This window comes from Neolamprologus brichardi, chromosome 3 (genome assembly GCF_056152115.1).
Source record: "Neolamprologus brichardi isolate AB-2024 chromosome 3, ASM5615211v1, whole genome shotgun sequence".
Taxonomy (NCBI): domain Eukaryota; kingdom Metazoa; phylum Chordata; class Actinopteri; order Cichliformes; family Cichlidae; genus Neolamprologus; species Neolamprologus brichardi.
The window spans coordinates 18611736-18755457 of record NC_142106.1 but is presented as its reverse complement, the minus strand read 5'-3'; the positions used below and the strand labels follow the sequence as shown (position 1 = coordinate 18755457).

The following is a 143722-nucleotide window of genomic DNA, read 5'->3' as shown; positions in this document are numbered from 1 at the left end:
TTCAGGTCTCCCAGCCCTTTGCCACACCTTTTGCCAGACAGGAGGAGAAGCCAACCCGGAAGTAACTCAAACAAAGAAAGATGTGTTAATATAACATAAAACAGAACTTTGACCTTGCAAGGTTAATATGTGTGCACGCCATATAAACATTGGAAGGTGTGATGGAAAAATACATACATTTAATAAAGAAACAATATTGAACAATAAGTAGAATATATTAAAGTAGTGACTGTAAATTAAACTAAAGTGAATCAACGGGTGGTGAGGTGTGGAGCTTATCATGTGTGGCATGCCATGACACTGACCATGACATTTTTCAAGTGTGAAGTCAACTCTGTGTTGGTGCATCCCATCCCATCTACAGTTCTGAAAGCAGTCAGAAAGAAAGCATATTACTGACACAGAAATAGTTTTCTATATGAGATCACTGCAAAAAGTGCAGCCTTACCTAATGCCCAGCCTACTGTTACTCATTTTATATTAGGATTTAAAAATCTAATTAAATCTTAATATAATGTAGAAACGATATAAATTTGGCCAAAGGTAGAGATTTTGACTATACTGCTCTACCGCGATAGCGCATGTTGATGGTGTCATCAAGCTGCACCTGTTTTGGTTGAAAGCATTGCACAATGCAAACATCTGCAAATTATGCCGGGTGACAGTAATAGCAAAGAGATGAAGCAATTTTGAAATATGGGGAAAGCCAAAAACTGTGCTTCCTTCACTTCCGTACCATTGATTCAATAATGCTGAATTCTCTTGCAGCTGCTCTATTCCCGTGTTGTTGCAGTATATTAATGACTAACTTGGTATTGTGGATCATCTCAGTTGTTCTCCTGACTGAAGTTTGGTCCGTTTACAGCATCCTGCCATGCAATTGCATTTGTCCCTGACCACCAGGAACCCTCACCTTAACTTTTCTCGAGTGGAAAAAAGTTAGCGTTTATCCTTCAGCTTCACTGTGCTCACTATGTTATGCTAACGTAGCTGCTTTGCTAGCAATCACATAGCACATCATTATATACCAGCTAGTCCAACTTCAATAACCCTACAAACATTGCTGCTGTTTAGTTTTCTGTCTTCATTTATGTTGGAAGTGATAGCAGAGCTGTACAATTTATTTTTTTCAGAAATCTCTCAGTCAGACCCTGGCATATCATGTTTAGGTGGAAACTAGCGAGCTAACTTCCTGCTAACTTCTAACTTCGTTGAATTTAATAAATTCTGTTTTCATGGATGCCTGGATGTTAAACTTAATTGTTACATCTGGTAAAGCAGCAACGCTGATAATTTTACAAAAAATTAAAGAATTTAGACAGTTTTTAACTCTAACGGTGTGTTCACACCGAACGCGATGGACGCGAATAGAGCGTCAGGTTTACATGTAAAGTCAATGGAAAAGCGCGAAAATTCGGAAGCAGATTTGCGTCGCCAAAACGCATGAAACGCGCGTCAGTGTAGCGCGTCTGGCGCGTTTGACTTGCAAAAAAAAACACGCGCGTGAGTTTTTGTGTTGCATTTTGTGCATACGCGCGTTTCGCGTCTACCGCTCGAGTTGGAAAAATCTGAACTCCAGCGTCAAATCGCGCCGCGACAACCAATCAGGAGCCTGGTGACGTGGCTCTGACCTAGGTCAAAGGGGCAGATCCAGCCAAAGCCCTTGATTCTTCATTCAGTATGGAGGAAAAGCTCATCAGTGCCGTGGCTAATCACCCGGAGCTATATGATGCTAGCTACTACTTCTACCGAGACAGGAATAAAAAGGACCTAGCTTGGAGGCACATAAGTGAGGAGATCGGGCAACCTGGTAAGTTCATTCCTCCTTCTTTTTAATTTTCAGACTGACCCGATGAAGCCACGCAAAAGCTAGCGAGCCCGCCTACTGTCCCGCTATTTTCCCACTGATGTACAAATACCTTTCCGCTAACAAGATAATGCGTTTATTCAGAGGACATCTGCAGGAGAAAGTGGAATAGCCTCAGGGACACTTATAATAAGGAGAAGAAGACAGAGAAGGAGAAGAGGAGTGGGTCTGCAGCAGGATCGGGGAGAAGATGGAAGTTCTTTGCGGTCATGGGGTTTCTGGACCCCTTCCTCACCCTGCGGGAGACAAGCGGCAATATGGTGTGGACCGTGGAGAACTTCTCCCCCGAGGACCAGGGACAGCCCGAAGAGGCAGCAGGGGAGTGTCAGTCAGAAGGTATGTTTACAATGAATTAATGTAGGCAGTTAATTTATGCGTGTTGTCATACAGGAATATATTTTGTTTATTAATAAACAGTATACAGTAGTCCCGCTGTTCATCCGTCACTGCCTCGCCTTTTCGCTGATTTTTTTTACTGCACCGTACAGCTTTCAACGATGTGCATTGCATTCTGCAGCCCAAATGACAAATCTCCTCCATGTCGTGTCTCCTGCGCTTGCCAAACTTATCATGTTTGGTTTTGATAACCATCACGTCCAATAGAAAAAAACAGCACAAAAACACTCATAACTATGACCCTCATTCGGAAATAGACACCTGCACCGGGAACAAAAAAGGCGCACAAAAGTGGCGCCGCAGACAGAGAAAAAGCGCGGCATAATACTTTTACGTTTTAAAATCGACAAAGGTTTGCACTTTGAGAATCAACTTGTGAGAACAGTGACTACTGTTCATGTGCTGCAATAAATGAGAGACCACTGTATATAATAATAAGTATATAAGTATATAATAATATAATATTCTCTATGACTATTATCTTCAACCTGTTAACATTTAATATTGTCTTGATAGAATCAAGTAATCATGCAGCAGAGTCCTCCCCTGTCTCTTCTCCTGGCTCCCCAGTCCCTGGTCCCTCAGCTCCTGCTGCTGCACCCACAGGTATGAACATCAAGCACTGATAGCTTTTTACTTGCTTGAATTCCCTTGTGATCACCTTTACTAAATATCTACAACAAATCTGTTTATATCCTGTTTTTTTCAATTTTGAAAATGAAAATCTAGTAGCAGCCTTCTCATTACTTTGTGTTGTTTTGTGCTGTGTTTTACAGGCCCACAGAGGAGGACAGCTCGAAGGCGGGCGAGGGACGGGTCCCAGGACGGTCCATCGGCGGTGGAGCTGGCCATCCTGGAGTCCCTAAAGAGGCCACGCCCGTCTCCAACAGAACATTTCCTCCTCGGCCTTGTTCCTGTTCTGGAGAGCATGCCGCCTCAGACACGAGAATTCGTGAAATTTCAAATTTATAAATTAGCTTTTGAAAACAGCACAGCTGTGTTAAATTTGGACACATTGGACCCTAATGATCAGTAGTTTTCTGATGAGGCAGCAGCTCTCCAGGGCAGAAACAATGTTCTTATTTTTCTCCTCCTTCTCCCTGAGGCTCTTCCACTCCAAGCTGGGTCCTTTTTATTCCCGTCTCTCTGTAAATAGTTAAATTTCATATATTTATGATAAATGTTTTTGTTAATGAATTTATATATTTTTTCAAATAAACATTTATAATGACAAATGTCTCTGTTCTACTACACAGCAAATATTGGCACCCGACTTGACACAAGTAGAATTTATTTCATATTATACTAATGACAAAACATACTAATACAGTGGGATGCAAAAGTTTGGGCAACATTGTGAAAAGTAATTATTTTCCTGTACAAATCATTGGTTGTCACAATAAAAATTGTCAGTTAAATATATCATATAGGAGACACTGTTAGGTTTTGTAATGTTGATTGTCATTTATGCTTAGAAATATCTACTTATATATGCTTAGAGTTTTATAATTAGTTTTAGATTGGTAGAGGTGTTTAATTAATTGTGTAGTGATAGGATGTGTGATCTTTAGCAGGCTGCAAAGGCTTGGTGTGCATTCAGAGTGTTCTGGAATCCACACCTACATCCTGGGAGCATGGGAAGAGGTCGTACCTTGTTTTATTGTTTTATGGTAGGATAAACGTGGCTATATCTGTTTTAGTCTAAGTGCCTTTTGTTTAGATGGACTGCTGGACTTTCCAGACCGGTAGGTTTAGGGAAGTCATTTATGGGGTCATACACTGACCCCACACACACACACACACACACACACACACACACACACACACACACAGTATTCTTTGTTCACATGTATACCTATGTAAGATGTTATATGTTAATGACCCTATGCATATTCATGTAACCACAATAAAAGGAGTGCTATGGGGAACCTGGCTGAGAGTCTGACGGAGGTCAAGTGGTGGGACGACACTTGGCTCCAGGCAGGTCTCCCTCATGCATGAGTAACATGAAGAACTTTGTCTACTTCGTGTCTTGCTTTGCTGTGTAATTATATTGTCTTCAACGTTCCAGCGAATAGGTTTAAGCTACAAACCTATCAGACACACACAGTGATATTTGAGAAGTGAAATGCAGTTCACTGGATTTACAGAAAGTGTGCAATAACTGTTTAAATCAAGCAGGTGCATAAATTGGCAACACAAAAAAAGAGAAATGAAATAAATATTTAGTGTATATCAATGTGTGTGTCTCCTATATGATATATGTAAGTGACATTTTTCATTGTAACAGCGATTCATACAGGAAAATAATGACTATTAATAAGGTTGCCCAAACTTTTGCACCACACTGTATATAGGAACATAGTGAAGACAAGTTACTTAAGAGAGTAAAAAGAGGTTAGTTTATTTTGGAGTAGAGCTCCATTTATTAAGAAAAAATTAAAAGGACAGGAACACTCTTTAGAGGTTTGTGGGTGGCTCTTAAAAGAGCCGTTGTGGGGAAGTCACTCGGACTTCAAACAGGCTACTCCTTTGGTTGCCAAGACACAGCTCCCTCCGCCGAGAAGTGAGCCATGAATTTCTCCCTCACCAGGACAGCCTCTCTGGAGGAGTTGTTTGCTGCCATACGACCCAGGCCTTGCAACGGCTCCACCACAGCAGGTGCCCCTCTCTCGTCCACACAGCGCAGAAATTTGTGGAGAACACAAGTTGCCTTCACACACTTCTCCGCAATTTCAGGACGGAGCTCCATGGCGCGCCGATACAACCTCCACTGTGAGGAGAGGATACCGAAGGCACCCTCCACTATCATCCTGGCCCTGGAAAGGCGATAGTTAAAGATCCTCTTCTCTAAAGGGAGGAGGCATCCAGGGAAAGGCCTCATGAGCTCACGCCGCAGCGGGAACGCTTCATCAGCCACAAAGACATGGGGCTGGGCTCCACGGTGTTCTCCACCAGGTAGAGGCTGGTCAGGAGGCAGATGGAGAGTCCCAGCCCGAAGAGCCTGACCAAAGGTGGAGTTGGCCAGAATACCACCATCGCTGGTCCTCCCGTACCCCCCAACATCAATGACGCAGAAGCGATGCTCTGCATCCACAACCGCAAGGAGAACAATGGAAAAAGTTCCCTTGTAGTTGTGGAACATGGATCCTGAGTTGGGGGGTGCCTTCGTCTGGACGTGCTTCCCATCCAGAGCTCCACAGCAGAGAGGGAAGCTCCAGCACTCCTGGAATCCCTCTGCGATGGACCGCCAGTCTTCAGTTGAAGGCACAGCCATGAAATCGTCCACTAGACAGTCCCAGATGGCCGTCGCTACCTGGGGGATGATCTGGCTCACCGTGGACACACCAACTCGAAAACTGAACGCAATGGTCCTGAAGGAGTCCCCGGTGGCAAGGAACCTGGACAAAATTGTTTAAAATGAGTATTATGTGTACTGCAGTTACAAAATACATTATTGAAATTACAAAATTACAAATTACAAAACATAAATCTTACATAAAACATTTTGTAATTATAAGGATAATTACATGATATATATTAGATATAATCTAAAGCAGTCTGCGGGGATTATATACAAATATTCAACTATCCCAGAATTAAACCAGGTCTAAATAAAAAGGAGTGAGTATCACTACAAAGGTTAACTCAGTGGTCCTAATGCTACAGTTTGATATCAGCAAACACCGAGCGCATACACTGATATGACACCACAGCCATGCTATCATTGCAAACACTGATAACAGCATAAATCGAATTAAATCGGGACTTGATGAGACCTTCTGAGTATCACTAGAAATATTATAAACAGTCGTCTCCATACCACAGTTTGCTATCAGTAAAAACCGAGAGCATTCACTGTTAGCATAGGACATCCATGTTAGCAGTGTATAAATGGATAGTTTAGCATATATTACCATGACCAGCAAACTACTTTGTAATTTTGTAGCAAATTCTCACCTGTGAAACGCAAAATGAGATACGATCTTGCCCCTTATCCTCCTAACATCAGGTAGTGTGGCAGTGTAGATGTCAGGGATACCACAGCCTGCAATCCAGTCCCCAAGGTGACTTTTCAAGTCTGCCAGGTCTTCTGGGGTGCTGCAGTTGGAAACCTTGAAAATCATGCACCTCCATAAATACATACGTTTAAAGCATTCACTAAGTGTACTTACATTTTGAGACGTTCCACTGATGAGTAAAGCTATGCATTGTTTCATTGAATTTAATTACACCTCAGCATGCACACAGCTTTACCTTTTCTATGTTCTGTTTGATGTCTTCGTCCATGAAGACCTCTACATCGAAGTCATCAAGAGATGTCTTCTGGCCACACATCATACAGAACAGGTGTCTGTTGATACTCCGTGGCCCTGGCCCATTGTGCGCTATGGACCAAGCAATCAGTTTTCCAGCCGTATAAAACTTGTTGCTTGACAGCAACTGCTGGCTATAGCTGAACAACAGACTGCCAGGCTTCCCCTCAAAAATCCCTAGGGAATTCTGAGTTTCGACCATAAGTAAGCTGCAGGAAAAGATAGTAAAAAAATAATAAATAAAAAAATTGAGTCAAATTGTGATTTCATCTTTGCAACAACAAAAAACACATTCACGCATTCTATTATTGTGTGGGAGAGATGGGAATGGGTTACCGAAAAAATTCCCGCCTTGGGCCTCCATAATCATCGGCCATTTCACCAACAAATTCAACATTTGGCAATTTATGCCAGGCAAAATATGACTTAGAAAGTGCCATGCAGGCACTATGTAGGATTTTCCTTCGTCGGGCTATTATTGTACAATAATTGCTGGTGTCAAGATGCGTTTCCTGGAAATCTTTCAACACAGTCGCAAGGTCCATCTCGTCCTGAAGAAAGGGGGGGGGGGGGGGGGGGAGGAAGGTCATGACTACATGAAACACATGCACAGCAGTTCTGGCAGTGTTTCATGAGACATACATGTGAATCATTTTGTTCAGGGGAAGCCAGGACAGCCTCATCCAGGTCTGATACTTCTGACTCTGCAGAGTCGATGTAAAACTCTTCCCTAAACAGAACAAATGCATTTGATTTTTTTAATATCATGTATACATACTGAAATGGAATGACTCATCTGATAAAAGAATCTGATTTCACATTCTTTTACTGTACAGATACAGCCACTTAAAATGGCCATGTGGTCCTTGATTGCATCTGTTGGAGCCATTTGTATTTTAACAAATTTCAAAATATTAAAATATAAAGTTTGTTGTTAGTTTACTTCTATTTTTGGGTTAATCATTTTTTATTTGTAGGTTAATGCTCACTTCATTGTTTTGTTGTTTATCTTATCAAGTCAGCCAGGAAGAATTTCAGGGCTATTTTTGATAACTTAAGAGACTGGTATGAGACTCAGACATGCACTGAGATGGGCCTTTTGTTTTGTTTTTTTTTAATTCGAGAGACAAGCAGCATGAAGCAACAAAAATGGATCTTGTTATTGGTTGCCAAAATGGATCAATAAACTATACAATGCAACTTTCAAGTTTTGACAGTGCAGTTTTCCCTGCGCACAAAAGATTATCACAGGGCAGCAGTGTCTTCTTTTCCTTTTTTTGTGAAACATAAGGAACTGCCACTCCAGTGCTCATTTACTGGGAATAGTTTGGGTGATTTGTAGTTCCAAGTGTCTGAATGGTCAGGCTGACTAAAGTGTTATCGATGCATTTTCAGCAATTAAAAATACCAAAATCACGACATCAACAAATCTGAAAAACATGAAAAAGCAAAACAGAAACCGAATGAGGCAATTAAACCATTGGTCTATATTCAGAGCACATAAATGTTACCAGTTCAATACATGCAACCTTTAAAATTTTAATATTCGCTGGTCTCACCCCGTATATTGTACTTATTGAGTGTCTATTTACCTATGGTGTGTGCTTTATAAGTTCCACTTTACACTTACGTTTTGGCATGTTATTCAACAACTACCACTTGCCTGTTAACCTCTGGTTCCTGGAGAGTATGGTTTTCATGCAGACCACTGCAAAGGAATAGCAGAAATATTTCATAGCAGGAAGAGGACCCCAATGCAGATATTTATTGATCTAGACTACACAAAATGATCCAAGTTATAATAATGATAGAATTAGTTTGTACAACAGTTGTTTTACCAAAAAAATTAAATTTTTTTTGCAATAGTTTAAGATTAAAATTCCAACCCATAAACAAACAGAGTGCCATTTACCTGATAACCTCTGGCTCCTGTACATTGTGCCTGCCATGGTCAGGTGTCTCGGTGTCATGCAGCACACTGCAATATGGTAAATATTGATGATGAGAGGGTGTAATGCATTTACAGTGCTACAGTCCAAAGGCAGTTGTCAAACACTTACATTGCCATTTCAGACTGCACAACTTCTCCACCAGTTGAGTCCTCATTGGCTTCTGTAATCTAAAACACCAGAGTATTAAAATATAAAAGAAATGGAACAACAAATGACAAACAAGAACAGAGGACAAGTCAAAGACAAGAACCAAAACAGCCACACCTAAAACGGATGAAAGCATAACCACAGAAGATCAGTCTTTGGGTAGGTAGAACTTAGGATAACTGAGGGGAAAATAAATAAATAAATAAATAAAGGAAAGGTTAAGGACATTAACAAAAGACAATGAAAAAGCCAAAACCCAGGAAACTGGGATTACAAGAACAAAATGACCCTAACCCTAAAAAACTGTTAGACCACAGCTTGCTCTACTGCATTTCTGTTATTAACAGTGAATCAACTGACGGGGCATTATTTAAGCATAGCCATCTGGCATAGTGATCAGATGAATGTCTCAAATCCTTTGGGTAAAAGAACAGCATTTATTATTCTGAGCAGTAACATGTTAAAGATGTCTTATACAATACTAGGGTGACTGGAGCGCCACTGAGTTACAGTAATAGTGACAATTATGCCATATCAGCCACCCGAGTGGAACATTTGAATACCTTTGGACGGATATAAAGATTGGAGCGACCCAGTAGGTTTCTTGCTCTAATTTCTTGGGGAAATTCAGCGGGTTCAGTATCTTATACTTTTGTCAAGATAATGCACACTGCAGCCGACAGTTATCAGAAAGAAGCCATAACCAAGTTACATGGATTCTTTTTGTCATACAGGTAAACTAGTTATGTTATGTGCAACACTGTCATGTGCCACTCTGGTTTTATGTTTCAAATTCGTGTAAGACATCCAGAGTACTCTGATGACATTGACAAGGACATCTCCAGTTTACATGGGAAACTATTATTTCATCACTTTTGAGAAAACGTACATACAGGTCTGATTCAAAACTGCATATCTATTTTTTTAATGCATGTTGAAAGGGCAAAAATATTCCTGAGATACTGTTAACATTATTAAAATTGAAGGCTATTATTCAGTGGTATTACTTTAAACTGAGTAAAACGGTATTTTGATAAAAGTTAAGGTCTCCGTTTGTTTCAGAAAAAGCATACTGTCATTTATTTGCTTTTATTATTTATTTATATGCCCTCCGCGGACCATCTCTGCACTGCGTGGGTGATTAGTGGGTCCCTGCACAGTAAGTGCTGCACACAGGGACAAGACGCACTCAGTTACGATCTTCCCTGGGCAGGGGGAGGTGGTGAACTGTATGCCACTTTTTCATTGGCATACATTAAGTACAATGTTTTATTGCCTACGGTGGGGCAGGTCACATACTGGGTGAAGGTGGGCAGTGTGGAGTCATGATTAAAGTCCCCTGATATTAGAAGAAGAGCTCTCGGAGATTGCGTTTGCAGTCTGCGGACCACAGAGAGTCACAGGCTGCCTCCACGGATGCTAACAGCTAATAGCTCAATGTCTGTGTTGCAGAGTTGTTCTTCCACAGCGATGTGCCCAGGGATACCACAACCGTCTTTAACAAACACTGCCAGCCCCCCTCCTTTTCCTCTCTACGCTGTCTCTCGTCTTGTCCGCCCGCAGCAGCTGGAAGCCGGGCAGCCTACTCACAGAGGGAGTGCCGGGATACTGCCACTGTGACCGGGTTAGCGTCATTAGCTCCTCAATCATATCAGGGAGCGATCTCACATTCACAGTGATTACAAGAAGGAGAGATGGTGTGTAAGGTGTCCTTCTCGGGAGACATCACCCCCGTTTCTTCCCTCACTGGGGATGTAGGGTCTGTCTGCCGGTAGCGCAGCTGCAGGGCGCAGCGCTAACAGCTGATCCCTAATGTAAACAAAGGAGCAATGCACCGAGTGTCCAAATATGGGTGAAAAAAGAGGAGACAGAAAAAGAGAAAAGTCAACATAACTAGCACAAAGCGGTAATGCATGATGGCAGAATCTGATTGCTAAGACATAAGTTAAAGCTTAAGAAAAGTAAAGAGGAAAATAAGAAAGAAGCTCAGAAATGAGCAGAGCATGCTCTGCTCATTTCCTGTTAGCTGCCATAACGGGTAACACAGTTAAGGTTTCAGAAAAAGTATTCTGTCGTTTGTTTGCTCGATCATGCCTTAAACACATCAAAATGCATAGTGGGATTATAATACAAGTGAATACTGTGACAAGCACTGGTACTGAATAAGCAATCACTTAGCAGCAAGGTGAATCGGTGATGCATTAGTGTGGTCTGCACTTCCTCTTCTTTGATTGGGTGAAATGAGTTGAAAGTAATTGGATGAGGGAACCATGGGGAGTGCCCTGCATAATTTCAATAAAACGCCGTTTTAAACGCCGTTATAGCTGGCACAGAACGCCGTAAAAAACGCCGTTCAAAGATGCATAAAAACGGCGTTTTCTGCCGAGCGGCGTAAAAAACGGCGTTTCCGTCTGTCTTTGAACGCCGCTTTTTACGTCACTCGGATGGTGCGTTCAGTGCGCCATTCGAGTGACGTAAAAAGCGCCGTTTGTCGGAACAGAACGCCGTTTTTTTCGGCGTTTTGAATAATTAAACGGTGTTTCTTACGCCATTTCTTAACCAAACGGGTTAGAAAAAAAGTGGCGATTTTTGGCACTAATGGCTTGCCATATTTTTGTTCGCGTCCATCGTGTTCGGTGTGAACACACCGTAAGTGATCCCGCAGTGTTTATTTTGACTTTGGGACCTGAAGCAGACAGAGTTTTGGACCCTGATTACTACGCAAGGCTCCTGACTATGGCAGCCATAATGCTCCGGCAATCCATCAAGCGGTGTGCCTTCATAGTTTACCAAAGTCGTACTAACACATTTTTTGACAGATTTCTGCATGCCGTGTACCACATAAAATCGGATGAGATCAGTAAGCACAACCAGAATTCATACATAAGGCACACTGTTGATTTTCGAGAAAATTAAAGGATTTCAAGTGTGCCTTATAGTGTGTAAAATACGTTATACAGAAGAAAAGATTATATTGCGATATATATCGTTACTGCACATGCTTCAAATGATACTGTGATATGGATTTTAGGCCATATCACCCAGCCCTAAATGATACCATACAGTTTTTGAGGTGTGGGCATTACTTTTACTTTTATTGCACAAAAGGTGTGTGTGATGGTAAAACGGAAAAGAGGACAGGAACTTCATTGTACTGCTAACAGAAATGGAAGCCTGTTTCTGCCACAAAAACAGGATCCAGAACTCGATCCATAAATCCATAACTTGCAATTTCAATTTATTAACTCAAAATTTTGAGAAAAGTAACTTGAAATTTCGAGTTAGGGCTGCCAATCAGTAATCTACGTAAATAACGTAATTTCCTTGTTACCCGGAAGCTGAAGCCCTCAGCTACAAATTGTCACGTGTTCAGAATATTGAGGATGAGAAAAAAACAACGATGGTCCAGAAGAGCTTGGTCAAACAATGATTTTAATGAACACACGCAGCGTGGGGAGATGAAAACCGGATACAATCAGCATCGATCTCTGCCCAATAATACACAAGCAGTTGTTTTATAACATCAGGGTATAACGCCCCCTCATGCGCCAAAGCAAGTACAATACATGCATAAGTTTCAAAACCACAAATGTTCTGTTGACGACTTTTGACACATTTAAAAAGAACATTTTCTCCGTCTCCATGCCAGGTGCTTCCTGTTGATCGTCTGACTCTCGCTTATCTCTGGAACATCAGAAGCACGTCTTACGACAAATTGTCACTTATGCAGGCACAAATTTGCAGTTACAAGCTTTGCAAACTATTATTTGAACTCTTACCTAAACATGAGTCTAACTCAGTGGTTCTTAACCTTGTTGGAGGTACCGAACCCCACCAGTTTTATATGCGCATTCACTGAACCCCTCTTTAGTGAAAAATAAAATATGATTTTTTTCAAATTCAAGACATAGATATGTTTTTTATTGGTGCACAAAATGAGCCGTGCATGTCACGGTGGAGGCTCTGCCGAACCCCTGAGACCGACTCACTGAACCCCTAGGGTTCGATCGAACCCAGGTTAAGAACCACTGGTCTAACTACTGTGTGTGTGTGTGTGTGTGTGTATGTGTGTGTGTGTCTCAACCTCAACTGCACTCTGTCTCACCTCACCGAACCTCACAGACAGAGGCCAACTCTCATATGTGTAATAACCTAAATGAAACTATATATGTAATATATTGAATAAATGTTTTAATCAAATGCCACTACTCAAAGCTTAATAAAAAGGATATGAATGAATAAAAGATAATAATGAATAACGTGGTATATGTGTGTTTTGTAAGCGTGTAGGCCATCGTTCACAGCTCTAAGTCACTTACACAATAGATCGTCTGGACATAGCGCCAAACAAAGCTTATGACCTTCAACTACACTGTAAAAAATCAAACTTGCAATTGTTGAGCTTACTGTCATTTCTTTCACAATTCAACAATAAAAGTTGAGTTGCCCCATAAACTCAAATACATTAAGGGTTTCAACTAATCCTTTAACGTTTTGGAGCAAAAGTTGGTCTCAGATGAAATTTATTGCTGGCAAAATGAATGAATTCAAGTTTTACGTGAGTTGAAGCTGTTGGCGCCTTTCTGTGCCTGAGCACGCATGCGCATCTCATATTTTTGGATACTACGGGGTCTACTTTGCGCTTTTGCAAGGACTGAAAGCCACCTGGCCGTCTGCCTTAACGAGAACCGGAGGCTTTTTATACCAGGAGCTGGATAGATCGTTCATCTCAACTTTCTAAAGGCAAGTAATGTTTCTTTTATTATATCAGACAGTATATGTTTGAACAGTCTCAATTTGTCTTTTAGAAATATCACAACTGAAGTTCTTCGTATTTTTCCGAAACTTAGCATAGCATTACTTTCTAGGCTAAGAAGCCTTATTGCTTATGGGTATGTGTTTACTATATCATTTAAGATTCCATGTCACAAACTACGTGCCATGTCACAAAACAATGAAAATCCGACAAACATCGCTACTAAAGAGGCGCGCTCATATCTGACAAGCGTCCGCGACACCCCCTACGTGTATTTCATGAAGTGCAGTCTGTGGCCGCCATACCACCGAACGAAACAAAATAGGCTGTCTCGCTCATGACCAACAGCTGCAACCCCCCCGCTGCTATTTAAAAATAAATTTCGGGGGCGCCCGCTGCCATGTCGTTTAATTTGTTCGAATCACTTTTAGCCAATAAAATGTGTGCTTTAGTTTCTGTGTGAACGGGGTGGTGGAGTCCTCACGGCCAGGGAGCTCCACCAAACACGCAAACAGGAGGGAGAGGAAGATCAGAGGAGCAGTAAATATGGGGGTATTTTAAATACGAAGGCCTACTAGAGTCTGCAAGAGTCGTATCAAACAGACTTTAAATAACTTAAAAAAAACAGATGCATTAGAACTATGCATCCAGTAATGAAGCTGGAACAAAACAGATGAACAAGTGATTAGGACCGGGCGACATATCGAGTTTCTAAATATATTGATATATTTTTATATGAGATGTAACAATATCGTTTATATCGATATAGTCTATGTTACATTATAATTATGCTTGTGGAGCCGCAAGTTTGCCTCTCTTTCGTCCACTTTTGTCTCTACGCAACATTACTCCGCCTCGGCTCTCTCCTTCACTGAACACAACTCCCCCTCCCCCATCGCTTCACCTGCAGGCAACAAGATGGACACGGCAGCTATCAAAGAGGAGCTGGTCGGTAAAAAGAAAACATTTGAAGATTACTATTTTAGTGCTGTCAGCATAAAGTTAATGCCATAACTGCATCAACGGGGCAAATCTCCGTTAACTAGTTACCGCGGATCACCGCGTGCGTGGAGCCGGGCGGCTCTAACGAGCTAACCGGGCTAACGCCTTGACGCACGGCCTAAAATCCTTTCGATTTTCTCAAAAATCGATTTTTTTCTCAAAAATCGATTTTTTTTCTCAAAAATCGACTTTGCGCCTTATGTATGAATTCTGGTTGTGCTTACTGACCGCGAACCAATTTTATGTGGTACACAGCTTAAAAAAAATCTGTCAAAAATGTTTTGGTACTTTTACGTTGAAGCAGAGTGATACTACTCTGCTTCAACGTAATATTACCGTATTGTGTGTATAAGGACCATAAATGGCACCTGTAAGAGACACGGTTACAAAGACGATTTCAAACTCCAGGCTGTCAGTCACGCAGTAGAACTTGGAAACAGAGCAGCTGCGAAATCTGTCTTTGTTATTATGCTCAGCATCTTTTTGTTTACATTTTGACTGCACAATTGTGAGCTTTTTGTTATGCACAACATTGTTTTGGTTTATTTATGGAGCATCATTAATAAATGCACTGATAACTTAAACAGATGCTTCAGTAGTTTTATCCCACTCATACTTTCAATCCAATGTTTGTCATTCTAAGTTGTAAAACCAAAACATCACACAAAATTATCCTTGGCATACATAACACATCTCAGTACACTGTTGGTGCATTCCATGTAGAATACAATTTGTTAATAATAAATTTAATAAATGAAACATTTAATAAATTAAACATTTGATGTAATGTATGTTTTGTAAATTATTTGTTTTACACTGTTTTACATGGCATTTTACAAGGCAGAATCAGCTCACTTTAGTGAGCCAAAACAATTAGGACAGGAGAAAAACATTCTTAAGTAATGTCAGGAAGCTGGTATTTTATTTTAAAACTAATTGCTACTTTTATTTATTTAGAGAATTAAAAGCCAACTCCAGACCACTGCTTGCTTGTCCTGATTTGTGAGGGATTGATGGAGAGTTGGTAAGGAGAGGAATCAGAACAGGAGCGCCTCCCCCCGCCCCCAAACACATAATCAGGTAATGTAACTTTGGTAATTTGAGATTAATTCAGGTTTCTTTTGAATTGTTGACACTGTCCTCTCCTCTCTTCTCATTATAGTTTTTGTATGCAGTGCCAGTTCTGCTCTTTTGTCTGTTCAAGCCAAGAAGTACTCTTAAGGCATCACCAGCTACGACATAGAAGAGGATTTCATTTGCCCTGTGTTTACAGTGACTGCGTCTGTTCGTTTAGGACACGAGGGGCATTGAAGTCTCACCTCAGCAGATCACACAACAGGGCTAAGAAAAGGCAGGAGATCTCAACATTTTTTTGTGATTTTTGTGAATTTAAGGAAAACTGCTCACAGCATACATTTATTTCACATATTTTAAGGCACTTAAAAAAACATCAGACTGTATCCTGTCCTTTCCAAAAATGTGACTATGCTACCAACAATTTATCAACCTTTACGTCACACACAAGCAGAAAGCACAAAAACTCAAAAGATATAAAAAACTGTATTAGACTGATTTCTCATGCAAATGCATGTCCTAGTGAAAGTAGCTCCCCTGATAAATCCCTAAATACCTCTCAGGAGCCAGAGACATTACCAAGTGGTTCAGGTGTAGCATCAAGTGATAAAGAGGACAATGAGTTTGTAGATTACCAATGTCTTGAACATAAAATAGCTAGACTTTTTCTATGCATGCAAACATTGTTACATGTTTCTAAAAGTGCTTTGCAGAGAATTATTGAGGAAATTGGTGACATTTTAAAATATTCTCAGGTTCATTCATTTCAAAGAATCAAAGAGGTGCTTGCTGAACAAAACATTGAGGCAGATGATGATGTAATTAAAAATATAAATGATGCACTTTTCAAAACCAACCCATTAATTATCTCAACAGAACCAAAAGGTGCATTATCTACTGATTACAAGAGAAATATTTATTTCAAGAATAATTTTCATGTAATTGAGCCTACAGAGTACATCTACAAAGCGAGAACTAGAAATACATTTGTTTATGTCTCAGTAAACCAGGTCTTGGAGAACTTATTGAAAGAGAAAAGTTTCTTTGAAAAGTTAGCATTTGATAAAGAAATTAGTGAAGGTTACAGATCATTTAGAGATGGGCAGTATTTCAAAAACAACAAGCTTTTAGGATTGCAAGATACTTGTATTAGTGTAGCTTTGTATATTGACGACTTTGAAATATGCAACCCTTTAGGAACATCTCGAAAAATTCATAAAATAACTGCCGTCTATTGGGTTGTACTCAACTTATCTGCAAGGTTTCGTTCCACATTGCCTTCAATACAGCTTGCTCTTCTTGGTAAAAGTGTAGACGTTAAACAGTTTGGGTATGATGCTTTTCTTTATCCACTCATTGAGGATTTAAAATGTCTTGAAAGCACAGGGGTGTATGTTGAATCTTTAAATAGTTTTTTAAAGGGAACTGTATTTTGTGTCTGTGCAGATAACCTTGGGGCTCACAGCCTTGCAGGCTTTTTGGAGTCCTTTAATGTCGACAAATTTTGTCGATTTTGTAGTATTGATAAACATCAGATTGCAGCTCTTGATCCTACAGAATTTCCATTAAGAACTGTGGAACAGCATAACATTTTTCTAGAAGAGCTTGAGGATGGTCAAAGACAAAGTGTGTGTGGTGTCAAAGGTTCCTGTGCCTTAAGTGCGTTGTCCTATTTTCATCCAGTCACTGGATTTCCTCCAGATATATTACATGATTTCTTTGAAGGTGTTGTCCCTGTGGAATTGTGTTTGTGTCTTCAAGATTTAATCAAAAAGGGTTTTATTACATTTGAAGGACTAAACAAACGTATAAAATCATTTCCATATAAATTCTCTGATAAGCTCAACAAGCCACAACAAATTACAAAAGCCAGTTTTAGAACAGGAAGAGTGAGTGGCAATGGACATGAAAACTGGACACTTTTGCGTTTGCTGCCTTTTATCATTGGGACCAGTATACCAGAACATGAGCCATCATGGGAAGTATTGATGGACCTTAAGGAGCTTGTTGAGATTGTTGTCTCGACAACTCTATCAGAAGAAATATTGTCATACTTGGACACCAAAATATTGGATCATCGACGACTACTGATAGAGACTTTTCCTGATTTTAATTTGAAGCCAAAACACCATTATATTGAACATTATAGTCATCTTGTGCGTTGTTTTGGTCCCTTAGTTGATTTGTGGACTATTCGATTTGAATCTAAGCACAACTTTTTCAAGAAAACTGTGCATGATGTCCAATGCTTTAAGAATATACTACTAACACTTTCTTCAAAGCATCAACAAATGATGGCATACTTCTTAGATGGTCACAGTCTTTTTAAACAAAGTCTGCGTGTTGATAATATTGACACAGTTGACATCTGTTTCTTGAATGAAAATCTTCAGAAGTGCTTGAAACTGAAATATCCACAGGTAAAAGCTGTGTCATTTGCTAAATGTGTTTATCTGTATGGGACCCAGTATGTTAAAGGCATGATCATTTCATCAGGACAACTGAGTGGACTGCCTGAATTCTACAAGATACTGAACATTTTGGTAGACTCTGGGAAAGTGTCATTTGTTGCTACAAAGCTCTCCTCTTGGTTTATGGAACACTACAGGTCATATCGGCTTGACAGCAGCTACAAAGATCTGGAAATACTTGACCCAGAAGATTTGAATGATTACCACCATTTAGCTGAATACTGCGTAGCTGGACAACTGATGGTGACACCTGTTACGTGCCTCCTGCATTGAAAGTGATGGTATGTATTATTCTTAAATAGTTTTCAGTTGATTACTTTAAATTTGTCAATTATTTAGAATTGCGCCCTTTTTTGGTTTGTCTTCACAGGCCCTGTTACTGCGAGTCCACGTCAGTCTAAAACTTATCAGAAAAATCCAACTGTCCACTGTTCCAGAATCTGTGAAGCAGCTTCAAGATGAACTACAAGCAAAGCTTGAACTTGAAGGTGACTTTGCAATACAATATGAAGACCCAGATTTTGGGAACGCACTTTGCAACCTGATGGATATTAATGAGCTACCTGCTGGACGGGCAGTGTTGCACCTCATTTGGGAGGAAAATGCATCAGCCTCGCCACCACAGACTCCATCTGATCATAGCGCTATCTCATCTATTGATACAGCCAGTGTAAGTTCAGCATCTTCTTTCAGCCCATCCTCATCCACCCAGACCTACATGCGTAGCACTTCACAGTGGCCAAATCCATTTCCTATCCCAACCTTTTCCTATGATGTAGCGTTAAAACTTCGCAAGGGCAATGAGGTATATGAGAAAGCAGGGGCAAATTTAAGTGTAACAAGAGACATCAAGATGGAAATTCTACACAAGCTGGCACAAGAAATGTTTGCAATCAAAGCCTACCCTGACAAGAATGAAATAACATCTGTTGCACAGGAGCTAGTTTCCAAACATCCCTGCCTCAAAGAGCCTGGCAATGGCACAGGATATGATGGTTGGGCAACAAGCATTAAGTTCAAGCTTGGCAACTACCGTTCCAAGCTAAGTCAAGCTGGATGTAGTGAAGTTGCAGTCAATCGAAAAAGAAGAGGGGAAGAAGATGACAGTGGCTCAAATAGATTTTCCTTAAAGAAACCAAAGCGAGGTGAAGTCAACTTTATCCCTGATGTCCCAGAAAACTACAATGATGAGTCTCTTGAAAATGAAAGATGCATTTTGGAAGATGAAATGAAGAAGAGGGATAAGAACATGGCACTCATCACCCAAAAGATGGACATCACATTCTCTCTCAGGAGGAAAGAAGTTGTGGAGATGCAGCCCTTGGTCAAGGAAATGCAGCTCAGATGGCCAGCTCTCTTCTTGAAAGAACAGGTAAGATAATCTCTTAAATATTTAAAGGAAAAATTCTGGGTTTTTTTTGTTTTGTTTTTTTCAGTGTGGTCTTATTTCTAGAATGGAAAACGTTCATTTATTCACCCAGACAAATTTCAAGGCATTTGGAGTTGTTGGAAAGAAATTTTAATCCCAATGTTACGAGTCAGTTGTTTTGCAGGAGAGAGCTGAGCCACGGTTATGGGGAAAGGATTCACTGAGACAACTAAGAAATGCCTGAATTAAGCCAAAAACCACTCTGGAGGGTTTTTAATCTAAGGAAATAACATTAAAATGTGTTCAAAAGCTCCAAAAAGTTGATTTTTACATGATATAGGACCTTTAAAATTTCTTCTGAACAACTCCAAATGCCTCGAAACTTGTCTGGGTGAGTAAATGAACGTGAGCTCCATTTCTTGTGCCCTTGAGAAGCATCTGTTTGTATCACTCCAATATCTTGTAGAAAAGGTTGAAGGCTACCGTTGAGCTAACAATGCTAATGGTAAAATATAAAAAAATAGTTGGCTCTAAAAATATGAAGCTAATTTTGGTATTACCAACAACTCTATTGAAGTGAAATCTATTTACTTGTCAACTTACTGTGTATAATAACGGATTGCTTTTATTTTGCTCTTCTCTGGGCACCCAAAGCGCTTTACAATTCCACTACTCATTCACTCTCACATTAACACATCCGTGCAGGGAAACCACAGTTGTAGCCACAGCTGCCCTGGGGTAGACTGACAGAAGCGACGCTGCCATATCGCGCCATTGGCCCCTCTGGCCAACACCAGTAAGCGGTAGGGTAAAGGGTCTTGCCCAAGGACACAACGACCAGGACAGAGAGAGCTGGGGGATAGAACCAGCATCCTTCCGGTTACAGATGAGCTTCCCAACCCCCTGAACCACGGTCGCCGCAATGACTTGTCTTCACTGGGCATCTAGAATCTTTTGGTGGTGACCCTTAGCAGGCAACAGCCATGAAACTCACAGAACAGGATTGAGAAAGTCACTTGCGTGTTATGAAAGTATCCAAATTTGACCACAGGATGTTATTCTTACTTCATTCTTACATAACTATAAAATTAATAAAATTTTTGCAATGAATTTAAAATACAATTTATTGATTTATTTATTTTCTGCAATGCATCCTGTAACAATTGAAACCATTATTTTGTCTTATCAACATTTGATTAGGTATTCTATAGACTTACTGTAAAATCTGCCAATCAGATTTTTCTTTTTCTTTTTTTTAATGCGTCAGTTATAATTTGTACCACCACTAAATCCAATCAAGGCCTGACCAATAGATAATAATAATAATAATAATAGATTGGATTTATATAGCGCTTTTCAAGGCACCCAAAGCGCTTTACAATGCCATTATTCATTCACTCTCGCATTCACACACTGGTGGAGGAAAGCTACGGTTGTAGCCACAGCTGCCCTGGGGCAGACTGACAGAAGCGAGGCTGCCATATCGCGCCATCGGCCCCTCTGGCCAACACCAGTAGGCGGTAGGGTAAAGTGTGTTGCCCAAGGACACAACGACCAGGACAGAGCCCGGGAATCGAACCGGCGACCTTCCGGTTACAGATACGCTTCCCAACCCCCTGAGCCACAGAGATCAACCGAGACTAACTAAATGTTTTGAAATTAAGCTGTTTTAACCAAATTTGAAAACAATGTGATTTTTATATAATGTACCTTTAAAAGTTTTCTTCTATATTTTTTTTGTTGCTTTGTAGATTTGTGCGGAATTCTCACGCATTACCACCAAGGATCTCATGGGGACCTTCATGACTGCCCTCGACACTTACTCACTTCGGCTGATTAAGCTGTATCGAATTAGAAAAGCTGCTTTCCGCAATGACATGGATTCCCTGTTGCAAAAGTTTGATGAACAGGTAATATATAAAATGTATTTGTGTCTGGTTTATGAGGAACCTAAAGTTCCCACTGTAACAAAAGATACTTTATTAAATATTTACTAAATTGATGTAAAAATTGTTAGTTTTCAAAAAGTGTGTCCTGAATGGGATTATAAGCTAACAAGCAGCGCTGTGTGTTTGGCAGATGGCAGGTCATGACAGACAGTTCAATTCTCATCCCACTCATGGCACTTTGTTATAAATGTTGTAATAAGTGTGCTACATTTGTTGCACATCAAAATTACTTAAAAAAAAACCTGACAAAACCATGAGCAATTATCTGGAATAACTCATTTCAACATCTTATTTCTTAAGGCTGTAGTTTTAGCAACAACACTTAATGTGTTTTAAAAACAAAATGGTAGGTTTATAAATGAGACTGAGTCTTATTTGATTTCCTTGTTTTAGGTCTCAAACATAGTCCAGCATCGACGAACCATCAGTTTGGAAGGGTTACCGATATTTGTTCGCGACGACGAGACCAAACTCTTCTTAACATGTCTGGTGAGCATGCAAATCTACTCAATCTTCAGTTTTGGTTTTCAGAGACTTATATGTACTGTTTTTTATTTTGCATAGGATACAGATCCAGTTGAGAGGGCAACCCGAGGTGTTACGGTGGGCATCCTCACTGTTCTGGAGGACTACGTGGGACCCAACTCGCAGTCCACAGTGGTCAACACTGCCATTGTTTTGTAAGAGGACATTATTCTTGATGATCTGCCAGACCTTCCCACTGCCTTTGCCTACCTGTTTGGCCTACTTTATGGGCTCAACATGGAGTTTCCCAAAGAACTCAAGTACACATTTGAAGCTGTGCAACACATTTTTATGGAGTTGACATCTACCTGTTCCCAGAGGGTTAGAAGCTTCAAAACCAAGCTCTTAACCAAAGTCTAACCTATTTGACAACATGTTCAACTCAAATGCAACTTGTGTAAAACAGAATGCAGCAATTTGTTTTGATTTATAGTTTTTGGGTTTTGTGGTAAGTTCCTCCGAAAAAAGTTAATTTCTGGCTTTAAGAAAACGGTAAGGTGCAGAAAGTTCTGAATCAATCTCTTCTGTTCTAACTTTACTTAATGTAGCTTGCATGGCTGATTGCAGATTTCATGTACAACAAGTTTTTATAAAATGTTGAAAGGGTTTATTCTAACTTGAACTGTTTTAAACAATTTTTATAATCTGGTTTTAGGTACATTTGTACTAGTTTTAGAACAAATGTGGCGCAATACTGAACTTCAGAGGAAATTGGAGTGTTGATACCATTACTATTAAAAGACAAGTGGTGGAAAAATTTGTTTGAAAGTTGTTTGCTGTATGGAAACCAGATAGAAGTTCCTGCCGTCTGTGTTTTGAATCTGTTTGTTAGTGACTATCTATCAAGATAGGTTTGATATTCTGTCTGACAATACCACACCTTTAAAATTGGATGAGTAACATTTGTTACAAAAATTTGACTTTTGTGTTTTTGGAAGGACTTTATTTGTGGCTGAATGTTGTCAGTATGTTTAAAAATGGCTGATCTCAAAAGTCAACATTGTCAGTGGTGCAGTTGTGTTTGAACACAGTTATTTGAAAATCAACTGTGTAAACATTCATTGGTACAACAGGGAGCACCTCATGAAAACTATAAAAGATACTTTTTCTAAACTTTAGGAAATTGGCAAAACAAAAAAAAATATGTTGTGTAAACTTTAGGAAATACGTTGCCAAAACTAAAACTAATACCTTGTGTAAACTTTAGGAAATGCGTTGCCAAAACTAATACCTTGTGTAAACTTTAGGAAATACGTTGCCAAAACTAAAACTAATACCTTGTGTAAACTTTAGGAAATACGTTGCCAAAACTAAAACTAATACCTTGTGTAAACTTTAGGAAATACGTTGCCAAAACAATAAAATATGAGTTAAGAAAAAGCACAATTATTAATTTTGTAAACACAAAAACATTAGCTGAAACAACTTTGCTCCTAAACTTGAAATTATAAGTTATCGATCAGAACCTAAAAACATAAATGCAGTGGGTTGCCTTGAGTTTTTAAGTTTTCGCAACGTTTTTTTTTTAACAGTGTAACTGACTGAGCTTCAACTCTTTAAATAAGCGCAAAATGCAAGGTGTGTATAAAATGGTTATAACTGCACCTGTAATAAAGGTTAATATGTTTAAACATCTGAATGCCGTCTTAAAGCCATATGTTATGTTGTTGATACAATGTGAATGCTGCAGATTATATTGTAAAATAAATTGTTTAATTCCACAAAATGCTTCAGCTAAGCTACCGGTAGATTTCTGAGTATTTTCAGCGTGGCTTTAGAAATGATGAAATCCTTGTGTTATTAGCTTACTCACATGGCATTGCTATCTGCAAACGCACTCTGAAAAGCGTCAATTTGTTGCAATCTGGTTTTGAGTGCGCATTCCTATCCGCCATATGCTTCCGGGTAACAAGAAATTGACCTCATTCACGCAGATTACTGATTGGCAGAGCTAACTCAAAATTTTGAAAAACATAACTTGAAAATTTGAGCTGCTTTTATTGAAATTTTGAGTTAATAAGTCAAAATTTTGTGAAAATAACTTGAAATTTTGAGTTATGGATATTTGTTGGTTTTTTTTTTTGTTTGTTTGGTTTTTTTTGTTTTTTTGTGGCAGAAACGGGCTTAAATAGTACAGACAGCATGCCAATGCTAAGAGTGAAATTAAATCTCAATGTATGCTGACCCCAGTACAGCAGCCAGAGCCTGATCTTCAACAGGTGACCAAGACAATGATAAGCAGTCAGGCTGCACCCTTTGTTTGTATCTGAAGTAGAATCGCTTTGGGGATCAATGTAGGGCTGATTTTTCATCTTTGTGCTGTTGGTTTTGTCTTCATAACTAGGAACTGAAAAAAAGATCCCACGTGTTTCTTTCTAGGGTAGGGATTTGTGTTATTGTTTGGGACTGTAGCCTTTAGTATGGTAATCAGGTGACAATGCATTTCAGATCATTTTGCAGAGCAACAAAACAAGTAAATGTAACAAGTAGTGTGCTGAATTACATTTACTGGCAAGGGATTAAGTACTAATGCACATTATGTTTTTTAAATAAAAATACATTACTGCTTATATTACATTAAAGCGTTGTGTGTTCCAAACAGGCAACATTACATAAAATTGCTTGTGGTAACAAACCTATCCCTAGCCATAGATAGGTAGCTAGGCAGCTAATGAAGTGAAGCTTAATAAACAGAAGAGATTTTCGATTTACAACATAACTAACCACAAGACAGTATTTTTTTTTTACCTGTGATATCTCTGTGCCAGAGTTCCTTCAAATTGGCATTTGATCCCAATGGAGACAAGGTTCAATGCAGATATGGAGACACAGCAGCAGATGAGTGTAATCCTTGTATACCGCCATCTCTTCTAACCATCACACCAGTGAGTTAAAAGTATTTTCATCTGACACAAGCCAATTGTCACAAAGTTAATAAGTTATTATTCTTCTGAGGTCTAAGCCATTATTTAATCTAATTAAATAATGAATAACTCTACAGTTATGAGAGAGAAGAGAAAATTTTAGACCTACAGTATGCTAATGTCAAGGATGCATACAGTTCCTCCAGCTCCTCACTTGGAAGGTCAGATCATAACCAGATTCACCCCCCCTCCCCCGCTATGTGCCAATTGTGAGGAGGGAACCTGTGACCACGAGGAGCATAGAGATTGAAAATGTGACGTCATTCAGGGGTAAAACCGCAAAGGATTCTGGGAATGCGTGGCAATCGGTACTAGCGCACGCAGGCTTTCAATTGAAATCAGTTACACAGCAATAAAAAGAAACACAAAAAATAGCAAGAAGCTGTTGTATTAGTAACTGCAATAGCCGGTCGCATGACAGCCACGGGAAGCCGACAGGTAAAGGGATAGTTTTTTATCGGATTACGTTGTGGAAGAGAAATTGTCCGAGCCATGTTTCCGAAGTAACAAAGAGCCGACGGATGGCCTGGATTGCAGCCATTGGAAGACCAAAAATAACGTCCCAGAACACTCCAGCTCACATGTTAGTCTACTCCAAGCATTTCCACAAATGTAAGTGTTTTGTACTAGTTGATACGTCATTTTTCATAACATAATTGGTGATATAGGTTACAAGCAAGTCTGGCACTAAACAGAAATTGTTGCGCTATGCTCCTTTGTTTATTGTGCATAAATAGTGAATTGTCCTGACACAATATTGCGTTTCACTTCTGTTATTACCATGATACATTGACAAAAACATGTACTTTTATTCACAGGATAAAACAGTTTTTTTGTATCACTAACTGCCCAGTACGATTACAGCATACAATATTATTGTCACTGCTACATTTCTGTAATGCGTACCAGAAATTATTTCCACTACTAATCAATTATCGTTGAGCTCAAAGGTCCTATTAATAAACGGTTAACGAATGTGTATTTATGAAGACGATTTGTGAGACTGGTAAAATTACCTTTGTTCGTACGATGGTCTTTCGTTCTACACGGTGCATTTCAAGGTCCTGTACCCATCTGTCCGTAAACTGTACCTGGGCTTGTTGCAGTGACCTGAAGTTACTAAAAACTTCATGAGTGTATGCACTCACTCCAAGAACGTATAATTATAAATATGAGCGTGGTGAAAGTTGGGCAGCATGCTAACGTCTTTTGTCCACTCTGTGTACTCGTAAGGGTCTAAGCCTTTCACTCCTTAGATTTTTTCCCTGTATCTTTTCTTTGACTTTTCATCAAGTCTGTCTTTGTACGGACCGGCATTGTTCTCCTTCGTTTTGTACATAACTTTTTTGGGGGGCAAAGAAAAAGCAAGAAGGTATTGGAACCGGAGAATGAACGTTTTGCGGTGCGACAAATGCTTGCGTTTGATGCATTGCTTTGATTGATTTGCCACTAGTACCTGGCATGTTATGCGCGAAAGTCATGTGGTCTGTCAATCTCTATTAGGAGGTGGTCAGAGGAGGCCTTAGCGGAACTACAGGGCTGCTTCGAGGTGACCGACTGGGAAACACTTTGTGAGCCTCATGCCGAGGACATAATAATGGATTGGATTTATACAGCGCTTTTCAAGGCACCCAAAGCGACATCAATGGGCTTACTGAGTGTATCACAGACTACATAACTTTTTGCCCGACTCCATTGTTCCAGCTCAGACTCAAACATTAGCTGGCTAAACCTGGATGGGTCTGTGATGAGCTCAGATGACGCCATATTTGACCTCATACTGAAACGGCCCCATAACGAGTTTAGCAACAGCTTGTTACAGTTTTGAACAGCTTTATTTACACATATTTTGGACGGTTCCAGCATTATTCCCTCCTTCTCATAATACTCTTCTATGTACTTTTGCTGTTCATCAGGGGTTTTCACATGTTCTGGATACGCCGAGGCCTCCTGTTTAAGTTTTAGAAAGGCTTTCACATATTCTTTAAACAATGTGTCAGTCTTGTTGGGGAAATGCCACACCTCATCAATAGAAACAATCCGGTATCCTTTCTCAAGAGCTTTTTCAAGCTCAAATGAGACCCATGTGCCTTTCAACACCCGCTCACTGTCCCTGTGCCCGCATGCAGTGTGCTGGTTCTGGTCTTCAGTGCACATGCTGCAGAGTGGAAACATTAGTTTGCCGTGGCACCTGTAGGGAAAGACCTCTTGGTGGCAGTACTGTGCATTTAACAAAGCCAAAATAATTTTCTAACTTGTCAAAGTTGCTGTAAATGATTTGAGGATGTCCTACAGGACAATCTTTTTTAGATTGCACTGTGGGATAGAGACTGGTGAAGTCATACTAAAGTATTTTTTCATCACATGCAACCTTGTGGTACAGTTTTTGAGAATTTGTGTGACCACCAAAAAGGGCGTCTCGGGGATTCAGGCGTTCTGGCTTTCTGTATGTGTGCATGAAAGCCACAACTGCAGGGTCTGTCTGCTTCAAGGCAGCCCATTTGCATTCCCACATCACAACAACGCTCAAACTGTATTGTGATCTCAGTGCATCCACTTTGTCACAAAACATACGATGCAGCAGACCATAGGATGCTTTGCTGACAGGATTAACTTCATTCTCAGGGTAGCATTTAACACAGCCGTGGTGAAAACATTCTGCAAATTCGTAAGCCGTGTTACTTGTGGGTTCAAAGCTGTCCATAAAATACGGCCCAACCCGCTGTTTGCCACCTTTGAGAGCATGTTTTATCACCGTGTTGGTGGTGTGGGACACATATTGAAGCCATTCAATAGAGACGTTTGAAAACGTCTTATTCTGCTCAACGTATGCACCGTCATACGTGAGAGCAAGAGTGTCTCTAGGCAGAAACAGTGTTTTATACACACCCATACTAAAACTACTGCAGCCAGGGTGGTGTGCATGAATGGATCAACTTGTGTACAACCCAGTAGAGTGTCACAATATATGGTGCATGCTTTAAGCAGGACATCAACATCGTTAACACAGTAACGCCTGAGTTCAGCCTGAAAGTCAAAGGTGTTCTGTGAGGCAGTCTGGTACCATTCCATGAAACTCGCCTTACCACTTTCACACATGCGCTCATAGCCATAGAATGAGGGGTCTGGGTATGGACCAACATAATACTCATTATCCCTAGTGTTGAATCTGTGTGGGAAATGGCCCTTCTGCAGGTCTTGAAAACCTAAAGCAGCGGGTATTTTGGCAAGTCCCATTGGCAAAAAGCTGAACGAATCAATCCACCGCTGGTCATAGTCCCTGTCATGCATCAAAATCACACGGCTCCCCCTAATTGTGACAGTAGGTGTTATGCCCTGCTTGACAAAGTACTCCAGAAGTATGTAGTTATCAAAGCCAGATGCATTATGTGCTATGAATGTGTACCCACAAAACCTTGGGCGTCTGTAATGCTGCACAAACGCCGCCACACATTTTAACGTATTAAATGAGAGCTTGTTGCCCTTCAGATCAGACGCACACACAAAGTTGGCCTCATGTTTGTCGTTGTGATACCGTGTCTCAAAATCATATAAAATATATTCATCACAAGGGTTCTGTTGTTCAACAGGCTGTATGAAACACTGATGCTCAGAGTCCCCGGCTAATTTTAGGCTCACGGCAGTGCTCGCATTTAGGCTGGACACATCTGTGTGGTGATTTCTTTGATTCTTTATATGTGACACCACAACTCATGCAATGCTTCATATTGTCACACGGTACCATGTTGTGTTTTATTTCTGGTAATTTGTATTGTTGGTAACAGTGTTGTGATTTGCAGATACGGTTACAGTCACTGCATTTAACGGTGGGACCTCTGTGGTGGAGTGTGAAACTGTCAATGGAAAATTGTACTTAGTAGTCAGCATAATCTTTTAATGATATGTTTGATTATGGTAGAACACTGCATGTAATCATTTGTGTTTAGAAGTATGTAGTTGGTCTCATCCTAGGAAGTCTGTAACATTCCAGGGTGTTCTGGCTTTCACCCCCACATCCTAGGAGCATGGGAAAGTTCGTACCTTGTTTTATTGTTTTACGGTAGGATTAACGTAGTTATATCTGTTTCCAGTCTAAGTGGTTTTGGTTTGATGAACTGCTGGACTTTCCATACCAGCAGTTTTAGGGAAGTCTTTATGGGGTCACACTCTGATCCCCCCCCCCACACACACACACACTTCAATGTATGGAACAAACGCTCAGTGAAGTGTATAAATAAAGGACCAGGGCAGTCCTCAGGGCGGGTCTCTGAGTCTCACTCTAGGCTGCCCTTGCTAGCAAGAAAATCTGTGTGTTTCTCCTCTCTGATTCTCTGCTGAAGAAGTGTTTTAGAATATATCTCTTAACAGAAACATATTGTGGCGTGTTGGGGGAACAGCTAGTTCTCTCCCATCATGCCTTGGGACATGTGCTGCCGTTTAGATGTTCTCATTTTCTTGTTTATGGTTACGTTACTTTTAACTGTTATCTTGAATGTTGTGCTTACGCTGTGGTGCAGAGTCACTGACAGTTATTGTTTTGTAGAGAGAGTGCTGTACCATGAGTGACATCTGTTGTGCTGTTGTTGAACCTTGAGGCACATTGTAGCACTGGCAAGTGTTTTAATAAAGAGCTCCCCCTACCTGCTTGGGGTTGAATAACAAGCTCAATCTCTCTCTGTGAGCTTCTTTGTTAAGATTCTTCTGCGTGCCACATTGGTGTCAGAAGTGGGATTCCAAGAGCATGGCCACTATTCTGAAAGAGGAAGAGGAGCTAAGGAAGATTGAGGAGTTTATCACTCGCCTGGAAGCGGTGGATGGAGCACGACCAAAGAATCGTGGAGAGCCCCGGGCATCAGCAAGCCAGCCAGGGTAAGATCTGTTGGGCTTATCAGATGGAGCCTCACACCCCCTCCCACTGGGAAGCTGTCGGAGCTACTAAGGCATGCTGCAGGCTCCAAGACCACGAGCAGCCAGCCAGCCTCTACTCATGGTGATGCCTGGGAGCAGCACACCTTTATTGCTGGCAGCCGAGGGGGACAACGCCAACTGCCTCCTGGACCAAGTGCAGCCGCCGCTGCCATCTGGGGCTCCTGTCCGGGGGAGCATGAAGCTGCAACACTATAATGGGGAGGCACCTCCAGAGACCTACCTTATCCAGGTACAGCTGACTGCTCAGCTAAACGGATGGTCAATAGAGGAGACAGCCGTCCAAGTTGCCCTCGCCTTGGAAGGCAGGGCCCTGCAGATCCTCAGATCCTGGCGATCTTGGCGAGGGAATAGACGAGCAGGAGGCCAATCCAGGGGTAACTGCCATCGGTGCGGAGAACCAGGCCACATCGCACTCTACTGTCCAGCACCAAGCCCACGAAGCCTGGCACCCCAGCAGCCATTAAACTAAGGCAGGGTGGCACAACGGACGAATCACCGTGCCACCACTCTGTCCTCTGAATCACACTTGCAGGTTGGCCGGCTGGGCCAGACACGGGGACTGTATCTGGACTGTGACCTTGCCGGCACCCCCTGTAGAGCCCTGATAGACACTAGATCCATGCTTTCCTTGGTACAGGCCGGAGTCCTCCCTGGTACTGACGGCCCAAGACCGCAGGGTTGGCAGCCTCCTCAGCTCTAAATCACCACAGTCACGGGGGAGCATGCCAAAGTTAAGGGAGAAAGATCCCTCCCGGTGACTGTTGCTAACTGCACTGTGGACCACCAGTTCTGGCTAGCCAGCATCCAGGACCAATGCATCATTGGTCTGGACCTGCTAGCCAAATGGGAGGCCACAGTGGACGTGTCCCGAGCAATCCTTTACCTGGGCACGGAGGCTGTGAAGCTCCACACCACCAAGGAAGTCCCGCTGCCTGCCTCCACTTTTTCAGCCAGCGTCAGGAAGCCTGAGGACTTGTCGCCGCTGGCTGTGGAAGGGGCCTCTCCTTCACCAGCAGTACAGCAACTGTCTACAGAGACCAAGCAAGCTGTCAAGGACCTATACCAGAGGAGCTGCGAGGGTCTCCAGGCTGATCAGCAACTACCTGGATGACTTCCTCGTCCACGCGACAGACTTCGAGAAAGCCTTGGCTAACCTGACTGCCGTTTTCCATGCTATCCGCCAGGCTGGCCTTTGTCTCCACCCCAAAAAGTGCCACCTCTTCCGTAAGGAGACGATCTTCTTGGGTCACGTTGTGAGCGGAGCCGGGGTTTCCACTGACCCTGCGAAGGTGGCTGCTGTGAAGGACTGGCCCATTCCAGGCAACACTGCTGAGTTGCGGAACTTCCTTGGCCTGGCATTATACTACCGCCGTTTCGTCAAGGACTTTGCTACCATTGCAAGCCCCCTGCACTGGCTCACACAGAAGGGCCGGGAGTTCCACTGGAGCGAGGACTGTGCCGTGGCATTTGATCGGCTCTGATCTGCACTAGTTGAGGCACCGGTGCTAGCCTACCCAGACCTGCAGCTTCCTTTTGTCGTGCACACCGATGCCAGCAACACGGGTGTGGGGGCTGTACTGTCGCAGGAAGGCCCTGAGGGGGAGCGGGTCACCTCCTACTACAGCAGTTCCCTCAGCTGACCAGAGAGGAACTATTGTGTCACCCGTCGAGAGCTGCTGGCCATCATCCTGGGTCTCTGCCATTTCAGACCCTACCTCTACGGGAAGAAGATCCTCCTGCACACAGACCATGCGTCCCTCACTTGGCTGCTCAGCTTTAAAGAACCGGAGGGACAGCTAGCCCGGTGGTTGGTGACGTTGCAAGATTACCACTTTGAGTTTCGTCACTGGGCGGGACATCTCCACACCAATGCAGATGCCCTCTCCCGACGCCCTTGTGAGGAAAAACAGTGTAGGTACTATCAACGCTTGGAGGACCGGGAGGGCATGGCTTCAGCGATCGCATCACCACAGAGCGGCCCTGAGAATGACTCTGTTCCGGGTGGGCATTGTAGCAGTCCACCGCAGGGGATACCGAGGGTCTGGAGGCCATGGATCCCCAACAGCTACAACACGACCAGAACCATGACCCTGCCCTTTCCCAGGTTCAGTGTTGGATTGGAGCCGGTCAGAGACCATCATGGCCAGAGGTATCTGCACTGGACCTCGAGACCAAGGCTCTCTACTCCCAATGGGCCAACGTCACAAACCGAAACGGCCTCCTCTATTGCCGCTGGCAGGCTCCCGGGGGTGACCGTGAGGTCTTCCAGCTCGTGGTACCTCAACAGTTGAGGTCCTCCAGCTGGTCCATGGTGCGGCAGGGGCAGGACACTTTGGAGTTACCAAAACTCTGTGGCGACTTCGGTCTCGGTTCTACTGGCCCGGGTGTCACCAGGACGTAGAGCTCCATGTCCATCGGTGCGATGCCTGCACAGCCCAGAAAGGGCCTTCCCAACGCTCTCATGCCCCCTTGCAGCAGTATCAGGTGGGGGCTCCCATGGAGTGGGTTGGTGTGGGCATCCTGGGACCCTTCCCCACCACTGACTAGGGGAACCACTATGTCCTGGTTGCCATGGACTACTTCACTAAGTGGCCTGAGGCCTATGCAGTCCCTGACCAGAGTGCTGTTACCACCGCTGAGTGTCTGGTCAACGAGATGTTCTGCTGGTTCGGGGTACCAGAGGAACTACACAGCGACCAGGGCCGGAATTTTGAGGCTGTGGTGTTCAAGGAAGTCTGTCAGTGGCTGGGTATCAGAAAGACCCAGACGACGCCACTGCACCCCCAAAGCGATGGGTTGGTGGAACGCTTCAACCGCACGCTGGCCACCCAGCCTGCTATCCTGACCTCCCACCAGCAGCGTGACTGGGATCAACACCTTCCCCTGGTCCTAATGGCCTACCGTTCTGCAGTCCAGGAATCTACTAAGTGCACTCCAGCGGCCTAGATGTTCGGTCATGAGCTTCGTACCCCAGTGGACTTGGTGTTTAGATCCCCCCCCCCCCCCCCCCCCCCCGAGCAGGAAGTGTGCGGGGACCCCGGGTTGGACTACCTCCACAACCTCCTCGCCCGGCTATGAGAGGTGCACCAGTTGACCAGGCAGGCTCTCCGAGATGCAGGCTCCTGGCAGAAGCGAGCTTATGATACCCGCTGCAAGGGGGGAGGACTCTCGCCCGGTCAGTATGTGTGGGTCAACAGCCTGGAGAGGAAGAAAGGGCTTTCTCCCAAACTGATGAGCCAGTGGATTGGACCCTGCACTGTTCTCAAGAGGTTGTCCGACGTGGTCTACAGGGTGCGGCTGGTCAAACGGAACAGGGTGGTTGTACTCCATCATGATCGCCTGGCACCCTATCAGCCCTTGAGGCCATCCAGGGAGGAGTCAGGGTCCCAGCTTCAACTGCAGGCCCCCAACCTGGCCTCAGAGGCGGCTGGGGGAACCACGGAACGTCCTCAATGAAGCCATCGCCTTCCCCAAAACCTCAGAGACTTTGCTATGGACATGTCGGTTGCTGGGGACAGCTAACCACTCAGGTGGGGGCTGTGTGGCGCGTTGGGGGAACAGCTAGTTCTCTCCCATCATGCCTTGGGACATGTGCTGCCGTTTAGATGTTCTCGTTTTATTGTTTATGGTTACGTTACTTTTAACTGTTATCTTGAATGTTGTGATTACGCTGTGGTGCAGAGTCACTGACAGTTGTTGTTTTGTAGAGAGAGTGCTGTACCATGAGTGACATCTGTTGTGCTGTTGTTGAACCTTGAGGCACATTGTAGCACTGGCAAGTGTTTTAATAAAGAGCTCCCCCTACCTGCTTGGGGTTGAATAACAAGCTCAATCTCTCTCTGTGAGCTTCTTTGTTAAGATTCCTCTGCATGCCACAATATGTTGCATCTATGTTTACAGCTGTGATAGAGTGGTGCTTCATATGTGTTGTAACAGAAATTACACACATAGGATGCCCCGAGGAAAGCTGTTGGCTTTTCAATCAGGTGATAGTGTTCATTGTGTAGGTACAGCATTACAGGATTGGATTTGGCTCATCATGTGTGAAAAAACTAAGCAGACGCTTCCGCCCTGCTGCGTGATAATAGATTACTATCTTAATGTTTAGGTGTTTCTCAAATTTCCCGACATCAGAGAATGATACTGTCTGTGTGTCGCATAGACCTACTTGAGCATGTAGCTGTTTAGCAGTACAGTACATGCTTTTTAATGATCAGGGGCTGTTGGGTTTAATGATTGTGCTATGCAAAGGGAGAAACACAAATTGTTGTGTGTGTTGTTTGGGGTGTACAAATGTTTACCCTTCTTTGAGAGAATCTCATCATAAGGGATGTTTGCCAGTTTTAAGTGAGCACCACCGCGACTGTTTTGCGCAACCGTGACAATAAACTCTAATTCATCATCACCGATAGATTCGTCATTACTTTGCATAACTTGAGCTATTTGGTCGAGAAACAGGTCAGGGTCATACTGATCATCAGGATTTAAAACAGCTTGAACATCAGAAGCCAAGGAGGGCCCACACAGGACCACATTTAGAACACAACCCTGCTGAGATCCAGCCACAGCTCTATCTATCACATTGGCTAGGCAGCTTCTAACTCTTTCTGGCACTTGTTCTGGATCATCAAGACTTATGTCCCTAAAATCAAGGCGCTGGCGCAATTCTCGAGCATTGAAATTAGGTATCTCTCTAATGCTAAGCAGACTGTGACTGCCAGACCCAGACTGAACAATGGGCTCGACTACTGCAGCACATGTTTGTGAATGGTTAACACTTAAGGAATTTCTATAGGGCTTTGGAGTTGACGTCACGCCGCAATGCATTGTGGGAGCGCGGCGCCATGTTCGGGGTCTACAAATCAAAACAGACACTGTGTTGGAACGACGACGACAAGAATCATGCTTAAAAGCAGCTCCAAAGAAAACGGACGGTATAGAGGCCGATTGCGTCGAGAGGCGAAGCAGCGGTACTTGAAAAAAATAGAGTGCATCGCAAATCTGGACCCATATGAAATACGGCAGTGGAGTAAAGACCCAGACGACTTACCGCCACTGTCCTACCCGATATCTTCACGTATCTTGTTTGTGGAGTAAGCGCCTACACAGCGAACCAGTTTCGTAATTACAAGTCACTGGAGGCGCACATACAATTTACAAACGGCTGGGTGCAAGATTTGGCTATTTTGTAACAGTTGTCAAAGTGTAAAATAAAGCGTCAAATGCAGATCTTTGTCGTTACCTGGCTTTTATTATAATGTCATTTTAGTGAAACACAGAGTTCAAAGCGATGATAAACTGTCAATTATAGTATACAGATACAGAAATGGTTACATAATGTAATGTCAGTGTGTTCATACAATTACACATAACAAAAAAGGTTTTCCTAGTACTATTTCTTCAGAGACATACTCAAAGTTTTCACAATCATTAATTAACAAGAACAAGTCTCATGTGTGTCTGGTTTCACTACCACACTGGGGCACATGTTAACCAAAACACAACGTCCTGGGATCTTAACCTCCGCACACATCATTCCCACCGCATTTCTGATGTCAAAGCCTCTGTCAAAACTACATCCCCTGGTAACAGCTTGTTAAGTATGCCACATTGCTCTGTGATGTGTTTAGCTGATGCACGCCCCCCCACCCCTTAGAAATGAACGAAATTGCACCTTGTGGAGTAATCCCGATCAGGTATTTCATGGTGTGTGTACCCTTGTAGTGCGAGTACGTTTGAGCAAGAGCCTTTAAATTAGATGGTCGTTCTGTAAGAACTTGATATCAGCTCGTCTCACGGCTGCTATCCAGGCTCGACGCCTTTGTTTGGTAACATCCGATACCTGAGCTCCTTGATGTTGCTTCCAGCTTGGGAAAGCAAAAAAGACAACCCAAGCTTATTCCCGTGCCGATCGTAAGATCGAACATTGCAGCCGACCACACAGCAAGTACGAACCATGGCTGTGCTTTCGCTCCTTCGTCGCTTGTGCTTAGACCCCGAACATGGCGAATCAGGCCAAAATCCTTTCCACGCCCACCCCCGTGACATCACGCTCCAAAGCCCTATTGTTTGAGGGGTTGTGTGGTGATGCGTCAGCAACAGCAGCAGCAGAAGCTGCAGTAGCAGCAGCACCCAGATAAGCACGTGCGCTAGGTGCACCCACCCGTTCAGTGGTCTAAATGTTAGAATAAAGAGAGGCAGAGCTGTCTATTTTTTATCACTTTCATCAAATTTAGGAGTACATATACACTAAGTTTATTGTTAATTAATAAGAAAACTCCAGACGATTCCATTCTGAGCTGAAGAAGCTTCTGATAGGTTAGTAGAGTCCATGTGAGTAAATTGGTGGCACACCTGTGGATGCATATAAGGCAAAACACAGAGCCTGTTTCTTTGGCTGTATCCCAATTCAGGGTCTGCAGCCTTAACCCTTTAAGACCTACCATAGAACCAAGTCTGCCAGAGCTTATATTATACTTTTACATGCTGTAGTGCCATTTTTGGGAGCATTTCAAGTTGCTATACATCAATACAATCATTACAGCCTAAATTTTAATAATATGCATGCATTAAGTGCATAGTAATTACATAAATTGCAAAAAAGTGCAATAAACTACAAAAAAATTGAAAATCGTTTTTGTTTTTTTAACATATATTTCTAGTTAGAGAAATTTAAGAGGCTTAACCCTCAAAACTGTAAATACAAAAAAATTGCACAAAATAGTTTCCCACCAAAGGAAATTTATTTCGAGTGTCTTCATAGTTTTATTTTTGAAATACACCAATTTCTATACACTGCAGGAAAAACAAAAATAAATATTCTAATGCAAATTTGCAAAAAAGCAGCATATGCATCAAAATAAGCTATTTCCAGCAGTGCAATGAGTCCTAAGCATCCCAGAAACGACCCAGAAAGTCATAAAGTCAAACATGACTTTTAAAAACACCAGTATAGGCTCATGAGGCCTTGATCATAAAAAACTACATTTCCGCAAAATGACGTCACTTCCGGTTTCGGGCAGGTTATGGACATGTGATAGTTCGTGCTGATGGACATAGGAAGTGTTATGAACAGCTGATCGGATCGGCAAAGCGTGTTTTTGGAATATTATGTTTTTGTTCCTGCAAGCGCCTTTTATGCAGTTTTTCTAAAGCTATATGTGGAAGGAAACTGTGACCTATGACAAGCTGATGGCATAAGATGTAAGTACAACTCCTCCGGTTTCATATGCAAAAAAAAAAATATTGCGCTAGCTTACGTAGTTGCAGTGCTACCGGGATTTAAAAATAGTTACACAAAACGGAGCGTGCCCGCTCTGACCGGTTTTAAAGGGTTAAAGTACGCAGCCTCAACGGTCCTCAAGGGCCGCGTACTCAAAGACCGCTAAGGCCGGAAGTGGAAGGCTTGTGAAATGGGACGGTCTAGCCTCCGTCGCGCTGCCCAGGTTGCCTAGCAACCATGATAGCTGGAAACGTGTGTTTGACAGAAATGAAGGAGAACATATTTTGTTTGTTTGTTTCTTTCTACATGAGCTTTGTGTGATTTAATAAGAATCTGAGGCTGAGACCACAGGACTGTAAAACATGATTGTTGGGCTTCATTTCTGCACTGAACAGTCATGTGAGATTAGCTAGTAAATAACAATTAGCTAATGTTGTTCATGAGACTAAAGTCATATCACTTTGGTAATGTAAATATAATATGGCCAATATTATATTAATCATTATTAGTTATTACAGCAGTGAACATGAATTCTGTGTCTAATACTGAGCTTCAGTAAAGATTCAAGTTGCAGTTATTTATATTTCCTATCACCTTAAATCTTCACTCAAAGACAAGTATCTTTGACAGTGTATATGTAGATGTATTATATATGAGAGACAAATATTGTTCTTTTAATATGTTGGCATTACTGAATTTGCCTCAATGCTTACATATATGTATAAAAACAAAATGTACTGTGATAACTGTTTCTGATAGAATGAAGAGTAGACTGATATACTGAATATTCCTTTATTGGGTGAGAAAATCCGACCATGTCATAACTGCTTTAAGTCATACAGAATAGATATCAGAGCCTTAAACAGGCTGACTTCTGCTAAATGGGTCAAACTGGGCAGAAAGTATACAAACACATAACATCCTTATAGAATATGATGTAACACTATAGATCAACTTACCTCAGAATATATAAAGCATATAAACAATTACAGCAATATGATGCAACAAACACAGCAGTGCTACTAATCCTAAACACTCAAAGCTTCATAGAACTGAAACAAACATTTATTTTTAGCTCCATTCTGCTGCTGATACATTCTTTAAGTTTCTGAACATTAAACTTGTTGCTGCCTTTCATAGTGTGTAACTTGAAGGCCCTGAGTACTTTCTCCCACACTGAAAACACTGGGATGATCACATTATTTGAACATTAACTAATAAGACTGATTCAGGACAGACAATTAGTTATGTTAAACTTTCCTAGAAGTCCTTCACAAACAGGGAACAGTCTGTCTATTCTCTCCATCTGTCAGCTGCTGCTGGCTCTTCCTCCTCCTCCTCCTCACACACTGCTGAGTTTCTCCTGGTGGATCATCAGGGGTGCAAAGCCTCACAGATGATGTGCAGCAGTGGGTCCCTCAGTCTGTCCTCACTCTGGACACTTGCAGTTCTCACACATGGAAATCAAATGTGTGATAAGCTGCAGGATTCAAACACAAGTGTAACTTATAAATACATGTTCATACTTTTATTACACAATCAGAGAGAAAGAAACAGACAGAGAGAGAGTGCAGGACAGACAGACAGGTGACAGTCTCAGGTGTATACACTGCTACAAAACAGCACCAGAGTGTTTGTGTTATTACGAGTGCTAAACAAGAAGAGTTCCCAGATGGTACAGCAGACACATGTGTGACTCCTGTGATTAAAGCATCTTTCTTTCAGCTTAACGAGTGAACCGTCAGCTCGTCCAAACACACGTTAAAGTCCGTTTGGCTCGACACCACCGAACAGAGGCAGCAATATAACATAGTTAACATTAACAGTGCAGTGAATCCTGCTTGTGCCTTGATATTCAGGACTGCAAACCGAGCAGCATCACTGACTTTCAGCTTGTTGTGTTTGTGGATATATGACTGACTCTAATTATCCATAAAATCATCACATTCTTTGTAAGATTAAAGTCAACTATTGTATTATTATATTTTAAAGGCTTTAAAACCAAGTAAACGCTGAAAGTACAAACATCACTAATGTCACATAACTTTGCCAACATGTGGCCAACAGTAATGTTCCTCATTATTAAACATTTGCACATAAATAAGTGACATAATATTCAGTACTTACTTTTAACAGTTTACTCTTCGGCCGCTCCCTTCTGCTGTCTGCCATATTTTGCGGCAAAATTATCCAGACCGACTGCCGCGCTATGAATTGTGGGATATGTTGGGCCACAAAGTCTACACCGCCACAGCCTTAAAATTCAGGGAAATGAAGGACGCATTTGAGGGCCGCATTTCGAGCAGCCTTTGAATTGGGACAGCCTTTGGCGTGCCGCTGTGATGTAATCGGCCTTAAAATGCGGCCTTTAAGGCTGCAGACCCTGAATTGGGATACAGCCTTTGAAATGGGAAAATCAAGACATGTTAACCAAAACACCTATAAAATACAAAACACATATAAAATGCCCAGACCTCTACATTGGAGAGACCAAACAGCCACTTCACAAGCGCATGGCACACCACCTCCACAGGACAAGACTCAGCTGTCCATCTGCATCTTAAGGATAAAGGACACTCTTTCGAGGATGCCAATGTTCACATTTTGGACAGAGAGGACAGATGGTTTGAAAGAGGAATGAAAGAAGCCATCTATGTCCACTGTGAGCGACCATCTTTGAGCAGAGGCGGTGGTTTACGACACCAACTCTCTGCCATCTATAATCCAGTTTTGAGTTCCCTCCCCAGACGCCTTAACGTCCACTCACATCCTGGGCCATCTGACCTCAGGAATTCACATGATAAGGTGGGACCAGGTTTCACAATGAGCTCACCCGAAACCCTGGCTGATTGGGACCCACACCCAGTTTCACACCTTGGCTCAGGCGATTAGAGGATCATCAGGGGGTCTTTTTGTCCCTCTGTGGGGGGACACTCCCACTAAGCTTAAATCTGGGACTCTCCACCATTTGACCTTAGAACTGAAGAAGCTTCTCGGATGAGAGGTGAAACGTCTTCAAGCAACTTAAAGAAGTTCAGACGCTTTTCTTTGCAAGCTCCTTTGACTACAATGACCTGGATGACTGAGAACCTTCACAGACATATGTTTTGGATTTCTTTTCTCAGTACAGCAAAGTATCACTCTGAGCTATGCTGTGTGATTGTGAGCATTCAAATTAGTGAGTAAACTTGAGTAAAATGTGCATTTCCTTCATTGATTTCTGTAACTGTTTATTTTAACATATTTGTTTATTATATTTCCAGGACCAATCACCACTGTTCTGCCTTCAACCACCTCAGAATATACAACCACCCTTCTGTTCAGTACGTGAAATATAGAGGAGCTGATGCAGATCATGAATTTTGCCAAAGGCCTGTATCATGATAGCAGTTCAAACTCTTATTATTAGTTATTTATTATAACCAGTGGCACAAAGACGGTTAACAATTGTACTTCCTGTCATATTGCTTATTTTTGCAACAGAATACATGAGATTCTTTTAGATGTTTGATGTGTTGACGTAAAATCTTATGTTTGATGTTTGGATTTACCACATCTTTCACTACATTTCTCTGTTATTTAATAGTAAATGAAACAGAAACTCTGAACGAGGTGCTATATGAGTCCACAGGATCCGGTAAATATGATTATTTTTCATAGCTTGAAAGTGTATAGCTGTCATGCAAATATTGTTTGAGCTTAAAAGCAGCTTAAAGATTGTCAGCTTGTATGTTTATCCTTCTTCTACATACAGGTGACGACAGCATGGGTGCTGGCAAAGTTGTTGGTATTGTGTTTGGTGTTGGAGCCGTCGCAGCCATTGTTGGCATTGCCTTGTGGGCTTTAAATCGAAGTTCTCCTGTGCTCTGTGAGTCACAAAATTTGCTACTTTTCCAAACTTTTTAAAATGATTTTCTGATGATACACATTATTTAAGGCTGTTGTTTACCTGTCTTTTTGGTTTGTTTTTGAATTTTACAGAAAAAATCGGAGCTTTGGATGAAGATGGGAAAAACAAACCTGTAGAATCTGGAAATCACTGGTCTTCTAGCTACTTTCAGCTGCTCGCTTCTTGTGTCCCATTCCAATTTCTACAAATGTAAATGTTAATGCAGATCTGCATTTTACTGTCAAACCTATCTTTGAGTCTTTGGTTCCATCTGTTGGTGAAATGATGGTATTAATGTACAAGGTTGTTCATTAAAGCTACAGGCAGACTCCCCTAGATGCAGATGACTCTGTTTTATCAGAGAAAAATTTAAATACTGGCAAAAAGGAAAAATCTACAGAGGCAATATGTGAAAGTAAAACGTCATGCATGAGAGCTAAAAGCCTAAAAAAATATGAAAATATTCAACCAACATGGTACAAAATGTAGTGTTGTAAGAGGGCGGGTATTTCTCACCACTGAGGTTTTTTCGTTAGTCGATCTTCGCTGAGGACATTTTTATGTTGGACATTCTAAACCATAATCCTAATCCCAAATTGGCTCACAGTTCTTAAAAAAATAAACAACAAAAAAATTATTTTATTTACGATAGAAGATACCAGCTCTCCCTCCACTCACCCCTAATTGATTGCAGCAATGGGCAGCCCTCCCAGAGCCTGGATCTGCTGGTTTCTTCCTGTTAAAAACATGTTTTCTTTCCACTTTCACCAAGTGCTTGCTCATAAGGGGTCATCTGATTGTTGGGGTTTCTCTGTATTATTGTAGGGTCTCAAATAAAAATGAATTGAACTGAACAGAATACCAGATCATATTAGATGTTTGAAATGAGGAAATGTACCATTTCATGTTGGCCTTAACAAGATCTTTCTATTTCCTGTGTGAACTTCTTTGTCATTTTTTTGGATTTGTTATCTGTATCTCTTTAAAAAAAATACACAGATAATTTTAGAATTATTTAATTCACTGACATCATTAATTCTCCCTGACAAATTGTCTATCATTAACTTTCTGGGCAGTCCAGACTCTTTACAAGTCAAGTCATATATATGCTCAAAAATATTAAACGGATACTTTGAAATGATTACTTAGGTTTAAGAGCCTCATTTCCTATAGCTCAAGAAACATTTTTCTCACTGATATATTCTTTGGATACGTTGGTGCAGCTGTCATTGATTCTCAGCTGATTAACACATTTACATGTTATGGCAACATTGATGTCTGTCAGTATCCTAAAACTCACAGTAGTCCCCGTTATCAGGAGCTTTTCATTTAGCAACTCCTTGACTGCATTTTATGACAATGACCTTTGAACCTATGTTATTGGCTTCCTTATTTATTCAGTGTTCAGTGCACCAAACCTTTTCCACCAGAGAGGGAATTTCTGTGCACATTTTAACTCATTCTCTGATTCTCATTTCATAGTGTTGCCTTTAGTGACACTGAGTTTGACACATCTGTGGTAGATTATACACTGACAATGTTTATATTTGGGTTCTTCAACTAAAAACTACCTCAGTACTGAGGTCAGCATGTACTGATCAGACCAACAACTGATTATTTTCACTGCCTGGCAACATGAGAGCAAGTTTGTACATGATCATACATGGACATGTCTGTGTGCGTCTGCTCACAATGGAGACACTGTAAGTATGATAAATAAAGACACACCTATGCCAACAGCTAAAGGTTCTAGCAAACATGCAGGAGTGCTACCAGCAAGTTGTACCATGAGTATCAAATATATGAGGGATTGTTCTGCAGATAGAGCAGCATTTCTTATTCTTGGAGCTCTTTGGAGAAGAGCGAACGTTTTCTAGTTAACATACAAGTGGATAGTTTTGTCTTTCAATTTCCATTCCCCCTCTCCCCTCAGAGGTCTGCAGTTAAAAGGCTACAAAGTATCCTAAGTAAAGTAGTCTAAGCTCATCATACTATGTTTCAATGTAGGCGACTTTCAAAGTGATGACTAGAGAGCTAAAGTTATTTCCATTGGTCCTCTTTTCATACAATGTGAAGCCAATTCTGTTCTGGTGCCTTTTGAAGACCAACCCACATTTTAACAAATTCCAGAGCTAAATATTACAAAGCATGTCTTCCAGATGTTGGAGAAATTTAAATAGGAAAGAGATCGTGGCAGCCAGAACATGTGGGCATGTGTGATTCACTGCTGAAATTCTTGTGGCATGCCCTCCAATAGCCACTGACATCTGTGGCTCCAGTTTGGTGTCCAGCATTTCCTTGGTGCTAAAAGAGAAAAGGTTGTTTTCCCCCAACTTAAACATCTGAAAAAACATTAGGCCAACTCTGATAACTGTGCTATTTATATTGTAAATAGCAAAGTTAAGTCAATTCCCTGCTGCTTTTCAATTTTCCTGAAGATCCTGCAGACATCTGTTGAACCTGCAGCTGGATGTTGAGGTCATATTAGTTTTGTTTTGTTTTGCACCATCTTTGGGAAAATAATGCCTCCTGGCTCCTTTTTTTCTGGTGTCAAGTGTGACATTTATCATGGGAGTCTGTGCTTGGAGACAGGTTTTCTTCCACCAGATCACCTGTACAATCACCTCACAATGGAAAACATTACACACTCAATCTTTGTCACCTACACTTATTTGTAGTCCGATGTGCTGCTGAGCCATTATTGGCACTTTAGTGATGACTTTATTTTCCATTCCCAGAGGTTCCCACTGGGTTGCACCACTGCCCAAGGAGAGCCTAACTGTGCCAGAGCAGTGGCTGAGACAAAACTGCATCATTTTAGACCTGTGGAAATGAAAATGGCCTGAAAATCCAGAATCTATTATCTGTATACAAATGAAATGGAATGTCTTACATAAAGATTAAAAAAAAGGTACTTTAGGACCTATAAGTAATGTGTAGTTGCTGTTTAACATAGTAGTGCACACTGAATCAGACTGCATGATTTAAGAGTAAATCTGCACATAATCACAGCACTATTGTGGGAATAATTAAAGCTTATAAAAGTTGGTGAGTCAGCTTCCTGCAGTGCCAGAATGTTTGGATGGTGGTAGCAGTTGGCACTCCCTTCTGCTTCCTTCTCACAGTCAGGAATGGCAGAAGCCACATATCATATTTCCACTGCTACTCTGTCAAAAACAAGAGAGTGAGAGAGAAAGAGATGTGAACTTTAAAGGTGATACTCCTCAATACAATGAGATTGATTAGAGCAAAAAGTTAGTTTGCTTTAAATAAACAGGATCAAGAGAAAAGTCGTGCTTGTGCGATAAAGCCTTGACTGAACAGACAGCCTCCGTTTGTCTGCCCTCAGTTTACAACATAACTGTGTCATAGTTGTAAAGGGAGGAGACAAAAGTAGGAGGAGTACTGGGAGAAAAACACGTTGTTTGTTTCATTTCAGAGGCATACATAACTGGGTCAAGGACTCTAATTTACTCTATTTTAAACTTCTATCTTAGTTAAGTATTTCTTTCCTGGTTGCACAGTTTGACTGATCACAACTATGGATGTAAACACGCTGCTCCTTTTTCTACTGCTGCTGCTCTTTGGTTCTCAGGCTAACCATTTCTTTGGGACAGTGATGACTTTTACCCCCAAAGACAAGACGCATAATGGCTCTGTCACGGTAGGTGTGCCTATAACATTAATGCCAGGACTCTTTATTTTAGTCTGAAATAGGGGCTCAGATTTTTACTTATTACTTAAGGAGGATTGAAGTAAAGTCAAACACCTCTCTGCTGTGCACGACTGCCAGTGTGTGAACACACAGTGCAATCCTTACTGCAGTTTCTAAGCCAAGGATTTGATATGTTGTTGGCATTGCTGTTGTTAATTATTATTCACTGACATTTCAAAAGGCTCCTAAAAGCACTGACTTTATTTGAACAGTGCATGGACTCTTTATAATAACACAACAGGCGTTATCGTTACAATATTACAGGTGGTCTTTCACTACAAGCTGAGCTTTCGCTCATGCACCGATCAAGACACATGGAGCTGTGTCAGCGGTAACTGTGGTACAGAGAGTGTGGAGCTGAGCATTGTGGATGAGGAGGACAAAGAGTGGTGTCAGAGGGAAGGAGTCATGACTCGAGAGGTTTCCAGCAATGCTGTATTTCAGCTACGGTCAGTAACACGTCAGATAAAATAGGTGATAGATGATGATAACTCCAAACCAGCCCCTAATCCTAACTTGAGGCAATCAGATTATGTAACAGAGCTACTTTCATCTCGTCCTGCATTTGCAATGGGCTGCCACACTATTACAGGTAGCACTGCATATTTGATTTTGATTTAATGCCAGATGTCCTGCCAGACACAACACAACACTCTTGTCTTGCCAATCAGCGTAAGAATTCTAGTTAACAAACATTAAAAACCAAAAACAACAATTAACAATGCATCAAATGTCATGCATCACACCTTAATATATATGAACCCTTTTTCATTGACAGTGTAGTCTTACCTGACTTGTCTTACCTAAAACATCATCAAAACCTGATTATACTTCATTGCCTGCTATTTCGCAAAGATCTATTTACATACATCAATTTGTATTTACAAGATTTTCCGTAAACTTGACCTCTGACCTAGACGGCCTATGCTCCACCAGGAGTTGATTGATTTTGACCTCTGACCTTGACCTTGAGTTGATAATTGCAATCATTTGAGACGCCTAGATGACTTCGTTATAGAATTATCACACAGACAAGGTTTTCAGAAAACTTGTACTTTAACCTTGACGTTGAGATCAAAGCCATTAAAATTTAAATATATCCCAGATTATTATTAGGTGCACCTTTGCAACATTGAGTGTCCATCAGGTTCCCACCCACCTGGCAGGTTGATAACAACACCCCATCATTTCTTGTATGAATGTATACTAATTAGTATATGTTGCACAAGTTCTTAGCATAAGTTGTGTATAGAAAATAACCAAATTACCTTCTTTGAAACCCTAAAGATTAGATGGCGGTGACTGGATTCAAACCAAAAACAAGGTGAAGAAATGGAGAGCTCTGACTAACGTGGACCTGAGGACTCGTCTCGACACATATCAGCCAAACAAGTCACCTCAGACCACCATCCTGCCAGCCCTGCGGTAAGCTTCTTTATTGTTTTTATTGTCATAAACTTACTGTAATGAAGGCAGGAAAGGACCCAAATGCAGACTCATAGGCAGGATGTTAACCCAAAAACAGTTTTATTTGCTGAGTGGAATAAATAATACAAAACTAAACAGGGAAATTTCAGGAATACTGAACTAACGAAGAAACACACGGAGAAGCACACAGCCACGACAGCTGAGGGAGAATGCAACACTAGACAGAGGGAAACAGAGGGCTTAAATACACAGTAAAATCACGAGGCAACAGAAAACACATGGGGAACACAGCTGAGACGAATTATACACAACGAGACTGGGAAAACAAAACTAAACACACTGAATAAGGAATGCAAGACTTTGACAATAAAACAGGAAACAAAGGAACACCAGACTGACACATGAGCTTGACAGAGGAGTGGAGGAGAGGGGGCGAGAGGGTACATGACGGGCTGGGGAAACATGGATAACCATGGACACGATGAAAGACCTACAGGACAAAGACACAACAGAGAGCCTAATCATCAAAGACTTAAACAAGGAACATGAGAAACTCGAAACAAGCTAAGACTACTAATGAACAGGAACATAAACCATAATACAAAATATCACCAAAACAAAGAAACTCAAAATGCTGGGTCACAAGGACCCAGAACCATGACCATGATTATAGTATTTGCAACTTTCATGGGACGTGATCGTCTCTTATGTGTTTGCACTGTGGTAAGCCAAAAAACTCTCTGGAAAGGTTGTCATTCCATCACCGAGTGAACACAGAGAGACAGGCAAACGTTTGCATTCACATTCACACAAATGGCTAGTTAATAAATGACATTTAAACTAACCTGCATGTCTTTGGACTGTGGGAGGAAGAGAACCTGCACAGTAAACTCTGCTCAGAAAGTATGGAAATAAAATATGACTTGCATATTATTTTTTTCACATAAAACCAAGTCAGTAGCAGACAATAGGACACGAGCAAAACATTATGGCTACCTAATTTTAAAGGCTCTTTTCACCTTTCAACCAATGCCTCACACATTTTGGCATTACAGCTTTGCTGTTACAGGATTTTCCATTTTCCAATATTTTTAAAATATGTGGAGATATCAGAGCTCGATCCCGATCTATAACCCTTAAAGAATATCCAGTGACATGGTGAATGTTAACAGGGTTAAATGGGTGATTCTTGACAGTCCTTACATGTATTTTAGTTTTGTTTTGCTTGGAGAAGCCTTGTTGAAACTGCAGTTGTTAAAAACCAAAGTTACAGTGCTGATTTTTGGGTGAGTTTTGTATTTACTGTACTGCATGTGATTTATATGTGCCAGAGTCCCTTCAAATTGTCAAAGAGTCTTCACCCTGTCGGCCTTTGACCCTGATGGAGACAGGGTTAAATGCAGATTTGGAGACATAGACGCAGATGAGTGTAATCCTTGTACACCACCGTCTGTTCTGACCATCTCACAAGTGAGTTTCAATGGCTGTCACATATCTTACAGAATGATACTACAGTAAAAACTAGTCACAGAAACAGAGAAATGTTGTAAATTATTAATTTTTAGCTCTTCTAGCTGAAGGACTGCTGATGGTAAGCGCTGATAAAATGTCTTTCTTCCATTCATTCGTTTGTCTGTCCACAATTCACAAACATTTCTACCCCTCAAACACAATGCCCACTTTTAACGAGTCTTCACCAAACTTGTGCAGGCTTGCACATTGTCATTTAATCCTGTCAGCAGGCAAGATGAAGGTTCATATGCAGTACAGCTGGAAATGGAGGACTTCCCAAAAAAGACTGTCATCATCAGTGATTATGGTTTTCAGACAAACATCACTCCCAGCGAGGCTCTCAGCAAAATACCAATCAGATTTGCTCTGATGGGTAGGTTTTTTTTCTTTTTCAAAGCTTTTTACCATTTGAGGATCCTGTTTATTCAAAGTAAAATCAGCACAGGGATGTTATACTCTATAGAGCTGCAAGAAAAGATGAACTGGTGCGACCGTGGCTCAGGGGTTTGGGAAGCGTATCTGTATCTGGAAGGTCGCCGGTTCGATTCCCGGGCTCTCTGTCCTGGTCGTTGTGTCCTTGGGCAAGACACTTTACCCTACCGCCTACTGGTGTTGGCCAGAGGGGCCGATTGCGTGATTTGGCAGCCTTGCTTCTGTCCGTCTGCCCCAGGGCAGCTGTGGCTACAACCGTAGCTTGCCTTAACCAGTGTGTAAATGTGAGAGTGAATGAATAGTGGAATTGTAAAGCGCTTTGGGTGCCTTGAAAAGCGCTATATAAATCCAATCCATTATTATTAACTCACTCACGGCTGCTCCCTTTATGGGTCGCCACAGCAGATCGTCTTCCTGCATCTCACCCTATACCAGCATCCACCTCTGTCACACCAACCCTCTGCATGTCCTCCTTCACCACATCCATCAATCTTCTCTGCGGTCCCTCTCTTTTTCTCCTGCCTGACAGCTCTGTATTCAACATCTGTTGCCCAATATGTCCTCTATCCCTCCTCTGCACATGTGCAAATCAACTCTGACTTTCTGTCAGTTTTGGGATCAGTCCAGTGCAATATAATGCCAGTTTTGACGAGAAACATAATGTTGCTGTTTCAAATATGTCCACTGGAATCTTACATATCAAACCAGTGTCTTAATTTAGCAACCAAAATTTGATAAACTTCATATCAAGGTTAAATTGCTTGCTACACTACTTTACTAGCTATCTATTGTAATTACCTAAAAATCTTTTTCCAGTGGACCCTCCTGCACCATCATGCTCAGAGGGAGTCTACCTGCCCAGGTTTCTACCTCCAACCCCAGCCAATGGGGCCCGCATGTACACTAATGACACAGTGAACATTACCATTGTGGCAGAGGCGACCAACGCCATGTGAGTAAATACAGAACATATTTGAGTACCATGTTTACCTTACAAAGAAATGCAATTTTTGCACCATTACAAATGTTTTTTAAAGGTTTAGTCGTTAGATCGCTCTACTTAATACAAAGGTGGAGCACCCACGAAGTTAAATCCCAAGAATCAATTAAACAAGCAACAAGCGCTCTCAGAGAGTCTAACTTCCCCAAAACTGAAGGGCTGTACTAAAACTTTAACGCTTTATGATGTTTTTATTGCAATATGATGATGTCACCCTGTTATTGAGTCATTGCAACATTCAAATGAAAAAAATGAAAAGATATGGTTTCTTGAAATTTGACCTTTGACCTTGAGTGCTGACAATGAAGGTCAAGGTCATAGTGTTGTGAAGTTTGAAGAAAATAAATTAACATTACATTACAAAATTGTGGCTAGAATAAAGTTTGTTTGTTTGTTTTTACAGATTTTCACATTTAGTGTGACCTTGACCCAGTTTTGACCCAAATTAAATCAGCTGTTTTTGGTATCTACCATCACACAAAATTGGAAAATTATATCTTCAAAACTGTGGATGCTAGAATTCTAACAAAAAGACAAACAAACTGAAACAATTAAATACTCCCTTCTAGGGATGGGTATCGTTTAGGTTTTATCCGATACCGGTGCCGGTGCTTAAACGGTGCTCAAACTGGTGCTTAAAGAATGGAGAACAAAAAATTGGTCCAAAAACCTCTCACGTTCAGCTTTTTTTTTTTTGTAAAAAGATAACAATGTTAGCCTTTTCTGCAGCTATGGGGCATATATGGTATCATTCTTGGCTGGAAGCAGTGCTTAAACAATGGAAAAAACACAAACTTTGTCCAAAAACCTCTCATGTTTAACTGTTTTCCACTTTTTCTTTGGAGTATCTGCCATCAAACAAGAAGACAGCCGCATGTAGCTATGATGGTGTTTGCTAGTTCACCTTACCTGCATTAATGTAATAACGTGGTTAGCCTACTCAACGTAAATTACACACGAACAACATTAAGCTACTCACGCAGAGAAAAACGGCTGCTGCTGCTGCCATCATCATCCGTCATCATTTCTGCTACACTGGCAGGGTTAGGGGCCAGGACTCTCCTCTTCGGGTTCTTGGGGGATGTTGCTAACTCCGGGTCCGATAACAGGCAACCCACCCGCAGTAGATGTGCTCGGTGTGAGGTCTCGCAGCAAGCTATCAAATATAGCGCATTTCTCGGCTTTTAAAAAAAAAACCTATGCGTCGCCAGGTGTTTCATCGGATTTGAGGTGTTACCTCCTTTGACAGTATCACAGTATCAGCTGGACCCGCCTACTATCCCCGGAAACGTAAAATGATTGGCTAGAATCTAAAGTGTATGACATCTCAGGAAAAAAAAGCACCGAAATAAAGCACCGAAATGTGCGCTGCTTTTCAGTCTGGTTACTGGTTATGTCAGAACCGGTGCCATCATGGCACCGGATACCGGTACCCATCCCTACTCCCTTCCTTTGAGGGCAGAATATAGTACTACCTTATATTGTTGTTTTTGGGTTATTGGTGTTTAGGGTTTATCTTTGTCTTTTTATTTCTATATCTGATACTTTGCAACATCAATCTCTCATTTGTGTGTGTTTTTAAGGGTTTTAAAGCTTTTGTTCAGTGGACCGCACAATGTCACAAAACACACCGAATCACATGGAGAATTTATCCTGACTTGGACGCCATCTGAGAATCAAGATGGAGAAGATCATCCCGTCTGCTTCTTAGTCCAGGCAGAGAAAAGGTCAGTGTGGGATTTGGATCCATTAATAATAATAAGTGAAAAGCAGATCATACAGTAAATACACGAGGACTGGAATATTTTAAATTTATGTTTTTATACTATTTCAATTGTTCATCAGTGAAGCCAAATATCAGTCTGAGCTACGATGTGTGATTGTGAGCTATCGCACAGGTGAGCACACTCACATTATGTTTTCCCCTTCATTGCTTTTCAGGATCAATTATTTTTACATGTTTATTATCATGTTTTCAGAACCAGTCATCACAACATCTATGCCAACAACCGTTCTGCCTTCAACAACTCCAGCGAGCACGACTACTGGTGCGTCAAACACAGAGAGCCTTAATATTGTGTTAAAGTCCTGCATCACTGACGTCTGGTTATTGTAACCTGTTATTACCATTAGTGGCGTTCAGTTATCAAATGCATTTTTTTGTGTAATTCTACAAGGAGTGATCAAAACAAAGATGTTTGTTGTGCCCAACAAGACATCACTATTTGTAGCTGCAAAATAATGCATGTTTTTCTCCTTGGTAGTGGTGCAGGACTGGAATGAATCTGAATGTGGCCATTTTCCCACCATGTCGATATGTTTGTCTTTAACAGTAACCGAAACAGGAACACTGAGCTTAGCAACTATGGTGGCAAATGAGTCCAAAGCATCAGGTAACTATGAATACTTTTAATGGGTTGAAAATGTGCAGCCAGGGTATAAAATGAATGAATACAATGTACTTGATTACTTCAGCTATTCTCCTTCTGCCTTGTGTACATGCAGGTGATGACAGCAGTCGTGCTGGCAAAATTGCTGGCGCTGTGTGTGGGGCTGTAGGTGTTGCAGCGACCGTTGGCATTGTGGTCTGGGTGGTGAGAGGAAGTCCACACGCGTTCTGTGAGTCAAAAGTTCTCCTGTTTCTAAACTTACCTTTTATTTTGGCTTAAAAACAACAGTGTAAAGTCAGTTGTTCAACAGTATTTTTTCTTTATTTTTACAGATAAAGTAGTCTAATGGGAGAAGAAAGAGATAAAGGAAAAACAAAACTGGCTATAAAATCAAGAGAACTTGGAAAAAAGGATATCACAAACGTTTTCTCAGTAAATAAGTCACATTTCTACAGATGTATATACTATATAATATAGATGCATATTGTTTACTGATGAAGAATTGCACCATCATGTCAATCTCCAGTGAACTGATATTAGTCTTTGGCTCTATCTGGTGGTGGAATGATGGCGTGACATACATGTACAGAGTTGTAAATAAAAGCTACAGAGAGCAGCTTTTAGATGTGTGTAGTTCATCCTTTAACATCTTACAGACTTAAATGTAAACATACAAATGAGGCAGTTTTAATATCTACAGAGAAAATTGTTGGAAGTAAGGCACTGAGGTTTGAAGCCTGAAAAGAAAAAAGAAAAGTTCTTATAATGCACCTTTCTGCTACAACTGAGCACTAAAAGCACTTTAGTTCTGTTGCTTTATTGTTTATTGTTTATGTTTTGTGATCAGGATGGTGAAGGAAAGTCAGGGCTGTTAGGGCTGACAAACACACTTTTAACCCCGTGAGGTGGAAATCAGAGCTGGTGATAACAATAAACCTAATATGACCATAATCTCATCATTTAGACAAACACAAAACAGCCATTATCTTTCTTTTAAAATGTAAATAGTTTTTGAATGCATGTCACTTTAGATTTTTTTTGAGTGCATACAAACTATAGGGGTTTGCTCATCTGCCTTCACATGCATACAAACTACAGTGACATCCCATTCTTTAGTCATAGGGTGTAATATGATGTCCGCCCACCCTTTGCAGCTACAACAGCTTCAACCCTTCTGGGAAGGCTTTCCACAAAGTTTTTGATCATTATTCCAGAAGTGGATTTGTGAGATCAAAAACTGATGTTGGATAAGAAGGCCTGGTTCATTTAATTCTAATTCATCCCAAAGGTGTTTTCTAAGAGGCTGATGTCAGGACTCATCCATGTATTTATGGACCTTGGTTTGTGCTCTGGTGCACAGTCATGTTGGAACAGGAAGGGGCCAAACCCAAACTGTTCTGGCAAGGTTGGAAACTTAAAATGGAAACAGCTTTAGAATCCATTGGCAGTGTGCTTTTTGCCACTGCATCCAGTTACGTTCCAATACAGACAGACAGACAGACAGACAGACTTGGCTTATTGGTGGTAACCCAAACCCCGCTGTGCCAGTGTGTGTGTGTATTTTATTCATTTCTATGTTTAACATTATATGTCTCTACTATTAAATCTTTTGGATTGCTTGTATTAAGAGAAAACCAGCAGATGGTGCTAATTCTATTGGTTACCTCTGGCCAAGTTGTAATTCACATTCTTTGCTCGAGCAAGTTTGACATTTGATTTGTTCTGAGAATGAGTGCGATTTAGTGAGTCTTTTATAAGAATATGAGAATGTAGATTAAAAGTGTATCACACAACAGAAACCTAAGAGTGTTTCATATTAGCATTTTTGCAAATCTGGCCAAATTTTTCCACAGGAAGTGGTTTTAGTCAGACAGACTTGGTCGTGGTTTACATTTGTATTCGGCACAAAGCAGCTGTGATTGTGTTGACCAAGACATATTGTTATATAAAATAACAAAAAAAGAAAAGAACTAAATTACCTCTATTTTTCTGTCTTTACTTCATTCATCATCAATTCCCCCTCCTTTTTTTCCTTCATATGTACAAAATGTTGGAGAATATTTAAATAATTTGTAATGTGAAGATTTTGTAAAGATTCACTATGATTTACACAGCAGTGCACTCCATGATAGTGACATCAGTACTTATTCAGGGTCAGAAACCTCTGGTTCATTGTTTGAGATAGGTCCTATTGTTCCCACCACAGAACACAACAGAGAGCAGCTTTACTCAGAAACCAAACCACAGGATTTTCCAGCCACACAGCAGAAAACTAAATATAGGTCAAACAAGTTTACCTGTCAAAACAAGCACTTATACTCGTTTCCATTTTTTTGTTCCATTTTTTAAATTGTTTTTGCCATTTTAAACTGCACATGCTTTCAATGTAACTGCTGAGCTGTTTGTGTTGTGGGTTTTTAAACTGGCACAGTGTCCTGTGTCTTCTCAGAAATTACACTCCCCTAGATTGAATACACTCAATGTAACCACAGCTGACCCATATTGGCTGAAAGAGCTGATGGAGCAATAATCATTGCATTTCCCTGTTTGCAATTTAAAGAAATATTATTAATTTTGAGTAAAGTTTTGAGCCCATGCTGAACGGAGATGAAAGTGTGGACAAAAACAACAAGAGACAGCCGTACAAAAGCTGATGAAAATAAAACCACAAACACTTCGCCGAGCACTGAAAGCCCCTACACTTCCTTTTCACACACAGCGATTATGCATTTCACATCCTCTGTAATCTAACCATTTGATATTTTTCAACAAACGTTCTTGCTCTTATGAAAACAGAGAAAAATTGTCACAAAAGGTCAAAAGCGTCACACGTCAAAAATAGCAGATAGCAGACATGTCTGGGACTTTTACTATGGGCTCCATGTCAACAGAAATGTCACAACATGCGTTACACCTTCACTGCTTATTACTGATTTATGACTGAGTGGAAACTTGACTAAAGCCACCTGTGGCCAATAAAAGAACTGGCCAGTTTTGCTTTTATGTTTCTCTTCATGTTTCTGCTCTCCTACTGTCCCCTCCCACACCACAACAGGAAGGAACTGAGCAAAGTGAACAGCCTTTGTTGAGCAACAAAACACAGAACCCGGGAAAGCTTACTAACATTTATTCAGTCCTAAGATTTCTGTGATTTTAAGAAAAGTCACTCGGCAGGGTTGATAATGTGATCGGAGAAACTGGTCATGAAAACCTTAATAGTGAGTCCACAAAAAACAAAAGAACCACTCCGGACGAACCAACAACACAAGAATGAATCAGAGGCATCTCTTCATCTCCAGACATGAAGTATTTATTTTAAAATATATTTATTCTTGCTATGAAATTAATAATTCAACTAAAACAATTTTTTAAAAAATCAGTTAAATCTGTACAAAAAGATCATAATAGGTGAAAAACTATTGACAAGAACCTAACATATCAAATATTAATTCAAAACCTTACCACTGTTTTAAAATAAACCAAAAACAAAAATTAGATTAAAAAAATCTCATTACAGCAATAAAAACTAAGACACATCTTTGTCTCCTCTAAACACACACACACACACACACACACACACTTGCTCTTTCTGTTTTTAATCTCCTAACATTCAACAGGTCTCTGGTGACCCATCTAGGGTTATTAACCCACCCGTTTGTTTTAGCTAGATGCTAAAAAAGTAAATTAAGTATGCATCGTTTTGCACTCCGGTTATTCAATTTTGGTTTTCCAAACAGATAAAAATTCCATTCAAATGAGTGGATGTTAACTGAATTCAAACCTTTCTCTCTGAGCCTAACTCATCAATAGTCCTTCGGGTGTCATACATTGAAGCAGGTGAACCATCGCCTCAACCTGTTGTGGTGTTGGCGTCACATACAAATGATGTCATGGGTCTTTTGTCCACATTGCTATGATGACCTCACGCACATTAAGTGGTCCTTTTAATGGAAAATGATTAAAGTCGATTACAGCCACATCAGGTCGACCTGAGATACTGTTGAAAGGGCTGTAAGTGGTAAGATATGAAGAAAGATTGCGCAGCAGGCACACGCAGTGGCAGCAGGACAGGAAAAACCCTTTGAGATAAAAACCAAGGTTTATACTCGAGTGTTAGTGAACATGAAGTCGTATTAAAACATTATCCTGATATTCAGATAGCAACTACTGTTTTCCTGATAAACAAAGTAAACAACATGGTGATGGGCTTGCACACACACAATAACAATGCAACACATGCAATACTGTGGCAGAATACAGCAAGACAATAACATTAGTTATTAGAAGACTCAGTTTGTAGAAGTGTTACAAACAGACCACTTACACAGGCCTCAGCTCTTTTTTTTTTTTTTTTTTTTGAATGACACTACAGTCCCCGTTGGCCCTGCACAGATAAATGTTGGCAAATGTCAACTGAAAGCTGGTGAAAAATGAATACCCACGTTCAGGACACCCCGTGGTACATGTTCATCAGCTTGTTTGGTTAAACAACTATTTCCATGATGACATGATCCGTGCGCATTCTCTTCGCAGCATTCTGAGCTGCTGTGAAGAAAAAACAAACAGAACAGCAACATGAATTCTTGTAGCTTTTGTCTTTACAGTCATCAGAAAACAGCAGTTCAAGGTTTTTAATCAGATCAAGATTGCCTCATATTTCTAGAAGTAACTTGCTTGTCAAAGGTCACCTGCAATACCACATTGTAACTTTGGAATTTACCTGCAAACCTCAATAACCTCAGCAGCTGGTGTCAAAACACAGTTCACCAGAAAAAACATGGCTGCTTTATAATAACGTGGCACCTAAAGAACAGACTTTTTTCTACCAATAACATCTATTGGACATGAGCACAGTATAAAAAAATGGACATGACCATTGTGAAATCAACCAATGATTTATAAACTCTGATTATGAAAGCTCAAATTCACAATTTTGTAGCACCATTTGAAACCAGATTATTAGTTCTTATAACCAAGTATTATGTAGTGAAGGCCTTCCACCTTCAGTTAATACTGTAAAATGATAAAGCCAGACAGGAAATAAAAATTTCCAATCTTTAAAAGTTAAACTCCTCTGGCGACCATTACAACATATGTGTAATGTGAAAACGAACATACAAATGTTATATTTGACATATGAAAACAAACATATCTACTTTCCTTTATCTCTATTTCCAACCTCACACACACCAACACCCACACACACATATATAGTCAATATATCGTAGAGTGAACTACAAATACAGCATTAGGTGAGCAGATTTTAAGGAGTATTATCCATTGCCATCGTATCAACAAAAGGAGGATGACATTACACAGTTAGGCATGGATGATTTGATTATTTGATGTAAGCGCTAAAACCAAACAGTTTCCAAAAGTCTCCCTTTTATGAATTCTAAAATTGTGCATTAATGTAAACGGACTGGTTCTTATATAGTGCTTTTCTAGTCTAATTGAGCACTCAAAGTGCTTTATATAAATAATTCATTCACCCAATCACTTTTTCCAAGCTGTTAGCCTATCTAACATTCATACACAGTCACACTCGATGGATGCATCGGAGAGCAACATGGTATTAGCATCTTGCTCAAGGATATTTGGCATGCAGACTTGGGGGAAGCCAAGAATCGAACCACGGACCTTCCAATCAGTAGATGACCAGCTCCACCGCTACAGCCACTTTTATGAAGACTTTTATGAATTGAATTTGAATTAGTGGCCAAATTATACGTACAATGCAGTGAAAAAAAGGATTTGCATTCCATTTTCAATGTTTTTCTTTCTTTTATTGATATTTGTCACACTTAAATGTTTCAGAGCTAATAATTACTTGGCAGTAAGGGCGGAATCAAACATTTGGCAGTGAGCCTGTGACATTGCTGTGGAGAAATTTTGTGTACACACATAATATAAATATATATATATATATATATATATATATATATATATATATATATATATATATATATATATATATATATATATAAGCTTGATCTGATGGCTGGGCCTTCTGGTAGAGAGGAGAATTCATGGTGGTTCCATCAATTATGGTAAGATGTCCAGGTCTTGAAGCAGCAAAGTTGTCTGAGACTATCACACTACCACCACCTTGTTTGACTGTTGGCACGATAATCTTCTTATGCTGAGGAAAGGTGAGATGAGAAAACCTTCCAAAAACTTTTGTCTTGTGAGTCCAGATATTATTTTGCCAAACGTTTTGGGGATCATCGAGATGTTTTTGACACTGTGAGATGAGCCTTTCTTTTTGGTCAGCAGTGATTTACTTAGAACTCTCCCATGAATACCATTTGTATCCATTCTCTTATTGTTGAATCATGAATTCTGACTTTTACTGAACCAAGTGAAGGCTGCAGTTCTTTAGATGGTGTTTTGTGACCTCGCTTGCGGTGTAATTTTGGTAGTCACTGCTGGGAATATTAAATGATGTTCCAAGTTCAAAGCATTATAAACAGCTTTGTAACCATTTCCAGGGTGGTGGATGCAATTACTGTGATTTTTAAGAGTTCCTGTAGATAGTTGCATGATCTGTTGCTTTTTGTAATCTTTAGGCTGATTCGCTTTGTCACAAAGGTTCTGTTTAAGGGAATTCTTAAAATGAACAGGTTTGGATACATTGGACTATTATTTTCTTAATGATTTGATGCATGTCACTGTGCCAAATATGCAAAAAATGAAGACAACAAAATAATCAACTATAGATGACATATCTATTTTATGTAACATTCTATTTTCAGACAACAGTTTTGATTAACAGAAATTGTCACTGACAACAAACAAAAGTCTCCAGAAAATAGTTTACTAGCTGATAGCACATGTTGTTGTTGTTATAACCCAATCTGATAAGAAATACCTCTTACACACTTGCAGGGTTTACTTTACCTCTCCTCCTGTCTCGGTATATAAGCCCCAGTAGAACAGTGGACACCAGGTAAGGCGTTCCCACCAACAGGTGAAATACTAGTCTTAAGACAGAAAAAGAGCAGGGAGCGGCCAGTTCAGCTGCAGATGTAGATGAAGGAAACTCCTGAGATGAAGCTGTAAAGAGATGAACATGGAAATTATACATTTAAATGCTTTATTAAATACATGTTTTCTTTAATTGTGTCTTTTTCAGGGGTAGAATGTTTTTCTCTCTTCATCATTTGCAGATGTACAAAACACAGACAAATATGCATATTTTTGAGTTTTTAGATATAATTCCTCTAACAGCCATTTTTTAATTTCCTTTTTCTTAAAATGCTTTATTTTTAAATTGCTCAATATTGTATATGTGATGGGATTTTTGTTGCTCACCATCAACTGCCAGCCAGCTGCCTAGTGATTCTTCACCTCCTGAAATGCTGCATTTATAGAGTCCTTCATCAGATTTAGCAACCCTTTTAATGGTGATTTCTCCTGTGGAGTTCCTTTTGATGCAGTGGCCGTCTTTATAGAAATCAAAAAACTGGTTGGAGGACTTTGTCTCAGGTGTACAATGCAGTGTTACAGTGGCACCCTCGGACACGGGGAGGGCAGGACTCTCCAGAATCACAGGCTGATCTTTGGAAAATGCAGAAAATCAAGATTTGTCCTTTTTATAGGCTTTCTTTGCTTCGTTTCTAAATGATCTGCCTTAGTCAGTGTGACTTTAAGTTTAAATATTGCATAGCAGAACTTAACGTAATGTTATTCATACCAGTAATGGTAATGTTGACCACATTGCTCTGCTCCCCACTGACAGACTCACACCAGTACACGCCGCTGTCTGGTGGGTAGGTTTGTCCGATGATGCAAGTCGAACCCGAGGAGGCATAGCCCCAGCCAGAGGAGCAGGGTCTGGTCCCCCCTGCGAGCGTTTTCCTCTTCACTTTCCAACCAGTGTTGTTCAACTGTTCGCCACAGCTCAAAGAGATGTTGTCATACCTGAAGAACTGAGACCTGTCAGGGTTGACCTGAAGACAGGCTGTAGGGAAGGAAGGGAGAGAGAAAGAGACAAGAAAAGAGTGAAAATTAAAAAAACAAACAAAAAACCAACAACGAAAAAAAAAACAGAACGAAAATAATATATTAAGGACCGAATAAAAGCAGTGTTTAAGAAATTAAATGTAAGCAGGGATAATGATGGATTATAAGAATTGTCCAAATTGTTCAAAATATCCTTAAATGTTGAATTTTGTACTCACTCAGCATCAGGCAGAATGGTGTTAGCTGCATCCTGTGTCAACACCAACTAACAGACAAACAGACGCTGATCTCTCACTTCCTGAAGATTTTGGTAGGCGTGCTTGTTTTGTTTGATGGTAGCTGCTGAGGGAAACACATCGAAATGTGTTTGCTCATCAACAGTTGATTAATGCAACTGACCTGCTTACTAAATGCATCGATTTTATTTCGGGGAAAGTACACCAAACTATAAAACAACCCAAGAAGTTGCCTATGCAAGTAATGCAATCATATATTAACAGTATTATCTGTTTTTACGCATATAAATGCTGGTTTGATATCCATTACTTGTTTTTGATCTTCCTTACACCAATTTATATTTTTTACAAGATGCGAGCAGCCACCTTAACCCTTAAATGTGTAAGTGGGTCAAAAATGATCTGGTGAGGTTGTTTTCTTTCAATATCTTCATAATGAAAAGTTATTATTTTTTATTGCAGTTATAACCCCCCCCCCCCCCCCCCCCGAAAAAAAAAAACAACATGTTATTGATACATGCCATTTAAGTTTTTTAATTACCTTTTATACATTTTACAAAACTGCCATTTTTGTATTACTACCAGAAACTTTAATAAGTGGCTCAAAAATGATGCTCCGTTAGGTATCATAAGTTTCCTAGAAACAAAGGTCGTAAAGTAAAGTCAACAGTATGTGTGTATCGATTGTAGCTCGAAACAGGTAGTTTGTCACAATTGAATACAGCGAGCAGATAAGGCAAGAAAACAGCAATGTTTGACTAACTTACTTAAGAATGTAGAGTCCAGTCACTCGTGGATCTAAGAGTTAATATCAGCTGCTGATTTATGAGCTACTAGTGATGGGATTTCTGGCTCTTTTTAGAGAACCGGCTCTTTTGGCTCGGCTCACTAAAAAGAACCGGCTCTTTCAATTTGTTTTGTTGCTTTAATTAATTTATTATTAACAACAATACAAAATTATGCACAAAAGGAAAAAAAACCTTGTGTCGTTCACTTCAAAGAGTCGGCTCTAAGAGCTGTTTCGTTCGCGACCGACACATCACTATGAGCTACCATTCTGAAGCACCAGTTTTAGCATTGCGGCTTTTCTTTGAGCTAAAAGTATCCAAAGATTGAATGCTCTGTTTTCACTAATGCTTGCCAGTGAGATGCATGCATAAACAACAGGTATGAACACAATGACAGACTAATAAAATGACAGAATTTGTCAGAACTGGTAACAAACATCTTCTTGGATGGTATTTTAGTACACAACAAATAATCACACAAGCAGTTGCTAGCCTAGCAAGCACAGCTGATGTCTTTTCACTAAAATGGCTAACCACTTTCATAACAACCAACCCTTCTGCACTTTAACGTTTTTTTCCACTAATAAAGAAATTGGAAAAGTGATACAGATATTTAGCACAATGCAGTTTTAAATAATATAAGCCCCCATATAAATAGAGATATTTAGTGATTGTGGAGAAGTAAGTAAATGGTAAATGGACATGTATATCACCTTTATATCACTGTTCTACAAGTCTTACTCACCCAGTCACACACATTTATGCTGGGCTTATGCCTCAGCACTTTTTAACATTTACATGAATGTACTGGGGTCAAAATGAGGTTCAGTATCTGATACTTTGGTGTGCATTCAGTATGAGAGCAATAAGAATGAACCACATCATTGACAAATCAGTGACAGTGCTTTGAGGTCTGTGGTCTCTTTGAGCATGTGATTCTTCTTGGAGAGGTCTGCCATCCTGTGGCAGCTGGAGGACACTACAAATGTTAAGCTTTTCGAGGCAGAGGGAAAACTTGTCTGCTCAACACTCGGCATGCCTTCACTTCTCAGCCTACCATCTACTATCTTTTTTTAAGACAATGACTAACCTCATTTTTTTGTTCCCCTTATACATCAATACAGCTTTTATACATATGCTACTAAGAAAAAAAGAAAAACACAAGGATGTGTTGGGGGAAAAAAAATCACACATTTAATCTTTAATGCATGTCCTTCTTTACTACATCAATGAATCTTCCCTTTGGTCCTCCAAGAGATCCACTACTCTGTCAAACATTAAATTAATCTGTGTGCATCCCACTAAACAAAATGTAGTTTACTATGGGTATCTTGAGATAATCAGACTATCAAAAGGCAGGTAAAGATTCAAATTTATTAGTGAAATGGAGGATTAAAACCCAAAGTGTTAATTTCTTTACTTTTTTTTTTTATATTAAATAAAATAAAACCCAATAAGTCAGGTTGTTAGATCATCTCATTCCTCACTTAAAGATGGAATCAGTTTAATTTTTTTTAAACTTTTTTTTAATCTTCATATAATTTATACCATAACTACCTGTGAAAACTGAACAAGATTTGTGTGCAGTTTGTAAAGTACTGATGAGTGCATGCAATGAGCACATAAAAACAAACCAGTTCGCTCTGAGAGGCCACATCCCCACAAATTACAACCACATCTGTGCACAGACTGAACTCTGTCTTTGTTGACAAATGTCACACAAGCTCAGAAGGGTTAGCTACTTCTGATCTTATCAATGCGCAGGTTTCATTCTATATTCACATAGATTCTGGGTTTGCCAATAAAGTGTAATGGAGCTGTGACTAAATGTTCTTTCCATTATGAAATATTAGCTCATTACGAACAGCTAGCTGTTTATTTTTTATCATTTTTACTGGCCAAAAATCACTTACCACTGTTGCCTCAGAGAAATCAGGTTGTGAGTTCAAATCCACCAGCTAGAGCCTTTCTGAGTGGAATTTGTATGTTCTCCCCATGTTTGGGTGGGTTCTCTGTGAGTAATTTGTCTTTATCCAGCAGTCCAAAGACCTGTATGGGATTAGGCTAAATGGTGATTATAAATTGGCCACTGTTATTAATGGTGTTAGCACTATGATAGCTCAGTGTCCTGTCCACTGGGGTAAGAACTGGATACAGTAAGTGGAAAAAAAGATGATGGCTGAAATTGTTCATTTTACAAAGTGCTAAAAAGTCACCAGAAATGGCATTCATCGAGTCCTAGGGTTACACCTTTTAATGTGTTGCCCCGTTAACAATGAAGACTTGTATAAAAACAATTTGGTAAATAAAGCGGAGAATTCCTCCATTTCTCTGAAAAGATGTTTAGGGCTTTTCTCTCAGTGAATCATTTAAATCCTCAGACTTCCAAATGATTTGCCCAACCCATGAGTTTGAACAACTGTCTATATATACACATACATATATATACACAAATATATATACATATATACGTGTATTTATATACACACATATATATATATATACACATATACATACATACATATACATATATATACACATATACATACATACATATATATATATATATATATATATATATATATATATATATATATATATATATATATATATATATATATATATATACACATATACATACATACATATACATATATATATATACATATATATATATATATATATATATATATATATATATACACATATACATACATACATATACATATATATATATATATATATATATATATATATATATATATGTATTAGGGGTGCAACGATACAACAAAATTCACGGTTCGGTTCGGTTCCATACTTTGGTGTCACGGTTCGATATTTTTTCGATACAAAAAAAATGTTCATGCCTTTTTATTAATTTGTCATTTATTAAATTTTCACGGCACATTCTGCACCACATCTCTGTGCGTTCATCATTTGTTTGAAGCCAGCTCACCTCCTGCAACCACTTTTCCGAGAATACGCGCTTCTTTTGTGGTTCGGACTCCTTCTGACATTTCTTTGGAGGTGGAGGAACATCACAGTAATTGCTTAAAGGAGCTTCTTCGACATCTTTAAGAGTTCTAAACAAATGTCTGTCCTCCTCCTGAAAATCTTATGTACGCAAACACGCGTTGCAACTTCTTATCTTGTGCGGGTTTTTATTTTGACAGCGAATGCGCACCTGCGGACCACTTATGTGCAGCCCTGGTTATTTAGCTCGTCATATTGCAGCCACAGAAATTCTTTTGTCCATGAAACCATAAAGCTGCACTTTCTTTTTGCCTTATAGTCTGATTTGTCATAACTTTTCCGTTTTGTCACTTCTTCACCCTGACCTGTCTTATTTGGCTCAGCAGAACTAAAATATATATCCTGCTGCTTTTACACACGCACTAACATAACGCTCAGCGATTCTCTGCGCGATCAACCTCTCACATGTTTAAGCTGCAGGAGATTTCACTTGTCATGTTTGCATAGTAAGCTAACGATTGATAAGACGATGTCAGAGGAATTGGTGCGCAAATTATCATTACTCACCAATCAGTACTGTCGCTTTCTATACACATTTCACGCGATTGCAAAGTGAAAGCAAAAAACAAGCGCAAATTCAAACGCGATTTCAGTATGTCACATATTGACAGTGGCCGATGCCAATGACATAATTACCCAGCTACATTTCCGAAAGAATGCAAAAGCATTGACATATATTTTTCCTTCCTACGATAGGCCGACGGGCAGGGCAGAGATAGATTTTGGTAGCCCGACTGGAAAAAAGCCCCAGGACGTCGGGCTAGCGATTGGGCGAGCCCTGTATCTGATTGAGGAATCACTCATCTTTGGAAAAGAGAGTTTATTATGGAGAAATGTCTCTTTCCAAAATAAAAGCTATACTATACGCTTCTTCTGGGCTATATTCTCAGCAGCATATTAAACATATCAGGTCCCCATAAGGAGAATCATGTGCTAACGGCTGTCTAAATGACTCGGGTAAAGTTTGTAGCATGCGTGCTTGTTTTTGTCTGCTTCCACTTGTCTTTGCACTAGGATGATGTCGGAGTAAATGTGCAGTCATATTGGTTGTGTTCCCAGTAGTGCTGTCAGCGTTAATCTGAAATGACGTTAAGGTCACAACACGGCAAATCTCCGTTAACGAGCTACCGCGGATCGCCTCATGAGTGGGGCTGGAAGACGTCAACACATTAACGAGCTAACTGCGCTAACACACTAGTTCCCACCAATTGAGCATTGCTGGCACATCCAACATACTGTTTTACTTTTGTCCATGACAGGCTTACCTTCAGGGTCATACGTCACATGAAAACCAAAATAGTTCCAAACGCCAGATCTGAATGAGGGTGGGGGAGGTTCAATTTGCCATGTTGCAACGAGCTTAACTTCTGTCTAGCTAGCTTGCCCTGCGCTCAGTGAATCTGTGTTCGACTACTCCGCCTAGGCTGCACTGTCGAGCGCAGATCCACTGAGCGCTCAACACAGACAGCATCGTCAGAAGGAAAGTTGATAAAATAAATTAAAAATGTTGTATCGTTCGATACATATGCGTACCGAACCGAAAGCACTGTATCGAACGGTTCGATATCGATACGAGTATCGTTGCACCCCTAATATGTATATATATACACATACATACACATACATATACATATATACATACGTGTATTTATATACACACACATATATACCTATATACGTGTATTTATATACACACATATATATATATATATGTATATATATATATATATATATATATATATATATATATATATATATATATATATATATATATATATATGTGTATATGTATATATATATATATATACACATATATATATATATATACACACACACATACATACACATACATATACATATATACATACGTGTATTTATATACACACACATATATACCTATATACGTGTATTTATATACACACACATACATACATATATACGTGTATTTATATACACACACATACACACATATATACGTGTATTTATATACACACACATACATACATACGTGTATATGTATATACACATATATATATATATATATATATATACGTATATGTATCCACACATATATACACATATACATACATATACACACATATAAATAAGAGTTATAAACATATTTGAGAAAATCATATTAGAATACAAGTATAATACAAGACTTTGTTGGGAAATTGTGCTGAGAGATTTGTAAACTACTTTCACAGCTGGGTGAAGTTGGTGGAAAGTTACATTTTAATAATAGCTTACATGAACGCATGTCCTTGTGCAAAAACATCACCAAACAAAAATGACATCATTTGGGATTACAGATGATAGATGACAAACATTTTTACATGAGCCACTGAAACTGAGCTCACTGTCCAAGTTTAGCAAATGTAAAGTTTCAATTACAGAAATACAAAGAAAGATATCCTTTTGCACATTTTATGCAAAAACCTGGAAATATTTTTAATTAAAGAGCAAAAAGGTTAATGTATGAGCAGGATGAATACATCATGATATATACAATAATTCAATAACAATTTAAAAAAAAAGAAGAAGAGAGTGAGCTAACTTGATTTAGATTCTTGGAAATATCCATGCTAATTTTAGCACAGAACATTTTGTTTTTTCCCCCAAATCATGGTAAAGCATTATGGTCTGTGTGATTTTGCAAATGGTAATGCAAAAAAGAAAAGAAAATTCAAAGACCTGTATCTCTTACATACTTTCCTTAGTGATTAATAAAGTATTCTGATTCTGATTCTATAGGACTAGCTTATTTTTCTGGAAATACACCACTGGGCTGGCTCAGTTCTTTTAAATTCCATTTTTCTACTACTTATTTGAACTCTTATCTAGAGGTAACAATCTAAGCAGTGATGCCAAGATCCCCCCTTTTCCACCAACACTGAGGCACCACAACAGCCAGTGCAATACTCACGTCACTGCAGCTGACTGTCAAGCTCCTACTTCACGCTTCAGTCACTGGTGTTAAATTTCAGCTCCTATTGCTCAGTTAAGGAGTTTCAATCATTTGAACCAAGTGAGCATTACCTTGCCATGCACTTATTCTAGTACAATTTACGTTTCCTTTTGTTTTTCATTTCTTGATAAAATTTTCTGTTCATCTCCTTCAGGTAAATTTCTCAGGAGGTTGTAATGCTTATTAAATTCTGCTAAATGTGGAAGTACTGAGGAGTGTCTACGCTGAGGAAGGCGGGTGCTTCGATGGGGTGAGACACTGGAGTTGATCATCTGGTGGCTACTGAGAGCAGAAGAAGGGTTGGATGTTGGTGAATGTAGTTGTAAAATATCTGCACTGCTGTACATACGGTGGTTTCTTTGAGATATGTGACCAGGTCCTGGAAAGCTGTCTTGTCTTTTGATAACAATTTTCGAACCCCTGCTTTTGGGTAAGTTGCCAGATTTTGTAGTGTTAATGCTGGTTGAAGCTGAAGATGGGTTTGGATTGTACACACTGGTGACGTTGTTAATGTCAGGGCTATGATTTAAGAATAATTGTGAGGGTTTTGGAACATCTCCTGTGGTTGTGGAATGGCGTCGAACAATTGTTGCCCTGTCACAGTGAGTAACTTTGTTGTTCTGTATTTTTATGGTCTCATCGTCCATAAGAAACTCATTCATCTGCCCATTGTGGCCATTTACCAAGTTGTCCGTTGTCAGTAGGAGGTGGCTTTCACACATTATACTTTGATCTGATGACTTCTTGGTCACTAGCTGCTTTACAATAGCTGTAAAATAAAATAAAATAAAAAACAGCTGAATAATCTAGTTGTAGAAAGAAACCAAAATTTATACAGCTACAAGAGAATTACCCTGCTTTTCACTTTATTTATGACTTCAGAAAACACTTTTCCAATTACTGTTTTGGTAAAAGGAATTCCCAGGACTTATTTGTCCAGCATGTCAAACAGACAAACAGATTGGAACTAGATCTGGGGAATTTGAAGGGCAAGTCAACACCTCAAATTTGTTGTTGGGCTCCTCAAACCATTTCTGAACCATTTTTGCTTTGTGGTAGGGTGCATTATCCTGCCAAAACGTTCCACAGTTATCAGGGAACACCTTTCACATGAAAGGGTGATTGTCTACAAGAATGCTTAGGCAGGTGGTACATCGAAATAACATCTACATGGATGGCAGGACCCAAGGTTTCCCAACAGAACATCCCAACATTCCCAACATTGTCCAAAGCATCACATTGCCTCTGACAGCTTGCTCTTCTCCATGATACCAGGTGTTCCCCAGGTAAGCAACACAAACAAAGCTGGCCATCCAGCTGGCCATTTCTTCCATTGCTCTGTGGTGCATTTCTGATGCTCATACGTCCATTGTTGGTGCTTTCAGTGCTGGACAATGGTCAGCACTGCCACCCTGACTGGTCTTTGGCTATGCAGCCCCTTATGCAACTGCAATGCACCGTGTATTCTGACACCTTTCTATCAGAACAGGCATTAACTTATTTTGCAATTTGAACTACAGTAGCTTGTCTGTTGGATTGGACCAGACGGACCAGCCCGTGTTTCCCACAACAATTAGTGAACCTTGGCCACCTATGATTGTGTTGCTGGTTCACCACTGTTCCTTTCTTGGACCATTTTTCATAGATTTTGACCACTCCAGACTAGAAACACCGCACAAGATCTGCAGTTTTGGAAATACTCTGACTAGCCTAACCATTACAATTTCTTAGACTTGCCAATTTTCTCTGATTCTAACATCAACTCTGAGGGCAAAATGTTCACTTGCTCCACAATGTTTCCTACCCACGAACAGGTGCTATGATGAAGACAAAATCAGTGGTCATAATGTTATTAAGAATCAGTGTGTGCACTTCCCAACACTGATTACTGATCACTGGACATACCTCACTATAAAATATGTCTAAGCTGCTCAGTATATATAAAAGTATATGGCTCCGTGGCTTGCCTTGTTGTAGCACTGTTTTTGTTTTCGTCGAACTGTTACTTACCAAATTTGCCACATGGCTTAAACAAAAGAGCAATCAGTCCAGCTGCAGCTAAGAGAAACCCAGCTGTTCCTCCAATGGTGATGACAACCATTTGAAGATCAGATTTCATACAGCCAGCTAAAATGACATAACACTGTGCAGTTTTATAAATAACTTGGAATATTTTGAAAATCTAAAATACTCTAAAACATAAACCTCACATGGATGAAAAATGCAAATAAAACATGATTTTAGGTGTTAGGATGTACACATGTCACAGTGAAGTTCCTGCATACCTGGTATGAGAATTGTTGTTTCCCTTGTCTGGTTAAACTCTGGTTGATGAACTCTGCAGGTGACACTAAATGACATAATTAGTGTTATATTAGTGAAAAGCTTATTTTACTGTTAGGTGGTTAGTAAAAACATCATCTGTAGTATTGTGCAAAAGTCTTGAGCCAGTCTTCATTTATATGGGAAAAAGTGTCCTCTTGGACCGTGACCTTTTCATTGTGTGAACTGTCCTGCAAAAGAATGATTTTTTTAAAGCTGTGTTTTACCAGCTTCCTGGCAGAATAGAAAGAGAGAGGTTCAAATGTTTTGCAGAGTACTGTAAAACATTTAATGGCAAGATGAATATTTTGTTTCCTCATTTCTAAACCACTTTATAGATGTTTTAGAAAGTATATATTTATAACCTGCTGGTAGCGCTTTGCAGAGTGGCTCTTCGTGTCACAGTGAAACATCCACGGGCCTCTTGTTCTCTTTTTGGATTTTCCTCAGAGATCTTTTTTCCTTTGTCATCCAGAAATGTTATCTGAGGCTCTGGCAGCCAGCAGTTTCCTTCGCAATGCAGAGTTATGTCACCGCCCTCCACTGAAATCACCGAAAGCTTTGGCTCCGAAACAGCCACTGTAAAAACAACAAAAACAGATTTATGTATCTGCCACACATGTATCCTCATTTCTTACTTGTTCTACTCTTGTTTTTTTATACTAAAATATATGATGTCTAATCCTAAATCTTTTTATAGAACTTGCTTCTGAAGAAGAATGAAAGGCACTCTAAGTGACACATACCCCCATAAAAACTGCTGTTAAACAATTCAATCATTTACAGTGGCTTACAAAAGTATTCGGCCCCCTTGAACTTTTCCACATTTTGTCACATTACAGCCACAAACATGAATCAATTTTATTGGAATTCCACGTGAAAGACCAACACAAAGTGGTGTACATGTGAGAAGTGGAACGAAAAATCATACATGATTCCAAACATTTTTTACAAATAAAATAAAAGTGGGGTGTGCGTAATTATTCAGCCCCCTGAGTCAATACTTTGTAGAACCACATTTTGCTGCAATTACACCTGCCAGTCTTTTAGGGTATGTCTCTACCAGCTTTGCACATCTTGCCCATTCTTCTTTGCAAAACAGCTCCAGCTTAGTCAGATTAGATGGACAGCGTTTGTGAACAGCAGTTTTCAGATCTTGCCACAGATTCTCGATTGGATTTAGATCTGGACTTTGACTGGGCCTTTCTAACACATGGATATGTTTTGTTTCAAACCATTGTTGCCCTGGCTTTATGTTTAGGGTAGTTGTCCTGCTGGAAGGTGAACCTCCGCCCCAGTCTCAAGTCTTTTGCAGACTCCAAGAGGTTTTCTTCCAAGATTGCCCTGTATTTGGCTCCATCCATCTTCCCATCAACTCTGACCAGATTCCCTGTCCCTGCTGAAGAGAAGCACCCCCAGAGCATGATGCTGCCACCACCATATTTGACAGTGGGGATGGTGTGTTCAGAGTGAGGTGCAGTTTTAGTTTTCCGCCACACATAGCGTTTTGCATTTTGGCCAAAAAGCTCCATTTTGGTCTCATCTGACCAGAGCACCTTCTTCCACATGTTTGCTGTGTCCCCCACATGGCTTGTGGCAAACTGCAAACTGGACTTCTTATGGTTTTCTGTTAACAATGGCTTTCTTCTTGCCACTCTTCCATAGAGGCCAACTTTGTGCAGTGCACAACTAATAGTTGTCCTATGGACAGATTCCCCCACCTGAGCTGTAGATCTCTGCAGCTCGTCCAGAGTCACCATGGGCCTCTTGGCTGCATTTCTGATCAGCGCTCTCCTTGTTCGGCCTGTGAGTTTAGGTGGACGGCCTTGTCTTGGTAGGTTTACAGTTGTGCCATACTCCTTCCATTTCTGAATGATTGCTTGAACAGTGCTCCGTGGGAAATCTTTTTGTAGCCTAAGCCTGCTTTAAATTTCTCAATAACTTTATCCCTGACCTGTCTGTTGTGTTCTTTGGACTTCATGGTGTTGTTGCTCCCAATATTCTCTTAGACAACCTCTGAGGCTGTCACAGAGCAGCTGTATTTGTGCTAACATTAGATTACACACAGGTGCACTCTATTTAGTCATTAGCACTCATCAGGCAATGTCTATGGGCAACTGACTGCACTCAGACCAAAGGGGGCTGAATAATTAAGCACACCCCACTTTGCAGTTATTTATTTGTAAAAAATGTTTGGAATCATGTATGATTTTCATTCCACTTCTCACGTGTACACCACTTTGTGTTGGTCTTTCACGTGGAATTCCAATAAAATTGATTCATGTTTGTGGCTGTAATGTGACAAAATGTGGAAAAGTTCAAGGGGGCCGAATACTTTTGCAAGCCACTGTATATAGTGACAAATCACAGTAACAGTTGTCTTAAGGTTATTATTGTTGAAAGGGTCTTTAACCGTACAATAATTTTAAGAAGCTGTGCTTTTCATTAAGTAAACTACTTTTTTTCAAAAGCTACATGGAGTCAAGCCAAAGTAGATGACTGTGGTTTGTCAAGGTGTTCCTTCATCTGAAAAAACTAATTCTGTTCCTCTGTGGAAAGGAAATGTATTTTGTGTGAACCGATCTTTAATTATGCCAACTTTTACAGGACCTTAGATCCCATATTTATCAAATATCACTAATATCATAAAATATGCAATTCTGTCAAGTAGTAAAAAGCAACAGCAAGAGACTAAATATAGCTGGTTATATGCCCATCTTTAAGACTAAACACTAGATAAGGCTGGTGCTGTTTAAAGGTCAGCACGCGCGTTTTAATTTCAAATTCAAGTAACAAAATACTTGGATGTTTCATAACACTTGAGACAAAAGTGTCACTTTTTGTACACCCAGACCAAAATTTAACTGATAAACATGGTAGAGGTATTATCATGGTTTTGGTTGTGTTGACATTTTTAATCATTGAGGAAAGGCTTCATTCAACACTGGCAAAGATTAAACAAGGTGGGGAAATACTGGATATGTTTTTGCAGACCAATTCACTGTTGGGCAATTGTCATGAGGTTAATAACAAACCAGTTCTCTCTGCGATGCCACACCTGACCATATAGTCAGATCTATATCTATACTTTGAACTCAGAGGCTTGGTAGAAGATATGAATCTGTTGCTGTACTTTAAGCTTAAAACATGACTCAGAATAAGATAATATTTTGTTGTCCATTAAGATCAAATGCGACATATGCATGTACTAATTAACCAAAAAAACAAGGTGATTCTGAATATAGTCCATGACTGTCCTCCACACCTAATGCCTCTGATTTCCACTTTAACCGCTAATATAATACTCTTTGTTTGCTTTTTAACATGCACTATAACTGTCACGGTCCCCGTGTCTCTCTGGTTGGCTCACGCTGGCTACAGGTTTTGTTGTTGTTGTTCGTTTTTGTTTTCTTTGTCTCTCCTCCTCCTCTCTGCCTGGGTGGAGCTCGTTACGGGCTCTCGCTCTTGGCCCACGCACCTGTGTGACTGTGTCCACCTGCTGTTGATCTGGCTGATTTCCCCAGCTGCTATTTAAGGCAGTGGCACAGAGCAGCTCACCGCTGGAACGTTGGGCCTCCTGAATATCCCTCTTCTGGACCAAATCACGGGACCTGCCCGGGTGTGGCAGCGTGTGTGGAGTTTTGGAGTGAGTGCAGCTGAAGAGGAGTGCGTGTGTGCGGAGGAGCTGTGGCGGTGACTGTGTGGAAGACGAAGCGTGTGTGTGGATCCCCCCCTTCTCTCCCTGGAGCCCTGGACCCCCCTCCCAACTCACTGTACATATATATAGCACTGAGGTGATCCCTGTTGTAAATAAATCTCCTTTTGTTCTCAAAAAAAGAACTGTCTGCGCGTGAGTCCGCCAGTAGCCATGACAATTACGATAGTATTAAAATGAAAACAATAAAATAGCTAAATTTATCTGATGTGCACAGTCATATCAAAAACAAGAACAAGTTCCCACTGATGATTTCACAAAAAAAAAAAAAAAATTCTACATCTTTTGAAGTGAAATTGAAATCAATTAAGAGATCTTCAAATCCCTCTAATGTATTCCATGAAGATGGGGCAGAAAAGGAGAATGTCCTCTTTCCCAGCTCCGTATGAACTTATCGGAACAGTAAATGTAATGATGTCCCAACGCTGCAGTCTATGACTAAACATGTACTCTGATAAATAAAAGGACAGTAAAGGAAAAAAAAGATTTATAGATAAAGTGATACCAATCCTGGTAAAAAATATATTGGATAAAACAGCTCTTAACACCAAACTAATGGCAAGCAAAATGTTATATATATATATTAAAAAAAGGATTGTAATATCTACATTATGTCACCATGGAAAACCATAAGGTCGGTTGTCTTATTGTAAGCCTAATTGTTTTGGTTTCTAAACCCTAACCCAGCATCAACTAAAAATGTAGTACAGGTAAGTTATTTTAAAAAAGTTTTTTATAGCCTTACACATCCTCTATTATAAGACTTGGTGCATAGCTTTACTTCATAATTAAACTACATGCTGCTAAGAGCTCTGACTCTAATATACATATAATAAATGGGCAAGGATTCAACTCTCAGGCTGGTGGACTACACAGTTCACAGCCGAATTACCAATGTGGAAATGAACATTAGTAGACATACCCACAAACAGCTCCACTTTTGTAACCTTCCTGATGGCATTTTTCTGGAATATGAGGCATTTATACTTTCCAGTATCAGACACCTGCACATTGGAGATCCGTAATGAAATGTTTCCATTTTTCAGCTCTTTCACGATGAGGCTTGTCCTGTACTCGAAGGCTGGATTTTTCATCTCGTAGGCCTCACAACCATCCCGGTACAAGAAGACAACATCTGGCTTCAAGCCTTCCTTGGACCACTCAACAGTCGGAAAGTCTTCCTTGTCAGAGATATTGAAACTGCACGGTAGAATAACATCTCCACCAGCAAAGGCAAGAACGTGCAGTGGCTGACCATGAGCACGGGATCCACCTAGAAAAAAACCCACAAGAGGAATAATCAACCATATTTATACTAATAAAGCTGTGTGCAATGTGTGTAAAACTTTACTAGGAGGTATTCAATGCCTCCATGTGGATTGCCTCCTTTACATTATTCTATGTGTTATAGGTGAAGAGAGCCCAGAGCTACAAGTCAAACTCTGCAATTTACCAGTCTTTTTAAAATACTCTGCGTATTGACCAGTAGGATTACAATTACATTACAGAGAAAATGAATGAATAACCTATATGTTTTTATCCCCACGTTAAATCTGTAAGGGCATAAATCTGTGACAACAAAGATAGAGGTAAACCTTTGACTTCAACAGGAGAAAAACACCTTTTTAAAAAAAAATTTTGACTCCTCCTCTGTTGGGGTTCACACGAAATGCATAGTATTTGGTTAATGGTACAACTATTGGGACAAGTCCATGTGGTGAAGCTTGCACAGGGTTCCTGATTGGTTTAGGATGATTAAGATATTGTTCACCGTAGTCAAAGGAGCTTGCAAGGAAAAGCGTCTGGACTTCTTTAAGTTACTTGAAGACGTTTCACCTCTCATCCGAGAAGCTTCTTCAGTTCTAAGGTCAAATGGTGGAGAGTCCCAGATATAAACCTAGTGGGAGTGTCCCCCCACAGAGGGACAAAAGGACCCCCTGATGATCCTCTAATCGCCTGAGCCAAGGTGTGACACTGGGTGTGGGTCCCAATCAGCCAGAGTTTCGGGTGAGTTCATTGTGAAACCTGGCCCCACCTTATCATGTGATTTCCTGAGGTCAGATGGCCCAGGATGTGAGTGGGCGTTAAGGCGTCTGGGGAGGGAACTCAAAACTGGATTATAGATGGCAGAGAGTTGGTGTCGTAAACCACCGCCTCTGTTCAAAGATGGTCGCTCACAGTGGACATAGATGGCTTCTTTCATTCCTCTTTCAAACCATCTGTCCTCTGTCCAAAATGTAAACATTGGCATCCTCGAAAGAGTGACCTTTATCCTTAAGATGCAGATGGACAGCTGAATCTTGTCCTGTGGAGGTCGCTCTTCTGTGTTGTGCCATGTGCTTGTGAAGTGGCTGTTTGGTCTCTCCAATGTAGAGGTCTGGGCATTCCTCGCTGCACTGTACAGCATACACCACATTGTTAAGTCTGTGTTTTGGCGTTTTGTCTTTCGGGTGAACCAGTTTTTGTCTGAGCGTGTTGCTGGGTCTGAAGTACACCGGGATGTCATGCTTGGAGAAACGCTTTTCTTTGCAAGCTCCTTTGACTGCGATGACCTGGATGACTGAGAACCTTCACAGAGATATTGTTCACCGATAAAAAAAAAAACACAGGTTGAACTAGGGGTGCACATCAGTGAACAACACTTTTCCACTTCTTGACAGAAAAGGAAAGGTATAGTTCATGAGGTAAGCTGGGGAAGACCCCAAACCTGTAAGATGTATAGTTTTTACATGAAGATGTCCCACACTGTCTCACACAAACATACTCTAGGTTCACTTTGTTAGGACTCGGAAAACTGTGACATTCAATTAAGATAAACATATCATGTCAATAACACAAGTACACACTCACCGGCCAATTTTTAGGTACACCTGTTCAACTGCATGTTAATGCAAATATCTATTTACACGAATCACATGGCGACAAATTAGTGCATTAAGACATGCAGACGTGGTTAAGACAACCTGCTGATGTTTAAACTGTTTAAAAATGAGAAAGAAAAGTAATTTCAGGAACTTTAAACTTATACACAGTTAAAATTTTACATTTCATTCAGTTCATACATGCAGATGAATTATACTTGGGGTTACATATAAATACATGTTTTTCTTTTTTTTTTTCTTCTTTTTTTGCCATAATCATACATTCCTGTTACTGTATGCATACATGATATAAAATCCCATCTATAACACCCAAGAGGAACTTTTTCTGCTCTTCTTCTAAGTGTCAGAAATATAATCCACACATTTTATTAACAACGTTTTGATCGGACATCGTTTTCCAGCTAATTGACTTACAAAAGGTAGCAGCATCAGGTGAAGCAGTTTATATAAACACTTTCTCATAGTAGTGGAAGATAAACAGTAGCAGTTCTGCTTGCATTTCCACAGTACATACACTGAAACATCCTTGTGATGTGCTATACCGGCTTTAACCGGCTTTTCCGGTTAAAAAAAGAAAAAGAAATAAGGACATTTAAAGAAATACTGAAACGCATGCTTGTTGTTTTATCGATTGGCTCCTGTGATTGTTATTCTGCCAACAGCAGAAAAAAATAATTTTGCAGTCAACTGTTCTATTAATTTTGTCTTTCAGCGAAATGCTTAATTTGTTTCTCAAGTCACGTTTCCATTTGAAAAACTGTAATTTAACTTTGACATGCGCAACGTTAATTTAAAGCAACCCTGCTCTCTTTCTTACCTATATAAGCTGACAACAGACCGGCAATCACGAGAAGACGATGATACATCATCATTACACAGTTATTAATAAAACCAGTTAAATGTTTCAAAAGTAATCATCCTCTCCTCAGACACAAGCGACACTTTAAGATCAGCCTTGCGAAAACAGTCAAACTGAATGAGAAATGAATTGTCAACTTCAGACTTTGGACCTGGGCTTGGGTGTGTGCTATGGGTGGGTGTGTTAAAGATTGCTACACTCTTACTTCTAATTCGCTTACACATGACACGCCAACACCAGCTCTAACTTCCCTGTAAAATACAACAACAACAACAACAAAACAAAAAATGAAAACACTAACTTGAACTCCAAGACGTTTAAAGGATGGCTGGAGGTCCATAATATTGAATTTGCAAGTCAAGTGGGTGGGTGGTGGTTCCGCTCTTCTATTTATTTAGAGTATTTCCTGAGATTAGCTAATTAAAACACACACACATGAATATTTATGAAAATTTAATGTAGCAGATTCACAAATAATAATTAAAAGACCTCAGCTACAAAAAGGAGAAAATACAGATTTATCATAACTATGATAGTATTAGACAAGCTTTCACTGACAGATCAGTGTTGGATTCTTTTCCTTTCATTAATTATTAGAAGACTTTTTGTGCAACCCTGACTACACTGCAAAACGAGAATTCATTTATTCTAACAGGTTAGAATGAGACATGCCATCAAAGGTGGTGTGACAGCTACCTGAAAAATCTGATTAAAAATTATCTTAAAATATAGTGATTCTTTTTTTTCTACGTTTAATTAGACAATCCAGCAATATCCACAATAATACTTCAATAGAAAAACTTAACACTTAACAATTTTTTCAGATACTGAACTATATTAAGCTATTTGGTAATTTGACTCCAACAACCCATCATAGTAGAAATAATTCCAGTGGTGACATGATTTAGGACAGGATCCCTAGACTCTACATGGGAGTGAAGATGAAGACTGCAGCTTGGATGGGTCCAGGGTAAGACAGAGATGGGGAGGAGGCTTATTGCACGAATTAGAGAATGAAAGACAGAAGAACAGTAAGAACTAAAGCACGCAAAGTAGAGCCTGGTTGGCTCGGAGAAGGCAGGCAAGAACATGATTAGATTAATGACATCAGTCACGAGTTTGACAGCGTCATTTATAGTGGAATGTTTCAGTTCCGCCACAAGAGGGTGATCTTCTTCTTTATTCTGGTAATCATTTAAACGTTCCTGTTTCACATTAAAACAAACAAACAATTGATTTATGCCAAATAAGATGAGGAAAAACAGATGAATATTAAATGTTCTTTTTACCTTTCAAATTGCTCTTAACTATAAAGATTCAGTAGAACTTAAAAATCATCTTAACTGTTAACAGGTATGTCAAAATATAAAGATTAGAAAATCCAACAAACTCTTAAACTGTGCAAGGTCTCTGTGTGTGCTCACGTGCATGCGTGTAAGTGAGTAACTGAGTAGTTACAGAAACTTTCTTCACATAGCATCAAGTTAATTCATGTTTGAAGTCAGAGTATCACACTTCATTAGCTACTTATATTCAGGAAATGTCTAACCTGCCCAGAGAAGGTGGTATTTCTGGATCATTTTCACATGCTCAATTTCCCTCTGGGATTAATGAAGTTTCTCTGATTCTGATATGGCTTTTCAGCTGCACAGCGCAACATGTTGTTGCATCTCTGGCAGATGCAGTTCAGCATTTTAAGTGTTGCACTAAATGCTTTCATGTTCTTCTTCCCTATTAAAGCCCAAAGATGCCACCCAAATACACATTTAGGGGTTGAACTATAAAAAATAGGCATTTTTTGCAGTTTTTCACAATTTGCAGGTGCTCTATGAATGTAATCCCTGTGAATTTTGGAGGTTTCTGTACTTCAGTAGTGTTCACACTTTATTTTCTTTCAGGTTTCAGACTAATATTGTCTGAAGAAACAAACAATGAACTTGAGTGTGGAAGAAATACAAAGCATAAGCTTGAGAAAATGATCATTTTTGTTTATATAACACATACAAATATTTCATTAAGTATTTAGCTTTTGAAACCTGAAACATTAAGCCAAATAGAACATTTTAAATTTGTATTACAAAGCAGTTTTAAATAATGTAAACCCTCAATACAACCTTTGACATCAAATGTTATGGTAACATAAAGCAACATTTACATTAAAGTAAAACAGAAATCAAAATTAAGGTACTAAGATTCAATAAAACATTAATATACACACACACAAAATATTTTGGTTATATAATACATGCAAATCTAATTCATTCAAATAGTCTATGTTTAATGCTCATTAGCTTAAAACCCAAGACTTAATTTTCAGGTCTCACCTTTTAAATAACTGTTGGTGTAAAAAATGTAACCATCCATAAACAAAAATACAAAGAGCAAACAGGAATTAAAACAGTCGGTTCATGAATGTCTGTCTAAGTGTTATCCATCAGCATGCAAGCCATGCTTTACATGGATTTTTCCCCATAGCACACCCAAATGAAAATCTTATAAAAGAAGAACTATAAGACCAAAGTAATTTCAAAGTTGATATCTTCTAGTTTCTGAAGCCAAGCTTGTAAAACATGTGGCTAAGTCATTAGTAGATGTTAACTGAAGGTTTTCCAGTTTTTGTTCTCCTTTGTGAATTGGCAGCTCATGACTCTTCAGTTAAATCTTCCAGTGCATAAAAGCGGTTATTATTGCAAGCTAAATGAGAACTTCCTGAATAACTTCTATGCAGTGGTGAGAATGCATCTTGATCTAGCAGGGCTTCGGCCTCACTCTTTGAGCTGTGATCCAGCATTTTCTCTGCATTGCTGGTTAAAGACAAGCTAGGTAACGCTAAAGACATAATAGCAGGACTACTTCTGTTGCGATGTTTTCTTTGGATTGGTTGGCCTGGTGCTGGATTGCTGTTCTGTCTCTTGACTCCTAAATTTGAACCTTTGTGGTGTAAGCTGCCAAATTTTGGAGGGTAAGTTTTGGTTGAAGCTGTGGATTTTGGATTATAGTCATCAGCACAGTAACTAGCATTGGAGTCAAGGTCAGAATAATGACTGAAAGGTTTTTTAGGGATGTCTGGTTTGGACGTGAAAAGGCCCCAAATTGGTTGGTCATGCTGGGTAGCAACAGCACGAGACGGCTGATCATTTCTTTTTAGCCGGCGAATGATCTCTTCTTTCTCCTGAAGCTCTGACTTGAGTCCAGCCAATCTTTCTTTTAGCTGCTCAGTTAAACTGTTTAACATATTGTCAGTGCTGCTATTCTTTCTTTGGTCTGATGACTTCCTGTGAAGACGCTCTTTTTTTTGGGCTGTGTAGACAGAAAAAAAATGTGTCATTAATAATGTGACATTAATTTACGGATTAACAAGAAGGGAAAGTAAAAGCAACCCAAACTATTTTTGTAAAAGAAGACATCATTTTAAAGTGACTTTAGCTGTGAAGCAACAAAATGAAGATTTTTTTCCCACCAAACATTTGAATCTGAAGGTAATAAAAACATTAAAACACTTATAGGCAACTTTTCACAAGATTGTCGCCCGTCCTTAACTTCACTGCATAGTTGTACTTTCTTTTTTTCGATTGGTGATAGGTACAGGACCACCACCAAGGGAGGCACTGGGCACCCACCAAAATTGGCTGGCCCCCCAAGTGACCCCCACCACCAAGAACACAAGTGAACACAAGAGAGGGCAAGACACCCTACAATGAGTTGAAACATTAACTTGTTATTTATTCCTGCACATATCATTTTTGTCACTTTAGATGTCCCTCACTGTTCTGTCTTTGGTGTGCCACCCCAATATTCTTTTGGCCCCCATATGAAAGATTTCTAGAGGTGTCCCTGAATAGACATGAAACAAGTAGAGATACTAAATAAAGATATTTTGGTGATTATGGAGAAGTAAATAAATGTTATGGACTGGTACTTGTATATCACCTTTCTACTCAGTTGAGCAGACATCTAAGTCTCATTCACCCAATCACATGTGTTCATGCAGCGCTTAAGTACTTTATAGCATTTACATGAATGCACTGGGGTCAAAATGGGGTTCAGTATCTGAACACGGATACCTCAGCGCGTAGTTAATCAGACGAATCCACCAGCCTTCCGATTGGCAGATGACCCGCTCTAACACCTGAGCCACAGCTGCCACTATGTGTGCCCCTTTGGCCATTAAGAGCACTCCAACTATATTTCTAGCTTTTGTTTTATAATATGTGACATTAATAGACTTTCAGTAGTCTTACAGGACATTGTTTTTTTTTCTTTTGAAGAGTGGGTTGATGTTTTTGATAGCACTAAAAGCAAAGCTGTTACTATTGTTTTTTCTACTGAAACAAGCTGTCTTTAGTAAGTACTCAGTAATAGCACTTTGAGGTCTGTGGTCTCTTTGAGCATGCGGTTCTTGTTTGAGAGGTGCATGTCTGCCATCCTGTGGCAGTTGGACAACACTACAGACATAAACCTTTTCAAGGCAGAGAAAACACTTAGATCAGGGGTGTCGAACTCCAGGCCTCGAGGCCCGGTGTCCTGCAGGTTTTAGATCTCACCCTGGGTCAACACACCTGAATCAAGTGATCAGTTCATTATCAGGCCTCTGGAGAACCTCAGGACATGTTGAGGAGGTAATTTAGCCATTTAAATCAGCTGTGTTGGATCAAGCACACATCTAAAACCTGCAGGACACCGGCCCTCGAGGCCTGGAGTTCGACACCCCTGACTTAGATGCTCACCACTTCGCTCATGTCTTCACTTTTTAGCTGTATCATCTTTGTTAAATGAAGAAAGTGACTTACTTGATTTATTGTTTTTCTTATATATCAGTAGAGCTAATATAGCTGAAAATAAGACAGAAGCCAACCCTCCAGCAGCAAAGGCAGCGGTGCAAATGTCGGAGCTGCAGGTGGCTGAAATAACAACATGCATGATGTTAACATCTGATCACATTATCTGCTAAATCACAAACATGATGTCTGCAACATACAACAGGTTTTCCAATATCTAGGAACTATGGCAAACTAAGCAGCTTCCTTTCTTAAGAAGTGTTGCATAATCACATAAATGGCTCCATGTATACAAAATAAAACACATTTATGTTTTTATTTTATTACAACAAGATTTTCCCTGAGCTAATTATCGGAAGACTTTTCAGACTATACCTGAAAACAATTGAATCACCTTCGACTTCCTACAACTCAGATGTGATATAATGCAAGAAAACTGTTTATTTAATGAACAGATTAATCAAATTGCATATGATTTGATTTGAGGTTGGATATGCGTGGTGGTAGTTCTTTTTTTTATTTGTTTTAGTTAAAAAGGGACAATGTATTATATAAACATGATTGTTGTCATTTGAGGCACTGTTCCAGAGTTTAACACTAATTTGCATCTGCAGTTCCTGGGCAGATTGGAGTTTTTAAAAGTAAGTGAACTTCCTACAACAGACTGCATTTCTCTTATTCTGTTAGCCAGCAGGTACATGTGTGATGTTCAAGTCCCCGTGTACCTGATATGAGGATCTTTGTCTCTCTGGTCTGGTTGATCTCTGGCTGGTGAACCCTGCAGGTGATGCTGTGAGAACAAATATAGCACATGCAAGTAAATTAGTAACATTTAATGTGGACAAAGGTGTTTTGTTTTCAAAAGATTTTTAACAATAAGTGCCCTTTGTCACCGATTCTGTTTAGAATTTTTATGGACAGAATTTCTAAGCGTAGCCAAGTGGTGGAAGGCTTTCACAGAGAATCTCATGTCTGCTTTACACGGATGATGTGGTTCTGTTGGCATCATCGGATAATGGCCTCCAGCTCGCACTGGAACGGTTCGCAGCCAAGTGTGAAGCGGTGGAAATGAGACTCAGCACATGATTCTCATTTCGGAGGCCATGGTCGTCAGCTGGAAAAGGGTGGAGTGCCCACTCAGGGACGAGTTCCTGCACCATGAGTGATTGCAGTGATGCAGACGCCAAACTGGTCCGTCATGATGAAGGGAGAGATGAGTGTCAAAGTGAAGCTCTCTGTTAGCCGATCAATCTACCTCTAGTGACTGAAAAAACAAGATCGCAGATAGAAGAGGGAGAATTGGGCTTCCTCCGAAGAGTGACTGGCCTCTCCCTTAGAGAGTCGGGCCATTCGGGAGGGGCTCAGAGTAGAGGCGCTGCTCCTCCACATTGAAAAGAGCCAGTTGAGGTGGTTCAGGCATCTGACAGTGTCAAATGCCTGAACCACCCGGGGCCTCCTCCCAGTGGAACACTGAGCTGCTTGGGAATGCCTTGGTGTTGTCCCGGGCAAACTGGAGGAGGTGGCTGTGAAGAGACAGGTCTGGGCTTCTCTGCCACCCAGCCCCGGATAATTGGAAGAAGATAAATGGATGGATAGATGTTTTTTTAAGAAATTAAATATAATGATGAGTTGGGAAAAAACTGCCTGCTTGTGTCTGATTTACTTACCAAACATGGTATATCACTGGTTAAATCTTTTAAGAAAACAGGATCAATTTAATAGAACCAAATTTAAATGGTTTTTTGGGGGCTCCCTTTAAGGGTGACTGCAAGTCATCCATGCACATCTCACCCTCTGCCCTTGCTCTTTTCTTCCCATCCCTTGTGTCTATTGCTTTGGACGTTTAAGACTTCACAGAGAGAAATATGTTCATACACAAGAGTTTTACCTTTAAAGAAATCATAAATGCCAATGACCAGTCAAAATAAGGTCATAAGATTTAAAACTATTCCTCTTCACATTGCACTAATGATGTCTTAACTCAATAACAAGTCTGTTTCATGATACATGATGTACTGCATCGCAACCTCTCGCATATGAGAGAGCAACTTCTGATGTGTCTGAGAAATGTTTTGAGGCATAAGGAAAACATTTTGTTTATGTTACATAAAATAAATTCTAAGTGAGTTTTGAAAGACGGAGCAATGATGTCAGTTGAACCTGCTGTTCGCTTCCTGCAGAGTAACTCTTTGTTTGACGATGAAACGTCCGCTGGCATCTCGATCTCTTTCTGAACCTTGAGCAGGGATGTCGTTTCCTTGGTGATCCAGAAATGTTACCTGAGGCTCTGTTGGCCAGAAGTTCACCTCACACTGCACAGTCACCCGACATCTTTCAACCGAAACCACTGAGAGCTTTGGCTCCGAGACTGCACCTGTAAACAAAAAATAATCTAATCAGGTGTGCCAACTGAATCTTTCATCTGTCATCACTTCCTGAATAACCAGCTTCATGACTAGTTTTTATGTGCATAATTCAAGCCATCGTCTTAATTAAGCTTCAGGCAAGCAACTATACCAAATGTAGTTCACTGTGAGTAGCTAAAGATAACCAAGTTATCAAAAGGTAAATAGGTAAAGATTAAAATCTTTCTTAATAAAATTAAACACTATAAAAAGTCTTCTTTAGAAACTGCATTAGAGTGAAAAATCGAACAATTAATCACATAAACTTGGTAAACAACTTCAAAGAGACATGATTTTTAGAATAACTACATGGGGAAAAAATAGTATACACAGTTTACTCCTTACACAATTTAAAGTACTCTAGAGAGCACATAATGACAACATAATGAGGACAAAACCAGTTGAACCTGAGATACTCTGACGCACATGTGTGCACAGACTGAACTCTCAGCCTTTGTTGACACAGCACTTCACACAAGCTTAGAAGTGTCAGTTACTTCTTATCCATTCACACGCTTCATTTCATACTCACAGTAAACACAGGTTCTAGATTTACCCACAAAGTGTAATGGAGCTGCTAAAAAATGTTTTCTATTATGAAATTACTATTGAAGTATTAACAACTAGCTGGGTATTTTTTGTTGTCATTTTTATGGGCCAAAAATTGCTTAGCACTGTTGCCTCATAGAAGCCAGCCGTAATGCAAAAATGTCTATCTAACCATGTGTTACAATCAGCCAAAAAGTCTTTTTGATGGTGTTTTAAGAGGCGAATACTACGAAAATTACACTCAAGCAAGCGTGTTATCCTCTTTCATCATTTAGATGTGACTTGGCTTAATCCCAGAGATGGGCAGTAATGCGTTACTCGTAACGCATTACTGTAATCCGATTACTTTTTTGAAGTAACGAGTAAAGTAAGGGATTACTAATGCAAAAATGGTAATTAGATTACCGTTACTTTCCCGTAGGAACGCTGCGTTACTGCGTTACTACAACCCTGATTTTTTTTGGAGAATGTCTCATGACAGTGATGTAAGCAAGTGCGATGTTCGTGACAACAGCTGTGTGCAGATCAACAATGGATAACATAGCAAGTGCGGGAGAGAGTATGAGCATGCAGCGTTTAAAGCGTGGAAGTACTGACCTTACTTTGAGTTTGATTCCATAAAAAGTGACAAAAACATTAGCGTCTGTTGTGCGTGGGAAGAAAACTTCTTTTTACAGCAAAAAAACCCCCTAAACTTCCAAGCAAGCACCAAGTGCTCTACGACATGATGGGAAATTCACAGAGAAACTGCCGTATCCTTCCACTGACCGCTGTGGCACACCTGCACCAGGGTAAACCTCCGCCTACCCAACTCCTGCTTTACAGGTGAAAATAGAGCAACAGGACCGCTAGTCTTTGACTTTATTTATTTTCTGCTGTGTTTTATTTGCATCTATTTGAAAGAGTGAGTGTAAACACACAAAAAAATATATTTTATGTGCTAGAATGTGCAGAAAATAGGTTTAAATATTAAACAAATTTCTTCCAGTCAGAGAATGTTGCATATAATTAAATTTTTGCTTGATACATAAAGTTAAAAGATTAAAACTAATAAAACAAGTTTTAAAAAAGGACTTTTCCATTTGATTACATTTTGTATGATGGATTATGCAGAAAAAGTAGAATTGGGCGGAAAGTTCTATCGGTTTATCACCTGTTCAGATTGTAAATCGTTTTTTTAAAAAGTAACTAAGTAACTAAGTAATTAATCACTCTTGAAAATAAGTAATCAGTAAAGTAACGGGATTACTTTTTTGGGGAAGTAATCAGTAATTAGTTACTGATTACTTTTTTCAAGTAACTTGACCAACACTGCTTAATCCATCAAAATGCCGTCGCTGGGTCTATTTGGACACTGAATCTGAATAATTCACAGAAATGTATAAAAGGAATCATTCACATTACTTGGTTCGTTCAGCCTATGATTTGATAAACTAGACAAGGTCCAAGGCCTGTGCAGCATTTCTAGCTTTGGTTATTTAGTGAACTTGAGAGGACGTACCAACAACAAGCTCCACTACTGTGACCTCCCGAGGAGCATTCTTCCAGAGCTTGAGGCATTTGTACTTCCCTGCATCAGACATTTTCACATTGGAGATCCTTAATGAGACGTTTCCATCTTTCAGTTCTTTCATGATCAAGCTTGTCCTGTAGTCAAAGATTGGATTCTTTATCTCGTAGGTCTCACAGCCATCCCGATACAGGAAGACCACGTCTGGGTTCAGACCTTCTTTGGACCACTCAACAGTCGGAAAGTCAGAGCTGTGAGAAATCCTGAAGTTGCATGGTAGAATAACATCTCCACCAGCAAATGCTAGAACCTGCTCCTGTTTGCCATGTGCAGCATGTTCACCTAGGAAAAAAATACATAAATATATGAATAAATGTATTCATTTTATACTACATTTTATAATACTTATTCATCTCTGGGTGAGGGACGAGCAGTCTAAACAGATCTGCCCACACCTCCTTCTCCATGGCATTCCCAAACCAACTTAATAATGTAATTACTCCAGTTATTGTCAGGTGTGTCCTCAGGAATTCTCATACCCGAATCCACCCAAAACACCCCACCTAGGAGCCATCCAGTCATAATTACTTCAAACGGCTTCTTTGAAGGAGAAGCAGTTCTACTCTGACTCTGAAGTCCTGAATTTGTCACAGTCCTGGGTCAGTGACCCAGTGTTTTTGGTTTTTGTACTTTTACTTTTGATACTATTATGAATTATAACTGTTTGTGTTTTGGTTTCCCAGTGTTTATTCTGTGCTCCCTCTGTTTTGTGTCATCCCTGCCTGTGTATCCCCTCTAGTGTAGTCAGGTCTCTAAGTCTGTGTCTTTGCATGTGTGTGTGTTTCCTGTTTTACTTTGAAGGTCTGTGTCTGATCGCAGTGTGTTCAATTTAAGTTTCACCTGTCCCGTCATGTCTGATGACTCCCAGCTGTGCCCTCCTTCTGTGGCTCATTCCCTCGTTATCCCTCTGTGTATTTAAGCCTTGTGTCTGCCTGTTAGTTGCTGGTTCATCTGCGTTATCGCCCTACAGCATCTTATGGTTTTCTCTCTGTGTCTTCCTGCATCTCTGTTTCTAGCTTCAGGTTTGTTTTATGCTTAGTCTTCCCAGTTTAGGTTTTCTCAGTTCTGTTTTTTTGCCACCCTCGCCTTTTTGTATTTTCAATTGCCACAAATAAAGCTACCTCACATCAGCAGTGCCTGCATCTTGGGTCCTTTACTAATTCCACACGGCTCGCCCCGCCAGCCTTGACAGAATTCTTATTCTTTCACTATATTTATAACTTGGGCTTGTTTTCATTTATTTCAGTTATGCAGTTAGCAATCAGACAAAAAATAAAACAAAGACATGATTTTTTTTTAAAGCTGCACTGGACAGCACTACTATTCCACTGACTCCTATAGGATGGTATTGCATTTACTTGTAATAATGAGACCTTGGACCTTATTTGTGCAACCTTAAAGGAATTTTTTTTTTTTTTTTGCCATACTTTTCAGTTTTTTATACTAGTCAGTTTCCTACTTGCAACCAGATTGAGATGTAGCATTTGCATTTGCCAATTGCTGTTTGGCTCTTTAAATTATTCAGTGGCTTGCATTTGCTTTCTTGCGCAAGAACAGTTGTTTGCTTACGCAATCTTGTGTTTTTCCTTCCTTGATATGGCAGCAGATATCATGTCATCATGATTGACTCATCAGGCTGCACAAACGTGAGATGATTTGCAGCCACCAACTGTAAAAACTATAAAATAAAGAAGGGCTGAGTGACTTCCTTTGAGCAACACTATATCAGTCACAAATGGCAGTGCATAACCAGATGAGGTAAAAGAGATGGGTAACTAATAATGATCGAGGACTTACAAACAACTGTAAAACCGAAGACAAACTCTTCTTGATTTGATTTGATTAAATAAATAAGATTCTTTTTCACCTGTGACACAACGAAGGTAATAAGATTATGATTATTATTAGTAGTGATAGCTAAACAGTAAAGCTATGGGTTTGTTTGTTTTTTTTTTAACCTATGGCGCTCATTCCGACTCTGAGACTGATGGAAACTCCAGAGAAATGCAATGTAATTGTGCACATCTAGGAAATCTTCCGATGAATATGCCTTTTTTAAGATTTAAATCATAAAAATCATGCTAACATTTCTGGATGCAAGAAAAATGCTTTCACAATCAAATACATTTATTTTTAAAGAGTGTTTAATTAGCTATACTTCATTAATTTCCAGGACATTAAAAAAATGCAACACTGTACTTATTAACACCAACCACGTCACCAGTGGATTAGTTTTCAAATAAAGATCTTACATTTCAGGAGTCTCCAATTTTTTAGATTGTATAGTTGTTTCTGTTAAAGGTTTTTCCATAAACAGGTGAACATTCTACTTAACATTAATGTTGATTGATGTTGCAAAATTTTCCCATAAATTTCCATTAAGGGTGCTTTGAGTGCTGGATTGCTCTTGTGCCTTTGCTTTAACTGCATAAAATCTAAGGCAGCTTTGCCTTTGTGACTGAAACGATACTCAGAGTCAGATACACAAACAACTGCCACAAAAATAATGCAGTATGATAAGGCGCAATAGCAGGAATCCCTGTAAACATACAACTATTCAGAATATCTGGACAAGGGACAAACATTGTGGTGCTGCACACTTTCTGGTTTCCTGGTTGGAGTTCCTTTGATAAATCATAGATGCACCAAATATTCTGGGCCACCCATGAGATCCAGAAAATTTGGCTGTTGCCCTTTAATCCAAGTTAGCAAACTAGCATGGACTCTCAAACGACACTAGTAAGGAATAATAGTAGCAGTAGTAAAATATTAAAATATAACAATATTGTAAGCTGCATTATTACAGTGATGATCACATGAAACAGCCGGAGGCATAAAGCAAAATCTCTGCTATTTGCACCTCTTACAGAAGAACAATGACTTGTATTGTTGACATAATAACCTTTTACATACTTCCTACCACAAGGTATAAATGTGAAAACAGGTCTTAAGTTAATCCGACTCATCAGTGGAAACTATGCAATAACTTATCTCATATTCCAACACTGTGAATGCAAGAATGTGTGAGTCATATCTCCCTCTTATCACTCTGTGAGCCTGTCATTACTGTTATAATAGCAATAACACGAAGGTGGTTCTGTCAGCATACAGTTTGTAATGTAATTGCATTCACATGTAAACATTTTGCACTTATAAAAAGATTTAGGAAAATCCAATTAGAATCAGGGACTTTGTTGGGACACCGACGCCAGGCCATCTGAGAGAGATAATCTCACCTGTGTGTCCTGGGTCTGGCCCGAGGCCTCCTCCTGGTGGGACATGGAAGACCTCACCCAGGAGGTTTGCTTTTACACTCAGCTCTCTCTTCACCACAATAGACCGGTACAGCATCCGCATCCCTGCAGCCGCAGCACCAATCCGCCTATTGATCTCCCCTTCTCCTGTCACATGTGAACAAGACCCCGAGATACTTAAACTCCTCCAATTGGGGCAGGAACTCGTCCCTGACTGATTCTGAGACCACCCAGTTGAAAGCCTTCCGCCACTTGCTGCACCTAGAAATGCTGTCCATAAACATTATGAGCAGAATAATTTTTATATCACTCCATTTTAGGCTTTTACAGTGGCTTTGTGTCAGGTTTAGACTTCAGTTTAAAACCTTGGCTCTTACTTTTATCCTTTATGGGTTTGTGGGGTGAGGTCCCCACCCTTATTGTCAAACTACTTCCCCACTACTCTCCGACCTGGTTTCTTAGGTCCTTTTGTTAGTGATTTCACGTGACCATCTGAAAAACTATGGATCCAAAACTTTGGAGCAGCTTGACATATACTCTTGGCCTCCTTCACTCTGCAGGTTGATTGAAGGAGGCAGGAGAAGTTTTCAGTTTTCGGTTTTCAGTTTTCAGTTTTTATTTGTCATATGCAAGTTAGCACAGGGTCAACATTGCAATGAAATGTGTTTGATGAGCAGCAGTCACTCAGCAGCATGGTACAGTAGGAGAAAATATAATAAAATATAATAAAATAAAATAAAATAATAAAAAAATAGAAAAATAGTAAGGAGCAAAATATTAGAGAGACATGATAAAAGAGAAAAGATGACTAAATATATGTATCTATAAATATAAATATATGTACACTAGTGATTAAATAAGAAAATCTTGAAAAGAAATATGACGGGAGGGCAGATGGGATATTGCACAGGAATGAGCAGCAGAAATTTACAGTATTGCACTTTTAAATATAAATATCAATAACAATAAAGTGACGTGACCAGTGCAGATTAAACAGAGTACTTGTGAAGCTGCAGGGTAGCTTCTGAGTGCTGTGTTGTGTGTGTTTAAGTGTTGTGGTTGAGGTGTCGTATGGCTTGGTGGTAAAAACTGTTTTTAAGTCTTGTAGTCCGAGCAGACAGACTCCTGTAACGTCTGCGAGATGGTAACAAGGAGAAGAGCTGATGTGCTGGGTGGCTGTGGTCCTTGATGATGCTGTGTGCTTTACGGAGGCATCGCTGGAGGTAAATGTCCTGAATGGCAGGAAGCCTCGTGTCGGTGATGTGCTCTGCTGCCTTCACTACCCTCTGTAGTGATTTACGGCTGCTGGCAGAGCAGCTTCCGTACCAAACTGTGATGCAGCTCGTCAGCAAGCTCTCAATTGCACACCTGTAAAAATTTGAGGTGATGTTGGCGTTCATGCTAAACTTCCTCAGCCTCCTCAGGAAGTAAAGCCGCTGGCGAGCTTTCCTGATAGCAGTGTCTGTTTGAAGGGTCCAGGAGAAGTCCTTGGTGATGTTGACTCCAAGGAACTTGAAGCTGCTGACCCTTTCGACCTTGACACCGTTGATGTGGATGGGCTGGTGTTCCCTGACTGGTCGTTTCCGGTAGTCCACTATCATCTCTCTAGTTTTGCTGATGTTGAGAGTCAGGTTATTTTCCACACACCACTTGTACAGTGCCATCACCTCCTCTCTATAGGCCGTCTCATCATTGTCTGTGATGAGGCCTATGATGGTTGTGTCATCCGCAAACTTGATGATGATGTTGGACTCATGTTTAGCAACAGTCGTGTGTGAACAGGGAATATAAGAGGGGGCTAAGCACACAACCCTGTGGCGTACCTGTGTTTAGGATGAGTGGTGAGGAGGTGTGCTTACCAACTCTCACCACCTGGGGCCTGTTTGTGAGGAAGTTTAGAATCCATCTGCAGATCGGTGTTTCCAGCCCAAGGTCGACGAGCTTCGTGGCAAGTTTCGAGGGGATGATGGTGTTAAATGCCGAGCTGTAGTCGACGAGAACCAGCCTAAAACTCATTTGTTCAGACAGGCTTTTGTTTTATGTGTATCTATCTGGACTTTGTAAAGCACTTCTTTTCTTGAAATGTTCTGCATCAAATTTTGCTTTTTTACTAAACAGAATTACTGTCATGTGACACTCTAATATGCTAAGCACAGAAAATGAGTTTTCTGGCTCCATTAAATAGCTTCACTTGTAGTAGACTGTTTGTACAAACAACAGCAGGACTATCATTTGTCATGATCCTGGGTCTTGACCCAGCGTTTTTAGTTTGAGTTTATTTTGATATTCATGGTCTATTTTCAAGTTCATTAGATTATCTAAGTTTATTTGTTTATTTAGATTCCCCTTGTGTCTTCTACCCCTGTGTTTTAGTCTCCTTTTGCCTTTATGTGTTTCATGCTGCGTGTCTTATGTCGTCAAGGTTATATTGTCTTGTCTGTGTCTCATGTTCCTGTTTTATTTTGAAGGTCTGTGTCCTATGTCAGCGTAGTCAACTTTGCTTCCTTTGTCTCGTTATGTCAGATTAGTGTCAGCTGTTTCCCCATGTGTTCCCACTTCCCCTAATCACCTCCTGTGTATTTAAGTCCTCTGTTTTCGTCGGCTGTGTTCATGCCACGTTTCTCCATTCCATGCCATGTTTCATGTCTAGGTTTTTTTTGTTGTTTATTTAGTTCTCCCAGTTTAGGTTGATGTTAATTTGCTTCAGTTTGCCTTGCCCTTTCTTTGTACCTTTTTTACCAGCCTTATTAAACAGCTCGCTTTTTGTTAACATTCAAGTTCTGTTCCCTGTTCCTTGGAGTCTGCGTTTTGGGTCCTTTTTTCAATTCATACAGTCTGCCTCCCCCAGACCGTGACATCATTTTAACAATAACACAACGATCTTCTTGCTGTCATGTTCTTGGAATTTAAAGCTGGTAAAACAAGTTTGTTTTATTTCTTATTTAGCCTTAAACTTTGTGTTACTCAAACGTACAAATCATGGACATTTGCCTCTTTGCTCTTCCGTGTAACTTCATTTGTAACCTTTTTTGTCATTACTATTGGGATTACATAAATTTGCAGCTCATTTATATAGCTATAAACACATGTAATATAATGTAATAATAGCAGCTGAAGTAGTATTCCCCTCCTTACCTGTAAAAAATAGCAGCAGCCTGGCACACAGAAAAAGGCGCTGATACATCACCAAGGGGCAAAGGCTGAAGTTTCCCTTTAGTCACTGAAATGGTGTAAAAGTTCATAGAAAGTGTACACCGGTCTGAAAACAGGACGAGCCCATTAAAGACAGTACGGTAGACAGGACGCACAGAGACACTTCCTGGAGTTTATTCATGAGGTTTCACTATCGGTGTGTGTGTGGTGCATTCAAGTACACTCCGTGTTTATAGCTACCTAATGACCTAAACTGTCATTAAAATATAAAATAAAATACAGTGATAAAAGCATTTTGTGCTACCAGTTTCACTGTAACACAATGGACTAAACTTGCCACTTGATGCCTTGACTTTTTTCTTTCTTTCTTTGCGTTTATGAGTGTGGGAGAACATTTTCTCCCTGCACACAAGGACGTTCCAACCTGAATATACACACGGATAAAACAAGTCACATGACAATGCATTGGGAAAATGTATGAACAGGTGCAAGTGGTTATTTTTGACTGTGAATGCACTTCAGGAAGCCTGAGGCATATTCTTGAAGACTACCTAAAGAAATTACAAGAAACATTGCCTAAGAGCGTTCGGACTTTGTACCCATTTGTGTTTGTACTTTTCAATGTATTAATCTTTGACGTCAGTGTGTGCAAATTCAACAAATGCCCTACAAACTTTACAAACTACAACTTTTTAATAATAATAATAATAATAATAATAATAATAATAATAATAATAATAATAGACACAATTGAAGACATAAAAGCAATACCAAAGACTTACATCAATATACATTATAGATATGAAAAGATACAATGAAATAAATAAACACTTAACACCTGGGTTAAATGTTCCTGGTGGAGTCATCTGACACTTAAAATCGGGGCAGCGATAAAAGCATTTCCTGAGTAAAAGGTAAAGTCAGGGAAATTAGCTCTGATTCATGCCAGCAGAAAGTACACTGGGATAATCAGGGCAGCAAACAAAGGCACAAATGACCTTGTGCAAAACATTAGCAAACAAGAATGATTTGGGAGTCTTTTTTTTTTTTCTTTTTTTTGGATAACAAAACATTTTTGTTACATGAGCCACTGAAACAGAGCTCAATGTCCAATGTTTCATCTATAAAAATACAAACATATCAATTTCCATTTGCACAGTTTATGCAAAAACATAATTGGAAATATATATATTTTTTCTCTCAAGCACATTGATACATAACACTATACAAAAAAATACAATAGCAAGTAAATAAAAGGCTTTAAAGTGCAAGAAAAACATTTGCTAAAATTATTTCATCTATTGGAAAAGGACTCCTATATGTTAACAAAGTGGTGGTAAAATGGCCTGCATTTGTATAGCTTTACTAGTCCCTAAGGACTCCAAAGCGCTTCACACATCCAGTCATCCACCCATTCACACACTGGTGATGGCAAGCTACATTGTAGCTACAGCCACCCTGGGGCGCACTGACAGAGGCGAGGCTGCCAGACACTGGCGCCACCGGGCCCTCTGACCACAGCCAGTAGACAACGGGTGAAGTGTCTTGCCCAGGGACACAACAACCGAGACTGTCCAAGCTGGGGCTCGGACAATTTACAAGGCAAATTGGAAGGTTGCCTTGTAAATTGGCAACCTTCCAATTACAAGGCGGACTCCCAACTTTTGAGCCACGATCACCCCACAGAGTGTTAACAATGTTAACAAAGAACTGTTTTTTTTCTCCAAACAAACAAAAACATACAAACTAGCCCCAACTCTTAATATGAAAGTAAAAAGAAAGAGCCTTTTATATATAAGCAAAAGTATCACAAGCACCATACATCATGGTCTGGTCCCATTTTTTGACTGGTAATGCAAAGAAAAAGAAAGAAATCATGCTTAATATTAAAAACATTCAAAGAACAGGAGACACTGCAGCTGACTGTCAAGCCCCTATTCCATGCTTCCATCGCTGGTGTGAAATTTCAGTTTCTAGTTATTGCTCAGTTAAGGAGTTTCAGTCATTTAAACTGAGCAAGCATTGCCTTGCCTTATGCTTGAAATGTACAGCTTACATTTCCTTTACTTTTCATTTCTTAATAAACTTTTATGTTCATCTTCTTCAGGTAAATTTCTCAGGAGGCTGTGACGGTTATGAAATTCAGCTAATTGTGGAAGTCCTGACGAGTGTCTACGCTGAGGATGGTGGGTGCTTTGATGGGGTGAGACACTGGAGTTGATCATCTGGTGGCTACTGAGAGCAGAAGAAGGGTTGGATGTTGGTAAGTGTAGTTGTAAAATATCTGGACTGCTGTACATACGGTGGTTTCTTTGAGATATGTGATCAGGTCCTGGAAAGCTGTTTTGCCTTTTGATGATAAGCTTTGAACCCCAGCTTTTGGGTAAGTCATCAGATTTTGGAGTTTTAAAGCTGGTTGAAGCTGAAGATGGGTTTGGATTGTACACACTGGTCGAGCTCTTGTTGTCAGGGCCGTGAGTTAAGAGTAGTTTGGAGGGTTTTGAAACGTCTGCTGTGGTTGTGGAATGACATTGGACAGTTGTTCCACTGTTGTAGGAAACAACTTTGCTGTCCTGTAGTTTTTGCGTCTCATCTTCAATAAGAAACCCAGACTGTCTTTTCATCTGTCCAATGCTGCCATTTACCGAGCTGTCTGTGCTGTTAACTCTTGTTGGGTGGAGAAGGCTTTGATTTGATGTCTTTCTGTTCACTGGCTGCTTTACAATAGCTGTGTAAAATAAAATAAAAAAAGCTGAATCATCTTGTGGCAAATAGAATTAATCAAACTGTATAGATGGCTATAGGAAAATTATCCAACCTTTCACTTGATTTATGACTTCAGTAAAACAAAAACAAAAAAAACTATGATCACTGTACAGACAAAGGAACTCCAAGAAATACACAGATCAGGCAAAACAATATGATCACCCATTGAATATTGTTTTGATCCCCTTTTCACTGTCAAAACATCAAGATGTTAGAAGAACATCTTTCAAGTCGTGGAAGTTGTGAAGTTGGTCCTCCATGGACTGGACTTGTCCAAACACATGTCACAGATGAACAGATTGGATTGAGCTTCATAAACCATTCATGATCCGTTTTTTCTTTATTACGTTGTGTATTATGTTGCTAAAAAGTTCAGGGAACTATTTCCATGAAAGGGGTACATGGTCTGCAAAAACAATTCTTAGGTAGGTGGTACGTATCAAAGTAATACCCACATGGATAGCAGGAGCAATGATTTTCCAGCAGAACAGTATAACAGGATCTGCTGCTTGCCTTTTTCCAAAAGTACATTGTGGTACCGGGTGTTTCCCAGGTAAGCAACTCAACACATGGTTGGTGCTATCAGTGGTGGACATGGGTCAACATGGGCACCCTGAGTGGTCTACAGCTATGCAGCCCCATATCCAACAAACTGTAATGCACCTGTATGCAGATGTATGTATTCATACACCTTTTATCAGAAACAAAATTAACTTTAATTTGAGCTCCAGTGGCTCGTCTGTTGGATTGGACCGCACATCCATCAGTGAGCCTTGGCTCAACATGAACTCGTTGGTGCTCTGACTTCGTTATCTAGCCATCACAATTTAGGCCCAAATTAACTTGCTCAAATGCCTATGCATACCAGTTGTTCCTGCTTCTGACATTAAGTTTGAGGACAAAATGTTCACTTGGCTCCCTAATATATCCCACCCACTTACTGGTGCCATGTCAGTTATCATTAATGTTATGCCTGATCAGTGTATACTATTGAGTCAGTCACAAAACTCCTGAGTTTCCATCTTACACACATGTAATTCTGTCTTTGTGTTCTCTATGTAAAGAGCAACTACATTTTTCTTCATCCTTAAAACAACAACAACAACAATAAAAAATAAAACACCAAAACCACTTTGCTGTCATTTCAAAATGTTTCTCAACTGCTCACTGGCAGTCTATATCAATGGCCCTTGCTTTGCATTTTTTTTGTATAATTCAGAACTGTGACTCACCAAATCTGAAGCATTTTTTGCATGAAAGGGCAATGAATCCAGCTGCAACTAAGAAAAACAGTCCTGTTCCTCCAATGGTGATGGCGATAGTGTGAGGATCAGACTTCATGCACACACCTGAAATGACATAACATTATGTTGACATATGAACAGATAATTCATATTATACCATCCATCCATCCATCTTCATCCGCTTTATCCGGGGCCGGGTCGCGGGGGCAGCAGCCTAAGCAAAGAGGCCCAGACCTCCCTCTCCCCAGCCACCTCCTCCAGCTCATCCGGGGGAACACCAAGGCGTTCCCAGGCCAGCCGAGAGATATAATCTCTCCAGCGTGTCCTGGGTCTGCCCCGGGGCCTCCTCCCGGTGGGACATGCCTGGAACACCTCACCCAGGAGGCGCCCAGGGGGCATCCTTGTCAGATGCCCAAACCACCTCAGCTGGCTCCTTTCGACGTGGAGCAGCAGCGGCTCTACTCTAAGCCCCTCCCGGATGGCCGAACTTCTCACCCTATCTCTAAGGGAGATGCCAGCCACCCTTCGGAGGAAGCTCATTTCCGCCGCTTGTATCCGCGATCTTGTCCTTTCGGTCACTACCCACAGCTCGTGGCCATAGGTGAGGGTAGGGACGTAGATCGACCGGTAAATTGAGAGCTTCGCTTTTACACTCAGCTCCCTCTTCACCACGACGGACCGGTGCAGTGTCTGCATTACTGCAGCTGCAGCCCCAATCCGTCTGTCGATCTCCGGCTCCCTTCTCCCATCACTCGCGAACAAGACCCCGAGATACTTGAACTCCTCCACTTGGGGCAGGACCTCATCCCCGACCCGGAGTGGGCACTCCACCCTTTTCCGGCTGAGAACCATGGCCTCAGATTTGGAGGTGCTGATCCTCATTCCCGCTGCTTCACACTCGGCTGCGAACCGCTCCAATGCGAGCTGGAGGCCCTCACCCGATGAAGCCAACAGAACCACATCATCCGCAAAAATCAGAGATGAGATCTTGAGGCCACCAAAGCGAAAGCCCTCTGCCACTTGGTTGCGCCTAGAAATCCTGTCCATAAAAATTATGAACAGAACCGGTGACAAAGGGCAGCCCTGGCGGAGCCCATCACCCACCGGGAACGAGTCCGACTTATTGCCGGCAATGCGAACCAAGCTCTTGCAACGGTTGTATAGGGATCGAATGGCCCGTAGCAATGGGCCAGACACCCCATACTCCCGCAACACCTCCCACAGGACACCCCGAGGGACACGGTCGAATGCCTTCTCCAAGTCCACAAAACACATGTAGACTGGTTGGGCAAACTCCCATGCACCCTCAAGTATCCTCGAGAGGATGAAGAGCTGGTCCAGTGTTCCGCGACCAGGACGAAAACCGCATTGTTCCTCCTGCATCAGAGGTTCGACTAGCGGACGAACTCTCCTTTCCAGCACCCTGGCATAGACTTTCCCGGGGAGGCTGAGGAGTGTGATCCCCCTGTAGTTGGAACACACCCTCCGGTCCCCCTTCTTAAAGATGGGGACCACCACCCCGGTCTGCCAATCCACGGGTACTGCCCCTGATCTCCACGCAACATTGCAGAGGCGTGTCAACCAGGACAGCCCTACAACGTCCAGAGCCTTCAGGAACTCGGGGCGGACCTCATCAACACCAGTTGAAATGACATAACATTGTGTTGACATATGAACAGATAATTCATATTATACTTAATATAAAATACCATATATCTGCAAGTTTTTCTTCAAGTCTAATGAGTCCTTATTGGTAGGAAAAACACCCAGTGCCCTGCCAGGTTTCTTTATCAGGCTACTAGATTGAGACAGTGACACGTGCTAAACTGTACCGCCAACAAACTCAACAGGACTCCAGACAATGTCAAGAATAGAGGCGATATGCAAACTGGCAAGCATGTGGTGCAGAGGCCGTACATAGGTTGTATTGGAGTAAAGATATAATTTGTTATCATGATCTCTAAGCAGCACAGTGGCACGGTGGTAAGCACTGTTGCCTCACAGCAAGAATTCAATTTCACCATCAGGCCGGGGTCTTTCTGTGGGGAGTTTGCATGTTCTCCCTGTGTTTGCGTGGGTTCTCCCCAGGTAATCTGGCTTTCTCCCAGCATCCAAAGACATGCATAATCAGAAGAGAATGGATGGATGGATCGGTCTCTAAGTATAGATATTTTGGCTGGAACTACATTATCAATCACAGGTGTGTTCTGCGGTGCTGCTGCAGGGAAGGCAGACGCACCTGTGCATTGCAACCAGCCTAGAATCTGTGTAGGGTCCTATGTTTGGGGTGCATTGTTGATGTGTATGGCTGGCAGCCAAGCGTGTACAGCAAGCGTGACAGAGATAATAAAAGATGCTGCAAAGCATGAGGGTACACCCAGGTCTGGTGTGGATTTCTTACAGCTTAAAATAAAGACAACAGTGGGTTAGGGTGTCAATCCTGGTGTGAAGTGACATGTGGAAAGCAACAAGAGAGCAAATGGTTAACATAGTGGTCATCTGATAAAACTCCACACACGGTAATTTATAGAAATCCCAATAAAACCTACACATAAACCCCAAATAGATAGCAAATGCATTAAAAAAATGTGAATATGGGTGTTTGAATGCACACGTGAAGATCTGGCATACCTGGTATGAGGATCTTTGTTTCCCTGGTCTGGTTAAATTCTGGTTGATGAACTCTGCAGGTGACACTGTTTGACAAATACACAGCTTATAACTCACATCATATAAGTGAAAATCTAATTTTACAGTTAGTTGGTTAAACATAATCTGCAGTATTGTGCAAAAGTCTTGAGCCAGTCTACGTGCAATAAATCACTGCACTTTTTCCCCTCTAAAGAATTATATGGGGGGGGGGCACACAGTCTGAACTCTCTTAGGCAATGTTTCTTGTCATTTCTTTAGGTAGTCTTCAAGAATACTCATCGGGGTTCCTGAAGGTCATTGAAATTCTCTTTTGGATGTTTATTTTGTGTTGTGTCATGATGATCTCACAGTGTGAATATAGGGGTCCTGGCTCTCAGGAGGCTAGTCCACAGCAGATAGGGTTACACTGCATGAGACCTACTCCTGACAGTTACTTAATGAGATTAAAGCCAGAGAAACAATGAGTTCTGACGCTGGGTTTTCCTGTTGTCCAATCAGAATATAAAGAGAGAGATTCAAGACTTTTGCACAGTACTGTAAAAAAATTAAAAAATGCTTATCCAGTTATTAATGTCTAAAAAAATATGTATAACCTGCTGGTAGCTCTTTGCAGAGTGGCTCTTCGTGTCACAGTGAAACATCCACGGGCATCTTGTTCTCCTTTGGGGTTTTCCCCATAGATGTTCTTTCCATTGTCATCCAGAAATGTTACCTGAGGCTCTGGCAGCCAGCAATTTGCTTCACAATGCAGAGTTATGGCATCACCCTCCGCTGAAATCACTGAAAGCCTTGGCTCAGAAACAGCCACTGTAAAAACAACAAAACCAGAAGGTGTGATCATTAAATCTGCCATCCTACGCACCTGTCCTTATTTCTGATAAACCTGTTATTGTTTTTATGTTAAAGTTACATCTATGACGTCAAACCCACACTTTATACCACTCTTGGCTTCTGAAGAAGAATGAAAGACACTCTAAGTGATACACACAGAAAATACAAACTGCTTTTACACAATTAAATTAAACTATTTATAGACAGTGTCAAATCACAACAGCAGTTGCCTCAGAGCGATTTAAACTGTAAGGTCACGACCAGAGATGGGCAGTAACGCGTTACTGTAATCCGATTACTTTTTTCAAATAACGAGTAAAGTAAGGGATTACTATTACAAAAATGGTAATTAGATTGCCGTTACTTTCCCGTAGGAACACTGCGTTACTAAAACCGTGATTTTTTTTGTGAGAATGTCTCATGACAGTGACGTAAGCAAGTGCGACGTTTGTGACAACAGCTGTGTGCAGATCAACAGTGGATAATATATCGAGTGTGGGAGAGAGTATGAGTGTGCAGCGTTTAAAGCGTGGAAGTACTGACCTTACTTTGAGTTTGATTCCATAAAAAGTGACAAAAACATTAGTGTCCGTTGTGCGTGGGAAGAAAACTTCTTTTTACAGCAAAAAAAACCCCCTAAACTTCCGAGCAAGCACCAAGTGCTCTACGACATAATGGGAAAATCACAGAGAAACTCGCGGATTCTTCCACTGACCGCTGCGGCACACCTGCACCAGGGTAAACCTCCGCCTACCCCACTCCTGCTTTACAGGTGAAAATAGAGCAACAGGACCGCTAGTCTTTGACTTTATTTATTTTCTGCTGTGTTTTACTTGCATCTATTTGAAAGATTGAGTGTAAACACACACACAAAAAAAATGATGTGCTGGAATGTGCAGAAAATAGGTTTAAATATTAAACAAATTTCTTCCAGTCAGAGAATGTTGCATATAATTACATTTTTGCTTGATGTATAAAGTTAAAAGATTAACACTAATAAAACATTTTTTTAAAAGGGACTTTTCCATTTGATTACATTTTGTATGATGAATTATGTAGAAAAAGTAGAATTGGGCTGAAAGATCTATCGCTTTATCACCTATTCAGGTTGTAAATTGTGTTTTTAAAAAATAACTAAGTAACTAAGTAATTAATTACTTTTGAAAATAAGTCATCAGTAAAGTAACGGGATTACTTTTTTGGAAAAGTAATCAGTAATTAGTTACTGATTACTTTTTTCAAGTAACTTGACCAACACTGGTCACGACCCTATGATAATTATATGGAGCTGTGCTTTTTATAAAGTAAACAACTTTTCTAAAGCTCCTTGAAATTGAGCTTTTAAGTAGATGAGTGTCTCCTCCTATAAAAAGACTTTGGCTCCTGAAAGTCTGTTCCTCTGATGAAAGAAAGATTATCTCATGTGAACCAATCCTTAATCATGGCAACTTTTACAGGAGTTTAAATCTTACATTGGTCAAATATTATTAATAGTATAATATGCACTTCTGAGCAAGGCCAACTGGCCATATTCCCAGTAAAATAATGAAATAAAGCTGGTGTCATTTGAAGGTTTAGCACACACAATTTACTTTACAGACACCCCCCCCCCAAAAAAAAATAAATAAATAAATAAATAAAAAATAAAAAATGATGCAAGTATCACCATGGTTTTTGGTTGTGTTAATATTTTTCATTCATTAGGGACAAAAATATATCCAAATTTGTAACAATAACAGAATTGTATCTACTACCCCTGGCAGAGGTTTGGTGATGCAATGGTTGTTCGTTTAAGGTCTAATGACTGTGACTCAACTTCAGGGATTTAATGGAGACACGAATGAAACAAGAATTTCAAGAAATGCAATAGTCTCATTTCCTGTTTTTCATTATTGGCCATAGCAGCTTGATTTAATGTCCACATTTGATCTAAATCACATTTAAACAGAGAGACATGAAACCAAATGAGGACACACCGGATATGTTGTTCCGGTCCAGCCCACAGGTGGGCGATTGCTACATGAGCAATGAGGCTAATGATCAACCAGTTCAACCTGTTATGAAACACCCAACTATTAAAAAGAAAAGAAAAAAAAGAGTCAAATGTGTACACACACTGAACTCAAAGGACATTCTTGTGGATGAAGCTGTTGTTTGTACTTTAAACTTCAGAAATGACTCAGAAAACAGTCGCATATTTTTAACCCATTAAGATTAAATGTTATGTACACAATGTATTACTTACAGAGCAAAGTGGAATTGATTCTCATTGTATTTCATAACTGCTGCTATATTTACAGCCCATACTCAGGATACTTGCCACTAAAGTGTGATATATAGCAAGTAGTGGCTTGTTCTGTATTTAAATAATCCCTGTTCTGTTCCTTCCATTTGGAAATCTGTTTAAAGTTTCTTTTTTTTTGGATCTATTATGCTATGTTTTTATCTTTGAACTCAACTAGAGCAGCTTTGTATATGTCACAGTCAAAATATGCCCTACTTGTCTTTTATTGGTCGTTGGTGCGACTCTTCTGTTCAGCTCCACTGTCTAAAAGAAGCTAGTTTCCACTATTTCCTATGCTTTCTTCTGTTGACCTCCATAAACAGAACATTTGAACAGAAGGAAAGTTTGCTCTAGCAAGATAGTGGCTAACTTTATCAACCAATAAAGCTTGATACTCATCAAGACTCATTTAACTTTGAAGTAGTTTTAGACTGTTGACAACTAAAGGCTGAAATGTGAGAAGTTTTACAAGTGTGTGGATTTATGGACGTATCATTGATTTTTATTCAGTTGCTATACAACCCGGATTCAGATTTTTAGGTATAATTAATAGCTCAACTGTTTATTCAAAATGAAAATCAAATAGATAGAAGATGAAATGAGATACAGATGAAGAAAAGAAGCAGCTCACAGATACTGTCTATGTTTAAAGCCAAGAGCTCTGTGCTGTTAGGGGTAGGGTCAGCTTATATCAAGGACCACCATCTAACCTAGCATAAACTTTGTGGAGCATGGTTTATCCTCCTGTAATTCAAAATTGTGCCCCTTCGAGCTCTGACTCTAAAGTAAAACCCAGATCCTGATCGCATATTAAATGAATTTAGCTGAATTGGACAAGAACCCAACATTTAAGTGGGTGGAGCACACTTAGGCAATTCAATGGTGAACTCTTTGTGTGGAAATGAACATGAGTGGACATACCCACATCCAGCTCCACTGTTGTAACCTTCCTGGCGACATTTTTCTGGAATATGAGGCACTGGTACTTTCCAGTATCAGACACCTGCACATTGGAGATCCGTAATGAGATGTTTCCATCTTTGAGCTCTTTCATGATGAGGCTTGTCCTGTACTCGAAGGCTGGATTCTTCATCTCGTAGGCCTCACAACCATCCCGGTACAAGAAGACAACATCTGGCTTCAAGCCTTCCTTGGACCACTCAACAGTCGGAAAGTCTTCCTTGTCAGAGATATTGAAACTGCACGGTAGGATAACATCTCCACCAGCAAAGGCAAGAACGTGCACTGGCTGATCCTGAGCAGAGGATCCACCTAGAAAAAAGAAAAGAAAAAAGAAACACAAAAAGGATAAACAACCATATTAAAATGATAAAAACTAAAGTTATTGAAGTAGAGATTAAACAATGTGAGTAAAACTTTACTAGAAGTTATTCAGTGCCTCCAGGTGGATTGACTCCTGTATGTTATTCTATGTGTTATAGGTGAAGAGAGCGCGGAGCTACAAGGCAAACTCTGCAGTTTACCAGTCTTTTTCAAATCCTGATCTATACTCTGAGTATTGACCAGCAGGATTACAGTTACATTACAGAGACAATCAAGTCTATCCTATATATTTTTAATGCCACGTTAAAGCTATAAGGTATAAGGTATAAGGTAACAAAAGTATGACATCCAGAAGAGAAAGCCCCTTTTTAAGAGAAAATTAAATATTCTGACACATTAAACTGTTTTTTATTTATTTTTTGTTGTTTCTTTGTTTGTTTTGGTGGCATTGTTGATATATTTTTTCTCTTATCCAGGTTTGGCCATCTTATCTTATTTGAAATGAAAGCAAATTACCACCCAAAGAGCCCGACAGAAAACAAAGCTGAAAGACTGACAAGGAAGTTTTGTTTCTGAGGACTTTGAATGCCACAATCAGCTGTTGGCACTTATTATCTTTTTCACCTGCAGCAGTACTTTCCTGTGACGCAACAATGACGGCTTAGTCACTCAAATATTCTCTCATCCAATTAATCATGAACTTCTGAATGCACTGCATTTCTGATGGCATTTATTTTTAAATGCATAGTATTCGGTTAATGATACAACTACTGGCACGAGTCCATCTATTGAGGTTTGCACAGTTTTCCTGGCTGGTTCAGCGTGATTAAGATATTGGCCAGTGATGATAACACAGGTTGAATTAGACGTGCACATCAGTGAACAACACTTTTCCACTGCTTGACAGAAGAGGAAAGGAATAGTTCATGAGGTAAGGTGGGGAAGTCCCCAAACCTGTAAGATGTATATAATTGAAAATGTCCCACACTGTCTCACACATACTCTATGTCCCACACTTTGTTAGGACACAGATAATTGTGACATTTACGTGAGCAAGATGCATAGAAATATACTTTATGTGGTACACCAGTTCAACTGCATGTCAGTGCAAATATCTATTCACACAAATCACATGGCAGCAACTCCTCATTAAGACATGCAGACATGGTTAAGACAACCTGGTGACGTTCAAACTGAGCATCAGAAACTTTGAACATGGTGCACAGTTCTGCACCAGTTAACAAACCGTACATTTCATTTGATTCAGGCATGCAGTGTGTGCATCTTTAACAATTTAAGAAAAATTATGATTAAATGATTGCACATCATTGCTGTTCACAATTATGTTTGTGTTTTTTCCTCTTTCAAGTCCCCCAGATTCACTCTGCACTAGACTGTGGCACATTTAATTGACATATCTGTTATTTTCTCTTCCTCTCTTATCCATTTATAGATGTATTATATTCGTATTGATTTGGGGTTACTTTTAAATGCATTATGGTTTTGTTTTTTCAAACTTTGTGAGTAATTACATTAAATAACCATAATTTCAGCACTGGTTAAAAATACTATGACTACAGTGTTTGTAGTAATTATACAGCACTACTACAGATTATATAATATGAAATCCTGTCTATAATGTTGAAAAGTTCCTTTTCTGCTTTTATTCTGAAAATCTCTTAACAACGTCCTGAGATCACTGCAGATTTGAAGCTTGACCTAAGGACGCCGAGTAATTATTTTTCAGCTAACTGGTTTGGCATGATTTACAGAGGTAACGGCAGCAGGTGACGTTTAAACAAACACTTTCTTGCACTAGTGGAAGACAAACAATCGCAGTATTGCTTGGATCCGCAGCACGTGTAATGAAAGGTCATGTTGAGCTTGTGCTGTTAAGTATCCTGTTGATGGCCAGGAATCACTGTTCACCGCTTGGAAAAAGTTAATTTAAAAAAATCCTGAAAAAAAAAAAAACCTGTTGGCTCCTGTGATCTTTATTCTGATAACAGCGATGCATGACGAGGGCGTTTTGCAGTTAACCGACCTTTTAATTTTGCCTTTCAGTAAAATCCCTAACATTCTTTGGCACTTCTCATTTACTTTTCTCTTTCACTGAACGTGAGTTAAATCGTTGCTCTAAACAAAATCAGCATAACCCAGCACTCTTTCTTACCCATATAGGATGACAGCAGACTGGCAACCACGAAAAGACGACGATACATCCCTAAAGGACAAAAGACTTTCCCCCTCAATTACTGAAGAACCAAATTAAATGTTTCGGAAGTTATCATTCTCTCTGCAGACACCAGAAGCCTTTCAGATCAGTGTGATCAGACACACTGATCTGACACTCACAACCTCAGATTTTTGATCTTGGTTTGGCTGTGGGCGGTGCCGCACTTACGCTGTTTCTCACCTGCTGACACACTGACGCTTCAACACCAAAAAAAAAAAAAAAAAAAAAAAAAAAAAAAAAAAGGTGGTGCTCCTGACCTCCCCAGGGGTCGCCATCTGGTGTTAAAAATGAAACATTACACTCGATTTACACAGTAGACGGGCTGATGGTGCTTCATCGACGTGTCAACTTTCCAGCTCCATAGTTTGATTCGTGGAGTCTGCCATAGTATATAGTTTACTTATCTTTGTCGAAGCCCTGTGTATTACTTTAGTTATTATTAGGTCTGAGGTAGTTTCAGGCTGAATTACAGAGCAAGTAAAGCACGTAGTTTTTGCAAAACCTCAATGCAATTTTGCACTGATAACGAGCCTTTGTAGGGTGTTTCTGTTCTTATAGAGAGAGACTGTAGGAGTCCAGTTTCACGTTTATGTACAAAAACGTGTTGATTTAACCCAAATAAAATATATTTTAAAAAGAACGTTATTAAATCGATTTATTTTACAGCCTTCAAACAAATTTGTCAAAATATGAAAATGATCAAATCAAAGACCACAGTGTGTGTGTGTGAGAGAGAGAGAGCGTTATAGAGAAAAGTGACACCAGAAATGGCATATCAGTGAAAGTGCACGGTAACGGTGAGACACGAGGTTTTTAAAATGTCTGTTGCTATATATTTACATATACATGGCATCTGCAAACAACGTTTAGCTTAAAAACACTGAGCTATATTATCGTCGTCACGATTTCCTCGTTTTAGACAGGAAGCTCACGCGGCTGATCGCACGAAACAGTGCAAACAAACAACACAGCTCTTGCGCAGCAAGTCGTAGACTTTTGTTCCTCTTTGAGGTAAGTCTTCCTCTTAAATACTTTTGATTATTCTCATCAGAACTGTTATAGAAGTAAAACAGCTTACAATGTCGATGTAAAGGTTTTAACGTGTATGTGCAATTATATAAATATATCGTAACAAATAATACAAAGAAAAAAACAAACAACAATACAGTGAAAGTGAACGCGGTATCCGTAACTTTCAGATAGGGTCCAACAACAAAAGGGGCATCAATGCCTTATAAAAGATGAATGCAAGTAAACAAGGACACAATAGCAGTAAGTCGCAATTCCCACGGAAGGGGAGCGTCATAACAGTTCCACAGCAGTTCGGGGGATTTTAAAACCGTCCAGAATCGTTTATATGTCTTTGTCGTTTTCTGGCTTTGAGATTAAAACAATAGAATAGAATAGAATAGCTTTTTTCGTATTATATGACATAATAAAATCAAAGTTGCGTCTCTCTTGTGAGTCTAAATTTTGATTTAACTTTGATACTTAATGTCATTTAACACAAAAGCAAAACAAAGAAGCTCATGACTACAGCGACAAAACTAAGCCCGAAGTCAATGCAGAAACTTAACAATCAGTTTATATGAAAAGATCGGGAAGGGGGAGTTCATTGTTTTAAAAGCAAATTTAAAAAACGAATTAAACACGACCAGAAGAGGGAGAAAAAATAGTCAATGATGAAGAAAAGAGGACAAAACAAACAGAAAATGCTTTTTCCCTTGGAGCGAAATTGCATAATTAGCATGATTTATTTTGATTGTCTTTAATCTCGTTAATTTTACAACTTTTCTTTTTCTTTAAGATTTCCAAGATGCATCTGTGGAGATATAAATTATCAATGAGAGGCTACAGAGCCATGATTTTACAGCACATGATTTTCTGCCTTCTGATACACAGAGGTGAGTTCATAGTTTTATCAGCATGGTGTCTTTGCACTTCACATTGCACACGCTGCCTCTTAACTACGTGCAAAACATTTGTGGTTGAGATCAGTAACTTCCTCCTCCAGAATCAAAGAGCCAACCCACAAAGCATTTCACAATACAACCCCTATCAGGCATTTCTTTGTGTAGTCTTTTGTGTTTTGAATACTCTTTTCTACTGAACGCTCATTTGATGTCACCATTGGATTATTAGACATTATTAGACATTTTTACTGCATAATTGCACTATATGTTTTGTTATGCAACCTTTTGTGTTTCTCCTCCTTAAACCAAAAAACAGAAGTAAAGGCCACATTTTTGGTTGCCTGAACAGGTCATGATTGTTGTCATATATTATATTATATTATATTATATTATATTATATTATATTATATTATATTATATTATATTATATTATATTATATTATTTTAAATCGTAGTTTTTTTAATTATATCCTGGGGTCAGATGCCTTAAGTGGTATGGGTGTAAACAACTGTCATATGGTTTGACTTCAGTTTACAGTACAGTTTGTACATTTTTTTAATTTTCTTCTCTGAGCTCAACGTCACCAAGGTTAAGTGCTTGGTAAGTTAAAATAAGATAAACCTTTATTAGTCCCACACGTGGGAAATATTTGGGTCATGTAAGAAAGTACAAGTTTAAGAGCAGTAAAAGTAAAAAAAAAAAAAACACAATTAGATTATTATTATTAGTAGTAGTAGTAGTATTTCCAGTTTGGTCTAATTTTATATAAACGTCAACTTGTTTGTAAACTGTAAGAGGTTTGACAGTAACTGTGACTTACACTGTCAGGAATGCTTCACTTTCCATTTCCTCCTCAGGGCGGCCTCTCATTGTCGTTCCATTGCGAGCAGTCGTGGCCACAGTTGGGGAAGAGGTTGTTTTGCCGTGCCACATTAAACCAGAAATGGATGCTAATGGGATGAGGCTGGAGTGGGCGAGACCTGACCTAACGCCCGGGTTTGTTTACGAGTGGGCAGACGAAAAAGAACACGTGGTGAACAAACAGCCGTCGTACAGAGGAAGGACATCAGTGGTTAAGGAAAAACTGGAACATGGTGACATTTCACTGAAAATCTTAAATGTGACCATCTCTGACGAGGGAATATACAGATGCCTTGTGCCACAAGTGGGACAAGAGGCCTTCATTAAACTCATTGTTGGTAAGTAAACGCACGTTATATTATTTTTTTATGTCCTTTCTTTATGTATTAATGTGTTTTAAAGTACTTTGAGTGCTCAATTTGAGTTGAAAAATCTTATGTATCTGAAAGAAAAGAATGGAGACACTGGCTTCTTGTTCTCATGGAAACATTACAAACTACTTCAGATCAAGTTATCCTTTAGTGTCATGGGACTGGATCCCTGCATGGAGTGGAAGGATTTTTCAGCCTTGAGGGAAGAAAGCTTGGGATCCTCTTGTTAATATGTATGGATGACTCAGGATATGTCATTAACTTCGAGAGGTCTAATTCTCCACTGATGACCTCAACCATATCTCAAACCCAAACCATAAGTTTTGTCAAAAAAGCAAAAATTTAAAAATAAGACTTTTTTTTTCTGTGCTTTCTGTGCGGCTTAAGAGGTTAATTTATTTATTGCCCCCTTAATAAGTCAACAAATGAATACATTTATGTTCAGCATGCTGTTGCAGTGATACCTCACAGTAGTGTTTTGGGTATTAGCTCTGATGGGTTTGACTGGTGTTTTCAGTGTGGCGTTTACATGTTTTTCCCACAACTGTGTGGGTTCTCTCCCAGTACCCCCACCTCCTCCCACAGTCCAAAGACATGCAGTTAGTGGGGTCAGGTTAACTGGCAATTCAAAATTGTCTGTAGGCGTGAATGCTTTTTGACTTTATGTGTTAACCTTTCCACAGATTAGCAAACTATCCAGGGTGTACCGTGTCAAAATGCAATAATATTTTCTTCAAAATGCAACACTATGATAGTAATTTGCTTTCATAATAACTAACTTGTATAATTAACTTAAGTGTATATGTGTCTCTTTGGTTATTTTAGCAAAGTTGTTCCACCGATTCATTTTCTTCTGCTTTTCCAGTTCACTTTTCTAAATTTCTAGTCTATACTAAGCTCCAGGTCACACTGATACCTTTTACAAACATAATCAACCAATAACCACAATGTTGGCGCTGTGAATTCAAAGTATTCCTACTGGTCTTGGTTTTCTTTTCTTTTTTTAGGTGCTGTCTCCTTTCCTAAAGTCACTGTAATAAGTAAAAACAGCAGTAAAGTGGTGTTACAGTGTGAGTCTGCAGGCTGGTATCCAGAGCCTGAGCTGCTGTGGTTGGACGGTGAGGGAAACCTCCTCTCTGCTGGACCTACAGAGACCCTCAGAGGTCCTGATGACCTCTATACTGTCAGCAGCAGAGTGACTGTGGAGAAGAGACACAGCAACAACATCACCTGCAGAGTCCAACAGAGGAACACCAACCAGAGCAGAGAGACACACATACATGTTCCAGGTAGATTTCATGATGAAATGCTTCATATGCTATATGTGAAACTACTGTGGTTTTTAATAATGTTACATGATATCTTCCAGTCCCATCCTGGTCTTTGAAATTGGTCTTGGTTCCAGGCTTACTCGCTGTGTTTCTGAGTGTTCTACTGACCATTCACAGATGGCGAGTAAGGTAAACATGTCTCTCTTTTTTCCATTTTAAAATAGTGTTTTTGTCATTACAAGAACATGAAATTTTCTCTACTGAGATCTGAGAAAACATGGCAAGCATGTCAACAATGTGCCATGACCCTAAACTTCTTTTTTCATTTATGAAGAATCAAAATAAAACCAATTCCAAATAGGGGGCAAATACTTTAAAAAGTGGGATCAACTAAGCCAATATTCAAACACAAGTGAATCCTCGTGTCTGTGAATTGTATACATCGTTCTATGTGACCACAAAGACCACAAAATGACAAGTTAACACTGTATTTTTACTAGGATTCTTGAACATGCTGAAAAAGAGGTGATGCTCAAGAATCCAGATGTGTAAACACCACAAGGAACAGCTTTGATAGAAAACCACACAAACCCAGAGGGGCAAGAACTTCAGATCAAGTAAGATCAGGAAGTGGAGCTTCTGAAATATCTGGAGGAAGCAGGGGAGCAGCTGAAGAAGCTACACATTTCAATGACAGGAAAACAGGCTTTGAGAAAGAGTTTATGTGAATACAGTGACTGTCATTGTCAGTATCCCTGAACAAAGCACCTGTGCTTAAACAGTCTTCAGCATGGCTTTAGTCTATCTGTATGTATTTCTAAATGGCAATAACTCAACTCAGTTCATCTGTGCAAATTGGTTGTTACATTTCTTACTGTGTTAGATGACCTGTAGTATCTGAAGTTTCATGTGATGAGGTCATGTAATCACTTTTATTGCATTATAGAGAGTGGATATCGTCAATATTTTCATCTGAGACATGCAGTTCTGACCATGAGCACAAAAGGTCCCCTTACCATTCGAACCAGTCAGTCAGACAAAAGTTGGCTTATAGGGAGAGGAGCCAAGAAAAGACAGAAGATGAACTGAAATGTCAAACTGAGGCTTAAAAACAAAGATAAATAAGTATTATTTTGAACTGTGAACCATCCGAAGCTGCTTAGGAGTCCAAGAATAAAACATATTGTCTTGGAAACAAGCAGAATATGCTCCATTTCCCATTCCAGTGCATTATTGTAACTTTGTAACTACTTTTCTGGTTGTAGACGCACCATTTCAGAAAAACAGCTACTTTTGGTAGGTCTCACCCAAAGTCACAGACTGACAATCCTAGTGTAGCTAATTTTGCTTTAAAATGGCCAATCCGGAGCGATGAGCCTCAGGATTGGACCATGTCCATGGCCATAATATAGGAAGTAAAATTAAAATCACTGTAGAAACCTCAAAAGACCCAAAATGTTTTAACCTTACCTAGGCAACCAAAGAAGGGCTTCTTACCTTCTTACCTCTAACCTGCAGTTGATGACTGTCACTTTCATCAGCTGTTAAATTTGCACTGAGTCTAATAATCTGTGATAGCTACAATGCTAAATCAGAAGCAGCACTTTTCTGTGAGGCACCATTCATAAAGGTCTTCTATTGGAAAGAGTTTTTATAATGAATTTAAGAGTCGATCTGATTAATAAGAGCTAAACAACATCTTTTTAAGGTCTAAATAGGCTATATTTATATACAGTCCAAATCAAGAAAACTTTATTTGCAAATGAGGCAGCACATCTGTACAATATATAATCTGCAGATAAATAATAAGTAAACAGTTTTATTTATTCTGGTTCTCTTTGTGTTGACCTATTGTTAATTGTTGTGACAGTCTTCCTTTTTAACTGCATGCACCTCTGTTTCTCTCCTTTAATATCAAATTAATGTATTTCTATTGAAAAATAATACTTTTTAATACAATCTTTGTAAATAATACATTCTTTCTCATTTTTCTTAAATATACGCCTATTTATTTACTGTGCATGTATCTTGTAACTCGAGCAAGTGCAGCTATGTTACAGCTGTGCTACTTAGTGGTGCAATGAGCAGCTCAGCTTCAAGTGGAACTGCTCTCTTATTTTATTCTGAGAGACGACGAGTTGCAACATGTCTCTTGTCATCTTGTTATTCCAGTTTCGTTTTTTCTTGGAATAAATACAGTTTGGTCTACCACATGCTAAGCCCTGTTTCACTAATGTGATTTTCCCTTTTTTTAATTTATGCCCTATCTGGCAGTTTTTGCAATCAGAACTCTGATCTGAATGCTTGTGGGGCCAAACACATTTTACTTTTTGAAGATCAGCTCTATACATTCTCTATAGGCTCCACTTGTGTTTCTTTTATCTCTTTATTTATTCATTTGTATTTGTTGTTTCCATTATAAAATTGTATATGGTATGGCATTATAATATCTAATCAGGGACAGGTAGAAAAAAAATCTAGGCCATCCACAGCCCCCAAAACTACTGAAAACCTGAGACCACACATTTCTTCGACATCCTGCGAAGAAGGAGGGAGGCACCAGATGGGGCAGCCATCCAAGAGGACCAGAGGCAAGGGAGGGCTGTTGGAGGGGTGTTATTAGTATCATTATTATGGAGCCATTCATCCTGTTTTGTTTGTTCCATTATGTAACCTTTAGATCACAGCTTCCAGACTGTCAAACAGACTGTACTATGATGCAAAGTGAAGTGCTAACATATGCTAACATTTGTATTTTTGCCTAGAACAGGCAGATTAGCAACTTTTATAAAATGTAAATACCTTTATTAAATGATACTGGTATGTAAAGAGTGGGAAGCCTTTTTCTTTTTAATTTAACAAGCTAAGTGGCCTATTTCTTTGCTTCTTCATTTTTTTGTCTCATGACCCCAATGTTAACTCAAAATTCTGTTTTGGACTCTAGGTTTGGCTGTAACATTCATCCTTTTAGGAAGTTGGAAACAGCTGAGTCATATTTGTATTATTCTCGTCTTTCCTCAGGCCAGGAGGTAACGTCCTTCAATAGTATTACAGCATGATATAATAACTATAACTCTTTATTTTAGAAAATGTATACCCATTTAGGTAATCAGTTGTATAACCTGCTTTTTCCTCCCACTGAGGCAAACTGTTGCTTAAAGCAAAGAGGAGCAAAGAGGTGCCCTTTGCCAACCTGCCTAAGGACAACGTCTCCACAAATATTGACATTCACTGGTCAATTTATTAGTATTTGTGTAGTGACAGTGTCTGCTGATCCATATGAAAGAATGCAGCAACATGAACAGAATATTTACCCACCAAATTGCAGCAGATTTTTTAAAAAGAAATCTTGGCAGATTTAAAATTTGGGTTTGGAAACAGAGATTAATTCGTAGAAAAGTGTTACTAGAGCAGGGCGTGGGTCAGTAAGGTAAAACTAGGAATTCACAGGTGCGACTGGAACAAAGCGGGTACGTCTGAGAAGAGAAAAGGGGCGGACTCCCTCAGACATCGGTGCGTTGGTGGTTCTTTGTGTCCAGGGGTGGGCGTCCGGGTGCACACCGGCTCACTCCTTGGTGGCTGCTTATCGGGGCCTGGAGCCTGGGGCTCGCTTGGGCCACTTCGGAGGTGGGGTGCCCCCGGCCTCTCGGCCTGGGGCTCGGTCACTCAGGCACAGCTGGCTGCCGGCGGAGCTCACGGGCACGTCGCTGCAACCCCCCCTGGCTTCTGCTCCGTGGCTGCTGGGTGACCAATCATCTGGGACTCTCCTCGGCTCTTTCTGGGACAGTGGCACGGCTGCCCCTCTGTTGGTCTTCCTTGGTCTCTTGTGTTCTGGGGGCCTCTGGATGTCTGGAGTTTTGATCTCCTCCATACCTGCTTCATGCCCTGGAGGACGGGGCAGTGGCCCCCCACACCCTCTAGCAGATCATTACATGAGGGAACCTTTTAAGAAAACAAGCGCGTCCATGCTCACAGGTGTACACACGGGTGATCACACACACAAACTACACCCTTTTTGGCTCCTACCTCAATGCACACTGTGCTGTCGATCTTACGTGCTGCACAATAATGTTTAATATTTAGTATTTACTGTCATATTCCCATATATCATTGTGATGTTGTTTATTGTATTACTCTCGTTTTCTTCTGCTTGTTTTCTTTTTTCTTTCTCAACAGGTGATCCAGGTGATCGATACATGTATTTTTTTTTTTTTTTTTTTTTTTTGCTTATTCTGTTTTTTGTTTTTTGCCCGTCTCCCCCGTCCCTCTTCTCAACTGTTTTTCTTTCCCTCTTTCTTTCTCCCTTTTCTTTCCCCCAGTCAAGTCTGTCCCGTATTCAGCAAGTGAAAATAAAATAAAGAATAAAAGGTGAATCAAATGGACCATTACGGCAAAGCTGGGATGGTCAATTTGGTAAAGAAAATCCGTTGGGCATCTTTCTTCGCCTTTAGACAATAATTCTGATGGCAAAAGAGCCAAACGGGACAGGCAAAAAAAAAAAAAAAAAAAAAAAAAAAATTATTTCAAAGAGTCAAAACGTTTTGTATTCTGAATAATCAGTGTTTTGTTACATTCACTACAATCTCGTATTTTTTGGCTAAGTCCACACACAAATTTTTTTTACACATACAAATCCTGATTTACAAGTACAAAATATTTATGACCACAATTTGAGCCCATAAAAAACACAAACTTAACAACGTGGTGTATGCTGTACAGTGCAGCGAGGAATGCCCAGACCTCTAAATCGGAGAGACCAAACAGCCACTTCACAAGCGCATGGCACAACACAGAAGAGCCACCTCCACGGGACAAGACTCAGCTGTCCATCTGCATCTTAAGGATAAAGGACACTCTTTCGAGGATGCCAATGTTCACATTTTGGACAGAGAGGACAGATGGTTTGAAAGAGGAGTGAAAGAAGCCATCTATGTCCACTGTGAGCGAACATCTTTGAACAGAGGCGGTGGTTTACAACACCAACTGTCTGCCATCTATAATCCAGTTTTGAGTTCCCTCCCCAGACGCCTTAACGCCCACTCACATCCTGGGCCATCTGACCTCAGGAATTCACATGGTGGGGTGGGGCCAGGTTTCACAATGAGCTCACCCGAAACCCTGGCTGATTGTGACCCACACCCGTTTTCACACCTTGGCTCATGTGATTAGGTAGAGGATCACCAGGGGGTCCTTTTGTCCCTCTTTGGGGGGAAACTCCCACTGGGTTTAAATCTGGGACTCTCCACCATTTGACCTTAGAACTGAAGAAGCTTCTCGTATGAGAGGTGAAACGTCTTCAAGCAACCTAAAGAAGTCCAGACGCTTTTCTTTGCAAGCTCCTTTGACTACGATGACCTGGATGACTGTGTATGTGACAAGCAAGGCCACTAGAGGGAAGCAGAGTATCAGAATGATAACCAGTGATTTCCATTAACTTGGTCTTTTCTAAGAGTGTAACAACGATTAGTTTAATAAGAATTTAAAAAGACAGATTTTAAATAGATATTTAACTGATCTTGCTTTCTTTTTTCTTGTATTCCAGCAATTCACAGAATAAAAATATTTGTGTAAGACTTCCTCATTACTGTCAACCAATTGGCCTGGTTTGCTGGCTGCTTGGGGCAATCTGCTGTGGGAGCAATAGCGGTTGCTAACCTGTGGCTGCACTGATTACACAGGCTAGCTACAGGTTTATTTGAAGTCTTTTAGATGCTGGTATGGTCTGTCATATCCTTAGTATCCTTATTTTCTTATTATATTGTTTTATGTACTTTAATAATGAAGGCTTGTAGAGCAAGGCCACTTTTGACTCACAAACTAAGTGCTCAGACACACTGAAAAATAGGAAGTTTTAGTGCACAGGCATATTAATAGATAAGACTCAGAAAAGAGGAACTTTGCCATATAAGCAATGTTTGAAACTGTGTGACGTCTGAAGTACAGAAATAACACCATATAAGACACATGTTGAGCTAAAAATGTTAGAGCTCTTGCAGCTGGCGTTTGAGCTGTTCATGGGTCTTTCTCTTCCGGAAGATGATTGAATAAAAAGAAATATAGATGTTTTAACACACTATGAGTCGGTTTTCTCTGTTCTGTCACGGGGACAAAAGAATCGGGGTTAATAGGTTCTTGTATATGCATCTAGTTATCTCAAATCTCTAAATGATTTCACACTGTTTGTTCTAAAATAAGATGAAGTGAGAATCCTTTAAAAACTGGTAAGGTCAGAGATTATAAAGAATAATTCTGCATGTTCTTTAACTCTTGCTGTTTGCCTGCAATCCAAACAGTGGAGTAGAAGATGTTGTGGTAACTTTATTTTGCTTGTTTGTTAAGCATCTTGCAAACAGTTATATATTAATCAGTTAAAGGAATTTGAGACACCAGGGCTATTATATTTTTATAGACCAGTCACCCCCCATGTAAAATCTAGGAGGACTTTATTTTTTTGTCTGTGAAACACAATATCATTCTCTCCTTAATAAAAGTGGCAGATAAAAGCATTGATAATGACATTTTTAATCATTACTTTGTTTCAGCATGGCTTCTATTACTACAACCAGTCACCATCTGATAATCCCCTGATGCATTTCTTAAGCTAAACATGCAATTTCCTGTTTTAAAGCACTTTCATCCAGTTGAGGAAAACTGGTTAGTATAGCATGAACATGATCACCCCAATGTGAACTTTAGGCCAGTTTTATTGTGACCAGTCAAAAGTTTTGATCAATCACTGCAGAGGTGCATTTTTCCCAAGTAGTAGCATGTGCATTTAAAAAAGAGCCACTCCAGATGTTACTTTGAAGCAACACGAGGAGTAGGTATGCTCGGCCGTTACCCTTCAGGTAAATTCAGCTTTCATTCTTATTTAGCAGTTTTTAAATGAAACAAACCAGAGCAGAAGGCTAGAATTGGCTATCTTTGATTTGTGGAGAAGAAAAAGACCCAAAGGAAACAAAGATTAAAAAATTAAAAAAATACATTAATAAGTTGAGTCTTTGGTGTTGATCTCTAGTTTCCAAACTATAATAAAAGAGAAGGAAAAAGTCAAAATTCCTTCTCCACCAGTTCTTTCAAAGCTTTGAATTTTTCAGTATGCAAGCAGGTGGCTTGGTGATGCAGGAGAGGCTGGATCTTTGCATGGTTAGAGGTCAATTATTGATGAATGCTGCAAAGGACAGTGGTGCTGCGCCTTCCACAACCCTGAATTGGACAAGAGAACATGGATGGCATCTCATTTTTGTGTACTGGACATTTTAAATATGTGTTCCCCTTTCTTTCTTTTCTTTCCTACCAGAAATATTTTGAAATTCTTTGAAATATTTTTCAGGATGACAATTGTATATTGTCAATTTGTATTTATATTGTATTGTATTGACTATTTTCTGGTAACATTTCTGTAAACAGACACTCTCTATTTTATAAATACAGGGCAGGTTGGGGAATGAACTACCAATTAAAGAAATTAAAAATACTTTATCATCTGGAAAAACTGAGACACAGCCACAACTTTACTTTTTTTGTGGAGCACAAAGCATTTTCATCAGAAGGTGGCAGCAGAGAGCTCTAATCTGAATCTCCTCTTTTAACTGACACGTTTACAATTTTTATAGATTGATCTCTCTTTGAAGTTTAAACACGATATTGAAAGAACAGTTTACACTGAACTGTCACACAGTTAGTCTGAGAAATAAAATCTGCATATCTACTGACTACTTGTGAGATAAAGCAACAGAAACTAACATTGGAAATATAAAGAGATGTTTCAAAATAGATCAGTCATACAGCAAAGTTATTAATGAGCTGTGATGACATTGAGCTGTGTTTGTTTAATAGGAGTTGGTAGCAAATGGAAAGGTGATTCTTTAACTGATACAGTGGCTTTGTAAACATTCTCATATTACAGTACACAGAGTAAGTCATATATTATTATGTGAAGTGGCGCAATATAAATAAAACTGAATTAAAAATTGAAAGGAATCATTCAGGGTGGTCAGGACGCAGTCTATTGTTGCATCCGTACCTGTTCCTCGGGTGAGAATGACTACTGTCCAGCTAACCTCTGCACCCACACTGTCCCAGGGTGAGGGAATCCTCCAGTCACCAGAGGAAGCAGCTGAGTTCAACCCCTGACTATGCATCCAGAGCTGTCAGAGTATTCAGAACACCTAGAGTTCCCAAGGTACTGTAGGAGAAATATCAAATGACAAACATAGACCCAGCAGAGACGTAAAGCTTCATTTTATCTCTCAAGAGGAGTAACAGCATTCATGCAGAAACCTGAATTGGGGAAGTCTGTCACTGTTTTATACACTTCTCCTTCCTAGATGAAAATCATTGTTCATTGGTGTACTAATAGACAATCTAATGACCTTTATTTTATATGGAAGTCATTCCTAACTGTCCTTTTCTGTCTCATTTTCCAATTGGCTGTTCGCTGAATTGCTCTTCAGGTTGCTCCTCAATTTCAGGTGTGTCCTCAGTCAGAACTGGGAAGAAAAAAGAAACATACTGTTGGCATGTTTTGCCAACAGTATGTGTGGATAATGATGAGTAAAGGACAAAAACATTCACCATGCAAAAAAAGAAAAAGAAAAACTGTGACACAAAGATCAGGTGATGTATCTCTTTGTTGAGTCAATGTGCCAAATTAAACAGCAGTGAAATTTTATCTGGGTGGAGGTAGAAAGGGTTGTAAAATAAATAACAGTGTTTTTTTAGTGTGTTTGTTCCTGGTTTTGAGTAAAGGTACAGAAACAGTATAAGTGCTGGTGTCAGGTTTGATCAGCACCTCCACACTTGAAGGCTGAAGTTACAAGCTGATACTGATAAGAAGGAAGATAAGGTATTATATCAAAGGCTTGCTGGAAACTGTCAAATTACTGTCTATCTTTTCTTTAATAAACTACCAGCCACTTTAAATTTTCTGATTCGTACAGAGACACTAAACATCACCATGAAGCTGCTGACTGTGTTTACACTTCTCTGCGCAATGGTGGCTCTGGGCACTGCTGGTCGTGAGTATTCCAGTGTGCTGTGCATCATCTATAAATCTTATGCATGAATATATTAAACTGAAAATGAATGACCAAAATCAACATTTGCTGATGTAATTTGTTTAGGCCGTCATATTAACGTGGAAAGATTTGGGAGAAGGGAATTACCTACAGCAGGTCAGTGGACTTTTTTTTTCACCAAAACTAATCACATTTTTATCATTCTGTACAGAAGAAGAGTACATCAGCTTTCCTATGTCAGTTTTCATAAATTATTTTTCATGTATGATGGACAAGTATGTTTATAGCTAAAAAAAAAGTTAATCTTTAACACTTAAACATATTTTTCATGAATTTATATTTTAACATTCTTTTTTCTTATACAGTAAAGTAACTCAATAATCTTTGATTGCCTTCAGGAGCACATCGTGTTGAGAAGAGAGCACCATCTTGTCCAGATGGCTGGACTCAGGATGGGAATCAATGCTTTTTCTACAATCACAATCAAATGACTTTGGATGAGGCGCAGGTAAAAGCAGTGGTCTAAATTTATCATTTATTCTTTGTGAAATCTTAAATCTTTCTGTTTACGTTGTCATTTCTATGAACTCTGTTGATTTCCATTGTAGCAATTCTGCCGAAACATGAATGCAAACCTGGCATCAGGTAAACCTTCTGTGAAATCCCTAAAAGTACAATGTATGAGCACTGTAAATGTTAAAGAAAAAAGGAAACAATACCCACAATTCCCCAAATATTTTTTTTGCATTTAATGTGACAAACAGTAATGTGTGACAGAAATGTAAAACAAGTAGTGTAATTTATTTTTAACAAAGACAGCAGTTCAATTTTTTATCATATTGAATATTTACATAGTGTTTTGATGCAGCAGTAAACACATGTATGCATCAGGTGCTACTGTTATACAGAACAAAATATTTAGATTAGTAATCATTTCTCCATGTGATTATGATTTCAATTCATGCTGATTTTATGTACTTACAGGAAACCAATTCCCATTTATTTGTGCCAGGGCCATCTGATGATTCCTGGGCTGTCATGAAGGTGTGGCCCACCTGACGACAAAGCAAATACTCTAATATATCACAATAAGAATCTGGTTCTGATTTGATTTACTTCTTTTCTTTTACTGTAATGCTGCATAAGGAATGAAGCGACACGTGACATAAACTGGAGGAGCTCTTTTAACAGGAGCAAATTGCATGTGTACATGAAAGAATGCTTTTAGCAAAACTTTGTTTCCCAGAATGAATTGTTGTTTCTCATCTTCTTCATCATTAAAATCTTAAGCATTGAATCAAACTGGTCTGTGCATTTAAATGCTTAATACTCATGAGTGTACTTTTAAATTTCACATACATCTGCACTGTAAAATCTAACTAGTTCTCTGAGCTCAAAAAAACCCATATGCAAACGTGTTGCCTAGAAAAAAAAAAAAACTAACAACACTTACTTAAGATGATTAAGTTAGGACAACTTAATCATTGTGAGTACAAAGGACCAGAGATGACTTATTTTTTCTGAGTGAGCAATACTAATTGTTTAACCACTGAAAAAGATTTCAAATTTAACTAAATTAAAAAAATATATTTCGTGGTAGCTTACTAGTTTAAATTTTGTGTTATTTGTCTTATGTTTTATCATCCTTGAACTTGAGATTTGTAGTAGAACACTTGAACACTATAAACACTATAAGTATAGCTCAAGAAAAATAAAATTAACAGCACTTCTTGTAATGCAGTTAAACTCAGTCCAACTGTGATTTTCAAATGCAAAAAAGTATATCAATAAACATCCTGGACATTGTTCTGCTGAATAACAAACAAGTATATTCCTACTATTGTAGCTTGTGCTATTTAATAATACCTAAACAATTATTAAATTGGCATTTGCACATCTTTTGTTACACAATTTAAAACTTTAAAAAACTTTAAAGTATTTCTCAACCTCATGCACTAGCTCAGGGTCCCTCGACACTGCAGAATGCTAAAAGAAAAAAAAGTTCATGAGTGGAAAAATTAAAAAAATGATAAGCTGTCAACTGACCATAGTTGGTTTTAGTACATAAATATCGTCTTGACTGTGTATCTGGTGGGGCCAGGAACCATCTTGACAATATTAGCAGCACTAAGTCTACCCTGTTGTTGGAGTTGGGCAAGGGACCATGTGATCTTTCCATTCTGAAAGGAACTGTGTCTGCTGGTGCTTGAGAGGCAACAGCAGGGCCACCACTGTTATTCTTATCACATGAGAATGAATCAAAATCAGGGTCCTTCTCAACACAATCCTCTGTCTCTGACACATTCTCCTCTGTGTCACTTTGACTGTCAAAGAGTTGTGCCAAAACCTCACTGACAGTAAAACTTTTCCCAGAGGACATTTTTTTTAGAGAGCATACAGATTGCAGAGTACACAGTGCACCAAGAGTAATGATTTAGATAGAAGGCTCCCTTATTTTGCTTTAGCTGTCAATGTCCTTGCTGAAAATTCCTGCCCACATCCCCCCTCACAAGAAATATTTACTCTGATACTTGGATGTGAACAACTCGCAAGCCACACTGTGACAAATATCATAGTCCTCATGGGAATGTTGTTGGAGGCTGTGGAGAGCCGGTCCAGCCATCGCCTGCAGCTTCACCACCTGCTGCTTCACCACCTGCTGCTTCACCACCTGCTGCTTCACCACCTGCTGCTTCACCACCTGCTGCTTCACCACCTGCTGCTTCACCACCTGCTGCTTCACCACCTGCTGCTTCCGCTGGCGGCTCTGGAGAGCCCTTGGTTCTTCTTACGTTGCCTTTCCCGTGTTCTGTGTGTTTTTTCCAGTCAGTCATGTCTCAGTGTCATGTCTGCGTTTCCATGTCTGTCTTGAATTTCCTGTTTTACTTTAACAGTCATGTGTGAGTGTATTCAGTTTTAAGCCCTCGCTGTCTTGTCTCATCAGATTTGGTTCAGACTAAGTTAGGGCAAGTTGTTCATTATGAGTACATGATATTAAGATAACTTGATTTTTCTGACTGAGCAATACTAAAGGAATTAGTTCCACTGACATAACATTTGTTAATGTAACTGTCATGGTTCTAGGTCATTTTGACCCAGCATTTTCAGTTTCTTGTATTTTTGTATTTATCTGTATTATGGTTTATGTTCTGATTCTTTAGTTATCCTGTTCTGAATATTATAATTCTATGTTTCAGTTTGTTGTGGTTTAGGGTTTTGTTTTTAGGTTTTGTGTCTTGTGCCCTCGTGTTTAGTGTAGGTTTAGTTCAGTGTCAAGTCTGTGTCTTTGTGAATTCTTTCTTGTTTCCTATTTTACTTTGAAGGTCCACGTCTTATTTCATTGTATTCAGTTTTGCTTCCCCCCGTCTCGTCAGGCTTATCAGGTCCAGCTGTGTTCCCCACCTGTGTGTAATCTCCCTGTGTTCTTCTGTGTGTATGTAAGTCGTGTCTACTTTTGTGCTGATTGCTGGTCTGTCTGTGTATCAACCGTGTGTTCTCCCTGCTGTCAGCCTTCATGTGCCATCGCCCACCTTCCTTTGTGTTCAGGTTTGCTGTTTAGTAGTGATGGCCAAATGAAGCTTTCTGAAACACTGAAGCTTGTATTGAAAAATGGTTCATTACTCGAAGCTTTTCAACACAATCCTCTCTGGTGACATCTGGTGGCCAAAAATATGAAGAGCAGCTTGAATCCACAAAATAAAACCAACTGCTTCATTATGATTGCTCACTCTACAGAGTGGAGTTCTGCCTGATATTGGGCCGCCGTTGTGTTGCGTTGAAGGTGTATTTTTGGGGGGTTAAAAAAATGTAGTTTATTTGTTTTAACAAATAATCTTGACCAGTAAACTTTCCTTGTTCAAACATGCATCATGGTGTGGTCTTTCTTTGCTTTTGACTTCTTGATGTTGGTAAATACAACAATTAAAAAATACCACATTACATATAATATACATATAATAATGTACAACACATTATGGAGTATGCTTCTGCTGTGAGGTCCTGCCTCCATGCACTTATGCAAGTGCTAGACGGGTGTATTTATAAATAATATTATATTAGGGAAATTTTCCTATACATATTTTGGACCTGGGGGTAGAATTGATTGTGAACTGGAAAGGGAAAATGCAAATGGACTTGCAAATTAAAAACATGATGCATTTAAGGTAACCCTTTTTCATTTTTATTTAAGAAGAAAATTTGTTCCACTGTGCGATGGCCGAACCTGTTCCTTTTATATTTAGATAATTTCTCCTGCCTTAAGGGAAATCCCTTCACATGGCACAGAAGAGGCTGGAGTGCAGAGAAACTGGTAGAGATGCAGTTATACAGTCTAACTGGGCCCCACAAACTATCAGCTAAAGAGAATAAATAGATTAAATTGCTGCACATTTGGCAGACTAACATTTTCAGATTAATTAAACAATAAAATATATATTTTTACAAGATTACATGTAAAGAGTCAAGTGGAAGTTTTTCTAAAGTTATTTAATGATATTTATATTATGAAAGCAGATTTTTTGACATTTTAAGTTTTTTCCCATTATAAGATAAAATAAACATGCACAAAACAAAAGGAAACAGCCAGAACACAAAGCTGGAAAACCCACCCGATCGACCAAAATCAACTCAAAATTCTCCCACACAACAGAACCTCCTCTATTCCTCGCCGGCTCCAAATCTCTCAGTGGAATGATCAGTGGTTTGCTATCTGTCACCATCAAAACACCACAAATCCCGCCAATGATTCATTTCCTTATAAACCATTGAATCAGATACCGAAGCAGTCACGTTCTAAATGAAGCTTCGGACGTCACTGATCACGTGACTCTGGCCAAATGAATCAAGCTTCGACATAGTGCTTCTGAAGCAGTGTGTTGATTTTTTTGACACACGCACCGGAGCTTCAGCTTCAAGCGGGCCATCACTAGCTTGTAGCCTTCATGTGAGTGGTATGGGCTTGTGGGCCTCAACAGCAGCAGCAGTGAAGCTTGCTGGGCTTGTTGGCCCCAGAAGTGCCTCTTCGTAGTGTGGAGTTTTTTGTTTGGTTGTTGCGACATTTTTCTTTTTCTAGTGTTATTGGAAAAAACATTGGTGGTGTTGCCGGCTCTTTCAGTAAAGATTATTTGTAATAAAGCTGTAATATATACTGAACAGTCTGTATGGTTTCCTTTCATTCAGTTCCTGACCCATTTGTTACCAGTCCCCACACACACCCCTAGATCTCTACGTGGGGTCGTAATAATACAAAGAAACAAACTCAGTCAAACAATAAAGCTACACTAAAATCACAGAAAGTTGAGGCGGAGGAAAGTTTACGTGGAGTGACACAACCCTAGTAAAGTGCACATACACCTCATTACCCAAGCCACTCCACAAGGAGCTAAAGAAGTATTTGGAGGACCTGCTGAAGAAGAGGATGAATTCAGAAATCATGGTCCCCATACTCATCAACCACAGTCTGTGTGCGACTGCATGGGAGTGCACTGCTTCTCAGTGTTGGACGTATCATTAGGGTTTTCTGGAGGAGAGTAGCAGATCACTCACATCGTTTATTACACCTTTGACTTTTACTCGCCTCCAGCAGAGTTCCAGTGCAGTATGGAGGAGTGCCGATGAAATATCTCAGCCATATGTGGATAACAATTATGTCCACAGCAAACAATTTGAGTACCATCTGTGTGATATTATGTACAACTATCAAGCACATGGTGTGGAGCTGACTCCAAACAAGTGTGAGGTGTTTAAAGAAGTTATGGACATTTAATTAACAAAGCCTCCAGAGATACAATGAGGAGTAGTTAACATATTTTAATAAAAACCAAGCTTGAGTGAAAGAGAGGCCATCACAGCACTGACAACAGTCTCTCTCTGCCCTTCCCTGCACAGCCCTGGGTTTAAATACAGTCAAGAGAACAAAAGGTATTACACAGCTGTTGTTTACACCTATGATTTCCTCCAAGGAAAGAGTTTACCCTAATCACCTCTTTACAGGGTCAACCCAGCTCTTTGCCACTCTGCCACTTCCCCCATTCTCAAAGACATGGTGAACAAAAGACTTCACTACCTGTGGATTCCTGCCCCACTCTGGAGTCAGCCTGCCTGCAATAAAGTTAAAGCTCAATGTTCCTCCACTTCCCAAGACACAATCACCAGGCCCCACCATCTAACTGTGTCCAATAAAGTGTGAAACATACATATTAAAACCAAGTGACCAATACATCAGTAAAAGAAATTCCAATACAAAGACAAGGTGACATTTCTGGGAAGAATTGTGTCTAAAGGCTACTGCATGGATCACACTGAATTAGCACCCGTTTAGGCACTGAAAACTTGCAAGTCTGAGACGGTGGGAGATTTGAGAAAAATGCTGGTTTTCCTTGTTCTACTACCGTCCATATATACCAAACTTCTCATGCACTCCCAGGCCACTTTACAGTCTGTTGTCTGCCCAAAAGACAAAGACAAAGGATCGAATGGAAGCATGCACAAGAAGAGACAGAAGAAATTAGACCAAATTCCCTCAAGCCAGCCAATCACATTGACAGACCAACATCAGGCAGTGCTCTACCATCTTATTGACAATCTGCTAAGTCCACCACTCTGGGGCTATCCTGATTTTGAAAAACCATTAGTTTTGCACTGTGATGCCTCCCAAAAAGAACTGAAGCGGCACTGAACCAGAGACAACAGGGTAAACTGGCTGTCATTTGTTATGGTTCGAGAACACCCAGCTGCTCTTGAAACTAACAACCACATTGATTCACATTCACATTATTAGTATAATAGTTTATGTTAGTCAAACATTGAGTACCAGAACCTAGACCATTTACACAGAAAGAGACACTGGGATGTATGTGAGGCATACAGTAGTAGATGTGTGTATGTGTAATAGGTTACAGGGTAGCAAAATAGATCAAAACCTTCAGTCTGACACAGAACATGGACGAACGATGAACTAACTTTACAGACATTACCTGGCACATGACATAAAGTGGGAGATGTATGTCCTGTCAAAGACTGTTGCTGTGAAGAGTATCTTGAGTGACTGACTCCCTGAGAAGCTCCTACTTTAACCCTCTGTTGAAGATATTTATGTCCTGGGAAATTGTCTTAAAGTATAAAATATTTGCTTATTTGTTTAAAAACATTTCATTTTAATTCACATCTGCATACACTGTAAAAAAGAAAAAGTTGAGAAAACGTAAAATTTCAAGGCAACATGATGCAAGAGATTTTTGAGTTTTCTCAACTTTTGCAACTGTTGTTGACTTAACTAAGATTTACAAGTTCTGCCAACTTGGTTTTTCTTTTTCACCTAATTAGGATAATCCTGGAAGTCTAACGAAGAAATTCTGGTTTCAATGCCATGTTTTTCTGCCTTCACCAAACAAGGATATTCTTGTTGAGTAATCATACAATTCTTACTCCAGTGAGTTGAAAATGTACCTATATAAACAAAGGAAAATGTATGCTGTGATTATACTTGAAAGAACACTCAATAAATAGATATAGAATAAAACAAAGCACAATTCAATGTTATCTAAAAGCTTATTTATTTTGTTCAACAGTGCTTTCAGTACATTTCAGAATGTCATGGGCAGTAGGGTGAATTTCTGTTAAAAAAAAGAAAAAGAAAGAAAGAAAAATAAATAACAAACAAACAAAAACGTGTTGCCAGTTTCTTTTGGGTGCTTTGAGCACCCCAGCAGAGACGTTAAAATTCCAGAGTCCAGAACCAAAAAAGAAAAGTGTCCAGCAACTTAATAATTCACGCACACACACCCTGACCGTCTTGTAAAAGCTTAACATAACTATTGCACCTTAAATAGGGTAATTCCACAAACGATTGCCTATGTACCCAGACATTGACATTTTACATGGGCTTACTATGATGAACTATGGAAGTTAAAAGTTATTAGAAATGTTACCATCAATAAAGAGGAAACTAACAGGTAAAACACCAGTTCTATGCTTCATGTGAAGTGGAAAACACTATAACAAATCTTTTAAAATACTACAAGACAAATTGCTAATCCTGTGCCTTTTGGTCACTCTGATTGAATATTTTGGCATCTTTAACTCTGCTACTTCCAGCTCAGCCTCCTGTCTTTTTGCCAGTGCCACCCTATCCTAACCATACATCGCAGCAGGACTCACTACCATCTTGTAAACCTTCCCTTTCAACTCTGCCTCACTGGCTTGTGCAAATATCAGTTACATTACATAATGAGCCACAAGACTGAGCACTTTGGAGTTAATAAAGTACAAGCAAGTCTTCTGCCTCGAGAAATATGTGACCAAAGAGTCTACACAGGATAAACAATCTAGCAGTCGCTTCTGAAATATTGAATCCAGCAAAAAATACATCAGTCCCACAAAATAAGAAAGAACTTCCTGTACACAGTTTGTCACTGTTTCACATGTAGCTGCTGTTTGGTCACAGCAATAATACCAAAAACAGATATTTCCATAGGGAACAACAAACATTTCAGAAAGTTTAGACCTGATTTGAGACACAGAAAGAAATCACAAAGTGATGTCAGCTACACTCAGTGTGACCTGCTAATGGCATCCATTGCTTATGGGATCATAATTATTATTTAACACTGCAGACAATTACAAAAGAAGTATTAAAACTGATCTGTGTCTTCATTAACACAGAAATCAGGGATCTAGGCATCACTGTCACATGAAATAAATGACGAAGACAACACTTCAGACTTTAAACTATTCTTTAATATCAGTTTTTTAGTTTTATTTATTCAGGCTGTTGGTTGAGCACATAACCTTAGAGCAACATCCTGATTCAGTTCCCTGTGTGGCTGATGATGCAAACACAGTTTGTTTCTTTAACAAGAGTTGGTAACACATGTGATACTTTAGCTGATACAGTGGATCTGAAAACATTCTCATATTACAGTAAACATACTAACTGCAATTCTCCCACAATAGTTTTAATGTCTAAAGGGAAGGAAGGATGTAGATTTTAAAATTCATCACAGTTTACTCTGTGAACAACCTTCAAAGCCTGACAGTGTACACTTCAACCCTCAGCCTCATGCCGTCCCAAAGATCTTTACAACAGAAACACTTTTTTGAGGTTACAGAATTTACAGCTTGCAGCACAATAATGTCAGACATTATTTCACCTGTAGCTGCAGTTTCCATGTTCAATCATATTACTCAATCAAAGATCCATCATTATCAAAGAATGACTTGAAAATACTGAATAACTATAATAAGAAGCTTCAAACCATTGTTTAATTTCTCTGGTATTTATTCAGTGTGTTGACTGAGCACCCAACCCTTTTCCAAGAAACATCCTTATTCAGTATCATGTGAGACTGATGGTGCCAAAAACATGTTTCTTTAATGGGAGTTGGAAGAACATTCTCATATTACAGAACAGAGTAAACATGTGTCTCATGCACGTCAAGCATCTTGTGAAGTGATGTGACATAAATAAAACTGAACTGAAAATTATAATGAATCATTAGTCTGTACTGTAGTTGTGTTTAACTCCTGCATATCTGTGGTCAGTATGAAAAGCACATAAATCACTGATCAGAATATCATTAACTTCCTTTTCTCTTCAAATCTTTAGAGATACTGGTTTCCTAAAATACTTTTGTTCTGGTTTCAATCATGGTCACTTTTTCATTACTGTTAATCCAGACTGTCTCTCACAAATTTTTAGTTCTATTAAATTTAAAGAACATCATAAATCTTCTCAGGAAAATTGGTTGCATAGCAATATCAATTGTATTCATATATTATATTTCCTTCCGTGTAAGCTTAACGTGCTTAACACAGAAGACAAAAAAAAATAAAAACGTGTGTCTTTTGTTACATTTAATTTTGTTTTTAAATCTAAGTGTGGAAGGACAAATATGGATTGGTTACCCAAATGGAGATGACATATAAGATGACACTGCCGCAGACTGCTAGCACTTCAACCTCTGCTCATCCCAACCAGCCACACCATTACCTGTGAAGCACCTCTGTAAATACCTTTAATGGTAGTTGTTACATCAAGGGGTTTGTAGGAGTAGACTGCCTTTTATTTGATCCTAGTTTCCTCCCATTTATCTTAGTTAGGAAGGTAAGTTATTGTCATCTGGTTCATTTTGAATCCAGTCTTTAAGTGATGATGTGATGAATCCTGCTTCCGGGCCCAAACTACCCTGTGTTTAATAAGGCTGTTGTGTTTTGATTTAATGCTTTGTATCCGTTTCTATTTAATCTCAACAAGCCCCTAAGAACAGTCAGTGATCACTGTCAGCCTCTCTTAGGTTTTATTACCGCTATTCATTTTAAAGCTCAGTTTTTAAAACCTTACGATGTAACTACAGCTCAGCCCATGCAGCAGTATATTAATGACTAACCTCGTATTGTGGATGGATTATCTCAGTTGTTCTCCTGGCTGAAGTTTGGTCCGTTTACAGCATCCTGCCATGCGATTACATTTGTCCCTGACCTTCGGGAACCCTCACGTGAACTTTTATCGAGTGTAAAAATGTTCGCGTTCATCCTCCAGCTTCACTGTTTATATTATGCTAACCATAGCTGAGTTGCTAGTGATCACGTAGAACATTGTTATATACCAGCTAGCCAAACTTCAGTAACCCTACAAATGTCACTGCTGTTTACTTTTCTGTCTTCATTTATGTCAGAAGTGATAACAGAGCTGTACCTTTTAATTTGTTTCAGAAATCTCTCTATAGAATGTTTATAAAATGTTTAGGTGGAAACTAGCGAGCTAACTTCCTGCTAACTTCTAACTCAGTTAAATGTCATAAATTCAATTTTCATGGATGCCTGGATGTTAAACTTAATTGTTACACCTGGTAGAGCAGCCACACTGATAATTTTATTACAGATGAAAGAATTTAGACAGTTTTTCAACTCTCAGTGATGCTGCAGTGATCGTTTGACTTTGGGACCTGCAGTGGAGTTTGGGCCCAGACATGGCTAATGACGTCATACTTAAAAACTGGATATGTAAGTTATAATATTTCAGATAGTTTCCTTTGGTCCACCCTGAAGTTGCATCCAGCTCCTTCTCTGTGTTAATCATTGTAAAATTGTACTAACTGTGTGCTGTGGCTCCTTGAGGTCTGATGACAATGGATCACCTTTATGTTGTGGTCTGACCACCCCTAGACAGGCCATAACACTTTAAAATGCCTTGAAATAGTGAAAACAGCAAAAACAAAAGGGTCACATGCTACTCTCCGTGTGGCAGCACAGCCTGGTTGAAACACTGTAGGAAGGTGGAGCTCAGTCTAATCAAGCCCCAGTAAAGAGGAAGAAGAGATTCATCTTCATGAAGAGAACAATTAAAACAATATAAACACACTCAATACACATTATGACCTGTGTAACTGCAGTTTGGTTATAGAAACCATGCATCTTACCCACAGATCAGACAGCACTAACAACGCCTCATATTGCCATAGGGAACAGACCATTTGAAAAATGTTAACCTATACCTTAAATTTGAGAAACTAAAAACTATCACAAAGTGACATCACCTGTACTCTTCCAGTGTATTTTCTGCCATCCATTATTTATGGGATAATCGTTATTATTTAATACTGCAGACAACTATTTAATCCAAATTAGTAAATATGCATATCAGAGATGTGGTGATACATAACCATCCTTTTTTTTATGTACAAAAACATAAAATAGTTATAAAGACATTAAGTTTAAGAAAACTACTGAATTTCACTGGTATTTGTTCAGTATGTTGACTGAGCATCCAGCTTTCCCTGAAGAAACATCCTGATTCAGTTTCATGCAGGACTGATGGTTTAAGCCCAATGTGTTTTTTATGGGAGTTGATAGCACATGGAGAGGTGTGTGGTGATACAGTTGCTATATTTCTTTCAAGACAACTTAAAGTCCTAACAACATTTGGGTTGACACTAAAGTCAGACAGAAAGTCTCCACTAAAAAGTGGAAGCTGTTATACCTGCAACAGGAAACAGTTCAGAACGAGATGTCATAAAATCTCATGTAGGGGTAATTTTTAGTTAGCTCAATAGTTTTTGTCTGCAAAGTGTATTTTAGAATTCAAAAACTGAAACGTAAAAAGCACATTACATTTTACCCTGAACACTGCTTTCCTTTTCAGAGACAAAGCCCTTAAAGAGAAACTTACACTTTGTTTGTTGATCTGTGCATGAACAATGTCTGTTGGCTCTGAGTCAACAGACGTATGCCAAGTGTTTGCTTGTGGTTTTGAGATGTATATCTAAGAGTGAATATAAGTGCAGGACTGAGACTTATTTAGCACATCCACTCTGTAAGACTGAGGTTATAGTCTGACACTGACAAGAAGAGAAGATATCCTACAATGTTTGTGACATAAGATTCCTGATCATCTTCCATCCTTCCTTTTATTAACTGCTCGTCACTTTGGGTCTTCTGTTTCCTGCAGATACTAAAGATCACCATGATGAAGCTGATGACTGCTTCTGCACTTCTCTGTGCAATGGCGACCCTGACCACTGCTGCTGGTGAATATTATTGTATATTTCTTTTATCATACTGTAAAGGCAGGGAACAACACAGGTGCAATAATTTTGACTTCTCAGTGCTCTGATTACTTTGAGATAATATTTAGTATGTCTGGTTAACCTGAACTGAAAATTTAAATTCTAAACCGCCATAAAAGCCTCTAGAGTTTCTATCTTTAACCTCAACCATAAAAAAAACAACTTTCCTAAATATGATATAATGTCTATTTTTCTTTTTTTCAGAATTACTTGGAGGCAGTTGTTGGAATATATATTTGCTCATACAAAGAAAATTTTAAATATATAGTTTAAACACCACATAATATTATCATGTTAATCTGCAAAGTCTGTGGTAAATACAATGATGTTAAAGGCTTATTTGATCAAATTAAACCAAACATATCTAATAATTGTTTTGTTTTGTTTTTTTTAAATTCAGGATCTAATTATGAATATCATAAGCAGTAGGGGTGCAAGAATACTGAACTTGAACCGTTCGATACAGTGCTTTCGGTTCGGTACGCATGTATCGAACAATACAATTTTTTACATTTATTTTATCAACTTTTCTTCTAACGATGCTGTCTGTGTTGAGCGCTCAGTGGATCTGCGTTCAACTACTCCACCTAGGCTGCACTGTCGAGTGCAGATCCACTGAGCGCAGCGCAAGCTAGCAAGACAGAAGCTAAGCTCATTGCAACATGGCAACTTCCTCAACACTACCTGAAATTGAACCTCCCCCACACTCATTCAGATCTGGCCTTTGGAACTATTTTGGTCTTCATGACAAACGTTCAAACTTTGTCCAAAAACCTCTCATGTTTAGCTGTTTTCCACTTTTTCTTTGGTCATTTTAGCTTTTTTGGCCAGGGTGAAGGGAGTATCTGCCATCAACAGTGTTGGGAAGGTTACTTTTAAAATGTATTCCATTACAGAATACAGAATACATGCCCCAAAATGTATTCTGTAACGTATTCCGTTACGTTACTCAATGAGAGTAACGTATTCTGAATACTTTGGATTACTTAATATATTAGCATGCTTTTTACAACTACGTGGATGTACTATTGCTGTGATTTATTACTGTTACTGAAGATCCGCGGCTCCAAACTGTAGTAAAGGGACCTCTGGCTAATACGGTGGGTTCTGTGTCGGGCTCGTAGCTGAAAACTAGCTTTACTTTGTTGTCTAGGTCAACTTTGCTAGCGAGAGACAGAGAGAGGGGTTGAAAGGCTGCTCCAACAGGACTTATTGTTTTTGGAGGAAAACACGAACACGGTGTACAGTCGAGTCTTAATAGCTTACTTACAACTGGGCTCGTCAGGCACTCTTCTTGGCTGCAGTGGTTATTATTATATTTACATGCTTCCAGCTCCCGTTTTTGCTCATGACAGCTCGTACTTTTCCTTTTTCTCCCTCCCTCGCTCACAGACACATAACGTGGCAGTACATTCTCCCTGCAGCACGGACTACACTGCCTACGATGCTACATTCTTTAGAGCTATACCGGTAGCATTCTGCCTATTAGCTTAGCACAACAACAACAAAAAGGCCTCTCTCACCCAGAAAACACGCAGAGAGAGAGCGTCACCCTGTAACCATGGCAACCGTAACGCTGCCACCTGGAACAACAGAACGTAGCTGTCAAACAAAACCCAAACAGTCCTGACCCGCCACAATATGAAACAGGGAAGTACCGCCGTGTAATCCATTTATTTCAACAAAGTAACTGTATTCTAAATACCACCTTTTTAAACGGTAACTGTAACGGAATACAGTTACTCATATTTTGTATTTTAAATAGGTAACGGCGGGACATGTATTCCGTTACTCCCCAACACTGCCCATCAAACAAGAAGACAGCTGCATGTAACTGTTGCTAGTTCACCTTACATGCATTAATGTAATAACGTGGTGAACCTACTCAGCGTAAATTACACATGAACAACATTAAGCTACTCACGCAGAGAAGAACGACTGCTGCTGCCATCATCATCCTCATCATTTCTGCTACACTGGAAGGGCTACGGGCCAGGACTCTCCTCTTCGGGTTTTTGGGGGATGTTGCTAACTCCGGGTCCGATAACAGGCACCACACCCGCAGTAGATGTGCTCGGTGTGAGGTCTTGCAGCAAGCTATCAAATACGGCGCATTTCTCGGCTTTTAACACACTACGAGTCGGTTTTCTCTGTTCTATCACGGGGACAAAAGAATCGGGGTTAATAGGTCCTTGTATATGCATCTAGTTATCTCAAATCTCTAAATGATTTCACACTGTTTGTTCTAAAATAAGATGAAGTGAGAATCCTTTAAAAACTGGTAAGGTCAGACATTATAAAGAATAATTCTGCATGTTCTTTAACTCTTGCTGTTTGCCTGCAATCCAAACAGTGGAGTTGAAGATGTTGTAGTAACTTTATTTTGCTTGTTTGTTAAGCATCTTGAAAACAGTTATATATTAACCAGTTAAAGGAATTTGAGACACCAGGGCTATTATATTTTTATAGACCAGTCACCACCCATGTAAAATCTAGGAGGACTTTATTTTTTTGTCTGTAAAACACAATATCATTCTCTCCTTAATAAAATTGGCAGATAAAAGCATTGATAATGACATTTTTAATCATTACTTTGTTTCAGCATGGCTTCTATTAATACAACCAGTCACCATCTGATAATCCCCTGATGCATTTCTTAAGCTAAACATGCAATTTCCTGTTTTAAAGCACTTTCATCCAGTTGAGGAAAACTGGTTAGTATAGCATGAACATGATCACCCCAATGTGAACTTTAGGCCAGTTTTATTGTGACCAGTCAAAAGTTTTGATCAATCACTGCAGAGGTGCATTTTTCCCAAGTAGTAGCATGTGCATTTAAAAAAGAGCCACTCCAGATGTTACTTTGAAGCAACACGAGGAGTAGGTATGCTCGGCCGTTACCCTTCAGGTAAATTCAGCTTTCATTCTTATTTAGCAGTTTTTAAATGAAACAAACCAGAGCAGAATGCTAGAATTGGCTATCTTTGATTTGTGGAGAAGAAAAAGACCCAAAGGAAACAAAGATTAAAAAATTAAAAAAATGCATTAATAAGTTGAGTCTTTGGTGTTGATCTCTAGTTTCCAAACTATAATGAAAGAGAAGGAAAAAGTCAAAATTCCTTCTCCACCAGTTCTTTCAAAGCTTTGAATTTTTCAGTATGCAAGCAGGTGGCTTGGTGATGCAGGAGAGGCTGGATCTTTGCATGGTTAGAGGTCAATTATTGATGAATGCTGCAAAGGACAGTGGTGCTGCGCCTTCCACAACCCTGAATTGGACAAGAGAACATGGATGGCATCTCATTTTTGTGTACTGGACATTTTAAATATGTGTTCCCCTTTCTTTCTTTTCTTTCTTACCAGAAATATTTTGAAATTCTTTGAAATATTTTTCAGGTTGACAATTGTATATTGTCAATTTGTATTTATATTGTATTGTATTGACTATTTTCTGGTAACATTTCTGTAAACAGACACTCTCTATTTTATAAATACAGGGCAGGTTGGGCAATGAACTACCAATTAAAGAAATTAAAAATACTTTATCATCTGGAAAAACTGAGACACAGCCACAACTTTACTTTTTTTGTGGAGCACAAAGCATTTTCATCAGAAGGTGGCAGCAGAGATCTCTAATCTGAATCTCCTCTTTTAACTGACACGTTTACAATTTTTACAGATTGATCTCTCTTTGAAGTTTAAACACGATATTGAAAGAACAGTTTAGACTGAACTGTCACACAGTTAGTCTGAGAAATAAAATCTGCATACCTACTGACTACTTGTGAGATAAAGCAACAGAAACTAACATTGGAAATATAAAGAGATGTTTCAAAATAGATCAGTCATACAGCAAAGTTATTAATGAGCTGTGATGACATTGAGCTGTGTTTGTTTAATAGGAGTTGGTAGCAAATGGAGAGGTGAATCTTTAACTGATACAGTGGCTTTGTAAACATTCTCATATTACAGTACACAGAGTAAGTCATATATTATTATGTGAAGTGGCGCAATATAAATAAAACTGAATTAAAAATTGAAAGGAATCATTCAGGGTGGTCAGGACGCAGTCTATTGTTGCATCCGTACCTGTTCCTCGGGTGAGAATGACTACTGTCCAGCTAACCTCTGCACCCACACTGTCCCAGGGTAAGGGAATCCTCCAGTCACCAGAGGAAGCAGCTGAGTTCAACCCCTGACTATGCATCCAGAGCTGTCAGAGTATTCAGAACACCTAGAGTTCCCAAGGTACTGTAGGAGAAACATCAAATGACAAACATAGACCCAGCAGAGACGTAAAGCTTCATTTTATCTTGCAAGAGGAGTAACAGCATTCATGCAGAAACCTGAATTGGGGAAGTCTGTCACTGTTTTATACACTTCTCCTTCCTAGATGAAAATCATTGTTCATTGGTGTACTAATAGACAATCTAATGACTTTTATTTTACATGGAAGTCATTCCTAACTGTCCTTTTCTGTCTCATTTTCCAATTGGCTGTTCGCCGAATTGCTCTTCAGGTTGCTCCTCAATTTCAGGTGTGTCCTCAGTCAGAACTGGGAAGAAAAAAGAAACATACTGTTGGCATGTTTTGCCAACAGTATGTTTGGATAATGATGAGTAAAGGACAAATACATTCACCATGCAAAAAAAGAAAAAGAAAAACTGTGACACAAAGATCAGGTGATGTATCTCTTTGTTGAGTCAATGTGCCAAATTAAACAGCAGTGAAATTTTATCTGGGTGGAGGTAGAAAGGGTTGTAAAATAAATAACAGTGTTTTTTTAGTGTGTTTGTTCCTGGTTTTGAGTAAAGGTACAGAAACAGTATATAAGTGCTGGTGTCAGGTTTGATCAGCACCTCCACACTTGAAGGCTGAAGTTACAAGCTGATACTGATAAGAAGGAAGATAAGGTATTATATCAAAGGCTTGCTGGAAACTGTCAAATTACTGTCTATCTTTTCTTTAATAAACTACCAGCCACTTTAAATTTTCTGATTTGTACAGAGACACTAAACATCACCATGAAGCTGCTGACTGTGTCTACACTTCTCTGCGCAATGGTGGCTCTGGGCACTGCTGTTGGTGAGTATTCCAGTATGCTGTGCATCATCTATACATCTTATGCATGAATATATTAAACTGAAAATGAATGACCAAAATCAACATTTGCTGATGTAATTTGTTTAGGACGTCGGATTAAATTACCCAGTATTGAGGCATCAATTCCAGCAGGTCAGTGGACTTTTTTTTCACCAAAACTAATCACATTTTTATCATTCTGTACAGAAGAAGAGTACATCAGCTTTCCTATGTCAGTTTTCATAAATTATTTTTCATGTATGATGGACAAGTATGTTTATAGCTAAAAAAAAAAAAGTTAATCTTGAACACTTAAACATATTTTTCATAAATTTATATTTTAACATTTTTTTTCTTATACAGTAAAGTAACTCAATAATCTTTGATTGCCTTCAGAAGACCATGATGTTAAGAAGAGAGCACCATCTTGTCCAGATGGCTGGACTCAGGATGGGAATCAATGCTTTTTCTACAATCGCGATAAAATGACTTTGGATGAGGCGCAGGTAAAAGCAGTGGTCTAAATTTATCATTTATTCTTTGTGAAATCTTAAATCTTTCTGTTTACGTTGTCATTTCTATGAACTCTGTTGATTTCCATTGTAGCAATTCTGCCGAAACATGAATGCAAACCTGGCATCAGGTAAACCTTCTGTGAAATCCCTAAAAGTACAATGTATGAGCACTGTAAATGTTAAAGAAAAAAGGAAACAATACCCACAATTCCCCAAATATTTTTTATGCATTTAATGTGACAAACAGTAATGTGTGACAGAAATGTAAAACAAGTAGTGTAATTTATTTTTAACAAAGACAGCAGTTCAATTTTTTATCATATTGAATATTTACATAGTGTTTTGATGCAGCAGTAAACACATGTATGCATCAGGTGCTACTGTTATACAGAACAAAATATTTAGATTAGTAATCATTTCTCCATGTGATTATGATTTCAATTCATGCTGATTTTATGTACTTACAGGAAACCAATTCCCATTTATTGGTGCCAGGGCCATCTGATGATTCCTGGGCTGTCATGAAGGTGTGGCCCACCTGACGACAAAGCAAATACTCTAATATATCACAATAAGAATCTGGTTCTGATTTGATTTACTTCTTTTCTTTTACTGTAATGTTGCATAAGGAATGAAGCGACACGTGACATAAACTGGAGGAGCTCTTTTAACAGGAGCAAATTGCATGTGTACATGAAAGAATGCTTTTAGCAAAACTTTGTTTCCCAGAATGAATTGTTGTTTCTCATCTTCTTCATCATTAAAATCTTAAGCATTGAATCAAACTGGTCTGTGCATTTAAATGCTTAATACTCATGAGTGTACTTTTAAATTTCACATACATCTGCACTGTAAAATCTAACTAGTTCTCTGAGCTCAAAAAAAAAAAACATATGCAAACGTGTTGCCTAGAAAAAAAAACTAACAACACTTACTTAAGATGATTAAGTTAGGACAACTTAATCATTGTGAGTACAAAGTACCAGAGATGACTTATTTTTTCTGAGTGAGCAATACTAATTTTTTAACCACTGAAAAAGATTTCAAATTTAACTAAATTAAAAAAATATATTTCGTGGTAGCTTACTAGTTTAAATTTTGCTTATGTTTGATCATCCTTGAACGTGAGATTTGTAGTAGAACACTTAAACACTATAAACACTATAAGTATAGCTCAAGAAAAATAAAATAACAGCACTTCTTGTAATGCAGTTAAACTCAGTCCAACTGTGATTTTCAAATGCAAAAAAGTATAACAGTAAACATCCTGGACATTGTTCTGCTGAATAACAAACAAGTATATTCCTACTATTGTAACTTGTGCTATTTAATAATACCTAAAAAAAAATATTAAATTGGCATTTGCACATCTTTTGTTACACAATTTAAAACTTTAAAAAACTTTAAAGTATTTCTCAACCTCATGCACTAGCTCAGGGTCCCTAGACACTGCAGAATGCTAAAAGAAAAAGTTCATGAGTGGAAAAATTAAAAAAATGATAAGCTGTCAACTGACCATAGTTGGTTTTAGTACATAAATATCGGCTTGACTGTGTATCTGGTGGGGCCAGGAACCATCTTGACAATATTAGCAGCACTAAGTCTACCCTGTTGTTGGAGTTGGGCAAGGGACCATGTGATCTTTCCATTCTGAAAGGAACTGTGTCTGCTGGTTCTTGAGAGGCAACAGCAGGGCCACCACTGTTATTCTTATCACATGAGAATGAATCAAAATCAGGGCCCTTCTCAACACAATCCTCTGTCTCTGACACATTCTCCTCTGTGTCACTTTGACTGTCAAAGAGTTCTGCCAAAACCTCACTGACAGTAAAACTTTTCCCAGAGGACATTTTTTTTAGAGAGCATACAGATTGCAGAGTACACAGTGCACCAAGAGTAATGATTTAGATAGAAGGCTCCCTTATTTTGCTTTAGCTGTCAATGTCCTTGCTGAAAATTCCTGCCCACATCCCACCTCACAAAAATTATCCACTCTGATACCTGGATGTGAACAACTCGCAAGCCACACTGTGACAAATATCATAGTCCTGGGAATGTTGTTGGAGGCTGTGGAGAGCCGGTCCAGCCATCGCCTGCAGCTTCACCACCTGCAGCTTCACCACCTGCTGCTTCTGCTGGCGGCTCTGGAGAGCCCTTGGTTCTTCTTACCTTGCCTTTCCCGTGTTCTGTGTGTTTTTTCCAGTCAGTCATGTCTGTTTATGTTCTGATTCTTTAGTTATCCTGTTCTGAATATTATAATTCTATGTTTCAGTTTGTTGTGGTTTAGGGTTTTGTTTTTAGGTTTTGTGTCTTGTGCCCTCGTGTTTAGTGTAGGTTTAGTTCAGTGTCAAGTCTGTGTCTTTGTGAATTGTTGCTTGTTTCCTATTTTACTTTGAAGGTCCATGTCTTATTTCATTGTATTCAGTTTTGCTTCCCCCCGTCTCGTCAGGCTTATCAGGTCCAGCTGTGTTCCCCACCTGTGTGTAATCTCCCTGTGTTCTTCTGTGTGTATTTAAGTCGTGTCTACTTTTGTGCTGATTGCTGGTCTGTCTGTGTATCAACTGTGTGTTCTCCCTGCTGTCAGCCTTCATGTGCCATCGCCCACCTTCCTTTGTGTTCAGGTTTGCTGTTTAGTAGTGATGGCCAAATGAAGCTTTCTGAAACACTGAAGCTTGTATTGAAAAATGGTTCATTACTCAAAGCTTTTCAACACAATCCTCTCTGGTGACATCTGGTGGCCAAAAAGCTTGAATCCACAAAATAAAACCAACTGCTTCATTATGATTGCTCACTCTACAGAGTGGAGTTCTGTCTGATATTGGGCCGCCGTTGTGTTGCTTTGAAGGTGTATTTTTGGGGGGTAAAAAAAAAAAGTGGTTTATTTGTTTAATAAATAATCTTGACCAGTAAACTTTCCTTGTTCAAACATGCACCATGGCGTGGTCTTTCTTTGCTTGTGACTTCTTGATGTTGGTAAATACAATAATTGAAAAATACCACATTACATATAATATACATATGATAATGTACAACACATTATGGAGTATGCTTCTGCTATGAGGTCCTGCCTCCATGCACTTATGCAAGTGCTAGACGGATATATTTATAAATAATATTATATTAGGGAAATTTTCCTATACATATTTTGGACCTGGGGGTAGAATTGATTGTGAACTGGAAAGGGAAAATGCTTATGAACTTGTAAATTAAAAACATGATGCATTTAAGGAAGCCCTTTTTCATTTTTATTTAAGAAGAAAATTTGTTCCACTGTGCGATGGCCGAACCTGTTCCTTTTATATTTAGATAATTTCTCCTGACTTAAGGGAAATCCCTTCACATGGCACAGAAGAGGCTGGAGTGCAGAGAAACTGGTAGAGATGCAGTTATACAGTCTACCTGGGCCCCACAAACTATCAGCTAAAGAGAATAAATAGATTAAATTGCTGCACATTTGGCAGACTAACATTTTCAGATTAATTAAACAATAAAATATATATTTTTACAAGATTACATGTAAAGAGTCAAGTGGAAGTTTTTCTAAAGTTATTTAATGATATTTATATTATGGAAGCAGATTTTTTGACATTTTAAGTTTTTTCCCATTATAAGATAAAATAAACATGCACAAAACAAAAGCAAACAGCCAGAACACAAAGCTGGAAAACCCACCAGGTTGACAAAAATCAACTCAAAATTCTCCCACACATCAGAACCTCCTCTATTCCTCGCCGGCTCCAAATCTCTCAGTGAAATGATCAGTGGTTTGCTATCTGTCACCATCAAAACACCACAAATCCCGCGAATGATTCATTTCCTTATAAACCATTGAATCAGATACCGAAGCAGTCACGTTCTAAGTGAAGCTTTGGACGTCACTGATCACGTGACTCTGGCCAAACGAATCAAGCTTCGACACAGTGCTTCTGAAGCAGTGTGTTGATTTTTTTGACACACGCACCGGAGCTTCAGCTTCAAGCGGGTCATCACTAGCTTGTAGCCTTCATGTGAGTGGTATGGGCTTGTGGGCCTCGACAGCAGCAGCAGTGAAGCTTGCTGGGCTTGTTGGCCCCAGAAGTGCCTCTTCGTAGTGTGGAGTTTTTTGTTTGGTTGTTGCGACATTTTTCTTTTTCTAGTGTTATTGGAAAAAACATTGGTGGTGTTGCCGGCTCTTTCAGTAAAGATTATTTGTAATAAAGCTGTAATATATACTGAACAGTCTGTATGGTTTCCTTTCATTCAGTTCCTGACCCATTTGTTACCAGTCCCCACACACCCCCCTAGATCTCTACGTGGGGACGCAACAGTACAAAGAAACAAACTCAGTCAAACAATAAAGCTACACTAAAATCACAGAAAGTTGAGGTGGAGGAAAGTTTACGTGGAGTGACACAACCCTAGTAAAGTGCACACACACCTCATTACCCAAGCCACTCCACAAGGAGCTAAAGAAGTATTTGGAGGACCTGCTGAAGAAGAGGCTGAATTCAGAAATCATGGTCCCCATACTCATCAACCACAGTCTGTGTGCGACTGCATGGGAGTGCACTGCTTCTCAGTGTTGGACGTATCATTAGGGTTTTCTGGAGGAGAGTAGTAGATCACTCACATCCTTTATTACACCTTTGACTTTTACTCGCCTCCAGCAGAGTTCCAGTGCAGTATGGAGGAGTGCCGATGAAATATCTCAGCCATATGTGGATAACAATTATGTCCACAGCAAATAATTTGAGTACCATCTGTGTGATATTATGTACAACTATCAAGCACATGGTGTGGAGCTGACTCCAAACAAGTGTGAGGTGTTTAAAGAAGTTATGGACATTTAATTAACAAAGCCTGCAGAGATACAATGAGGAGTAGCTAACATATTTTAATAAAAACCAAGCTTGAGTGAAAGAGAGGCCATCACAGCACTGACAGCAGTCTCTCTCTGCCCTTCCCTGCACAGCCCTGGGTTTAAATACAGAGAACAAAAGGTATTACACAGCTGTTGTTTACACCTATGATTTCCTCCAAGGAAAGAGTTTACCCTAATCACCTCTTTACAGGGTCAACCCAGCTCTTTGCCACTCTGCCACTTCCCCCATTCTCAAAGACATGGTGAACAAAAGACTTCACTACCTGTGGACTCCTGCCCCACTCTGGAGTCAGCCTGCCTGCAATAAAGTTAAAGCTCAATGTTCCTCCACTTCCCAAGACACAATCACCAGGCCCCACCATCTAACTGTGTCCAATAAAGTGTGAAACATACATATTAAAAACAAGTGACCAATATATCAGTAAAAGAAATTCCAATACAAAGACAAGGTGACATTTTTGGGAAGAATTGTGTCTAAAGGGTACTGCATGGATCACACTGAGTTAGCACCCGTTTAGGCACTGAAAACTTGCAAGTCTGAGACGGTGGGAGATTTGAGAAAAATGCTGGTTTTCCTTGTTCTACTACCGTCCATATATACCAAACTTCTCATGCACTCCCAGGCCACTTTACAGTCTGTTGTCTGCCCAAAAGACAAAGACAAAGGATCGAATGGAAGCATGCACAAGAAGAGACAGAAGAACTCAGACCAAATTCCCTCAAGCCAGCCAATCACATTGACAGACCAACATCAGGCAGTGCTCTACCATCTTATTGACAATCTGCTAAGTCCACCACTCTGGGGCTATCCTGATTTTGAAAAACCATTAGTTTTGCACTGTGATGCCTCCCAAAAAGAACTGAAGCGGCACTGAACCAGAGACAACAGGGTAAACTGGCTGTCATTTGTTATGGTTCGAGAACACCCAGCTGCTCTTGAAACTAACAACCACATTGATTCACATTCACATTATTAGTATAATAGTTTATGTTAGTCAAACATTGAGTACCAGAACCTAGACCATTTACACAGAAAGAGACACTGGGATGTATGTGAGGCATACAGTAGTAGATGTGTGTATGTGTAATAGGTCACAGGGTAGCAAAATAGATCAAAACCTTCAGTCTGACACAGAACATGGACGAACGATGAACTAACTTTACAGACATTACCTGGCACATGACATAAAGTGGGAGATGTATGTCCTGTCAAAGACTGTTGCTGTGAAGAGTATCTTGAGTGACTGACTCCCAGAGAAGCTCCTACTTTAACCCTCTGTTGAAGATATTTATGTCCTGGGAAATTGTCTTAAAGTATAAAATATTTGCTTATTTGTTTAAAAACATTTCATTTTAATTCACATCTGCATACACTGTAAAAAAGAAAAAGTTGAGAAAACGTAAAATTTCAAGGCAACATGATGCAAGAGATTTTTGAGTTTTCTCAACTTTTGCAACTGTTGTTGACGTAACTAAGATTTACAAGTTCTGCCAACTTGGTTTTTCTTGTTCACCTAATTAGGATAATCCTGGAAGTCTAATGAAGAAATTCTGGTTTCAATGCCATGTTTTTCTGCCTTAACCAAACAAGGATATTCTTGTTGAGTAATCATACAATTCTTACTCCAGTGAGTTGAAAATGTACCTATATAAACAAAGGAAAATGTATGCTGTGATTATACTTGAAAGAACACTCAATAAATAGATATAGAATAAAACAAAGCACAATTCAATGTTATCTAAAAGCTTATTTATTTTGTTCAACAGTGCTTTCAGTACATTTCAGAATGTCATGGGCAGTAGGGTGAATTTCTGTTAAAAAAAAGAAAAAGAAAGAAAGAAAAAGAAATAACAAACAAACAAAAACGTGTTGCCAGTTTCTTTTGGGTGCTTTGAGCACCCCAGCAGAGACGTTAAAATTCCAGAGTCCAGAACCAAAAAAGAAAAGTGTCCAGCAACTTAATAATTCACGCACATACCCTGACCGTCTTGTAAAGCTGAACATAACTATTGCACCTTAAATAGGGTAATTCCACAAACGATTGCCTATGTACCCAGACATTGACATTTTACATGGGCTTACTATGATGAACTATGGAAGTTAAAAGTTATTAGAAATGTTACCATCAATGAAGAGGAAACTAACAGGTAAAACACCAGTTCTATGCTTCATGTGAAGTGGAAAACACTATAACAAATCTTTTAAAATACTACAAGACAAATTGCTA

The 143722-nt window shown here is 39.6% G+C and overlaps 9 protein-coding genes and 2 long non-coding RNA genes across 11 annotated transcripts; 5 read left to right on the top strand and 6 right to left on the bottom strand.

Annotated features, from left to right (window-relative positions):
- Positions 1-4595: 4595 nt before the first annotated feature.
- Positions 4596-5408, bottom strand: LOC148103736 (uncharacterized). Its single transcript, XM_087839198.1, has one exon. The coding sequence runs from the start codon at positions 5406-5408 to the stop codon at positions 4788-4790; it is 621 nt and encodes a 206-aa protein (XP_087695324.1). The 3' UTR covers positions 4596-4787.
- An 811-nt stretch (positions 5409-6219) lies between these two features.
- LOC148103735 (uncharacterized) lies at positions 6220-9261 on the bottom strand. The gene is made up of 8 exons (XM_087839197.1): positions 9242-9261; positions 8640-8698; positions 8492-8557; positions 8236-8287; positions 7222-7302; positions 6916-7130; positions 6521-6788; positions 6220-6378 (listed from the first exon to the last, which is right to left on the bottom strand). Exons 2-8 carry the CDS (start codon positions 8645-8647, stop codon positions 6220-6222), a joined length of 849 nt encoding a protein of 282 aa, XP_087695323.1. The 5' UTR covers positions 8648-8698; positions 9242-9261.
- Positions 9262-18694: 9433 nt separating this feature from the next.
- LOC148103734 (uncharacterized) lies at positions 18695-21635 on the top strand. The gene is made up of 3 exons (XM_087838203.1): positions 18695-19353; positions 21102-21260; positions 21600-21635. Exons 1-3 carry the CDS (start codon positions 18700-18702, stop codon positions 21633-21635), a joined length of 849 nt encoding a protein of 282 aa, XP_087694329.1. The 5' UTR covers positions 18695-18699.
- Positions 21636-44241: 22606 nt separating this feature from the next.
- Positions 44242-51875, top strand: LOC102778872 (uncharacterized). The gene is made up of 12 exons (XM_035916017.2): positions 44242-44452; positions 44768-44952; positions 45791-45928; positions 47263-47401; positions 47642-47816; positions 48692-48827; positions 50459-50602; positions 50721-50773; positions 50855-50923; positions 51209-51268; positions 51381-51494; positions 51598-51875. Exons 1-12 carry the CDS (start codon positions 44330-44332, stop codon positions 51609-51611), a joined length of 1350 nt encoding a protein of 449 aa, XP_035771910.2. The 5' UTR covers positions 44242-44329; the 3' UTR covers positions 51612-51875.
- Positions 51876-55748: 3873 nt separating this feature from the next.
- LOC102779433 (high affinity immunoglobulin gamma Fc receptor I-like) lies at positions 55749-59479 on the bottom strand. The gene is made up of 5 exons (XM_035916018.2): positions 59449-59479; positions 58962-59228; positions 58580-58825; positions 58166-58321; positions 55749-55810 (listed from the first exon to the last, which is right to left on the bottom strand). Exons 1-5 carry the CDS (start codon positions 59477-59479, stop codon positions 55749-55751), a joined length of 762 nt encoding a protein of 253 aa, XP_035771911.2.
- A 6874-nt stretch (positions 59480-66353) lies between these two features.
- On the bottom strand, positions 66354-76040 carry LOC148103733 (selection and upkeep of intraepithelial T-cells protein 1-like). Its single transcript, XM_087838202.1, has 7 exons — positions 75992-76040; positions 73215-73565; positions 68943-69156; positions 68541-68605; positions 68266-68382; positions 66817-67024; positions 66354-66639 (listed from the first exon to the last, which is right to left on the bottom strand). The coding sequence occupies exons 1-7, from the start codon at positions 76038-76040 to the stop codon at positions 66354-66356; spliced, it is 1290 nt and encodes a 429-aa protein (XP_087694328.1).
- Positions 76041-78674: 2634 nt separating this feature from the next.
- On the bottom strand, positions 78675-91840 carry LOC102782323 (uncharacterized). The gene is made up of 6 exons (XM_087839196.1): positions 91725-91840; positions 85267-85617; positions 82972-83185; positions 81537-81601; positions 80824-80934; positions 78675-79333 (listed from the first exon to the last, which is right to left on the bottom strand). The coding sequence occupies exons 1-6, from the start codon at positions 91771-91773 to the stop codon at positions 78675-78677; spliced, it is 1449 nt and encodes a 482-aa protein (XP_087695322.1). The 5' UTR covers positions 91774-91840.
- A 1965-nt stretch (positions 91841-93805) lies between these two features.
- Positions 93806-105077, bottom strand: LOC102782617 (uncharacterized). The gene is made up of 6 exons (XM_087839195.1): positions 104977-105077; positions 102441-102791; positions 98998-99211; positions 98384-98448; positions 95741-95857; positions 93806-94470 (listed from the first exon to the last, which is right to left on the bottom strand). The coding sequence occupies exons 1-6, from the start codon at positions 105023-105025 to the stop codon at positions 93806-93808; spliced, it is 1461 nt and encodes a 486-aa protein (XP_087695321.1). The 5' UTR covers positions 105026-105077.
- An 897-nt stretch (positions 105078-105974) lies between these two features.
- On the top strand, positions 105975-111358 carry LOC118455888 (butyrophilin subfamily 2 member A2-like). The gene is made up of 6 exons (XM_087833323.1): positions 105975-106050; positions 106847-106943; positions 107811-108152; positions 109193-109474; positions 109555-109645; positions 109957-111358. The coding sequence occupies exons 2-6, from the start codon at positions 106856-106858 to the stop codon at positions 110006-110008; spliced, it is 855 nt and encodes a 284-aa protein (XP_087689449.1). The 5' UTR covers positions 105975-106050; positions 106847-106855; the 3' UTR covers positions 110009-111358.
- A 7714-nt stretch (positions 111359-119072) lies between these two features.
- Positions 119073-119778, top strand: LOC102792568 (uncharacterized). Its single transcript, XR_438040.3, has 2 exons — positions 119073-119121; positions 119461-119778. It is a non-coding gene; the product is annotated as an uncharacterized LOC102792568 (long non-coding RNA).
- A 16733-nt stretch (positions 119779-136511) lies between these two features.
- On the top strand, positions 136512-137412 carry LOC148103732 (uncharacterized). The gene is made up of 3 exons (XR_015718632.1): positions 136512-136624; positions 136725-136761; positions 137101-137412. It is a non-coding gene; the product is annotated as an uncharacterized LOC148103732 (long non-coding RNA).
- The last annotated feature ends 6310 nt before the right edge of the window (positions 137413-143722 follow it).

What these genes read in the sequence shown, in the direction of transcription:
- LOC148103736 (XM_087839198.1), bottom strand. Translation starts at nt 5,408, where the DNA reads ATGTTCCACAACTACAAGGGAACTTTTTCCATTGTTCTCCTTGCGGTT.
- LOC148103735 (XM_087839197.1), bottom strand. An exon ending in CAGGAGCCAGAGGTTATCAG is followed by an intron (nt 8,288 to 8,491) that starts GTAAATGGCACT and finishes ATTCCTTTGCAG; the next exon opens with TGGTCTGCATGAAAACCATA. An exon ending in CCAAGGCGGGAATTTTTTCG is followed by an intron (nt 6,789 to 6,915) that starts GTAACCCATTCC and finishes CTTTTCCTGCAG; the next exon opens with CTTACTTATGGTCGAAACTC.
- LOC148103734 (XM_087838203.1), top strand. Translation starts at nt 18,700, where the DNA reads ATGCGTAGCACTTCACAGTGGCCAAATCCATTTCCTATCCCAACCTTT. An exon ending in CTCTCTTCTTGAAAGAACAG is followed by an intron (nt 19,354 to 21,101) that starts GTAAGATAATCT and finishes GTTGCTTTGTAG; the next exon opens with ATTTGTGCGGAATTCTCACG. An exon ending in TGCAAAAGTTTGATGAACAG is followed by an intron (nt 21,261 to 21,599) that starts GTAATATATAAA and finishes TTATTTCTTAAG; the next exon opens with GCTGTAGTTTTAGCAACAAC.
- LOC102778872 (XM_035916017.2), top strand. Translation starts at nt 44,330, where the DNA reads ATGGATGTAAACACGCTGCTCCTTTTTCTACTGCTGCTGCTCTTTGGT. An exon ending in TTAGTCCAGGCAGAGAAAAG is followed by an intron (nt 50,603 to 50,720) that starts GTCAGTGTGGGA and finishes ATTGTTCATCAG; the next exon opens with TGAAGCCAAATATCAGTCTG. An exon ending in GATTGTGAGCTATCGCACAG is followed by an intron (nt 50,774 to 50,854) that starts GTGAGCACACTC and finishes TCATGTTTTCAG; the next exon opens with AACCAGTCATCACAACATCT.
- LOC102779433 (XM_035916018.2), bottom strand. Translation starts at nt 59,479, where the DNA reads ATGCAGCTAACACCATTCTGCCTGATGCTGA. An exon ending in ACCATTCTGCCTGATGCTGA is followed by an intron (nt 59,229 to 59,448) that starts GTGAGTACAAAA and finishes CCTTCCCTACAG; the next exon opens with CCTGTCTTCAGGTCAACCCT. An exon ending in ATACCGAGACAGGAGGAGAG is followed by an intron (nt 55,811 to 58,165) that starts GTAAAGTAAACC and finishes TTTTCTTCACAG; the next exon opens with CAGCTCAGAATGCTGCGAAG.
- LOC148103733 (XM_087838202.1), bottom strand. Translation starts at nt 76,040, where the DNA reads ATGTATCATCGTCTTCTCGTGATTGCCGGTCTGTTGTCAGCTTATATA. An exon ending in AACAACAATTCTCATACCAG is followed by an intron (nt 68,383 to 68,540) that starts GTATGCAGGAAC and finishes ATGTCATTTTAG; the next exon opens with CTGGCTGTATGAAATCTGAT. An exon ending in CGACGCCATTCCACAACCAC is followed by an intron (nt 66,640 to 66,816) that starts AGGAGATGTTCC and finishes ACAAGACAGCTT; the next exon opens with TCCAGGACCTGGTCACATAT.
- LOC102782323 (XM_087839196.1), bottom strand. Translation starts at nt 91,773, where the DNA reads ATGTATCAGCGCCTTTTTCTGTGTGCCAGGCTGCTGCTATTTTTTACA. An exon ending in GCTGCTGCTATTTTTTACAG is followed by an intron (nt 85,618 to 91,724) that starts GTAAGGAGGGGA and finishes TTTTTTTCCTAG; the next exon opens with GTGAACATGCTGCACATGGC. An exon ending in AGTAGTGGAGCTTGTTGTTG is followed by an intron (nt 83,186 to 85,266) that starts GTACGTCCTCTC and finishes TTTTGTTTACAG; the next exon opens with GTGCAGTCTCGGAGCCAAAG.
- LOC102782617 (XM_087839195.1), bottom strand. Translation starts at nt 105,025, where the DNA reads ATGTATCGTCGTCTTTTCGTGGTTGCCAGTCTGCTGTCATCCTATATG. An exon ending in TCTGCTGTCATCCTATATGG is followed by an intron (nt 102,792 to 104,976) that starts GTAAGAAAGAGT and finishes TCTTTTTTCTAG; the next exon opens with GTGGATCCTCTGCTCAGGAT. An exon ending in CTGCAAAGAGCTACCAGCAG is followed by an intron (nt 98,449 to 98,997) that starts GTTATACATATT and finishes TTTGTCAAACAG; the next exon opens with TGTCACCTGCAGAGTTCATC.
- LOC118455888 (XM_087833323.1), top strand. Translation starts at nt 106,856, where the DNA reads ATGCATCTGTGGAGATATAAATTATCAATGAGAGGCTACAGAGCCATG. An exon ending in CTTCATTAAACTCATTGTTG is followed by an intron (nt 108,153 to 109,192) that starts GTAAGTAAACGC and finishes TTCTTTTTTTAG; the next exon opens with GTGCTGTCTCCTTTCCTAAA. An exon ending in ATTCACAGATGGCGAGTAAG is followed by an intron (nt 109,646 to 109,956) that starts GTAAACATGTCT and finishes TATTTTTACTAG; the next exon opens with GATTCTTGAACATGCTGAAA.